General features: G+C 38.9%; 2 protein-coding genes across 2 annotated transcripts in view; one reads left to right on the forward strand and one right to left on the reverse strand.

Moving 5' to 3' along the window:
* The window catches only part of LOC139744731 (cyclic AMP-dependent transcription factor ATF-7-like), a 17,191-nt gene extending 12,139 nt beyond the window's left edge, over positions 1 to 5,052 (forward strand). The window contains exons 7-10 of the mRNA XM_071655154.1: positions 112 to 251; positions 1,061 to 1,223; positions 2,902 to 3,013; positions 4,568 to 5,052. Of these exons, the coding sequence (XP_071511255.1) occupies positions 112 to 251; positions 1,061 to 1,223; positions 2,902 to 3,013; positions 4,568 to 4,650 (498 nt within the window). The 3' untranslated portion in view covers positions 4,651 to 5,052. The remainder of the gene's footprint in view (positions 1 to 111; positions 252 to 1,060; positions 1,224 to 2,901; positions 3,014 to 4,567) is intronic.
* Positions 5,053 to 14,949: 9,897 nt separating this feature from the next.
* LOC139744733 (tight junction protein 1-like) lies at positions 14,950 to 101,046 on the reverse strand. The gene is made up of 25 exons (XM_071655156.1): positions 100,599 to 101,046; positions 76,583 to 76,836; positions 72,351 to 72,378; positions 69,322 to 69,798; positions 64,589 to 64,713; positions 63,910 to 64,012; positions 62,646 to 62,858; positions 61,787 to 62,009; positions 60,590 to 60,641; positions 59,783 to 59,951; positions 59,129 to 59,234; positions 58,629 to 58,677; positions 57,648 to 57,818; positions 56,748 to 56,920; positions 56,263 to 56,313; positions 55,461 to 55,556; positions 54,490 to 54,587; positions 53,303 to 53,516; positions 52,313 to 52,410; positions 51,588 to 51,806; positions 48,762 to 49,677; positions 47,647 to 48,469; positions 46,478 to 46,686; positions 15,956 to 16,099; positions 14,950 to 15,200 (listed from the first exon to the last, which is right to left on the reverse strand). Exons 2-25 carry the CDS (start codon positions 76,618 to 76,620, stop codon positions 15,100 to 15,102), a joined length of 4,896 nt encoding a protein of 1,631 aa, XP_071511257.1. The 5' UTR covers positions 76,621 to 76,836; positions 100,599 to 101,046; the 3' UTR covers positions 14,950 to 15,099.
* Positions 101,047 to 144,179: the final 43,133 nt, after the last annotated feature.

Raw genomic sequence — 144,179 nt, forward strand, 5'->3', positions numbered from 1 at the left:
AAGACAAGCTCAATAGCACAAACTACTCGTTTTTCTCTTTGTTTTTGGACTGTTTACCCAAACAGCCTCATTAAATTTTATATTTTGTTTGTTTGTTTGTTTTTTGTCTAGAAACTGAAGACAACTCTGTTATCCAACCAGTCCCAAGGCAACATGAATGTCATGGCTCAGGCTGTAGATGTGGTCACCAGACAACAGGAGGTGAAGGTGGTCAGTCCAGCATCACTGGACAGTCAAACCTCATCCGGGATGTAAGTTCACGGGTGCCTCCCTCAGGCTCATTCTATCATTTCGCCATCTGTAAACCTAATTTTCTAAGAGTAATCAAAGTGTATTAGCCTGAATTAGCTTGCTGTCCTTAAAAAATATGACTTGTGCTGAAGTGAGTATTGTACCTGACTCATTCAAGATCATATCTAGTTTTTATACGCTTTTAAGTACAACTGCTTTCTCGGTAAATGGCCCTTTACAGGGAAACATGTAGAGCTGTACATTTTCTTTTGAAAGTTGTAAATCCTGAGATGAAGTCAAGGAACAGAAAATGTCTCTGAATCAACGTTTTGAACCCTGAGCTCAAATTATTATGTATATTAATGCTGACAGCAAAAGTGATTATCAGATATACTGTGGGTTAAGTGGGGTACTTAGAGAATGCAAATTCTTCAACTTCTGATTAAAAAAATAGAATTGAACGAGTGATGATTTCAGTAAGCGTTAACAATTACCTGTCATCTGTGTGTGTGAGTGTTTTTGAGAACCTGACATAGAATATTGATATTCAACCGTAACTATTGTATGTGTTCTCAAAAGATTGTAGTCTGGTATGGTCACATCATTCAGTGTTGTGACTGTTAGTTGAACATTAAAGGCATCTTCCTCTCTCACATGTTTATCAAAAAATGCTGTTTGACCATCCCATGAAGTAAAATGCAATGTTGACATAAGGAGTGACAGGGTAGACCATTCCAGCAGAAAGACAGAGACAAAACAAATGTACCAACAAACAAACATGCAAAAAAGTGCAGAGAATGAATTTCAACATGCATCTTTGATTGGACAGAAAAAGGCAACGGTCCACGGAGGATGATCCCGAGACCAAGCGACAGAAGTTCCTGGAGAGGAATAGAGCGGCAGCCATGAGATGCCGGACCAAACGCAAGCAGTGGATCACCAACCTGGAGAAGAGGGCAGAGGAACTGACCACAACAAATGTCGGTCTGAATGTGAGTCTAGTCGTCTCTCTCAGACAGCTTGATTTGGAAGCAGATTTCTACTCATATTCCCTTCCACTCTAAATAAAGCTTGTAATGGACTGGTAGTTCTGAAGTTCTGAACCCCCCTCCCAACCCCCCAACCCCCGCCAAAAAAAAGAAGAGGATATTTTCGCGCGACTATTTTTTCGCGCTCTGTGGGGTAAAAAAAGTTTCATGTGTTTTAATTCTGCGAAATAGAGACATCAACTACTGTACGAGCTGAAATTTTTGTGTACAGATATACAGTCAAACCTGTCTATAGCGGCCACCCATGGGAAACGGAAAAAGTGGCCGTTATAGACAGGTGGCCGCTATAGACAGGTAATCCATCTTTGTGTACATTGCCTAAATGCACATGTATTATCGTTGTATACATCTATAAACACTTACATGTACATGTATGTGTGTACGTATGCACACGTGTGTATCATGCATAAAACAATGTCGGTGTTTATGAAATTGTTGACAGTAACCGTAGCATGTGCACAGTCATGAAGAAAACTTAACACTAGTGCATTATTGGGACTGAATAAGTGATGAATGCAACGGTGGCGATCACTGAACGTTGCCCAGGAATGACTGGCACGGCTAAAAAACAGAAAAACACACTGAATTATCGGCTCGGCTACGGCTCCATCAGGTTTTTGGCCGCTATAGACAGGTTAAAATCTACCACGGGAAACAAAATTTGTGGCCGCTGGCCGCGTTAGACAGGTGGCCGCTATACACAGGGTCTTTAACATGGCTTTTCTCTCGGGGGGATTTTTCAGTGGCCGCTGTAGACAGGTGGCCGCTATAGAGAGGTGGCCGCTAAGGCAGGTTTGACTGTATTCGCGAATTGCTACTTGGAGGACATTTTCGCGTGTTAATGTCGCGGTTGCGAGGGTCTAACTTTACTTGAACACTCACGAAAAAACTATAGTTGTCTTTAATAACTAAAAGTGCCTTACAAGTGTAAGTACAAGTGCTTTCTCAATTTGAAAGTAAAACAAATATCAAAAAGAAATACTACTACTTTACATGGACTTTCGAAATTCATGCCGGACATTGACAGGCGAACACCAAGAATGCAGCTGCAAGAGTAGACTGAACGCACTTTAAACAGCTACAGCTAGCTGTACTGTGTGACGTGCATGCGCAGTCGCCAAGTTGAAGGCTACCTAGGGGCATCACAGGATGGGGTACATACTGTACTTAATAATGCTGGCTACATCATGGCCATATGGCTCAGCTCATGATAGCTGTGTGCTAGACCTACGTACATAGCAAGCTACGAGTGCTAGTAGTGTATTGTACGGCACTATAATTTTTGCGCGATCCATGCAGCACATGGCATGGCTTGATTTTTCATTTCCCTGCATTGTTATTTTCGCGTGTTGTTATTTTTGTTATTTTCGCAGTTCAAAGGCAATTCACAAAATTCACGAAAATTTCAGCTCGTACATTACTGGAACATACAGCAAGCAAAAATATTCATGTGCTTTTATTTTGGGGCTAGTTTCGGGTTGCGTGAAATGCGCGAAAATTTCAACTTTTACTGTAAGTCATTGTAATACAGTGCATGCGAGATGATATCGTGAAGATGATAAGCGTTTCATAGTTGGTATGTGTAGACTTCAATTAATTCCCCTTTCGTCTTGCACCCTAGAATGAGGTGACAAAGTTGCGCAATGAAGTGGCACAGCTGAAGGAACTGCTCCTGGCGCACAAGGACTGCCCCGTCACATTACAGCAGAGGGCGGCAGGCATGTTCATGAGAGGTGAGTCCAAATTTGTCGCTGACAAGATCTGGCAGCAGGGGAACCTCTTTCATAAGCTTGTTATTTTATCACACTCAGCATCATAAAAAATTGTCGATCAAACTTTCCAGTAGAATCTAAAAGAAAATATATATATACATGTATCTATATTGATGTGCATCTGTCAGAGAAAATGAGATTTTAAATCAGTTTTCCTCTTAACCCATTGAGGACAGGCTGATTTTGCTACAACACGCATTTCCCGTATACACCTGCCCGAGTATACTAGAGACACATCTCAACAGGTTAAACCCCCCTTACTTCAGACCTCAGAGATATAGTGATTTCCCATACAGTTACTGCATAGCACATCATTTTCCTGTGGTTGAATGGAGGACTTGGGTTAAATTGGTTAATAAGTCTTGTGCGATAATTGGCCTGTCTCTGAGAGTGCTTTTATGCCAATTTGCGCAGATGCCTAAAAGCTAATTGTTGATGAATAGAGATGAATGTGTTCCCTATTTTGTCAGCCTTTGCACTAACCTTGTCTGTGCCTGGCCACTTAATCTTGCCAAGCTGTTTATTCAGCATTACTAATCTATCCAAATTTAACCTACAATGTAACTGGAAGTTAGGCAGCCAGCTCAGGTGTAACAATGTGACTCAGTCCAACAAGAAGACCATGGCAACACAATAGGGATTGGGGGGGGGGGGGGGGGTATGCGGTCTCCATTCATTGGCAATTAATTCCCAGACAACTGTGTCAATTAGGGAATAAGGCAATCCATCCAGGGTGTCAGTTGGCTATTGAAGCGTGGTAGGGTTTTAAGGTAAGTGTCCTGGACGGTGCATTAGGGTTGAATGGCTTTCTAGGTACCAACAGTACATTGCACAGTGCAGCATATAATGAAAAGCTTTCCGAGGTAATGCAGTCTTTGTATTGATTCAGCACAGAGACTAGGCCACACAGTTGAAGTCTGTCACATACAATCACCTGCTTCTTTTGTTAGTTACCCAGTGTGTGTGTCTGTCTGTGTGTGCCTAGACATATGGCAGTGTGTGATAGGATAAGCTGTGCTATGGTGATTTAAGTTTTGCAATGAAATCATATTTCATTGATGTGTGGTGTGGCATGCTGATGGAGATATTAACCACATTCAGAAATTTCCTTCAAATTAGTGGTTCCTTTGATACTGAAAATGTTTGATAAGTGTTCAGAGGGAGAGTTTATGAGGTGGAGGAATTATTATGTAATGGAGGTTGCTATGTGAGTAACCTCATGTTAGTAGCTGTTCAGACACCATACAGGCATAGGATTTACACACTGTAGGTTGCCCATCCTTAAGGAAGTGCCAATTTGGTACAAAGCCAGTGAATGGAACACATATGGTCCTGAAAAGCTTGTAATCATAAGAGTTATGTGTACTTTTTAGCAGCTTCTGCCATTTGCATTCTTCTTCATTGGAAAAAAAAAATACTCCCAGTGATAAAACACTACATTCGCAAATCAACTGATGAGACACTTTGGAGTAATTGTTTTTTTCTCTCTGCTTTTCTTCTTTGCTTCTTTGTCAGTTTCAGATATGCCCAAGATTCATAAAATCTCCACTGATGATACATCAACCGTCATCACGGTGTCGACAAGCAATCCATCGTGACAGACTGCTGCTCCTTGTACATAGAAATATATGACTTATCTTTATATTGTCTATATGTTGAGTAAGTTTTGTAGATCTACGTAAGTAGCAGAAGGATGTTAACACCACATAAAGGTTATGGGTGTGAGCATCCTTGTGTTCCTCAGCTCTGACTGATTTGCCAGTTTGAGAGTGAGGGTGTGTCATGTACAGTTTTTCATTGCTGCCAATCATGAGAATAAGTAGACATGTGATTTGTTTATCTGGAATGAGAAGTGAGGAGGAGATACAGGACGTTGTGGGGATTCCCCGGTGCGTTTGTAGCCAGACTGAGGAGGAACGCAGTGACACTGATTGGGAATTCAGTCCAGCCAACGCTAACGTCTATCATGTAAATTGCTGGAAGATCTTCGGGGACAGCAGAGGCCATCAGATGAAGTCAGATACACTTTCTTATCAACCACAGGAGGGTGCAAATGCGTTGCCACTTGCTGTTGCCAAATATCTTGCAGGGTCACTTTGACATTGTTATGAAATAATTTTCTAGTGCATAGCTATGAATTTTGTAAGGGACAAAGAAAAAGACTAACGTTCCAACAATCTGTTTTATACTTTGATCTGTCGTTGGTGTACATTTTTTGATGTAAAATTTTGACATTACTTATTTGATACTTTATATTTTGACAATACAGAATTTTATTTGATGCTGTTTTATTTTCCTGTGTTACATTGCCATTGATCAGTAGAATTGACAGCATGGAAGCCCAGACTGATTTTCCCCCTTGTGTGATGTGGCTGATACCCACATCAACAAGTTTGTATAGTCGTTGCGCTGTTCATACTAAAATTCCACATGATGTATGGATAAAACTGATGTTTCATTTCAGCACGTGCACAGGTCAAAAGTCGTCAATAAGTCCAGCTTGCCGGGTTTTATGACAACTTGAAATGAACAGACAAAAGCAATCAACTTGAAGTCAGAGCATGCAAAAAGTATGATTGTGTCGATTTGGAAATTCATTTGGCCTTGACAGTCTTAAGAGGGCAAGAGTCAGAGGCCAATATTTGCTGTTCAGATTTTGTGAGATTTCTTCAGAATCATGAATTGAGATGCAATCAAACATGGTCATGAGGTGAATCAAGATATGAAATCTCCTCCATGAAATGATTTCTGTACCAAAGGTCAGGGGGCTCAATGCTACAAATGAAGCAGTCTATAAAGCAGTCCATCATCAGCCATCAAGTTAGTGGAGGAGAAGATTATGGAAAGAAATGAAGACACAGAAGATGGATGGAAGTGAGTTGTTTGTTAGTTCATAGCATTTTAGGGCAGAGCCTCATATGACTATGGTGATGTCGAACCTGTCCAGTTTTCTTCTGTCTTTCTTTGGTGTTTGTTTGTCACTGTTGTTCTTTTGTTTTGTTTTGTCTTGTTTTCACTGAAACAAAAGTCACAAGACCTAACAGAAACTGATTTGAAAATGGAAATGCATCTCAATCCTTATTTAGTGGAACAGTTGACGATCACAATTAATCATCACAATTAATAAGACCACCGATAATCACATCTGACCTGTCCTATGCCTGTTTCTGCCTATTAAACCCCAACATTTGCTTCAAGGTCAAGGATGAAGAAATGTTTGATGTTTGCAGTAATAACAGAGAGTCATGTAAGTATGAGCACACAACTTAAAGTGTCTTTGCCACATGAGGAGAAGTGGTACAGGCAAGTACAATAGCTCAACATATTAATTATGAGTCAGCTAGGGTATGAAATAAAAACATGTTCTGTGATATGTGCCTAAACACTGAATCCAGCTGGCAGAAAGAACAAAAACTGATCTAGTGCCTAAATATACCCATAACTGTATGTCAAAATAAAAGGTCACAATTTAGCTTCGTTTCCTGAATTATTTTCACCCTTTGTTCTTTAAAGCATTGAAATGAAAAAAAAAAAGAAATTTATAAAATGCAACAATGGGCATGATGATGGCTTTTGGTCGTGAGTAGTCACTGATGTGTGTAATAGATTTCTCTGCATTCTTTCAACTCAAGTCCAGTGAACACCAGTGCAGGAGGCATTTCATTTGAAGTGAAACAAACTGATGGTTGTAATGGTCAGACCTTTTGTCTCTAATGCGTTGTTTCACAATGACAGAACAGACTTTTATACAAAGAATCCTATCAGAAATGTAAGTAGGAAGTCGCTGTAAGCTTAACATGCTCTTACTGACTTCATTGATCTTGATTCTCTTGCAAGTTTGAACATTTGATGGCTCAATGATAGTGTGCTGTATACACATGCTGGTGTGCATCACTGTAGATTCACATCATCAATGAACGCACACTGCCCATGAAAGCGACAATAGTTTCACACCATTCATATGAATGCATTGGACTCTAATTATCACAAACTCGTGGGACTTGTGAAATTACTTTGTTTAATTCAAAGTATTGTAAATAATAGTTTTAAAAAAGCAAGGAATTTAAACATTGAACTGTGAGGCAAGAAAATATATTTTAGAAACAAGAATGTGTTATATCAGCATAAAGAGATTCCCCTGCAATGTGTGACAGTGTTGATTAATGTTTCAGAGAGACTCGTCATACTGATTCGTTTTTGAAAAGCGCCCTCTATGACATGTCTCCTTCTAGCATCATTCTGATAAGTGCCATGGATGCGAGTGGAAAGAACAGCAAAATTGTATGTTCTGTGTTTTAAATGTAATGCATCTGATGCGTGAAGAATATAATTTTCATCCTGAGAATATAATTTTCATCCTCTATGTGTGATGAGCTTCTAACATTCATTTGTGGAGATACATTATATGTAACTATTAACCTGTTGAGGACGGGCTGCTTTTGCTACAACATGCATTTCCCATAGACACTAGCCCGAGTACCCTCGGGACTCATCCTCAACGGGTTAAGAGAGAGGGAGAGAGGGAAAAAAGAGGGAAAATACTTCCTAGAAGCTGGAAAGTCTTATATCTGTCTGAATTATTTGTCACTCTTTGTGCCCTGCTCTTTTCTCACTTTAATGTAAAATTTTGTTTCTCTTTTTGCAAGATTATGTAATATAGCCTGTACATAGGACACAAAATCTGTATTTTATCATCATTCTACTATCTCTGTACAAAGAATATTTTACTACACAGTTCAAGTGCTTTTTTGTGGGTCTGCTTCCTGTAACTCGACAAATATCCAGGTGTGTGGGAAGTCAGATTTTTTTCCCCCGAGTGTTCTTCATCATCAGGCCAGTCTGATTGGTCTCAGTTATAGTTGTATGTCAAACATTTAGACATAATATTTGTATTTCAATGAGGGATGAAACTATTCCAAGAGGATGAATAGATATATTATGTAACATGCACTGAACCTGACACATTTGAATTATCTAGATGGTGTTTAGTGGCTTTGAAAGAAGTTACCACCAAATGAAATTTGCCGGAAGAGGTACAATACTCATTTTCAATCGTATCATTTCCCCTCTTGGTGTTAGATGAATTATTAATCAAACAAGCATGCAAAGTGGTAATGCTAGGGAAGAAAGATTTGTTTGTAGAGAGCCTTGAGCTGATGAAGGTATCAGTGATCATGAAGCAGTGTAGCCTTTTTGCTCCATTTTTCTTTTGTTTTGGCACTAGTTGTTCAAATGGACAAATGAAATGTGGAGACACATCATAGTTAACGAGAGTGCTTACCCTTTTCGTAGTGAGTAATTCTCTCGTTCTTTAGCTGATGCCATGGTAGCAGCGCACTCCTGTGGAATTATGAACAGTTTTGTGTTTTGTAGGTTTTGACAAGCTTTGTCAAATTGAATTGTCCTTTCTGTCTTTAATTCACAGGGATTTATTATTTCTTCACAGATTTGGTAGCCAGCCAGTAGGGAGCATTGTCATTATTTGCACAAATTTGGCAAAATGTGCATAATTACATATCGTCTTTCATTTATCAGACAATCAGTCACCAACCTTTCCAAATGCTACTATAGTAATGCTCCATCAGTCACAACAGCAACAGCTTGCTAGTGCCAACATATTGTTGTATTTTCTTTGATTTGTATGATTAAGTTGATACATTTTGTGAGAGAAATAATTGTTGTTTTTTTAATTTTTGATATATATCACAGGGGAGGGAGGTTGTTTGTGTGTTAGAGTGTGAAAATATCAAGTTTGATACTCAGTTTATAAACTATCATAGATGGTTGTGAATATTGTTGCACTACAGAGGGACTTAATATCATGTGTGATCATTGGTTTTCAATTGACCATCTCTTCTATACCCCCATTGGAAATCTTGTGATGGCCCTTGACACACTGTGCTGCAATATTTTGACTTACAGCCATGTGCTCATGATTTTTGTGATCAATAGGAATTCTGTGGTCGAGGAAGGAAGTCCTATTACCATTGCCTGAATTTGTAAAGTTAGCAATGTTCGTTGTACATTTCATGTAAGTATGACATCATGGATTCAAATATTACAGACTGGAATATCATTTCATACACTCTTTTATTATGAATATTTGCCCTTGTATATACAATTGTATGTGAACATAGCTCTTTTGTCATGATTTTATCAATCAAAAAGCACAGCGAACAACTTGTGTGTACCTCCATGTGTAATCTTTTCTGTGCCACAAACAATTAGAAACGGAAAGTGTGTGAATGTACCGTACTGCAGGTGTGAGTGTATGCGTACAATGTGTGTGTGTGTGTCTGTCTTTGTGTCTCAGTAATATGCATGAGCAAGTGTAAAAGCTTTCAGACATAAACCAACCCAGGATTACACAGTGGATCTTATTGGACTCATACTAGCTGCGTACGCTACCAGTCGTAGAATAGGTGCAATAAATACCGTGGCTTACGTCAATATGCATCTGAAATGACTGTCGGGGTAAAGGTCGGTTCTGGAAATGAATACATACAGCAGTAGCTCAAGATGTAAATACTGCACTTGAGGTCAAGCTTTTTGTACCATTTGGTGTGAGGAACCCTTTTCAAAGACCTTATAATGCATGTGGAAAGCCTCTTTGATATTTAATATGTCTGATTGTGTGTGTGTGTGTGTGTAATGTGTATCAAAGGCTTATTTTATTTTGTTCATAGATATGGTCACTATATTATTAAGAGAAGCTGGTCATAAAGGTGTGCAGTCATTTTGTTTGAGACTAGTTGTACGAACTGAGGCCTTATCAAAGCATCCGTATAAAGTTACATGGTTTACATAGGGTCTACGCCATATGAAGTAGAGGCCAAATTCCTGCAGGTTCAAATAACATGTTTGCTCACAAAGTCAACACTAAATGTGCGCTGATCAAACAATGTGTGCTATTTAATGTGTCCCTCTGTGAGGCACATTTACAGGCAGTAGAACTACTCTTGAAAGGGCCATGTGGTGTGTGTATGGTATCACTAACAGACAGTGTGGGGCTCCTGCAAAAGAGCCCAATGCATTTCATGAAAAAGTTTCTACCAGACTCCGTGGGGATGAGGTAAACACCAAGCTGCACTGTGTGGTGCTGCCACTGTGGCCAATCTGAGAACCTGTTGCTCCAATCAATGGCTCTTGTTTTTTTTTTGTGGGGGGGGGGGGGGGTGTGGGGTACCCCAAGAAAAATGATGGATCACCATGACTATGGGTTATTGGACTTGTACAAAGTCCACATAATTGATGCAATACAGGTATACAAAAGTTTGCCTTTGACAGTTCAATTACCAAGCCATAGTACAAGTATGATGTTCATGATATCCAGCTTTACTATTCTGAATGAATATCTGTTTCACTTTCTGCAAAATCACCATGACATGCAAAAATGACATAGGGTACTGGTACTGCCTTTGTATTAGAACCTTACTTGGTTTTTTTTCGTAGTGTAACTACATGCATTGTATTGTTTTGGTCTGTTTTGTGGGAGTGTGAAAGAGACTGAAACTGATTCTATGGGGGGGGGGGGACTTGCAACTAAACCCTACTATTGCCGATTGCTGACTGTGATAAGTTGTCCTATTATGGAGGTTAAAGGATTTGAAGTTGTTGCTCCAAGGATCCACATAAGGTTTCTATGAATCAGTCACACATACGGGTACACATTTGTAGGCCTACTGGCCACTTGCCTTTTGTGCTTTGCTCTTATGAGAGGTGAAAAGATGTCATGTATGCATGGGTTTGGGGATGGGGGTGGGGGGGGGGGGGTGGGAGGTATAGGGAATGATACATGTAAGTGGCATAAAATTTAGTAGTGTAGGGCATGCTCACGTAGCATTTAAAGATAATGTAAAGTTTTGGTACCACAAAAGTTTCCCCGAGTTTCCTTGTCTTAGTTTGTGTTTCAGGTTAAAGTACCTTTCATATAACTAACACTGTGAGACTTACTTGCCCCAAAGTGCTCTCATGTCTTAGTAATCATGCAATAATGGTTTCATACCAGAGCAGAGCGGGCTCTGAAAAATTTGAACGAGCCGTTAGTTGGACTCGACGCGGTACCGTGATAATCAATATACACATATTGTACGAAACCATTATTGCATGATTACTAAGACATGAGAGCACTGTAAGTCTCACAGTGTTAGTTATATGAAAGGTACTTTAAACTGAAACACAAACTAAGACAAGGAAACCCAGGGAAACTTTTGAGGTACCAAATCTTTATATTATCTCTAATAGACTGCTCCATTTTCACTAAGTCTCTCCAACTCTCTGGTACAGTGTAAATGTGGTATTGAAAGGTCAATGGCAGTAAGAAATATTTGATTCATTCCATCTCATACAATCAACCTTGCTTGCATCAACCCCAAAAGTCAGAAAATTGGATGATTTGAAGGAAATTTTTTTTTCCCACATGGCCAAAAACGTGTATTAAAAATTGTGTACTGGTGAGTCAAATTTACACAAGTTAAAGGATATTCTGCGGTCCCTTTCGATTTGACTTTAATAGGCGATTTTACTGGTTAAAAAAAAAGAAAACAAAATGAATGTTTGTTTGTTTTTTTTTCACTGGAATCATAGAATTCAGTATGTCATAAGGTACTGTGTGATATTAAGTCTGCTCACACAAACTTACCACATGCATTTTCACATACATATCATGATTTTTACTGCTTTCACTCAGACCACATGATATTCACTGCTTTCACTCAAATCAAATGCTCTCAAGGTAATGAAATGTGCCGAGCTCGACACTAACTTTTTTTCTCTGGAGGCCCATTTGAGCCACATTAACAGATACCATTAAGTTTCAGATTTTGATGGCCCAAACAAAAATATCATTGGCCCAAAATAAAAGGAAACATAGTTGTTACAAACCATTTTGAATGTTACTTGCCCGAAAAGGCCACCAAAAGATGGCCTGTTTGGAAATTTGGTGGCCCGACATCAATTCTAGTGGCCATGGGCAACCACTAATGTTGAGCGCAGAATGTGTCTACCTATACATGAGGTATTTAAAGGGACTGTACAGTACTGGTTAAGTTGAGGATTCAGGTTTATAACATTTTTTTGGTATTAGAGAAACCTCTTCTGAACTGTGAAAGAGCATGTAATTTCAAGACGGATTCAATGTTTATTTGATGAAAATAATTGACCTTGAAATGCCCGAGATATCCAAAAAAGCGATCCTAATAAAATTGACAGGCCACGACTTTTATCAGGATCTCTTTGTTTTACCTTGTTTTTAGATATGTCTGTCAGTTCAAAACCAATTTTCATCAAAGAAACTTTTGATTCCCCTTAGATTTGTATGCTCTTTAACATTTCGTAGAGTGGTTTCTAAATAGATCTCACAAAATGTTACAAGCTGAATCCTCATCTCAACCAGTACTGTGCAGTCCCTTTAAATTGAATGCGCTTCAATGTATTAAAGACAGAGGGCACCAAGAAACAGGCAAGACTTCAATTGGTAGGAAATTTATTTCATGACAAGATGACAGAAAATCCCTTAAATTACATGATCAATAGCCCAACACCCGTAGACTGATAATGCTAGTACAAATTTTTATATGCATTATTGTCTATACTTCACTTTCTGATATAAAGCAGCAAAAACAGAATGAATGATTACACAGGAATAGTACAAATGCTCTATTTTCATCTTTTTGAATACAAATCTAATTAATACATGAATGCATGCATATCATTAAAATGTGACAAAATGAATACACAAACTTTGTCTCTCACGAATACAAGTGCAGTATAAAATAGAAAACTGCGAATTGAAGAAAATATTGATGATACGAAAGCTAAGACAAAACGTGACTCTCGTGATATGTCTGATAGTAAGCCTGACTCATTGCAACACTTTTGTGGCTGCATCGTCAGATAAGAATCCATCCAAGCTTTCTCATCAGACGTGATTCTGGATGTACTCAGCTTACATCTTCTGAACTGCAGAACAATACGATATGAAGAATTCATACAGCTGCATCTAGAATGACTACAAAACAAAACAAGAACATGTTATGATGAACTTAAAGCATTTTTCTGTAATTAAAACATATTTGACATGATTTATCTTCCACAGTGCTCTAAGAATCACATAGATTGAGTTTATGATAAGAAAGTTGCTGACATTTGTTGATTAAGTTCAAAGAAAAATATTAAAGACAAGTAGAAGAAAAAAGTGACACTTCAATTCTTAACTGTTAAAAAGAAATTGTGAAGATATACACAACAAACAGGCACGCTTGAAATTTGGCTTGTTATAAGACAACACATACATCTTGTGTTATGCTACGTTGCGAGGCAAATACGATGAAAAAAGACAATGATATCTGCTAATAAACAAGATAAAAGAATCAATAGAGAAACAGATTTGCAATTCTGTTTTCTTTTTTTTTATCTGCGCACTCTGACCACTTGAGGCATACGCTATACACGAGCTTGATTTTTCTGCTTTGTTGTGAAAGTTGGAGTCAAAGCTGGCTGACTATGCGATCACGTTCCATTTAGAAATACAGAGGTGCTCATAAATCATGTGATTGATTGGGCGACCATTCATTACGAGGTAGGATTCACATCTCCTTTGTGTTGTTCAATGTTTGTGAAAAAGGAATGAATAAAAAAAAAATCTCAATCAATACAAAGAGAGCGACATCATATTAATTTACCAAGCTACAAATGACAACGATACTAATAATACTTGATTTGGGCTAAAAGATTAGCAAAAGTGTACACAATTTCTTCCTGATTTGAAATCTTACATCAATATTTACAAAAATACCTTCCGTGCCTCAGATCTGCCTCACTCTCTCTCCCACTGGAACTCTCTCCCTACCCTTCCACGCAACTCCTCATGCGAATGTTACTGCTATGTCTCTTACACGCACTCCAGTTTAACTACAAATGGAGTTTAGTGATGTATTATATACAGTCTTCTAATTCCTTAATTCTTATATGATAATGTCATAATTTTCCCCGCAAAATAAAAATTATAAAAAGGCACTGCTAATCATTTTCTTGTGATCAAAATACAAAAATACGATGACATCTATCTTTTTGCGATGATAATCAAATCCCTAATGCAGGTATTTAACCATTAACAATTGCATAAGGCTATTACATCTGGGCACACATGAAGTATCAAATGTCATATATGGTGTGAAATATGACAGAAGGAATCCACACATAACTTGGAAGAATACACTTCTTCCTAATCTAATGAAGACAACACTTCTACTTTAACCAACGGTCTGGAAGAACGGAACTACAGCAGTACAATCAATATGGGTATGTACAAATTTGGCCAATTCACATGGTTAGAGTATTGTTCATCTTTTCAAGCTAAAAATAGTAGTAAGGCTAGTTTTACGTAAATGACAACAAGAATCATATTTTGAAACAAAGAATAGATCACACTTAGAGCCACTGTGGGCAATGCCAATCTGAAACTCAAGTTAAAGTACTTTACTCTTTAGCCGACTGGGCGATGACGTACGATGGAATGAATAGAGATATAGAATACCAATTCTGGGAATACAGTGTTAGTACTTTATCCTGCATATGACAGAGATGCGCTAAAACTCCTGCTCATTTCCAAGACTGAATGCAGTTTCGACCAGCACTACTACAAAAGATACACACACCACATTGTACTCTGTACACCTGTACCATCCTATCTTGCAACACTCTCAGTATGCATTCATACGAAAACTTTGGTAACGATTTGCTGGTAGTGTCCAGATGATGAATTCATTATCCATCCAGTCAAGTACTTCATTTTTTTTCCTTCTTTGAGAAAATTACTGGATGGAAGGTCTGTTTCTCAAAGTAAGATATACATATATATAATTATAGCGAGAGGGGAAAATATACACGGGCAACAGGGTCATTGGTTACTATGACACGCAGAGTTTCAAAGAGCATACTTAGTGGTCAGATCGGATTGGATTTTTATTTTGTTCTTCTTTGTCTTTAATATGCACAGAGTGTAGTGTGGTCTGGCTGACTAGGATCCGGCGGCGGCATACTTTGGTCTAAAAGTGGTCTACCATGACAGAGACGGTCTTAGTGATGGGCTTAGCCTTGGCGCCTTCCAGTCCGGGGATGTTGACGTTCTTCCATTTGGCTGGTTCCCCTGGTGAATGAATGAATGAGAATTTTTTGTTTGTATGTTTGTTTGTTTTTTAGTGTACAATGGAAAATTGTGAGGTGATGACAAGATCAGCTCACTTACAGTGTAGTTGCACATTCATATTAAACGTTTGAGAACTATTCTCAGTGGCGGATCCAGAAGGGGGCGCACTGGGCGCACACCCCCTCTTTATTTTTCATTAAAACAAAAGAAATAAAAAAGAAAAAAATGGGGGTGTGTGCCCCGCCTATAGTTTTGTAAAGGTGCCTCCCCTTTGCGGAATTCCTGGATCCGCCCCTGATTCTGCTAATATTAGCGAATCTTTGAAATGTCATAACTTCCTATTTCTAATCTGATTTTGACAAAATCAGACCTCCCAACCTTTCTGACTGAAAAAAAAACAGGGATGATTTTGGCTCAAAAATAGGAAAGAAAGAGCAGTTCCCAAAGGAGTGTGTAGTAAAACTGTCAAGAAAAATAGGGAACTCCTCTTGAAACGAGAGCTGGGAATGGTCAAAATTCAGATCATTTCCTCCAAATTCAGAATGGTTGGGAGGTCTGCAAACTTTTCATTGTTTTGCTAGTACTTTTTTTCTTTTTTTCTTTTTTTTCAAATGAAGTATTTTCAGGTCCAGAATTGTCTTTTCACTAGCAAATGGTTTCTTGTCAGTGCGAATATAACTGATATTCTTCCCTTCCATGTTATGGAATCAATATTAGGGGAAGGGTATGCCAATCTTCTCTATCGTTTGTCATACCTTGGGCAGCATCGCTGGATTTGAGGTTGAAGGACCAGCCGTCCTGAGTGTTGGATGCCGTGTGGGGAAGCTTCAACTCCACTGGCTTCAGGAACTTGAGGCCGTGGGGCCCGCACATGACCAGAGGGCTCAGCAGTGTCTCACCTGCACAGATTAGAGGTAATATGGTTTAAACACTCACTCGTGTATATGTAGTTGGTCACTATAAAGACAGTTATGAAACATACATTTCTAGATATTGGCACTTTTGAATCATTCAAAATGTTTAACCATCAAATGCTGCATGCATATGATTTGTTATGCTTATTTTCTAACCCCTGCTCAAGAATGAAATCAACAAGGCTGACCATCACATGTAAACAATGTCAACAAAATTGATGTTATGGTTTAGAACCAGTCAGAAGTGTATGAGATACTGTAACCATTGCACAAATCTTCAATCTGAAACACTTTCATGTTCATACTTTTTTTTCCTCATGAAAAAAGATGGTGATGTTTTTTGCTTTTACTGATGATAGTTCCTAAATTGACGTATAATGAATCATTTTAGAAAGGTTTATATCATTCTACTTTCAAAGTTGTATACAGTTCCGCCTGCGATCAACATCACAGGATGAGCGCGCTCATATGCGCTCGATTACGCTCAGTGCGTGGCGATCACTTGCGCGCGCGCTCATCCTTGTTTACAAATTTGAACACGGCGTTTCATCGCATAGCCACAAATCGTAAGAGCGCCAGCTGTTGGCGTACTCGCGAGTAGTAGTACATTGTTCCCTTGTTCCGTACGTGTACGAACACGTGTATTCGTCCGTCCACTGTCATTCTATAATCTTGCGTTTCAGTACACGAATGCTTTTATTTGTGTGTGTGTGTGTGTGTGTGTGTTGCGTTCAATTGGCCCCTTCTTTTCCATTTTTCTTTCGGATTTGTATTTTACTTTTGCTAACTGATGGTGGCCAATTTACACCTCATATTATTTCTGTCACCAAAAAGGAAGGTCAAATCCTCTTCCTTTTCTCGCATTAAAGTCGGCGCGAGAGTACTCACTTGTTGTTTTAAAGTTCGTGTGACTTTTACCGCTGTTATTCTCAGTGTCTGTTAATTGTACTTTCTTCGTTCTTGCACTCGCAGTACGATTGCGAGCAGATGCACACACACAATTACGCTCTTTGCAAAATCGACAAGATAATCATAATACTAGTAATATTGACAAGAAAGCGTGTCAGAAATGCAACAATAATAGATTCGGTAGCAACATTTCGAACCATCGCTCTTACCATAACCATGCAGCGCTCGACACTAACGGTGGCTAAAAACGCACATCGGGCCACCAAAATTTTGGAAATGAAGATTTTCCCCCAGAATAGTCGGATGTTTGCCTTTACTTTTGGAAGTGAACAGCTGTAGCAATCGGCTCCGTCAGAACCTAAAATAAATGTCAGATGTTTGCTTTTAATTTTGGAAATGAATAACGGTAATATTCGATTCCGGCCGTATGATAATAAAATAAAATTAATGTCGGATGTTTGCTTATACTTTTGAAATCGAATAATGATAAGATTCAACTCCGTACGGTGCTAAAATTAAAGTCAGATATTTGATTTTGCGTTCGGAAATGAATAAGGATAACATTCGGCTCCGGAAGATGCTGATATAAATGTCAATGTTTGCTTTGACGTTCGGAAATGATTAAAGATAATATTCAACTCCGTAAGATGATAAAATAAATGCCGGATGTTTGCTTTTACTTTCGAAAGTTAATAGCAATAACATTCGGCTTCGGAAGATGCCAAAATACATGTCAGATGATTGCTTTTACGTTCGGAAGTGAATAGCAGTAATATTCTGCTCCATACGATGTTAAAATAACTGTCAGATGTTTGCTTTAAAATTTCGAAATGAATAACGGTAACATTCAGCTGCTTTATGTTTGATATTTGCTTTGACGTTCGGAAATGAATAACAATAATATTCAAACTCCGTATGATGATAATGTCTGATGTTTGCTTTTATGGCCGAACGTAAATAGCAATAACATTCAGCCCCGTATGAATGTCGAATTTTTGTTTTGGGCATTCGGAAATAAATAACAAAAATATTCAACTCCGTACGATGATCAAATAAATGCCGGATGTTTGATGATAATGTTCGAAAGTAAATAGCAATAACATAGCTCCGGAAGATGCTGAAAATGTCAAATGATCCCTTTGACGTTCCGAAATGATAACAATAATATTCAACTCCGTACGATGATTGAATAAACGTTGCATGTTTGCTTTTTTATGATAACAATAATATTCAACTCCGTACGATGATTGAATAAACGTTGGATGTTTGCTTTTACTTTCGAAAGTATAGCAATAACATTCGGCTTTGGAAGATTCCAAAATACTTGTCAGATGATTGTTTTTGCATTCGGAAGTGAATAGTAGTAATATTCTGCTCCATACGATGCTGAGATAACTGTCAGATGTTTGCTTTAAAATTTCGAAATGAATAACAGTAACAATCAGCTGCTTTAGATGGTAAAATCAATGTTTGATGTTTGTTTTGACGTTCGGAAATAACAATAATATTCAAACTCCGTATGATGATAAAATAGATTTATATCTGATGTTTGTTTTTATGGTCGAACGTAAATAGCAGTAACATTCAGCTTCGTATATTACTAATGTCGAATTTTTGTTTTTGACATTCGGAAATAAATAACAAAAATATTCAACTCCGTACGATGATCAAATAAATGCCGATGTTTCCTTCTACTTTCGAAAGTAAAGAGCAATATCGTTCAGCTCTGGAAGATGCTAAAATAAATTTTGAACGATCCCTTTGACGTTCGGAAATGAATAGCAATACTATTCAACTCCGTACGATAACAAAATAAATGTCTGATGTTGGCTTTTGATGATATATTATGTTCGAAAGTAAATAGCAATAACATTAGCTCCCAAAGATGCTATAACGAAATGTCGAGTGGGTCCGTTTGACGTTCGGAAATGAATAACGATAATATTTAACTCCGTACGATGAAATGCCGGATGTTTGCTTTTATGTTCGAAAGTATAAATAGTAATAACATTAAGCTTCGGAGGATGCTAAAATAAAATGAAATAAAATAAAATATGTCGAATGCCCATTTGACGTTCGGAAATGAATAACTTCAACTCCGTATATACGATGATAAAGTGAATGCCGGATGTTTGCTTTTATGTATTAAAGTGAATAGCAATAACATTCGGCTCCGGAAGATGCTAAAATAAGATAAGATGTCGAATGATTCCTTTGACGTTCGGAAATGACTAACTATACTCCGTATGGAACGATGATAAAATAAATGCCGGATGTTTGCTTTTAGTAAATAGCGATATCACTCAGCTCAGTTATAGATGCTAAAATAAATAGAGGATGTTTGCTTTCACGTTCGGAAATGAATAACGGCAACATTCGGCTCCGTAAAGGTGCTAAAATAGTAGAAAATGTTGGATGATTGCTTTTACAATCAGAAATGAATAACGGTAACTTTCGGCTCTTTATACAATGCTAAAATAAAATTTAAATGCCGGATGTTTACCAATGTCTGCACAGTATGTTCCCATCAATTTCTCATTTCAAAGCAAGTTTTGATCGTAAGGCATCAACTTTTATAATAATCTATAAGCCTATTTGCTAAATCTTAGAACTCAGAATAAACGGTATACGATTGAACGGTTAGACGTGGGTACCTGTATCAATTCAGGATACTTATTTTCTACAGCGTATTATGTTAAGTAGGACTGATTTAGTTTTTCTTATGTTTTCGTGATTTTTTTTTCTTTTCGGGCCACCAGATTTTACTTTCGGGCCGCCAAAAACTTAATCAATGATTTTGGTAACCCGATCGGGCTATATCCCAACCGATGATAGTCGGGCCTACATTTTCACTCTGACACTTGTTTTCAGATTTTAATTCTAAAGTTCTTGTACATGTATTTTTCACTGTGCAAAGTACGATAGCGAGCAGAAGCACGCAAATGCGCTCTCTGATTTCTCGACAAAATTATTAGGTTTAGAAGAAAGTACTAAGGTAATTGAACAAGAATCCGTTGCAACATTTTTAACAACAATCTGGGCTCCGTTTCATAAAACTTGTCATCAGTGACAAGTTGTCATAGATGTGACAAGCTACTGAAATCCTTGCATCTGATTGGCTGAGAGCAATTTTGTCATAGAAATGTGGCAGATGTCACTGATAACAAGTTTTATGAAGCGGACCCCTGATCATTATTGAATATTATACACCTTATTTTATGACACGTAATTCTTTTTTTAGATTTGACTTCTATATAGCGTTAGTGAACGTTTCTTTCACTGCTCATGTTCTGACTACCAGTAGGCTGTTTTACTAACCCAAAGGCCTATGTGTGTGTGTGTGTGTGTGTTTTGTTTTGTTTTGCTTGTTTTGTTTTTGTTAATAGCACAGTACGGCAGCGAGAAGATGCGCGCAAGTGCGCTCTCTGCATTCAGTGGCCGACAAAATTATCAGGTTGAGAAGAGAGTATTGAAAATTAAAGAGAATCCGTAGCAACATTTTCAAAAATTGCTCTGACCATGATTGTACACCTTACACTATTTTTTGTGACACGTGTTTTCCGATTTACTTCAAGCGTTCATGTTTCTTTCACTGTTCATGTTATTTTGAATGTCTGTTTCACTTAGCCATGTTGTGTTCTTTTTTTTCGCGCATTATACGGTAGCGAGAAGATGCGCGCATTTGCGCTCTCTGCATTTTTGACTTCCAGTAGATAATCAGCTTGAAAAGCAGACACAAAAAGCTATCAGAATAAAGCATAAAAAATGACCCACATTCTGTAGAAACATTTTGAGCTATCGTATTTACTATTACAATAGTATATTATTCTGTATGACAATTGTTTTTCATATTGCGATTTTGATGTAGCTTTCATTGGTCATGATGTTCTGCATGATGTTGTTTACTAACCCATATCGGTTCTCAGACGCGAAGCAATAAATACGATAGCGAGCAGATGGCGCGCGTTTGCGCTCTAGAGTCTGTATTCTCGACTAGGACTATCAGCTAGAGAAGGAGACGTTAAGCCTGTAACGATATTGAACAAGATTTCGTAGAAAAAAGGTATTTTAAACCATCGCTCTGACCATGTAATAGTGGTTTTTTTAAAACTATTTGATTATGACACTCGAAGTCAGATTTTCATTTTAACGTTCGTGTTTATACTTTCATTGTCCATGGTGTTCTGAACATCCGATTCTGTTGTACTAACCGGATGTTGTTCCTTCATATTCCGAAGGATCGTTATTCCAAAAGTTAGTCAATCCGAAACACACAAAGTCCCTATGCCTAGAAATGAAAAAGGGTTCGTTAATCCGAATATTTGTGGCTTTATTCCATATGTTCGTTATTCCGAAGGTTCGTTAATCCGAAAATTAAATAGAGTCCATAACGAACCTTCGGAATAACGAGCCTTATTTTATTTTCGGATAAACAAAATTTCGAAATAACGAATCTTATTTCATTTTCAGATGAATGAACCTATACGGAATAGCAAACCTTATTTCATTATCGGATTAACGAACTTTCGGAAAAACGAACCTTCCGGAATAACGAACTGTAACCGTACTACACATTGTATACTATAGTGACCCATAACGGTTCTACGACAGCGAGCAGATGCACGCATTGGCGCTCTTTGCATTTCCGACAAAATAGTAAGATTGAGGAGAAGCTTTAAAGAAATCGAACAAGATTCCGTAGAAACAGTTTGAGCCATCACTCTTAATATATATAGCTTTATTATTTTGTATAACAGTCGTTTTCAGATTTTAATTTTATCGTTTGTGTAAATTTCACTGTTCATGGTATTCAGAATGTCATACTGCATCCGTTCTGACGTGCAGTGCAAACGCGATAGCGAGCTGATTCATCTGCATTCTCGACAAGATAATAATCAGGTATAGAAAAGAGAACATTAGGAAATTGAACAAGTATATTCCGTAGCAACTTTCTAAGCTATCGCTCTGACTATACCTGCATAATATGAAAGTTGTTTTGACATTTTGATTTTAACGTTCGTGTAACTTTCACTGTTCATTGTGTTCTGAATATCTGTTGTGCTATATGCTAACCGATATCGGTTGGACGCGAAAGTACGATAGCGAGCAGATGAACGCAATTTGCGCTCTCTGCATTCTCGACAAAATGATTTGGTTAAGAAAGTACAGAAGTAATTTAACAAGAATCCCTTGCAACATTTTCAACAACGCTCTGATCATATAATTATCATGCACCTTGTTTTGTATGACACTTGATTCTTTTTAGATTTCACTCTTAGCGTTCACGTTTCTTTCACTGTTCATGTTGTTCTGACTCTGTTTTGCTATCCCATAATAGGCCAGTGTGTTTTTTTCCGCGCAGTAACGGTAGCGAGCAGATGCGCGCGTTTGCGCTCTCGCATGCATTTTGACTATACAATACTGATAATCAGCTTGAGAATACAGTAAATAAGTTATCAGAAGAAAGCATTAAAGAAAATGAACAACATTCCGTAGAATTTTTTTCAGCCATCGCATTTACCATTGCAATAGTATATTACAATTGTATTTTATATGACAGTTGTTTTCATATTTTCATTTTAAAAATTCGTGTAAACTTTCACTGTTCATGATGTTCAGCGACGTTGTACTACTACCTAACCCATATCGGTTCTCAGACGCGAAGTACAGTACGATAGCGAGCAGATGGCGCGCGTTTGCGCTCTCTGTATATTCTCAACTATTATTGTAGATAATTAGCTAGAGAAGAAGGCATTAAGCCTAAAGATATTGAATAAGATTCCGCCGTAGAAACATATTATTTGAACCATCGCTCTGCCCATAATCTAGTAACAACCTGTCTTAGCGGCCACCTGTCGATAGTGGTCACCTACTTATAGCGGCCACTAAAAAAAAAAAAAAAATCCCCCGCACGAAATTGCTGCTATTATATATACTAGTATAGACCCACTTGGATTGGTATCCAACTCTATGAGTATAACGACCCCAAGGGCCTCTCTTATAAAGACTTGTGATAGAAATCAATCGCAAGTTTTTTGAGAGCTTCAATGCAAGTTGCGATTGATTTGGGGACTTGTGATTGATTTGAAGGCTTTGTAAGACGGGGCCCAGGGTAGACCCTATTGCGGTCACCTATACACAACGCGGCCAGCGGCCACTCATTTTGCATCCCGTGGTGAATATAGGACGCGTATAGTGTATAATAGATAAATAAATAAATAAATAAATGAATAAAATAACTGAACCCTTAAATCAGACAGTAATACGTTGGCTTTTACGTTCATTGCGTGAATTCTACCGAGTTCTTATAGCTCAGTCACAATCACACAGCCATGATTGACAAAATTAATGCAACACTATAACCGTCGCCGTGAAATGCCGTCTTTATACCACTAACTTGACTATAACAGATTTAGGCTTTGGTATTAATATGAATAGATGCTATACACACAGGCAAAGACAGCTCCCAATAACATCGTAGAATTTGACTATAATGCCGACTATTTAAATAGGACAATAATTGGGCACTTGTCTGGGTATTGCTTGTTGCTTACGTCGTCAGCTTCGCACAATACAATTATCAATAACCTCAAACTCATTCGTGAACCCCATTCATGTACACCGGTGGTACGAATCAGTGCAGTTCCTCCGGTCTGAAATGTTATAATTATCAAAAATACTGAAAAAGAACAGAAGTAGGCAAAAACTGTGACAACAACAACAAAACCCCCTCCGAAAAAAACATCAAAAGAAGTAATTTTGAAAAAAAAAATCCCCATAAAATAATATAATAGCTGCACAAGCAAACTTATTTCTTGTTTGTTTGTTTTTTATTTTAGAATAACGTGCGGTATCTTTCATACGATTCAAGTCCTGAAATTCAAAACGGCAGCCGACCTGTCGATATCGGTCACCTGCGTTGTATAGCGTATACTAACCCATGTGTTCTCAACTATTACGTTGAAAAAGGACATTAAGAAAATTTAACAAGATTCGTATAGCAACTTTCTGAACCATTGCTCTAGCCATACAATAGTACTTTTCTCCTTTTATCTTCTTTTTTTACTCTGCATATTCCTTTCACATTTTGATTTTACCGTTCTTGTAATTTTCACTGTTCATGGTGTTCTGTATATCTGTTGTATATTCATATTTGCATTGTATAACAATTCTTCTGTGATCCTATCATACGTTATTATTTTGAAAGAACTGGCCTCGAATATAGCCTGCACGCTATTGCCAGTTCTTTTTTGCTAAACTATATTTCAATTATCTATTGTTGTGACTTTGTTCACGGTGTTTGTTTGTTTGTTTGTTTGTTAGGTGAATAAATTTCATTTAATTTCATTTCGTATCGGTACTTATAGACGCGAATACGATAGCGAGCAGAAGCACGCAATTACGCTCTCTGCATTCGCGACAAGATGATTTTGTTGAGAAGAAAATATGACTAATTTAACAAGAATCCGTAGCAACATTGTACACCTTAGGTTGTATGACACTTTTTAGCGTTCCCGTTTCTAGCACTGTTTGTGTTATTCTGACTGTTTCTGGTCTGTTTCACTATGCGCGCGCAATCAGTATACGATAGACTTAATCGTTTCGGAGGTGACAAGATTTTGGCAACACATAGGCAACCAAAGTACATTGAGACAATACAGTTTGTGTTTCCCAGCTGAAGAAAGTATCATGCTTTTCTGTGAACTTGAGGGAAAAATTGCGTTTTCAAATGTTTTTGTTAAATAATTTTTCCATCAATTTCACAGAAGGTCCCGGACACAAATTGGTCTCAAATAACCTTATAAGGGACCGAAACTAGTAAGGGAATATAAGAAAGCAAATTATTTCCTTGAAATTATTATTTGAGTGTTTCCACAACTTCTGTGGTTACACATTGTGAAAAACACACCTCATCCAAAGTATACTGAGATAGAACTACAAATCTTGTTTAGTATACTGTTCCCTTACCTGTACTGGGGACTTCGTTCCTCTGTTTACTTTAGTTGTTATTGTTACATTACTACAATAATCTCAAATTATCCTACAATGTAACAAGGTTTCTTATTCCGAAGTGAATTAAGGTTCGTTATTCTGAAGGTTCGTAAACCCGAAAATGAAACAAAGCTCGTTATTCCCGGGAAGGTTCGTTGCGGACCCTACTGTATTTCATTTTCGGATCAACGAACCTTCGGAATAACGAACCCGACGTCCCTAAGGCTGCGTTCACATAGAAGTATTCGCTATTCGCTATTCGCTACAGTATTCGCTATTCGAGCACCGAGTACATCGCCATCACCCGCACCGTCAACTCACCATCCCATGCAGTGAGGATTTCTTCCTCCTACATCCCACATCCCAGCAAATCTTCTTAACAATTTCTAAACTGCATCAGAATGTCAGTCTGCATGCTTATTTTTGCTAAAGGGCAAATCCAGACCAAAATTGTCATTATTTCATAAACGAGAGACGGTATACGCTGCAAGAAAATTGAACAAGCTCGATTCCCACTTTGCTATACTATTCGCAGCTATTTGGTACTTTCGAATAGTGCCCTCTTAATATGTGAACCGGTGTGAGGAAATCCTATCGTTCGATTCAAGCTATTCGCGTGCCCTCGAAAACGAGCCCCGAATACCCGAATAATAGTAGTATACATTTGTACTTCTTATATGTGAACGCAGCCTAATAGGACCTTTAAAACTGGCGCTCTCCACTGCCTGCATCATTGCTTGCATGGTACGGTAACTCTACTACTACACATCGACCACCCTTTTTGAAACCGACCACTAGTTTTTGGCGCACAGCAGAACGCCTAGTGTGATTGAGGGTACCACCTATCGTCACCCTAAGGATCTGCAGCTTGTTTATTCCAAAAGTATAAAACAAATTCGCCTAATTTTTACCTCAAATATGCCATAAATACCGCAGTTTTGAATGTCGTGACCGTCACCTTGATTCTGAATCTCCGTAGTGAAATAACGCAATTTTAGTGCATGCGATGCATTTTCTTCGCGCGTCTAAGCTTGAAAGGGTACCTCACGATCGGCCCCCCTCTTTCCATAGGTAATACACGTGAATTTCACAGTCATATATGCGTCGTTACTGAGCGGATGTGTAATTGAAACGTGTTTAGTTTGGTTTGTAAGTTCGTTTTTATTGTTTTGTAGCTAGTGGCACTTAATGTAATGTCAATGCATTTTCTTAAAAGCTTCGTACAACACGGTGGTCAAAACAGCTAGCTAGCTCGGTTTGTGTGCATTGTCAATACAAAAATAGAGGTCGATCCAAAAAAGGGGAGCGATACCGCGGGGAGCTGATTGAAAAGAGGGTACAGTACTCGAGTTCGACGTCGGTATTTGTTTTTGCATTGAAACTACGAATTGGAAAGGGATCAACAGCATATGATAGTGCTGGATTTTGTCCATCACGTAGGTCAAGTTTTTACGTTAATTTCAGTGCTAAATATTCTTATCAGACAAATAACAATGAGACGGTAGATGAGTAGTAGGACCAACTCTACATTGCCACTTTTATGCGCATTAAACCCGAGACAACAACGAGGTGGGTGCACTGGTGGACAACGCAAAGGTTCCGTGTAGTACATTGTATCTAGTATAGTACGTACACCGTACCAGTGTACTAGTGTAGCGTCTTTATCGACAACAACAACGCACGTGTGTCAGACTGACTTCCTCGAGGAGCTCTGCCGCCTCACCCAAATCCCCTCGGTTTCTTTCACACACACAACAGGCATGCATGGTGGCACGTGTCCTTTCATTTCACACACACACACACACACACACACACACACACACACACACAGAGTCGAGCGGCGGGCGCTGGGCCGCCAAGACATCAGCAGGCGGCTAGGCTGTCTGTGCAAAGAACACGTGTGTGATACCAAATCGAAATCATTCTGTGTGAGTAGCAGCAAGGCGCGAGTAGTGTGTGTTGTGTGTGTGGCATGGAGCCGTGTATGTGAACTGCGAGCTAAGTAGTAGCTTCTTTTCTGGCCATATCCATGCGCCATACAACGGAGGAAGAAAAGAAGCGGGCCGGGTCGCGCAGACGCGCGGGCGGGCCGTCCGAACTTGAACTCGAACTGAACTCGTACAGTAGCTCGCCCAAGCAAGTTCATTCCTGGTACCATGTACCACTCTACTTGCTTACTTTGTACGTCAGGAAGTTTTACGCTTGTCAGTAATTGTGTCACAGCTCCAAACTGTACCAACTGCTTTATTACATTGTATTTGTCGAGATTTATGGTACAGTAGTTATGTAAGTAATTGTAACATAACAAAAACAATTAAAGTAAACAGAGGAACAAGTCCCCAGTACTGGTAAGGGAACATTTTACGAAACAAGATTTGTTGTTCTATCTCAGTATGATTTTGATGAGGTGCATTTTTCTTTTATTACAATGTGTAATCACAGAAATTGGTTAACAACACTCAAATTAATTTCAAGGAAATAATTTGCTTTCTTATATTCCCTTACTAGTTTCGGTCCCTTATAAGGTTATTTGAGACCAATTTGTGTCCGGGACCTTCTGTGAAATTGATGGAAAAATCATTTAACAAAAACACTTGAAAACGCAATTTTTCCCTCAAGTTCACAGAAAAGCATGATACTCTCTTCAGCTGGGAAACACAAACTGTATGGTCTCAATGGAACTGTAAAACGCGGTTATGATTAGTACAAAATAAAATGTAAAGAAAAGTATGAACCCTCCGTTATGAATAACTATAAATGACAGGTAAAAACTGAAAGAACAAATTCGCTTCGAAAGCGAAAAGGAAAAGAACGCATGCCTATACTATAGTAAGTAAACAAACATTCAATATATTGAACAAGTACTGTGCAAGAAATATGAACACTGAAAGTAAACTCATATTGCAAAAACATATCTGGCACTTTCACCTCATCCTATATTTCTATATACGTCTATAAATCTTGATCAATGACATTTCATCTTTGACATTTTTACCTCTGATATTCTTACTTCTGACATTTTTACACTTCGTACTTGATACTTCGTGATTCATTTTCCTAGTCGTTTATCTCGAGTGATGAGGGTGATCGTGTTTGTAAGTGTAGTGATGCCTGATGATGATGAACAATGCTTGGAAAAGGCGGCTTGCTGTGAATACTGTGTATATACGTGCCCTTCGTTTTATTTCAGTTTTCCCTCTTTTACTCTTCTTTCCCCTGCCAAGAATGATGAAAAAGAAAATACATACACATCAAAACAGAAAGAATCACGTGTTAGCAACCTTCGTAATGTTAAAGGACAAGTCCACCTTCATAATAAACATGTGGATTGAGTGAATGCAGCAACACATCAGTGAGAGTTTGAGGAAAATTGGACAACCAGTTGAAAAGTCATAAATTTTCGAAGTTTCTGCTCAGTCACTGCTAGATAAGAAAACTACTACAACTTGTGATGTCACATGTACAACGATGTAAAGAAAACAAAGAAAATTCAAAATTTTAAAAATTCATAACTTGTGAACGGATTGTGCGATTTTCCCAAATTTTTTTTATTGATGTGTTCTAATAATATTGCTACATTCACTCATTCCACAATGTATACATGAAGGATAACTTGTCCTCATTACCAGCAAAAACATTAAGGGGAAAACATGAATAACAGCAAAAAAAAAACAAAAATATACAAGTGAAGAGATATAATGGTGTACACTCTATGACATGAGGTCTCTTTGTATCCAAGAAACTTGACACCCGGGGACAGTTTCATGAAAGTTGTCCGCAGCGCTGACAACTTGTCAGTCTCTGACAATCACCATGGTAACAGTCAGTGACAAGAGCTTCTCAGCCAATCAAAATCGAGGATTTTGCTGAACTTGATGAAACACCCCCGAGCTGCGCTCTTTGCGTGACACCCCCGCCCATCTCCACTCGTGGAAATTTCCACAGTTCATGAGCAAAGATAGTAGAAATCCACGTCTTTGGTTCTTAGCGTGCCAGACCCCGTTGCGTGCCAGACGAAAGAATGCGCGCACTGGAATAAACAGCGTGTAAATATCCTGGAAATATCGATCGAATAACTAGCTCGTGGGAATCATTGCAAAGGTATCAGGATTCATATGACCTTTCTTTTGGCGCATAAGAAACATCAAACAGTAGATTTTACTGTACTTGATCTGATATTTTGTATGTTCCCTGAACAATGAAAAGGGATTACTCGATTAGAAATGCAATCACAGAAATACATGAAAGGTCTCGTATATTATGGCCAGTGCTGGTCAAATTCACTAGTTATAATGATGCACCAAAAACCCGATTAGACAGCAAAATCATGACATTAGTAATTTCACGCTCATTAAATTAAAAAAAAAAGACTTTTCAAACTTTTCGCTATCAACATTCGTGGATTTTTTTCTTGTTGTTGGTCCATGATTTTTTTTTTGTTTTTTTTTCCTCCTGAAAGAGCTAATGATTGTATCGAACGAAAACTGTTTACAATAACCAAGTCATTAAAGGGATCGTATAGATTTGGTTGGGGGCGAGATAATGAGAAACCTCTTATGAATATGAAAGAGCATGTAATTCCATGAGGAATTTAACGTTTATTTGATGAAAATTGGTTTTGAAATGGCTGAGATATCCAAAAGAGCAATTCTAATAACGTGTAGCACCCACACTTTATCGCGATCGCTTTGTTTTACTTTGTGTTTGGATGTTTCAGTCATTCCAAACCCGATTTTCATCAAATAAGCTTTGAATTCCTCTTACAATGGTATGTGCTCTGTATATTTCATGTTTTCTTGGTATCTCGTACAAAAAAAAAAGCCCAATTATCACCTCTTCGAATACTTTAACCATCCCTTTCTCCGCTCAGCTCTGCACTGGCGCATCCGACTCTAAAGGCGGGAGCACATGGCGCTTTCCTTCGTACTTCAGGTGACATCGGCACAGCCACACACAGTGTGGTTTAGCGATCGTCGTTACGGCAGCCTTTCCGATTCCAGTCAGGGAGAAGGAATTGGAATACTTGCTTGGAATATGATGTTTAAAATCCCATGAGATGAAAAAGCCTCAAAACAACGCATGACTATGTTTTATAGTATTGGAAAGAAAACACCCAATCCACTAAGATATTGTATTCGCTAAGACAAAAGCTCTCTTTAAAAGATGAGAAGATAAAAACATTCCCCCTCCCCTGCTAGGTAGTGGAAGTTTCCATAACCAGCCCAACAAGTTTTGGAGGTACATTCTGCATATTTATTGCGAGAATAAGTAATCAATCAACTATGCGATGAACACGGAGTATAGTTTTGATTCTTTATCGTGCTGGTGACTATGCAGCTCGGTACTTCGGCATGACGTCGTAATGTTATGTTTACAGCCAGTAGGCCTCATACATCGGCAAGTTTATTTCGAAATAATAAAAAAAGGAAGACTGAAAATACTAATTCTGATCGAAAAAATACGATTTTTTGGGTTGCTGAGTACTAATCTCTGCTTCCAAAGGTTGCCAGATATCTTTAATGCTTTCTCTAAACCTGATTATCTCGTCAGAAATACAGAGGACACAACTGCTTGCATCTGCTCGCTACTGCTCGTCTAAGATGGTATTGCGACAGAACAACGGTTCCTTATATCAGAATGATATTAAGAGTGAAAGAAACATGCACGAACGCTAAAAATATAAGCCAAAAACAAGTCTCATATACAAAATAACTGTTGGGTGCTGTTCGTTATTCCGAAGGTTCGCTATTCCGAAGGTTTTATATAGGGTCCGTAACGAACCTCCGGAACAAAGAGCTTTGTTTCATTTTCGGATTAACGAGCCTTCGTAATAACGAACCTAATTTCATTTTCGGATTAACGAACCTTCGGAATAACGAATCTTCGGAATAACGAACCTTCGGAATAACGAGCTGTAATTAATAACATATTAGTCTATATGGTCAGACCGATGTCTAATTTTTTTTTGCTCCGGAATCTTGTTCAATTTCTTATTTTGTGCCATGAAACTAAGTATCTCGTCGAAAATGCAGTGAACGCAATTGCGCGCAACTGCACGTTACACATATTCTGTGCGGAAAACAACACTTGGCTAAGTAAAATAGACATTCAGAATACCACGAACACTAAACGTAAAATCATGACACAATATTGTCATACAAAATAATGTACTATTTTTCTTTATAAGAGCGATGTATCAAAATGTTGCTACTGAATATTTTTCAATATCTTTAATGCTTATTATTCTTCTAATCCTGCCTCCTCGGGAATAGAGAGCGCAATTATTGCGTACATCTGCTCGCTATCTAATATATACTGCTCGTCTAAGAATACGTATATTAGAGAGAACAACGGTTCTTCAGAATAACATGAACAGTGAAAGAAACATCAATGTTAAAAGTAAAATACTACCAGAAGTGTCATACAAATTGTTTTTTTTTTTTGTTTAATTTCTTTTATGCTTTCTGAAACTGACTATCTCGTCGAGAATGTAGAGAGTGCAATTGCGCGCATCTGCTCGCTATCCTAATTTATACTGCTCGCCTATAAGAATACGTAAGGGACAGACCAACGGTTCTTCACAATAACATAAACAGTGAAAGAAACATCAACGCTGAAAGTAAAATACTAACAAAAGTGGCATACAAACTGTTTTATTTAATCTTTTTCATGCTTTCTGAAACTGATTATCTCGTCGCATGGCTAAGTAGAAAAGACATTCAGAATACCACGAACGCTTTATGTTAAGTCATTAAACAATAATTGTCATACAAAATAATGTGATAAATTTTGATAAGAGCAATGTTTCAAAATGTTTCTACGCAATCTTGTTCAGTCATATTAAATGCTTTCTTCTAAACCTGCTTATCTTGTCGGAAATGCAGAGAGCGCAATTGCGTGCATCTGCGCACTGTGTTACTAGCTGGTCTAAGAAAACGGTTCGTATTACACCAACGGTTTTTCAGAATAATGTGACATGAACAGTAATAGAAGCATCAACGCTAAAAGTAAAACACAAAAACAAGTGCAGTTACTGTACTATACTTAAGTTAGAGCAATGTTTCAAAATACTGCTAAGGAATCTTGTTCAATTTCTTTTACGCTTCATACCACGAACGCTAAATGTGAAATCATAAAACAATATTGTATTTTCTGACAAAATAATGTATTACTCGGAGTATATTTTGGATAGAGCAATGTTTAAAATTGTTGCTACGGAATGCTCTTCAGATTCTTTCTTGTAAACCTGATTATCTCGTCGGGAATGCAGAGAGCGCAATTGCGTGCATCTGCTCGCTATCCTGTACTGCTCGAATACGTATAGGAGGGAACAATCATTGTTCTTCACAATAAGCCAGTTCGGATTTCCAGTTTGAGCATGAGCAGAAAAAGGTCATTTGTACTGAGAGACAGTTTGGTTTTTAATTTCGCTGAGATAAGCATCTGTAACGCTATGATTATTTATGGAATCCTTATATAATGGTGCCTGCCAGTACATCCACCTGACAGCAAGCCTGGTATTTGGTAATGTTAAAAGAAAAAGTTTGTTAATGTATTCAAAACAGCACAATGAAATAGATGCTTCCCAAAGTGTTGATTGACGAACGACTTTGGTCACTTCATCTACACAGGCTCATTCTTTGTTAGAATAGTTCCATAAAGAGTTCCATAAATTGCTATGTTGGGCAAGCTGCTGCATTATGTCGCTTTGAATTGAGTAAGTGCCAAACCAACTGAGAAAAATTAAAGGTCATTTGTACCCATGTGCACATGAGCTATCCCCGAACTGGCTTATAAGATGAACAGTGAAAGACACATCAACGCTAAAAGTAAGATACTAACAAAAGTATCATATACAAATTGTTTTGTTTAATTTCTTTCATGCTTTCTGAAACTGATTATCTCGTCAAGAATGCAGAGAGCGCAATTGCGCGCATCTGCACGCCATCGTATACTGTGCGGAATAGAACACGGACACTAGAAAAGACATTCAGAATACCCCGAACGCTTTATGTTTCATCATAAAACAATATTGTCATTAAAAAAATGTGATAAATTTTGGTAAGAGCAATTTTTCGAAATGTTTCTACGCCATCTTGTTCGATTATATCCAAGATGCTTTCTTCTAAACCTGATTGTCTTGTCGGGAATGCAGAGAGCGCAATTGCGCGCATCTGCACGCCATCGTATACTGTGCGGAATAGAACACGGACACTAGAAAAGACATTCAGAATACCCCGAACGCTTTATGTTTAATCATTAAACAATATTGTCATAAAAAATAATGTGATAAATTTTGGTAAGAGAAATTTTTCGAAATGTTTCTACGCCATCTTGTTCCATCATATCCAAGATGCTTTCCTTCAGAAAGTCTAAACAGATTAAAAAATTCAGCACTAAAGGATCAACCAATTTATCTTTCTTCAGTCAATAATCCAGACAAGAAGCAAGCACTCATTTCACTCTGATCTTTCCCCACTCTGGCCTCAGTCCTCCCCCCCCCCCCCCCCCTTCAAAAAAAGGAGAAAAAAACCGAGGGAAAAAAATACACACACACACACACACACACACACATTGCAACACAACAAAACCCTCTCCCCTACACCATCCCGATTTCCGCGTCACTGTCAGGTGAAACGACATGTTCAAGTACAAGAATAAAACAACAGTAGATATTGATTGAAACTCGACACCCATTCATGCCAGCCAGGCTGCCATGCAACTTCAAAGCACATTCCGACAGCTGGCTGGAGAGAGGGCCTGTGAACAGCCCCTTGGTGATTAGTCTGTGAGTCTGTGAGTTATCAACAGCAGACCTTTTGAACAATTGCAAACGTCATGATACTATTTTGTCTTCCTTTTGGACTGAAAGAAAAACATCAAAAAGACGAGTTGAGTGTCACAAATTATCCACATAGATTTGCATCCTCTAAATTTGACCAATATTTCAAATGCATTAATTTAGACAATATTTCAGTAATTTATGTTAGACTGTTGATGCTGCAGTAAAAACATCAGAAATTTCATGTAAACTTGGAAGTATTAGGATGAAGAAAAAAAGAATCTCGGCAGAAAAAAAAATACAAGTCTTTTTTATTGTCACTGGTAGTCACATTTGTGGTTTACAGATTGATAAATCAATAGGTATATAGTATTGTATTACACAAAGTTACAATCTCATGAAAAATTTGACATTCTAACACCTAAATTAAGCTCATCAAATATTGCGGGAGAGTGATTTTAAGGAGCTTACATGAAAGAAATATGAAATCGTTGCATTTGTAATCCTGGGTCTTCGCCCTGCATGGGGCTTCGACTTGAGCTATGTGTACTCAGTAATTAAACATTCTTTCCCTGTTCATCTCCAACACCCCAGACAGTTCATGACCTCCAAGAATGCGCCAGTACGCGCGGTTTCTTCTGTTGATTGGTTTCTCTCTCTCCACCCCTCCCCATTCCCAGTCTGGCACCTTGGCATCGTGGGATTTTTCTCTTTTTTTTTCTGCGTGAACTTGGTGTGTGCGCTGTGCTGGTGCTCTACACACGTATAGTTACATGACGTGAAGCAGGCAGGCATAGCAAGTCACCACTCGACTCACCTGCTGGCAGCTTACCGCGAGCAGAAAACAGCAGAGTTTCTTCTGTTGCCGCTACTTTTACTGCCAAAATACTGGCTTTATCATCACACATTATTCGGCGAGACACACATTGTGTTTTGGAATATAAATGGACTTTCTTCGGTTATGGTTATGAATCGCTGATTGTTGGTGTTGGATTGAGTAAGTGTTCGACAGTAATTGAAATCGTGACATCGCTAGATCTAGACATCGCTAGACATACTCGTCATGCACGGCGAGATATGTGGGCTGCCCCCCCCCCCCCCCCCAAAAAAAAAAAAAAAAAAAACAAAGAAAAAGAGGAAAATCACGGAAAGTTTCTCGACTGTGTATTTTCCCCCCAGAATTTCAAAATCCGCGGAGAAATCTCATGCCTGATAGAACAACGTTCTTCAGATTACAGACTACAGTCATGAACAGTGAAAGAACCATCAACGAAAGAGTTAAAATAATTGAACAAGTGACAAACAAATAATATTGTTCTTTATTTACGTTAGGGCGATGTTTTAAGATATTGCTATACCAAATCTTGTTCAATTTCTTTTACACTTTCTTGAACTGATTATCTCGTCGAGAATACAGAGAGCGCAATTGCGCGCATCTGCTCGCTATCGTAAACTGTGCGGAATAGAACCCAATGTCATGGCTAAGTGGAGAAGACATTCATACTATCACGAACGCTAAATGTAAAATCGGAGTATATCTGGTTAGAGCGATCTTCCAAATTGTTGCTACGGAATGCTGTTCAAATCATTTTTTTGTAAACCTGATTATCTCGTCGTGAATGCAGCGAGCGCAATTGCGTTCATCTGCTCGCTATCCTATTGCTCGTCTAAGAATACGTATTGGAGGGAACAACGGTTCTTCACAATAACATGAACAGTGAAAGAAACATCAACGTTAAAAGTAAAATACTAACACAAGTGTTATACAAATTATTGTGTTCTTTAATTTCTTTCATGCTTTCTGAAACTGATTATCTCGTCGAAAATACAGAGAGCGCAATTGCGCGCATATTATGCACGCTATCGTATACCGGGCGGAAAAGAACACATGGCTAAGTCAAAAAGACATTTAGAATTCCACGAACGCTTCATGTAAAATCAAAAAACAATGTTGTAATACAAAAACATGATGTACTATATTTTGGTCAGAGCAATGTTCAAAGATCTTGCTACGGAATCGGGTTCTATTTCTGTTTTCTTCTTCTTATCCTGATTATCTCGTTGGAAATGCAGAGGCGAGCGCAATTGCGGGCATGTGCTCGCTAACATAATCTATACGCCATGCTCATTAGTATAGGATAGAACAACGTTCTTCAGATTACAGTCATGAACAGTGAAAGAACCATCAACGAAAGAGTTAAAATAATTAAACAAGTGACAAACAAATTGTACTTTATTTACGTTAGAGCGATGTTTTAAAATATTGCTATACCAAATCTTGTTCAATTTCTTTTATACTTTCTTGTACTGATTATCTCGTCGAGAATACAGAGAGCGCAATTGCGCGCATCTGCTCGCTATCGTAAACTGTGCGGAATAGAACACAATGTCATGGCTAAGTGGAAAAGACATTCATACTATCACGAACGCTAAATGTAAAATCGTAAAACAATATTGTATTTTCTGACAAAATAATATACTACTCGGAGTATATCTGGGTTAGAGCGATCTTCCAAATTGTTGCTACGGAATGCTGTTCAAATCATTTTTTTTTGTAAACCTGATTATCTCGTCGGGAATGCAGCGAGCGCAATTGCGTTCATCTGCTCGCTATCCTATTGCTCGTCTAAGAATACGTATTGGAGGGAACAACGGTTCTTCACAATAACATGAACAGTGAAAGAAACATCAACGTTAAAAGTAAAATACTAACACAAGTGTTATACAAATTATTGTGTTCTTTAATTTCTTTCATGCTTTCTGAAACTGATTATCTCGTCGAAAATACAGAGAGCGCAATTGCGCGCATATTATGCACGCTATCGTATACCGGGCGAAAAAGAACACATGGCTAAGTCAAAAAGACATTTAGAATTCCACGAACGCTTCATGTAAAATCAAAAAACAATGTTGTAATACACAAACATGATGTACTATATTTTGGTCAGAGCAATGTTCAAAGATCTTGCTACGGAATCGGGTCCTAATGTTTTCTTCTTCTTATCCTGATTATCTCGTTGGAAATGCAGAGGCGAGCGCAATTGCGGGCATGTGCTCGCTAACATAATACGCCATGCTCATTAGTATAGGATAGAACAACGTTCTTCAGATTACAGTCATGAGCAGTGAAAGAACCATCAACGAAAGAGTTAAAATAATTAAACAAGTGACAAACAAATTGTTCTTTATTTACGTTAGAGCGATGTTTTAAAATATTGCTATACCAAATCTTGTTCAATTTCTTTTATACTTTCTTGAACTGATTATCTCGTCGAGAATACAGAGAGCGCAATTGCGCGCATCTGCTCGCTATCGTAAACTGTGCGGAATAGAACACAATGTCATGGCTAAGTGGAAAAGACATTCATACTATCACGAACGCTAAATGTAAAATCGTAAAACAATATTGTATTTTCTGACAAAATAATATACTACTCGGAGTATATCTGGTTAGAGCGATCTTCCAAATTGTTGCTACGGAATGCTGTTCAAATCATTTTTTTGTAAACCTGATTATCTCGTCGGGAATGCAGCGAGCGCAATTGCGTTCATCTGCTCGCTATCCTATTGCTCGTCTAAGAATACGTATTGGAGGGAACAACGGTTCTTCACAATAACATGAACAGTGAAAGAAACATCAACGTTAAAAGTAAAATACTAACACAAGTGTTATACAAATTATTGTGTTCTTTAATTTCTTTCATGCTTTCTGAAACTGATTATCTCGTCGAAAATACAGAGAGCGCAATTGCGCGCATATTATGCACGCTATCGTATACCGGGCGAAAAAGAACACATGGCTAAGTCAAAAAGACATTTAGAATTCCACGAACGCTTCATGTAAAATCAAAAAACAATGTTGTAATACACAAACATGATGTACTATATTTTGGTCAGAGCAATGTTCAAAGATCTTGCTACGGAATCGGGTCCTAATGTTTTCTTCTTCTTATCCTGATTATCTCGTTGGAAATGCAGAGGCGAGCGCAATTGCGGGCATGTGCTCGCTAAAATAATACGCCATGCTCATTAGTATAGGATAGAACAACGTTCTTCAGATTACAGTCATGAGCAGTGAAAGAACCATCAACGAAAGAGTTAAAATAATTAAACAAGTGACAAACAAATTGTTCTTTATTTACGTTAGAGCGATGTTTTAAAATATTGCTATACCAAATCTTGTTCAATTTCTTTTATACTTTCTTGAACTGATTATCTCGTCGAGAATACAGAGAGCGCAATTGCGCGCATCTGCTCGCTATCGTAAACTGTGCGGAATAGAACACAATGTCATGGCTAAGTGGAAAAGACATTCATACTATCACGAACGCTAAATGTAAAATCGTAAAACAATATTGTATTTTCTGACAAAATAATATACTACTCGGAGTATATCTGGTTAGAGCGATCTTCCAAATTGTTGCTACGGAATGCTGTTCAAATCATTTTTTTTGTAAACCTGATTATATCGTCGGGAATGCAGCGAGCGCAATTGCGTTCATCTGCTCGCTATCCTATTGCTCGTCTAAGAATACGTATTGGAGGGAACAACGGTTCTTCACAATAACATGAACAGTGAAAGAAACATCAACGTTAAAAGTAAAATACTAACACAAGTGTTATACAAATTATTGTGTTCTTTAATTTCTTTCATGCTTTCTGAAACTGATTATCTCGTCGAAAATACAGAGAGCGCAATTGCGCGCATATTATGCACGCTATCGTATACCGGGCGAAAAAGAACACATGGCTAAGTCAAAAGGACATTTAGAATTCCACGAACGCTTCATGTAAAATCAAAAAACAATGTTGTAATACAAAAACATGATGTACTATATTTTGGTCAGAGCAATGTTCAAAGATCTTGCTACGGAATCGGGTTCTATTTCTGTTTTCTTCTTCTTATCCTGATTATCTCGTTGGAAATGCAGAGGCGAGCGCAATTGCGGGCATGTGCTCGCTAACATCTATACGCCATGCTCATTAGTATAGGATAGAACAACGTTCTTCAGATTACAGTCATGAGCAGTGAAAGAACCATCAACGAAAGAGTTAAAATAATTAAACAAGTGACAAACAAATTGTTCTTTATTTACGTTAGAGCGATGTTTTAAAATATTGCTATACCAAATCTTGTTCAATTTCTTTTATACTTTCTTGAACTGATTATCTCGTCGAGAATACAGAGAGCGCAATTGCGCGCATCTGCTCGCTATCGTAAACTGTGCGGAATAGAACACAATGTCATGGCTAAGTGGAAAAGACATTCATACTATCACGAACGCTAAATGTAAAATCGTAAAACAATATTGTATTTTCTGACAAAATAATATACTACTCGGAGTATATCTGGTTAGAGCGATCTTCCAAATTGTTGCTACGGAATGCTGTTCAAATCATTTTTTTGTAAACCTGATTATCTCGTCGGGAATGCAGCGAGCGCAATTGCGTTCATCTGCTCGCTATCCTATTGCTCGTCTAAGAATACGTATTGGAGGGAACAACGGTTCTTCACAATAACATGAACAGTGAAAGAAACATCAACGTTAAAAGTAAAATACTAACACAAGTGTTATACAAATTATTGGGTTCTTTAATTTCTTTCATGCTTTCTGAAACTGATTATCTCGTCGAAAATACAGAGAGCGCAATTGCGCGCATATTATGCACGCTATCGTATACCGGGCGAAAAAGAACACATGGCTAAGTCAAAAGGACATTTAGAATTCCACGAACGCTTCATGTAAAATCAAAAAACAATGTTGTAATACACAAACATGATGTACTATATTTTGTTCAGAGCAATGTTCAAAGATCTTGCTACGGAATCGGGTTCTAATGTTTTCTTCTTCTTATCCTGATTATCTCGTTGGAAATGCAGAGGCGAGCGCAATTGCGGGCATGTGCTCGCTAACATACGCCATGCTCATTAGTATAGGATAGAACAACGTTCTTCAGATTACAGTCATGAGCAGTGAAAGAACCATCAACGAAAGAGTTAAAATAATTAAACAAGTGACAAACAAATTGTTCTTTATTTACGTTAGAGCGATGTTTTAAAATATTGCTATACCAAATCTTGTTCAATTTCTTTTATACTTTCTTGAACTGATTATCTCGTCGAGAATACAGAGAGCGCAATTGCGCGCATCTGCTCGCTATCGTAAACTGTGCGGAATAGAACACAATGTCATGGCTAAGTGGAAAAGACATTCATACTATCACGAACGCTAAATGTAAAATCGTAAAACAATATTGTATTTTCTGACAAAATAATATACTACTCGGAGTATATCTGGTTAGAGCGATCTTCCAAATTGTTGCTACGGAATGCTGTTCAAATCATTTTTTTGTAAACCTGATTATCTCGTCGGGAATGCAGCGAGCGCAATTGCGTTCATCTGCTCGCTATCCTATTGCTCGTCTAAGAATACGTATTGGAGGGAACAACGGTTCTTCACAATAACATGAACAGTGAAAGAAACATCAACGTTAAAAGTAAAATACTAACACAAGTGTTATACAAATTATTGTGTTCTTTAATTTCTTTCATGCTTTCTGAAACTGATTATCTCGTCGAAAATACAGAGAGCGCAATTGCGCGCATATTATGCACGCTATCGTATACCGGGCGAAAAAGAACACATGGCTAAGTCAAAAAGACATTTAGAATTCCACGAACGCTTCATGTAAAATCAAAAAACAATGTTGTAATACACAAACATGATGTACTATATTTTGGTCAGAGCAATGTTCAAAGATCTTGCTACGGAATCGGGTTCTATTTCTGTTTTCTTCTTCTTATCCTGATTATCTCGTTGGAAATGCAGAGGCGAGCGCAATTGCGGGCATGTGCTCGCTAACATATACGCCATGCTCATTAGTATAGGATAGAACAACGTTCTTCAGATTACAGTCATGAGCAGTGAAAGAACCATCAACGAAAGAGTTAAAATAATTAAACAAGTGACAAACAAATTGTTCTTTATTTACGTTAGAGCGATGTTTTAAAATATTGCTATACCAAATCTTGTTCAATTTCTTTTATACTTTCTTGAACTGATTATCTCGTCGAGAATACAGAGAGCGCAATTGCGCGCATCTGCTCGCTATCGTAAACTGTGCGGAATAGAACACAATGTCATGGCTAAGTGGAAAAGACATTCATACTATCACGAACGCTAAATGTAAAATCGTAAAACAATATTGTATTTTCTGACAAAATAATATACTACTCGGAGTATATCTGGTTAGAGCGATCTTCCAAATTGTTGCTACGGAATGCTGTTCAAATCATTTTTTTTGTAAACCTGATTATCTCGTCGGGAATGCAGCGAGCGCAATTGCGTTCATCTGCTCGCTATCCTATTGCTCGTCTAAGAATACGTATTGGAGGGAACAACGGTTCTTCACAATAACATGAACAGTGAAAGAAACATCAACGTTAAAAGTAAAATACTAACACAAGTGTTATACAAATTATTGTGTTCTTTAATTTCTTTCATGCTTTCTGAAACTGATTATCTCGTCGAAAATACAGAGAGCGCAATTGCGCGCATATTATGCACGCTATCGTATACCGGGCGAAAAAGAACACATGGCTAAGTCAAAAAGACATTTAGAATTCCACGAACGCTTCATGTAAAATCAAAAAACAATGTTGTAATACACAAACATGATGTACTATATTTTGGTCAGAGCAATGTTCAAAGATCTTGCTACGGAATCGGGTTCTATTTCTGTTTTCTTCTTCTTATCCTGATTATCTCGTTGGAAATGCAGAGGCGAGCGCAATTGCGGGCATGTGCTCGCTAACATAATCTATACGCCATGCTCATTAGTATAGGATAGAACAACGTTCTTCAGATTACAGTCATGAGCAGTGAAAGAACCATCAACGAAAGAGTTAAAATAATTAAACAAGTGACAAACAAATTGTTCTTTATTTACGTTAGAGCGATGTTTTAAAATATTGCTATACCAAATCTTGTTCAATTTCTTTTATACTTTCTTGAACTGATTATCTCGTCGAGAATACAGAGAGCGCAATTGCGCGCATCTGCTCGCTATCGTAAACTGTGCGGAATAGAACACAATGTCATGGCTAAGTGGAAAAGACATTCATACTATCACGAACGCTAAATGTAAAATCGTAAAACAATATTGTATTTTCTGACAAAATAATATACTACTCGGAGTATATCTGGTTAGAGCGATCTTCCAAATTGTTGCTACGGAATGCTGTTCAAATCATTTTTTTGTAAACCTGATTATCTCGTCGGGAATGCAGCGAGCGCAATTGCGTTCATCTGCTCGCTATCCTATTGCTCGTCTAAGAATACGTATTGGAGGGAACAACGGTTCTTCACAATAACATGAACAGTGAAAGAAACATCAACGTTAAAAGTAAAATACTAACACAAGTGTTATACAAATTATTGTGTTCTTTAATTTCTTTCATGCTTTCTGAAACTGATTATCTCGTCGAAAATACAGAGAGCGCAATTGCGCGCATATTATGCACGCTATCGTATACCGGGCGAAAAAGAACACATGGCTAAGTCAAAAGGACATTTAGAATTCCACGAACGCTTCATGTAAAATCAAAAAACAATGTTGTAATACACAAACATGATGTACTATATTTTGGTCAGAGCAATGTTCAAAGATCTTGCTACGGAATCGGGTTCTAATGTTTTCTTCTTCTTATCCTGATTATCTCGTTGGAAATGCAGAGGCGAGCGCAATTGCGGGCATGTGCTCGCATAACTATACGCCATGCTCATTAGTATAGGATAGAACAACGTTCTTCAGATTACAGTCATGAGCAGTGAAAGAACCATCAACGAAAGAGTTAAAATAATTAAACAAGTGACAAACAAATTGTTCTTTATTTACGTTAGAGCGATGTTTTAAAATATTGCTATACCAAATCTTGTTCAATTTCTTTTATACTTTCTTGAACTGATTATCTCGTCGAGAATACAGAGAGCGCAATTGCGCGCATCTGCTCGCTATCGTAAACTGTGCGGAATAGAACACAATGTCATGGCTAAGTGGAAAAGACATTCATACTATCACGAACGCTAAATGTAAAATCGTAAAACAATATTGTATTTTCTGACAAAATAATATACTACTCGGAGTATATCTGGTTAGAGCGATCTTCCAAATTGTTGCTACGGAATGCTGTTCAAATCATTTTTTTGTAAACCTGATTATCTCGTCGGGAATGCAGCGAGCGCAATTGCGTTCATCTGCTCGCTATCCTATTGCTCGTCTAAGAATACGTATTGGAGGGAACAACGGTTCTTCACAATAACATGAACAGTGAAAGAAACATCAACGTTAAAAGTAAAATACTAACACAAGTGTTATACAAATTATTGTGTTCTTTAATTTCTTTCATGCTTTCTGAAACTGATTATCTCGTCGAAAATACAGAGAGCGCAATTGCGCGCATATTATGCACGCTATCGTATACCGGGCGAAAAAGAACACATGGCTAAGTCAAAAGGACATTTAGAATTCCACGAACGCTTCATGTAAAATCAAAAAACAATGTTGTAATACAAAAACATGATGTACTATGTTTTGGTCAGAGCAATGTTCAAAGATCTTGCTACGGAATCGGGTTCTAATGTTTTCTTCTTCTTATCCTGATTATCTCGTTGGAAATGCAGAGGCGAGCGCAATTGCGGGCATGTGCTCGCTAAACAATATACGCCATGCTCATTAGTATAGGATAGAACAACGTTCTTCAGATTACAGTCATGAGCAGTGAAAGAACCATCAACGAAAGAGTTAAAATAATTAAACAAGTGACAAACAAATTGTTCTTTATTTACGTTAGAGCGATGTTTTAAAATATTGCTATACCAAATCTTGTTCAATTTCTTTTATACTTTCTTGAACTGATTATCTCGTCGAGAATAGAGAGAGCGCAATTGCGCGCATCTGCTCGCTATCGTAAACTGTGCGGAATAGAACACAATGTCATGGCTAAGTGGAAAAGACATTCAGACTATCACGAACGCTAAATGTAAAATCGTAAAACAATATTGTATTTTCTGACAAAATGATATACTACTCGGAATATATCTGGTTAGAGCGATCTTCCAAATTGTTGCTACGGAATGCTGTTCAAATTATTATTATTATTTTTTTGTAACCCTGATTATCTCGTCGGGAATGCAGCGAGCGCAATTGCGTTCATCTGCTCGCTATCCTATTGCTCGTCTATAGGAATACGTATTGGAGGGAACAACGGTTCTTCGCAATAACATGAACAGTGAAAGAAACATCAACGTTAAAAGTAAAATACTAACACAAGTGTTAACACAAGTGTTATTATTGTGTTCTTTAATTTCTTTCATGCTTTCTGAAACTGATTATCTCGTCGAAAATACAGAGAGCGCAATTGCGCGCATATTACGCACGCTATCGTATACTGTGCGGAAAAGAACAGAGTATATGGCTAAGTAAAAAAGACATTTAGAATTCCACGAACGCTTCATGTAAAATCAAAAAACAATGTTGTAATACAAAAACATGATGTACTATGTTTTGGTCAGAGCAATGTTCAAAGATCTTGCTACGGAATCGGGATCTAATGTTTTCTTCTTCTTATCCTGATTATCTCGTTGGAAATGCAGAGGCGAGCGCAATTGCGGGCATGTGCTCGCTAACATATACGCCATGCTCATTAGTATAGGATAGAACAACGTTCTTCAGATTACAGTCATGAGCAGTGAAAGAACCATCAACGAAAGAGTTAAAATAATTAAACAAGTGACAAGCAAATTGTTCTTTATTTACGTTAGAGCGATGTTTTAAAATATTGCTATACCAAATCTTGTTCAATTTCTTTTATGCTATCTTGAACTGATTATCTCGTCGAGAATACAGAGAGCGCAATTGCGCGCATCTGCTCGCTATCGTAAACTGTGCGGAATAGAACACAATGTCATGGCTAAGTGGAAAAGACATTCAGACTATCACGAACGCTACATGTAATATCGTAAAACAATATTGTATTTTCTGACAAAATGATATACTAGGAGTATATCTGGTTAGAGCGATCTTCCAAATTGTTGCTACGGAATGCTGTTCAAATTATTTTTTGTAAACCTGATTATCTCGTCGGGAATGCAGAGAGCGCAATTGCGTGCATCTGCTCGCTATCCTGTTGCTCGTCTAAGAATACGTATTGGATAGATCAACGGTTCATCAGATTAGTATGAACAGTGACAGAAATATCAACGCTAAAAGTAAAATAAGAATTAAAGTGTCAAACAAATTGATCCATATCTTAGTTAGAGCGATGTTTCAGAATATTGCTACCGAACCTTGCTCAATTTTCTTTCATGCTTTCTGAAATTGATTACATCTCGTCGAGAATGTAGAGAGCGCAATTGCGCGCACCTGCACGCTGTCGTACATGTGCGGAACAGAACCCATGGCTTAGTAGAAAAGACATTCAGAATACCACGAACCCTGGATGTAAAATCCTAAAGCAATATTGTCAGACAAAATAATTTACGATATTAATTTTTGGTTAGAGCAATGTTCCAAAATGTTGCTACGGAATCGTGTTCTAATGCTTTCTTCTAAACCTGGTTATCTAGCTATTGTGTATTGTGCGGAAAAGAATACATTGCAGGGAGATGGTTTAAGATGTTGCTCCGGAAATTTGTTAAATATCTTCTTCTGATCACGATTATGTTTTCGAAATGCAGAGAGCGCAATGTTGCGCGCATCTGCCCTGAATTACTAGTACAAAGATCGCAATTGCGCACCTCTGCTCGCTTTCGTACTGCACAAAAAAGAATGCTGATAGAAAGTACAACAGATATTCCGAATACCATGAATACTGGAAGTAACAAGAACGCTGAAAGTAAAATCTTAAAATAAGCAATTTTGGCCATAGCGATGGTTAAAATGTTGCAGCGGAATCTTGCTTTATTTCTTTGATGTTTCCTTGCTATCATTTTGTCGAGATTGCATGGATCGCAATTACGCGCCTGCGCGGGCTATCGTACTGCGCGGGAAAAAAAAAACGCTAATGGAAACTATATACAAAAGACAGTCGAAATAACCAGAAAATATTCCTTCATGAAAGTTAAAACATGAACGCTGAAAGTAAAATTTTGTGTAGTGCAGTTATGGTCCCAGCGATGGTCAAATTCTTGCAGCGGAATCTTGTTCCATCCATTTCCTTCACGCCTTTTTTTTTTTCTGTTTTACAGAGGCGCGAACATACAGACAAACACGCACAGACATACATACTCACAAACACATTTATCATGAACTTTGATGTGAAAAGGGACGGCCCTTCCCTTCCGCGAGAACATGCTCAGCACACTCGGCACTGCAGTAATACATGCACCTACGACAGTACCATGCCCTTTTTTGGCCGCAGATGGCAGCAGATACATTTGCCGGCTTTCACCCGCCCGACGATGTGAGCGCAAATGAGCGAGCTCAACCGCGCTCAACTGCGTTAACTTGCGCGCGCTCATTCGCGCGCAAAATCACTGTGACGTTGATCGCAGGCGGAACTGTACTAGTGAGAATCATACGTAATTGATGATCATTGGTCTTCCATAGAAGAAACCATATTCCAGGGTGCCACATCCATACATGGGGCACGATAAGAAATTAAAATCTAGCATCATTACCCTTGTTCTTGTCCAGTGGGGGCAGCATGCTGTTGTCTCGGCAGACCTTGAAGTAGAGCTCCTGCTGAATGCCCTCCGGGATAGCTCCCTTCGGGATGTGGATGCTGACCCCTGTTGATGGAGAGTCGAGCACGCCGCCGTTGTGGTCAAATGTTCCCCTGACTGTGTCCACCACCTCCTGCCCCTCATCGGCATTCAGGGCGGCCTCGCTGAAAGATTCAAGGGAAAATCGGGAAATTGTCAAAGCTGTACAAAAATTTTCTTTTTTTCTTACCATCTATCAACAGCTCTACTCACCTTTTGTAGCAATGTTTCAAGGCAAATGTACGTGAGTAATCCTGTTACACATTTTATGTATAATCTTGAGGGTTTCGTTGATTGTGCAAGACTCAATTAATTGTTCAAATAACCGTGCAGCCTTCTTTCCAAGTATGACATTGTCTGATGAATATCTTAACTGGATTTGGATCTTGAAACACAACCGGCAAGGTTACAAAAGAACCCCCAAATTTTGACTCATATTGAAATCGCCAACATTCCGATCTGACAACAATATAATGTTGATAAAGAAAATCAAATGTGTTCACATATCTAACAACATGAGCGTGCTTTTTAATACAGACATAATATCTGCTCTGAATTTGAATATGTTCTGTGACTAAAGAGAACATGGAGTTTTTGGTTATTACCAAGAATGCAGTGCACTGTTTCCTAGACTTCATGGACAGTTTTCATGCACTTAATATGCGATGATCCTTTTCCTCAAAGATTATACATGTAAAGGTTGGCATGTATGAACAGAATCTCACACAAAAAATCCTGGAAACATAGCTGCCTGCTGATCCCAATCTGTCAAAACATTTTCAATCAGCCACAACCAAACACATTTTTCTACTCTTCACCTCTTTCTGGTGGAAAATCAGTTGCAGAATACCCATTCCTTTGGGACGTTACTACAGATTGGTCAATACTTGTACGTGTGATGCAAACGGTTGACAGATATATTTGGCATGTACATGGCATTTTGGAAGCTGCCAGATTGATAAGTCTAAGATATTCCTGGATGGGAAGAAACTCTCCTTCTTCAAAGGTAATACAAAATTGGCCAGTATACTCTGAAAGCCTAAACTGTGCATGAAAGGAAGGAGGGTATTAAATGGAATACTCACTCAATGGGGATTGCTTTGAATGGAGTAGGCTTCGGTGCAAAGCTATTCTGAGGTGGGTAGATGCCAGCCTTCTCCTGGTACAGCCTCCCAGGGGATTGCGAGCGCTTCTTGGCCCTGTCTCGATGGGCCTGGTAGGAGTTCCTGTCGTAGGGCGAGCTACTTGCCATCGGCGCCGCTGTCTCGCCCTTGAAGAAGTTCTCTCTCGCCTTCTTACTGTCCAAGTATGCATTTCCCGTCTGTCCCGTTGCCTTTGGTGCCTGGACATGTCTCAACTCAGGCTTGTTCCGGGTTGCTCCTGCCTGCCAGCCCCGCGGACTCTCGCTGCGGGCATAGTGCTTCGCCACGTTAGCCAGCTGCTTGCGGTAGGCATCCGTCGACAACTCGTCCTCGGACTTGTCGCCTCCCAGGTCAACCTTCTTGACCTCGGGGTTAACAAATGCCGACGTGACCTTTATTGTCTGCGTCTCGGGCTCTGCCTTCCGCTGCCATCGAGGGCTGCCCGTCTCTGGCGTCGACGTATCGTAGCGCCTCGCTGGTTTGGGGCTCTCAGTCTTGACTGGCTGGTCCCATGTCAGAGGACTCCCCCGGGGACTGGGCTTCTTCTGTACCTGCGTGTAAAGAGGCTCAACGGGCTTCGGTGGTGCGTAGTCAGGCTTGGGAGGAGGGAAGTCAGGCTTGGGAGGAGGGTAGTCTGGCTTTGATAGAGGAACATCCTCTTCAGGTTGGGGTGGCCGTGGTGGAGGTGCTTTCGTCACCGGCTTGAAGTCAGGTATCTCCCAACTTGGTTGTGCTGTGTCCAGTGATGTTTCCATAGGACGACGCCCTTAAAAGAGTGAATACAAAAGCCAAAATTTGCAAATTTGACACATCTTTTCAATACTTACAAGGGTTGATAGACTTATAGACATATACATGTACAAAACAATACCAGATTATTATTGATTGTTGCAAAGCTTCAAGGCAATGTTAACCTCTCCTTTAGAAAAGTAGTTTCGAGGATTAGCGCTTCTGAAACTCTTTATGACACTCTGACCAGCTTCTAGGGTCCATACTGCTATTTAAGCCACTGCAATCTTACTACAAAATTCAATGCAATGAATGAAAGCTGGACTTACCACTTTCTTGAACCGGATTATCATCATCCTCGGGTCCAAATGTCGTCTCCATGACAGACTTTTTGGGGGCTACCTTGGGGGCTACCTTGGGGGCTACCTTGGGGGCTACCTTGGGGACTACCTTTGGTGGAATCGACTCATAGGCAGGGTAAGATGGAGTCACATCATCCAGATTCGTCTCGATGGGAGCAGAGTGCTGCACTAAGGAGACGACTGGCTGGATGGGTTTGGTGTTGGCAGGCTCCTCTGGGGTGGCCGGAGGTGAGGGTCTGGGCGGTGGTGCAGATTGAACAGTGATTTCTGCCTGGGCCGTGATGGGCTCTGGCTCAGCGTGTCCGTTCATGTCCATTCCTAATTCAAAGTTGTTCAACTCGTCCGCGAGATTGCTCAGGTTCGTAAGATCCTCCGTGCCCTTTGACCTGCTCCTGGCATTGAGGGCCTCCTCCGCAATGGCTTTGGCATCATCCCGACGACGATCCCGATCCTTCCTTGAGGGACGCTCTTCCGGTTCGTACGACGCCTCCATCCGTTCCCTCTCCAGGGTATTCTGCCTGTTTCTCTCTTCCTCCTCTCTCCTTGCACGTTCCATCTCTCGTTCTCTCTCTTCCCTCTCCCTCTCCATCTCCCGCTCCCTCTCCCTCTCTCGCTCTTCCCTCTCCTCCCGTTCTTCTCTCTCCCGTCGCTCCTGGTCTCGCCTCTCGTCCTCCTGCTCCTCCTCCTCCAACTCCTTGGCCTCCTTCCTGCGATCCCGCGACCGCGACCTGGAGCGCGACATGCTGCGGCGGAGCGAGGACCAGATGCTCTCCTTGCTCTTTTTGCTGCGCGATCTGGACTTGCGCCTGCGGTCAAAACTGGAGGGCGGTTCTTCTTCATCGGAAGAGTATCGCTTCGGAGGAGGATCTGTCCTAGGAAGAGGCTGCACAGGAGAAAAGGAATTTACAGGTGATTAAGATTCATGAAGCATTATATGTGACCGTGCATCACAAAATGAACAAAAAGTTACACACACTGATTTTGTGTGAGGACTGAAAATAGGTGAAATGGGTCGACCAAGCCGATCTTGACAATTTCATATTTTCTGAAAGAGCACGTCTTCTTATACATTATGCAAAAATTTGGGATCATAAAACGGTGAAGGAAAGTGTGTTTTTAGCAGTTTATCTCGAACACTTTTTGGTAGAATAGTGTGATTACGTGTGTCTTTAGAGTCCCTTTTCATTTCTTATAAAAACCTTGTACACACTCTTCACTTTCAACTCTAATAACTTTTGACGGGAAGACGCTACTGCTTTGAAAGTTGGCACTGATAATGGACAGAATGTGATTAAAGGCATGCTCAATTTCAGTTTAATCTGATAATCCCTTCATTGTCGTTACTCAAGTGGTTTACATCCTGTTTTTTGTCCCATTCATCGCACAGCCAGCACGGCTTGGTACAGATTTCTAGCGCTTCAATAGACACTGTACTTCAGAGTCTCTTTTCTCAGTTCACACTTTTCCTGAGCGTGTGCTTGCTTTCCAATATTTAGATAGGTTAGGAGAGTCCATTTGATTTGAATTATACATCATTTTAAAGCTTAGTCCGCTCTTTCAGAATATGATCTTAACTAAAATTTCATGTCTGACGACTTTCTGTTCGTTTTGTGATGCAGGGTCACATATGCATTCTGAATAACCTGTCAATAATCCATGCACGTATAACCTTGAAATATCATTTTCTTGTTTGTTTATCTCTTTCCCTGACTGAACACAGTTGTTTGACCACTGATGCAAGTTTTGATTCTTATATCATCTATACATACACACTGATGTGAGAGTTTGAAGACATACACACCATTCCTCTATCTCATTTGAATAACATTCCTGGCCCATACCACTGCTTTGAATTAACATTGTGAAATTCCGTAACTCTCTTCAGTAATTGACCTGATTAACTTTCACTGTTTTGTTTGACTTATTCTTTTCTCTTAATCTCAGTCAACTGATAAATATTTTATTCAACTGAAAGTCCCAGTGGTATGTGGAAACATTGGGTAGTTTGATTGAATTCGCTGCCCACCAGGGCCATTTGAAAACCGAGAATAGCACCAGTCAACCATGTGTCAGTAAATATTGTCGGTAGCGCGCACAAAGGCCGCTATCGCGCAACACGGATTAAAAGTTAGTGTATACCAAATTTGCGAAAAGCGGCCATTGTGCAGGCAAGCAACGATATGGGCATTGTTTGCTTCATTTTTGTTTTGTTTGTTTCATTTCCATCTGAGAAGATGGCTGGATAACCCATACACAGCTGCAATAGCTGGTCATTCATGGGGTCCAGTTGAATGTTAGGTGGGACCACTTCACCTGGTTAAACACCCTGCTCTTTGTGATGAAGAAATGAAGTGGGATCTTTTACGTGTATGAGTTGTGACTCCCTCACACACGGACCCTCCCATTTTATGTCCTATCCAAGGGACAGAGCATATTGCCTCTAACCAGAGGGGTGGTATGATTACAATTGTACACAGAACATTGCTCAGTGGGATCAGAGAATCGAACCGGGGTCCTTTGGATCATGAGGCAGATGCACTAACCACTGAGCTAACTCACCGTATTGAAACCTAAGCTCATCAGTATTGGCTAACTCCAGTCAATATTCTTTGCCTGTGAGTGTACTTACACAGAGGTCAGTGATAAAGCTGTGCACAATTTGTTACAGGGATTCTCAAATATATCCAAAGCGGGCCAGCCTCGCCCACTCCATGGTATCCCCCATGCTACCGTGTCTTTAAATAAACCAAACATGGACAGGCGTCCCTGCGAGTACCGAGAGACCAAACTCACATCCTTGACCTCCTGCTCTGGCGGGAAGCTGAAGGAGGACTCTGGGGCGCTGGATGTGGTGGGTGTAGGTGACATCTGCTGGGTCTCCTGATCCGAGTCAATGGTGCTGTCGGCCCGCGACTCTGGCATGATGCTCTCGGCATCTGTGTCGTACCCCTCAGGGAGGATGATTGGTCCTACCACCGGTAGGCTGCTTTCATCCAGCTGCTCATCTTCAAACTAGGATTGGTTCAGATGAGATGGAAAGAGGATGAGAGACAGGTTCAAATAGAGACAGACAGACAGACACACACACACACAGAGAACAAGAGTGAGAAGGAAGTGAGAGAAGGGGGTAAATGGTGGTGAGAAATGAGAGGGAGAAAGGGGGGAAATATGTTGAATTTTCTTTAGAATGTCTTTTTATCGTTTTCCATAAGTGATGAATAAACAAATGTTGTAGTATTCTCATGCAGCGATAGTGACATCACTAGAAAATTCATAATTTTCTTCAACAGATTGTCAGATCTTCGTCAAGCTTTTACTCATGTGTTCAACTAATATCGCTGCATTCACTCTTTCCACATAGCACATTTTGGGCTTCATTCCCATTCAATGTGGTTAAATGTCAATGTGGTTAAATGATTTCGATGACACTCATTTCCTTTGCTGCAATGGTAACATTGCCAGACTTGAAGGGGACATGGAATTGGGGGAGCAAGACTAAGATTCACTTGACTCTATACCTTGGCCTCTGCCATCCAGATCTCTCTCCTCTGCTGCAGCCTGATGGCATCCTTCACATTTTGGAACCACTGGTCGTCCGTCGTCAGCGGGATCATGGCTGCACAGGGAAGATACAGTGAGAGAGAGAGAGAGAGACAGAGAATGCGTTATTTGGATTATGACGTGGCCATTTACTGCAACAAGTGTCACTGCTCCAGAGATGAGAGAAAGGGAGAGAGGGGAGGGAGAGGGAGAGGGGGAGGGAGATATATACTGAATGTGACCCACTACAACAAAAGGATCCGAAAATCGGGGGAGGACAATTTTCTGAAAATTGCATGGCATTATTCTCTTACTCTTCTACTTTAATTTCATATATAGCACAACTTATAAAAGTGCTCGGTTGCGGAGATATCGATGATCATATTAGCGCATGTCAAGTGGTTGATGAAATCAGAGTTTCGAGAAAAAACGCGTTCAAAGTTATCCTTCCGACACTATCACGATCAAGGGGAGGCGAGACAGTTTTTACCGCTTGACAACAGAAGGCATGCTCCTAGCAACCTTCGCAATGTTCATTCAAGCTTAGCGCCAGCAGTCCACGCACGACCAATCAGTAATCAGGATGCAACGCACTGACCAATAAGATCACTCCCTTATTGCTAGGGGCGGAGTCGCTAGCTGCGGCACTATATCTAAATCTTCGGACACATTTCTGTTACGTTGAAAGTCGAAAAATCATGGCCCAGAAAAACGCTGATTTCTTGCCTTTCCTTTGAACATTTAGCTTCAAAATTTCGGCAGATGATAGACAAAACATTAGAGTACAGAATTATGTCAAAAACAAAAATCTGATTGTTTTGACCAATTTTGATGATGTGACTTCAAACTCAATTTTCTCAGCTCCGCCGTCAGTGACTTTAGGATCCTTTTGTTGTAGCGGGTCACATATAGAGAGAGATAATAGCAAGCAGGGTCAGGATTTGGAGCACGTCGGAGAGACAACTGACCTGTGAAGATGTGAGCAAAGGCCTTCTTCAGCGTGACGCTGGTCTTGTAGAGCTTCTTTGAGCCCTTGTTCTGCTCCGGGCTCATGTACTGGCCGCGGATCTCCTTGATGAGGGAGCGCGAGTCGGCGTTCAAGAAGATGACGATGGGGTAGTACTGCATCAGGTTTAGCTGCTCCACAGCATGGGGGGTCACATCCAGCAAACAGTGCTTGTTCTGTGTCATAGGAAGAAGCAGCAAAATATGGGGGGGGGGCAAGATAGAGAAAAGGCATGTTTAACTTCTGTCATCATCAATTTATATTCTTCAACAGCAACAAAAAAAAAGAAGAAAATCTATCTTTTATACAATCGAGAAAGAAAGTGACAACAATCAATGCTATTCACAGAATTTAGTGAGTTCACAAACATTCACATGACTTGTGATGTAGGATATGATGAATTAACAATGTACAAAACAAACACAGTGCTTCTAGCGACACTTCATGGCTAATGCATAAAGATTATGCTGCATACAACATGCTACACACACATCAACACCAAAATGTCCTGGATTTGTACATAAAACAAATAGAGGTTTGTTATACACCTTGAAAACTTTGTTGTACAATGTGCCATGATGCCATACCATCCCTAGATTACTGGAAAGACAACAAAAACATCAATATCTTGGCTTTATCCCACTTTCTGACACTGGAAAAAGCAGCACTTGAATTCAAAATGGTACTTAAAGGGGATGGCTAGTAACCGATCAGTGGGAATCAGTGGGAATGCTGAGGGATGATTGTTCCAATCCTTGTGGGATTCATTTAAGAGTACATTATATATCTACTGTTGTGTGAAAATCATTTGCTTCGGAACGGTCTCATATTCCAGTAATGTGCAGATTAATGCCCCGTCACTGACCAGGCACGCTAACCTGGAAACATTAAACTGCACATAACTTGAATATGAGACCATTCTGAAGCAAATCATTTTCACACAACAATAGATATACAATGTACTCTTAAATGAGTCCCACAAGGATTGGAACAATCATCCTCCAGCATTCCCACTAATTCCCACTGATCAGTTACTAGCCATCCCCTTTAAAGCACATTATGGTATGATTATGAAATGTACAATATTAGTTTAGAAGCATCTCAAGCCCAGTCGTGCAAACTGTATGTAGGCAAGGTTCGCCACCTTACCTTGTCCATGATATCTTTGATGGACCCAAGCTTGACCGATCCCTGTGGGTTGATCTTTAGCTGTTCCCCTGGCGTTCTGTCAAATGTGTGCTCCGTCACTGTGAGAAATAGACCAGCAAAATAATTTCCCCCTTCTGCCGTATATCCCTTTCACACAGTCAGAAAATTTTACATGGAAGAATACTGTCTCTCAACATCATGCATAAAATCTTATGGAAATACACCTTTAGAATGTTTAAAAAAAAAAGAAATGAAAAAAAAAAAATGAACACCATGCCACTCAAAAATATACTCTCCTTTTGTAATGAGAATACTTGTTCAAATATTTGGGCATCTGAATAAATTTACTGGAAATCTACAGTAGTGTTTCCCCTTCCACCATAAAGATGGTGCCAGAAATATTACTCTGAGAAAAGGTCTGAATTACCTACTTCTAAAGCAAACCAGCTTACAAAAGGAATTCAATTTTCAGAATTGCAAATGGGACACACGAATTTAAACATAAATCTCTGCACAGAATATCCAACATACATTGTACATGTACCTCTCATTAAACACAGAGATCCACAACATATACACATATGACAACAATGAATTGCTCACTATAATATCCCCATACATCCTGCCAAGAATGGAATCAGAAACATTGCATATAACGATGCATGGCTCTACACCCTTTAGCCCATTGAGGACGGGCTGATATTGCTATAACAAACATTTCCTATAGACATCTGCCAGAGTATATTCAGGACAAGTCTTCAACAGGTTAAAATGGTCTCTGTGCTTTTCCTTTTCGAAACCCGACAAACTTCACTCTTTATTAGTTATCACTGGAACAAAGCCTGCTTCCCAAACCGAACCCTCATCGTATAATATGACCAGCAAACAGAATGACAAATGGGATACGGAATGTCTTTGATTGATGATGCACAAGAGCATTTTGGCTTCTGAAAGTTGAAATGAGAACTTACGCGGACTCTCGAATTTGTCGGGTAGTACCTCCAATAGCTTGTCCCTAGCAATGTCTGCCATCGGGCCAAAGATCACCACAGGTCGCACGAAGCCCACTGGTCATGTGACAAGAGAAAGAAAAGAAGTTTAGAAAAAACTTGACAACACGAGGAAGCAAGAATCACACTTCCATACATGGCGGATCACCTTAAGACCATAGAGTGAAAGAAAAATGAGAGCACCTTGTCATAAGTAATACTCTGTTTGGACACAAAATTAAATCATCGCATCTGGACTTACTGTTTAATTCCGAGAACGGTTTCATGCCCGATCTTGGAGGCTTCATCAGTTCATCTGATGAATCAGAACCTTTATCAAGTGATACTCTGATATATTCAGGCCTTTTATCACAGAAAAGCTGTCACCGATTTTAACTTAGTCATTCACATGGCTAACCATTGAACTAATGTTGGATATCACAATCACCTTGTTACGCTCGTCTATCGATCAGGGTGTAAGATCAAACGATGAAAAAATGAGATAATCAAATCAAACAAAGATATACTTTTCGGAGTCACAAAAGCATTTCATTACATGGAGATTTATCACTGCTCCTCAGTATAACAATTTGATTAACTTTATGATGCCATAAAGTATGTATTTATGTTCAATTTAAATCAATCTTATTACTTATCATGTATAATGGTTCAATATCTGTAGAGTGTTAAAGATTATGCATAGCTTTGATATCTATATAAAAATTTAGGGAAAAGCCATAGCTTAACAGATATATAAATCACTTTTGATAAACTTTGTTCTTACCTGTTCCAAGCGTCACTCTCTCATATGCAGGGAACTTGATGGTGGGCCCTCCTACAGAACGAGACAGAGAAAAAGAACTTAAATGGTAGAATGAGAAAATCTTGATTCCACATCCAGAATATTACCTTTCCTACTTTTTTGTGCTTGAGAGCTTCAAGAACAGCAACAAGAAGAACAACAACAACCAAAATTACGTATAATAATATGATACGGTCTTATTTACCCGGGGTAGCCTCTTCAGTATTGCCACTGCTCTACCAAGAGGGCCCTACAAACAGGAACAACCAACCATAACGACCACAAACATTAGTTCGCCTTTAAAGGGGATGGCTAGGGCCTAATCACCCTGCAGGGGCTCTTGTGAAAGTGAAGCTAAGTACAGAGAGAAGCATGACCTCACAATAACTTCACAATCACTATTACAGAAAGCAACGAAATTAGATATGAGAAAGAGAGATATAAGCGGTTCGGCCGAAGTGACTCACCGAAGACGATCTCGTCGTACTCGTCCTCAATCTCGATCCTGACGGCGGCATTCTTGCCCCGCCTGCCACTCGCCCTGATGCCCCTCCTCTTGAAGAATTCACCGCGGCTGCCGCTCTGGTTGTGGAGGCGCACCGTTTCAACCGACTGCTGAGCCATGTTGCTCTGTGTAGCTCTACCGACAGACAGCATTACCCAAAGATTAGTCAAACCATGCTGAGTACTTACTGGCATACCTTCAGAATTCCTTGAATTTACCTTGAATTTACCTTGAATTCACCTTGAAGTGCCACACCTCCATCTTCATGTAGATAGATTGCTAGTGTGGCAGGGTTTAGGGAGCTTTGTAGCCCATTAATAACCCTATTTGGACAATTTGACAGTGTATATATGATAGGAAACCATATCTTGAAGTACTTTGAAGCACTTTCAACATTTGCAGCGGCTGATAAATGCGCATATTTTTTAATGAACATTCTATGAATATCTTTGAATTACTCTTATTGTTTAGTGTACATCGACAGCTCAAAAATCAAATGGAATGGTTATAGACAATTTCATTAGTTATTTTCGAACTCACAAGCACATGCTACCAGCAAAGGTGTTCTAATCTCTGGACTGATTACTATTTTTGTGAATGAGGAGATCCCAGACATTTTTGCAAGATACCATTTTTACAATTTGACACCGAGGCTATCGGAAGTGCTCTAATGCTTGTCCGTTCACTACACCAGTGCATGAGGTGGTGATATTTTCGCGTGTTGTTAAATTTGTGGCCCAACAATGCTTCTCAAAAATCGCAAGAATTGAAAACACTTGTGAAAATAAGAGCTTTTACAGCACTTCAGACTTGGTAGGCTAAAACTTCTTGAAAAGACTCAATTTGGCTGTGTCCAACTCACCTGCTGTTGTTGGGGATGAGTCCCCTCTCAGTGGCTACATTGTTTCTGTCCAGCTTGATGGCATACCAGTAGCCCATGGCGCCCTCTGGGAATGTGTCCACTGTCCGGAATACCGTCCCACGGTTGAATCGCAGCTCCTCTCCTACTGCAGGGTTGTAGCTGAAATGGGCCCTGCGCAAAATCAAGAAAGAAATATAACAAAACGTTCAGAAATATGCTTTTTGATGGTTTGTTTTGTTCTGCCTTTCTGACACAAGTCAAATATCCAGACATCAAATACTGTAAAACGATGAATGTTCACGTGCATTTTAATTTCGCAAATTTCGTGAGCGCCAAGATTCACAAAATAAAAATGCATGCGAAATTTCTTGTCTATACACTATATGCATTGAACACCAGTGGCAATTCGAGAAAATTTCGTGCTGCAAATATATCATGTTTTACAGTCAGTAACTGCTCCTGATGAGAATTGTTAGAGCTTTCTTTTCTGGTCTGTTTTCATAACTATACTTTTTTGTAGTCACTCATCAAATTGGCTGATTACGCCAAGAGGAACAACCTACACTTCATATTGCAGACATAATGAAGTGTCACTGTTGTAGGAAGCAGCACTACTTGGGAAACTTATCAGGCCATTGTGGCTGTAATGTGACCAAACACTGAAAGAATGAATGAAAAAGTTATAACGGCTGCCAACTTGCTTTTAGCAACTGTCTACAGTAATTACTTTTGTGCTTTTCCTTGGAACGAAATATCCCATTTATTTGATTCCATCAATGATTGGTACACGGTGATATCATCTTATTGCACCTCTTTGACTCCACTTGCTACCGACTATTTATCAAAGCCAGAAAAACTTAATACAGAATATCTATTTACTTAACTGTTACCAGCTTTTTTTGTGTCATGTCATCAACAATCATACTAGGAATTATTTTCCTATTCACACACAAAGTAAAAGATGAAAATGAATAACATTACTTGATGTAGAACTTGTCTCCTCTACCAGTCTCCATCACAGTTCTGAAAGCTGCAGTATGGAACAATGAGAAGAGTACACCAATGAAGATACACCATTCAAACACATCACATGATACTAAACAAAGTGACTCAGTCACGACTACAACCTCCCCTGTAACATCAGCCTCTTTTAAGCATTGTCTGGTGGCTTCACTGATTTTTATGAAAATCTGAAAAAGGGAATTAATCTGTCCCTTTTGGTACACTGACATCATTGATTACAAACAATCAACTTCACAGGAATGCTCATTTCTATGACAGGAATATCTTCTTTAATACTAAGATCACATAAGCATGAGACCAACAAAAACATTCAGGCAGTGCTATAACATCATTGCCTTGTGCTGTCCCTCTGGACAAGACAAATGAGAAGTGAATGAGTATTTAGGGATGATGGTTCACAAAGAAGATGATCACATCTGGCTTGCCATACTCCACCAATACTCTCACAAACCACTGACCTGCTCGGCTGTGTCTGACCTCCAGCTTGATGTAGTCTGGGAGGGTGAGGAGGAGGAGAGCCACCTCTTCTTTGGTCAAGCCCTGCAGGGGGATCTCATCATTCACCTGGAGTATGGAAAGCAATGTGAAGAAAAAGAACAATACAAAGAGAAACCCATTATCATCACAATTTGGTAAGATAGCAAAACAAGACAAAATATACAAATAGAAGGAATGAATAAAACATGGGACTGAAAAGAGACTGACACACAATTTTTGTGTTTTCACAATTTGCTAACCTCTACCCCTGTATGGTACATCCAACATAAGGGCAAGTATATTATTAACCCATTGAGGACGGACTAATTTCACTACAACATGCATTTCCCACAGACACTTGCCCTAGTATACTCAGGACTCGTCCTCAACAGGTTCAACAAATGCTGAAAACATCAACTTGATATTGAACCTTTCGTGGTTATTCCCGGGTAACTGTTGATATTTATGGTTCATGATATCAATCACACACATTCAGCCATGCAAAAACAGCAACAATAAATAGACATAAAAACTGAAAGTGAATCTATAATCAGCACTTAAACACCCCCCCCCCCTCCTAAAGATAGCCGTGATTCGGAATACAGGGCATTGTGGTCATCACATTATCCACTCACACATGTAATCCTATCGGCGATGGCGACGCCAGATCGCTCTGCGGGGCTCCCTGGCTTGATACCAGCCACGTAGATCCCAACCTCATTCCCTCCGATCAGCTTGATCCCGACGCTGCCCCCCTTGTTGAAGGCGACAATGTGTGGGTCTCCTTCGGGGTCCACTGGGGCACTGCGAGACAAAATGAGTCACAATTTGTTTGTTTGTTTGTTTTATACAGATCATCACAATGTGCTACCAAAGTATTCTTTATAACCATGCACGGATTAACAGAAAACAAAGATTGTGCATCACTGCTTTTTTAGAATCCCAAAATCATCTCTTGATGTCAAATTTGCACCCAAATATCTGCTTCAAATAGAATGATTACCACAGATTTACTATCACCATGCAATTCTCCACACATTATAAAGCTCTTAAACTAGCTGCTTACAGGAATCTGGCGGGTTAAACAGGAGGCCTACTGGGATTTTAGAATCTCTCAGGAAATGTACCGACTCCTTGTTTTCTACACACAGAATGGTTATCTCAAATATTATTTCAATATGCTACATTGTCATGACTGCACTGCATCAACAAGTTAGCTGTGTGTTGTTTTTTGTTTTGTTTTGTTTTTGGCATGGCTCCATTCAGTGTGGTTTTTACATGCTTTTCTTGGTATCTACCCTAATGCAAATATTAGGTTAAAAAAAAAACCAACAACACGTAAGCAAACCAAAAACACAATTAATCAAGAAACACTACACATTGTTACGGGATATAAAACATTAGGACTTTGAAAGTCTCCCTAGCTTGCTTTCAGTCCTTACCCATCTCTAAAGTCATCCTGTCCAGGGCTGGGTGGACGGGGAGGGGCGGGGTCTGAAGGAGACAAACAAACACAGCCACACAGTTTAATACAGGTGGAACAAAACGTGCGAGAGAAAGAGTCTTATGACCCATCAATGAAGCATTTGAGGAGTAATGTTCATCAGCTCATAATCAAGAACATTGCTGAAGAGCATAACTCTTTTGAGGAACATTGCAAAAGAGCATAACTCTTCATTGAGGAACATTGCTGAAGAGCATAACTCTTTTGAGGAACATTGCAGAAGAGCGTAACACTTTTGAGAGTGTTCGATCAAGAATTTCTCATTTCCTGAAAATGTTGATGAATTCCTTTAGTGAGCTATTGTTCTGCCTGTCCTGTTATCTTCCTATCTACAGCCATTGATTGAAGGGTCAGAGACCAATAAACAGACACTGGCCATAAAATGGGGTCTAGGGCAATGACCCCCTCGGCAATTACCCGGACCCTTCCCCTTGGCCATAATCCTAATCCTAATCCTGAACCTATTCCTAACCCTAACCCAAACTCCTAACCCTAAACCTAACCCTAACCCTAATCTTTACTCTAACCTTACCATTAACCAGTATTTAGCCAGGGGGTAATTGCCCTCTGGGGATAATTGCCCAGATACGATAAAATGACCCACAAAAAAGGGAAAAAAAAATGCTACGACATGTTTTCAAAATAGGCTTCTGAGAAAGTGAGCACGACAAACTAGCAAAAACAAATACTAAGCAGGAAGATCCTTTTAGTTGTTGGTGAGGAAATAATTTCCAGATATATCATCCATATATATGGAAGACTTATCTTTGTCAATTACGTACACATATTCTCAACACAGGAATGAATGCTCTAGAAATGAATGGCAAAAATTGTATGAGATACAGAAGTACATTCAATCTTATGCCTGGTAATTGTTGCTTGTTGATAGCCAACCAGTTCGCTATTTGGTTAACAATTTACATGCCACTTCAGTCCTAAAACAGTATGTTTTGCAATCAATACATTTTACATATATATTTTTCGCAGATGCCCTACAATTCTCAACATACTCCTGTAGATAATGTGGAAACAGCTTTAGAGTGTGAAAACACAACGTAGCAAGAGAGGAGAAAGGTCCACAGTTTTCAATCCCTGCATCTGACTCCATCTACAAGAGGTAAGAGGTAAATCTTACAAAAATCGTCATCCTCGTCTGGTGGGGGCGGTCTGGGTGGTGCATCCTGGCCGAAGGAATTCCCATGTACAGGGGCGCTCATGTCTGGAGCGGCATTTGTTGGGGTAATTCTCTCCAAGGAGCCGGAAGAGCGTGAGATGTCCAGGTCCAGGGCGTCGTGTGAACGCCCGATCATCCGAGTAGCATCGTCCAGACTCAGCTTCTCCACTGGAATGCTGTTTATCTGTGGCAGAAAGCAGGAGGAGGAGGAAGAAGAAAGGGAGGGGGAGGAGGAGGAGGAGGAGGAGGAGATGGAGGAGGGAGAGGAGGAGGAGGAGGAAGAAGAGGAGGAGAAGGAGGGGGAAGAGGAGGAAGAGGAGGAGGACGAAGAAAGGGACGATGAAAGGGAGGAAGAGAAGGAAGAAGAAAAGAAGAGCAGCAGGAGAAGAAGAAGAACAAGAAGTAATACTTTTTAGTCTCCTCCCCGGCAAAACATTTGTCTAGCTCTTTTGGTTCAAACATTTTGGCATGGAAAGGTCACATCTTTTCTTCAAACACTGGACTTTTCCTTGAGAGCTTTACTGGTATTACCTTACTTCTTTCGTGTGTGTGTGTTGGAAGAAGGGGATGTTGTCTTTTAATTCAAATTACCATTACGTGGTTTGACTTCTCATTATGAGGAATACCACTTTTTAGTACCTAAATTATTATAGTCTTATCATGTAGTAATAAAAATTGTAGAAAGGATGCACAGTTTTCACTTCAGGTGTCTTACCTAACTTTTTCATCACCCTGTACACTACCATGGAAAATTAAACAATGTGATTGAACAGACTTCTGTTCACTATCACATCTTCACATCTTCTCCCCTATCACTTACAGCGAGAATCTTGTCCCCCTTGCGTAGTCCCCGGGCCGCTGCAGCACCGTACTCATTGAGGCTCTCCACATAGAGACTAAAGCCCAGCTTCATCCCGTAGCTCTCGTTGGGGTTCTTGTTGAGGCGGAGAAACTGCTTGCTGGACCGCGGGGGCCCCATATCCACCTGGGTGTCTCCCATTCGGGGCGGGACCACTGTCTTCCTTTTGTACGTCTGTAGTTTGGAAATAGGAAATAGATCGGTCATTTGGTTTGGTAAACGGAGTAAAAAAAATACTATTTAACCCGTTGAGGATGAGACCAAAGTACACTAGGGTAGCTGTCTATGGGAAATGCGTGTTGTAGCAAAATCAGTCCGTCCTCAACGGATTAATGCATCACCCTGAACCCCTCTGAAATCATCATATCTGACATAATTTCCTTGACACTACTCTGCCACTATAGAGAAAGATCTCTGAACTCTATGGATTGCACTGCACGGGATATTGGGCATGAAATAGCCAACATGCAAACACTAATGACAGAGACAGATATTTGGCACGGCACTCTGCACTCTATCTCAGATGCGTCCATCAGGTAGTAGCTGCCTCGAAAAGACATGAATACTTTGATAGTAGCTCACTCTTCTTACAGACAAAACATGACTTACTCAGTTTTCAACTCTCTTCCATTATACTACATTTTTGGTTGATTGAATCCCTGTAAAATCATCATTTATGCATCACACTACAGGTATTAAATCGAAAAATAAAACTGAGTTTCAGCAGGCAACAAACTCCAATGCTTCAGTGTTTGACTGACTTCTATCCGCAAGCTGACTCACATGTAATCACTAAAATACCCCCCCCCCAAAAAAAAAAAAAAAAAAAAAAAAATGGGCCCTGATTATTTCAATGCTTTCATAGTGGAATGCTGAAGGAAGAAGCAATCTTCTGAATAATTGAAATTGCAGAGCTTTCTATGTGACAGTGATGCACAGAAATCAAGTAAAATGAGTCTGAATATTTACATTTAACAACTTCAACGTGTGTGTTTTGACATTGGTCCATGTAGTATTGAATGTACTCTCCACAAAGGGGTAATTGCTCTGAGTTTGGCGGAAAATCACCAGCACGGACTTGCCAAATTCAAAGTGTCCTCGAAACCACAACCGTTTACAATGGATGAATTTTAATCAAAATCCTCGGGTCAAATGGAAAACAAAAAGAGGAAATGGTTAAGGCTCTTAATTAAGCAAAACTGATATCCCTTGCACCAATACTCACGATTTTGCAGACGTCAGAGCTCGTCCTTAGGGCATGTACTGCATCGGAGTGGTAGACATTCTCCATATTGACTCCGTTCACTGACAAGATGCGATCGTCAGTTCTGCATGGTGGACAGGGGGGAGCACACACCACATGATGTAACTTTTGTATTAAGGACTCCACAATCTTTAACAACTCTTCACAGATGACACAATATTTTCATTTTTAATGAAAACTACACATTCACTCAATTTCATACTGACATTCATCGAGGGTAATAACATCCCCCCTTGCTTCTAAAGGAGCTAGGTACTAAACTAAAGTGCTCTTTCTTTACAATAGATAACTGAAAATATGTGGAGTTCTTTATTGATTTATGATCTGATCTTGTTCCACTGCTGTAACATCATAAATCGTTGTCACCTTCTGATCAAGCAACGATGGCACATGGATTCAACCCAAAATTTCATAAAATTGTTAACCTCCGAACAGACTGTTTGATTTTGCCCATACTTCACTAATCTCTTCTACTGATGATATTTCTGCATTCATGGAATCCATATATGATGTGTGGGGAATATTTCCCTTTAAATCTGTCTCGCCAATTGAGTACATACCTCATACTACAGTTTGACCTCTAGATACTTGACCTACACACAGTGTTGAGAGAGGAATAAAACCTGTACACAAGACTTACTTCAGCAGTCCATCTGCTGGCCCATTGGGTGCCACGTCCGACACCACGATGAATGTTTCTCCGCTGGTGTAGTGTGCGTTGTCACGACCGCCACTCACAGCAATACCAAAGCCAAGTCTGGGAGCCTGTTGAATAACATGAAAAATTAAATAAAGAGGCGAAATTTAGTATTCATCCCCGATATCTGGTGTTTGTTATTTGCTTTCTCCATACAATCAAGCATCACTGACATTGAGATAAAGGTAAATCTACTTGAATTCAATACATTAACCAATTGAGGACAGACTGATTTTGCTACAACACACATTTCCCATAGACACTTGCCCGAGTATACTCGGGACTCATCCTCAATGGGTTAAAGAGGGTGGCTCAGTGGATGCTCTGTTTGGATCCAGACTCGACAGATTCTAGGTTCAGTTCTCAGAAGGATCTCTTGACATTGTGCATTGGTTGAAGGCATACCATCCCTCTGCAGAGGGGAAAATAACTTTCGTCTCTTGGACAGAACGTAGACTTGAAGTCTTTTGCCCCAGACAGGTACAATACATATTGATGCATTCAAAAGATCCTCCATTACCTCTTGAATATATCGATATTGGGGTGCAGGCCCACTGAAGCCAGCACACGATGCATCACAATTCCCGATAGATACATCAATGCTAGTCTTCTTCCTTGCCTCAATAAAAATACCGGTATACAAAGCTAAATACTACAACATTCAGAAGAAGCACTGATACCTTAACCCATTGAGGACGAGTCTCGAGCATACTCGGGCAAGCGCGTCTATGGGAAATGGGTGTTGCAGCAAAATCAAGCTGTCCTCAATGGGTCAATTCATGTTTAAGTCAAAACAAAGCACACTTGAATCAAATATTAACTTGCATACCATGGACATACACAATGCTGTTGAGCCCTGTTGCCACAGTGATTAGAAATGTATTATATCAATGATTTTACTATTGGCAACAAAAGACCCCAAAAATTGCATTCGATACAAATTAATAGTGCATAGATACTTTAAAAAAAAATTTGTATCAACAGTAAGAATAACAAATAATTTTTACTGGAAAATCATCATCCAAATCTTGTAACACAAAAATTAATGTGCGATTTCATACTTCTTATGGCACTTATCATTTATCTTGTGAAAACATATAATCAGAAAATATGGCTCTTTACTACATGTTTGGTGCCTTACTTTGACCACATAGACCATATAAATCCTAATCTACAATGTATAAATCAAAAAGTGACCCAAACTAATATTTTGTTGGTCTAAAAGTGACTGCATTCGGTCATGCTTGGATTCAGACATTTCTGTCACTGCACTGATTGTCACTAGTTAATCAATCAAAAAAAAAAAAATAATTCTGGTCCTTCCAGTTGTTCCTGCTCTTCACTTTCTTAATCCTGGGCTCTGTTTTCAACTTGGCATTCAGTATGGTTAGTCTTACATCAAGGCTGTCTTGCTATAATGCCCCCCCCCCCAAACCAGTACCCTATCAAAATCAATGCATGCACTCATCTACATCTAGGGAAAGAATGTTCACATTGTTGTATCTCCACGTCCTCTTGATACACAGTGGTCTTGACTAAAGACTTTCTAGGTCAAGAACAGTCAGGAAAGAATGGTGGCGAAAAGATTATGATTCCCAAACAGACAACACCTGACTAGTGACAACTGAAAACATAAGCATCTTGAGCCTGGATGCTAGGCCATCCTTCCCTCCTTCCAAGGTCCATGCAAGGACTGTAGGTCTCCATCATGGGCATACAATGTACATGTATGTGTAGGAGGAGGAGAATAGGGGCAGGGTTAGAATGCCTGATGCCACTTTGGGATGACGGTACATCGATCAGGTGCTGTCATGGTGAGCACTTTCAAGTTTATAGTGGAGCCACTGGCTGACCTCCGGCAGGGCAAGGGCCGAAGGTCAATGTGACATGACCCTAACAGCAGGGGTGAGGGCTAGTGGGGAGGATGTTGTTAGGGAAAGACTTAGTCTCAGTTTCACAGCCTGGCACCGTCCACATCACTGTGTCTCTTCCGTCGTGCTATTTATGGAGGGCAGCATTACGATCCCTACGCCAGGGAAATTATGCCTCTTAAAATGGTGGGATGAAGCAGTCAGTTGAAAGCACTCTAAGCACATAATGTGGCAACCCAGGGAGAGAAACTCTGCCTCTTCTGCCTTGGGTGGAGTGTGAGAATTCACCGCACTGACAGGGGTGTCTGGTAGTCTCAGCTTCCATCCGCTCTCGCATCCTTCACAAGATTGAGAGCTCCGCGCAAGAACCTTTGAACTAAGATGCTGTTATCTACGCGACTTCCCATAACGCTCTGCACAGTAAGGTGCAATGCAGAATCAACAGCAGGCAGGGCCTGTAACCAGGAAGCATCCAAGAGTACCAAGGAGTCTGTTAAGTGTAAGACTAAGGGTTACTCTGTACAAGGCTGCCACAACTTGGGGGACAGCTCCTCAGCGTACATCTGCTCTCGTCTTCTCAACTGACATTGACATCTCTTCCTATAATTCTGTTGCCCTTTCTCAGTGAGCTTCAAACAGCAGTATGTCTGTATTCAATCTACCATCACCTGGCCGGTTAGTGGAGGACCTAAATGATTCTGGAAAATATTTCTGGCAGTGTTCCTGCCAGCCACATACCTTTGAATGAACTTTGCCTATTTGAATGCAACAGAGAGAACTATGATGACTCATACTGCTGATCAGCTGATGAACATATCCACATATGATTGTCACGCTAGTTTCATACTCCTACACTATTTGGAAAAGCTTTTTTTTTCACACTAAATTCTAGAGAATAAAATGATACTAGGCATACTCAAAGCCATCTGTGGGGGGGGGGGGGGGGGGCTATCGTGTACAGAAGCACCCAGAATTCAAACAAAGTGCAAGCATGAAATGTGAAGCAAGGTTAGAATGTGGAGACACATGTAGGCACAGTATATTACCAATGTCATATGGTGAAGTCAAGTGAGTTGAGCTAAAGTCATTACTGTTTAGGCACATTCTGACTGCAGAAGGAGTCAGATCTGGATAGCAGTCCAAATCCCAATCCAAATCTCACTTTTCAGATCACCATTCAAACGAGGCAAAAAATCTACTTAACAATAGCAATTGAAACATTTTTTTTTTCCGCGGGGGGGGGGGGGGGGGGGGGGGCTGCCATTCACACAACAATGAAAAAATATCTCATTTACCCATTCGAGTGGAATGCCTGAGTTTGAATCACAATCCAAATTGCAATTTGTCAGATTGCATGCGTTCACACAACAAATTAGTGAGATTTGGATTAAGATCCAAACATCAATGTTTGGATCATGATTCACACCTCACTCCCAAACTGCCAAGTGAACCCTCTGCAGAATATTTCATGGCTGAATTACACATCTATTCTTTGATGATGAAGTGTGGTACGAAATGCAAAGGAAGAATTGATGTCATGAAGACTTTATTTTGTAAGAAGCCTCCCTTGGCAAAAATCTTAATTCTACAAAATTCCATCTAAAGATGGCTTTTGCCATATAGGTTTTGAATCAATAAGCTTTAGACATATGTATACGTTATCTTTAGTCTCAGACCTTTTTTCCTATTGACTTTGTTTCACTTTTTTATGACGAAGAGAGAAGGAAATATTAAAAAAAGAAAGAAAGGAAACCCATTCTTCCGTGAAAACTGATGTGAACAGTTCCTGGATCTATTCCAAACATACACAAACCTCCCAGCCTGAGGTTGATCAATACATGGTTGGCTGGCACCATGCTCGACAAGAACATCCAGCAATCGTAATCAGGAATTCTCTGCAGATTACAGTGGAATTTGACCCCTTGTCAGGCTCACATATGGAGGGAGCTGATAATTAAATGGGGTACGTGTGCGTCTGCATCATTTCCCAACTTGGCACTCCCGTCCCACTGATTTCAAAGGTCTTCCAATGTCAACAATGCTATGTACGCTGTCCTCATCTCTTTAGGAGTGAAATCTTTCCACACGTCGGTAGCACATCCTCTACCACAGGGCACCAAAAATACTCACTCTATGTTTCAAATACAGCAAATTGCCAGACAACACACCATCTAATACAGCTCGCTTCGCAGGTAGCATTGGTTGTTTACCCTAAAGTCTTCCGATACTACAAATTATACATTATTTTTTTCAGGATACGTCAAAATGCAATACATCAAGATATTTCCAGATCTAAAATTCTGTGAGATGTCTTGGATCACTTCAAAGACCCATGGGGACACAAGGTAGGCTCAACTGAATTGATCTCCATTCGCTGCTCATCAGGCTACTTTCCATAACTATGACCAGCGCAGGCTCGCAAGAATAGAATTGCCCATCAGCAAATACGTGCACGAAAGCGTGTATGTTCATAAGAAATGTTCAACTCTAGTCGAGATTCTACAGTTGTGTGTGCTACATATAAAGTTGCAATTCTTTACCGGAATTCCTTTATATGCGGGTTGGATCAGTTTCCCATTGCATGGGTACCCCAATGCTATGTACCAGGTCTTTAAAAATTCTACAAAATGATACATCAAAACATACACAATATGTTGCCCTGCTTGTTTCCACATTGGATTGATGTTGCACATCATGATGAAGAAAAAGTGTTGATGGACGCATTTGAAGACGGATAGAACTGTGGGCAGAGACTTGGGGTACAGTGGTGTCAGGTGTGGCACCAGAGATTGTGTCTGGACTTACCCTCTTTAGAGTGACTGTGTCTTTCTCCCATCTGACCTCTGGTCCTCTGTTGACCCCTCCTCCTCCTCCTCCTCCTCCTACACCTGCTCCTACACCTGCTCCTCTGGCATCCAACCTCCTGGGTTCAGGCTTTGGTGGCTCCTGCCGCGGAGGGTCTGCCATGACCTCACTCCTGGGTGCTGCCATGACAACCTCGGAGGGCGTGGCCCTGATTTCGGCTCTTGGATCCATGTGGGCGTTGCCCAGGCCCCCGGTCCTGGAGTTTCCCATGTCGTAGGAGTCCCCCATACCCCGGGAGCCTATGGAGTCATCCATTCCTAAGCCTCTGGAGTCACTGAAGGCGCGAGACGAGTTGTAGCCTCTCGAATCGTCAAAGGACATGCCCCTGGAATCGTCAAGGGACAGGCCCCTGGAATCGTTTAGTGTGTCTCCAGGAGAATCTGCGAATTCTGGATCTCCAAGCCCACCTCCACGGGACTATAATGGAAGAAAGAATTATACACACAGAAAAAAAAAAGAGAAATAGCATGAGATGTGATATCTACTGATCAATTATGTGGATAACCAAATAATCTGTGGAACAACAGGGAAATTTGTTACATTTTTAAGTCTTTAGAGTATAAAACAAGAATTCGTCTTCCAGGCACATACGTTGTCTAGTCCAAATAATCATTTCAACGACAAAAAAAGAAAAGAAAAAATCTCACTAAAAAAAAAAACACTTTCAAAGAAAGTCTTTGAAAGTTTCTAACTAGCAGAATACAAGTCTAATAAGACATGTACATTGTACATGCTGCAAATCACATTTCCTTCCTAACATTGACTGAGCAAAATCTTGACACTGTATATCTTGCCTTTGATCATCTCTTCACATTCAAGGAGACCCCCCCCCCCAAAAAAAAAAAAGACAATAATAATAATAATAGATAAAACATCACAAACATAAACTGAGTCCAAACTGAACCTTATTGTGAAGATGGGATAGATTGGTTTCATCAGTCGTTGTACAGCTTCAATTTGTTGGAACATCATAAGTGAAGTAACTTTGTACATGTAGACCTATATCATTTCTACTAAAAGATTCCACAAAATTTTCCACAAACATTCATTTCCACAAAAGAAAACAAAATAATGATATAGTACAATACACTGTATCACCCACACCATGGTAGCTCCATGCCCACACATAGCAATGATGAATAAACACAGTGAGTGGGCCTAGAGTAATTTGGTCACTATTACACTTTGGTACTGTATTCTTTCTAGCATTATCCTACACATTCTTGCATAATATATTCTCGCTATCAAATCTTTCTGGTGTTAGTCACAGTGACCAGTGTTGCGCAATGTCAGTAAATGATAACAAATATGCCCTTTCTTTCAATGTGGTAGTGTTACAAGTGGACGCAGTGTGGGTTGGAATGTCAAAGACAAGAGCTAAGGTAGAGTGATTCACGAGTCCACGCCCACACAACCTATCACCCACTGAAACATCAACAACGTTTTGTCAGACACTCACAAAAGTCACTCAAGCATGGCACGTCATTCTATTTTTTTTTTCTGTGTATCTTGTTCACTTTTTTTTTTCTCTCTCTCCTCAAGGCAGACCTTTTCCATACGCAGCAATGGGTAAACAAAAAGCCTTGTATGTTATGTATTGCCGTATCAATGTCATTCCATGTATGTGTGCTTATATTCAGGTGTGCTCCATCTAATGACAAGTGCTTATCGGTCTTCACATAATTACAGAGATAACAATGTGCAGTCCTTCACCCAAATACATGTACGAAGCATGAACCCCCCCCCTTCACCCCCAGAAAAAAAAAAGAGGGAAATTATTACTGCCACAATTATTTCACTGTGAGACTCTCACTGGAGGGTAGCAGGTGCTATCATTTCTGTCATCTCTTTATCTGAGGTGGCTTGTGTCCATGATGGCATGTGTTATAGTTTCCTTATTTCTCTCTCTCTTCTTTTCCTTTCTAATCTGATCTCATGTCAGTTGACATTGGTTCCTTTTTGTTTTATATCTGTTTGTAGTTTCATTTATTCATTATCTGTTCTCTTTAACATGTATTTTCTGAGGGTCCCATATCATACAAGCTTTGCTCTTTAGTGGGACCCTCCATTTCCATTCCAATCCTTATCTAATTTGTACTATGCATCTAAAAAATATACATGTTTTCATCATTTTGTTTAAGACTCATTATCACATGTTGTTGATTTGTTGATTTACATTTTTGCAAAGATTACAAATATGTTCTACTTATACACTGTAGGCCCTATATAATTTTTTTCTGTTTATTTGATGGAAATGAAAATAAATTTGAACTTTGAACCTTGAAAAAGAATTTATCCAGTTTCTGAGCAAATCATCACTGGGCTCAATAGGAAATGAAACATTCACCAGAGATGCTAATCATTTTGACACACATAACATGACCGATATATGTCAGGTGACCATTTATATCCAATTCAAATTCATGCAACAACATGGGTTGCTACATGGAGTATCATTTCATTTCTCTGACTGACATAACCCTACAGCTGCAAATCAGATATGAATTATAGCATTGTCATTGGTAAAAGATTCACTCTAAATTAATGATAAACTGGTTGTCATCAGAATATTTGTATTTATATTTTTTTTTAAAGTCACAGATATATCTGGTTACTATGAAGAACAGTATTGTATTTGACCATAAACTTCAATGTAAACTGATCAACCACTGTTAGTTCAAAATCTAGGGGACCTTTGGCTTCAATGCTTGTTTGAAATATGAATCATGTGCACATATACGACATCACCTTAACCCACTCCCAGTCAGACTCCAAAATTCCCCAAAGACTTTGCACTGCCCCACCTAGTTATCATGAGCTAAGGGTTGAGAGAAAACATGGTCGGCAATCTTAAAGGATAACCCTGATAGGCAAAAAAAAACAACAAGAAACCTAGAACCTATCAGCTACAGCTGAAATACAAAGCATATAATCCCAGTATCGGCAAATGACAAAGAGAAAACACTCACCTTCTTTTTGCTGGCGCTGTCATAATACCTGCAATAGGGAATAAGAACAAAAATAAAACATTATTTGATAAGTTGTCTTGATGATGACAGATGAGAGGTGGAAAAATTACAGATGCTTGCAAGATATGGAGACAAATGTGTTGACGAAAAATATGTGAATAATCCCAATCACTACTCCAGTCCCTAATTGTGCTTTTTGCTTTGGGGAATTTTTTTTAAATCTTATTCACTGCTTCACTCTTTTTCATTCACTTAACCTTATTAATTAAACATCACTACAGTCTGCAGTCCCAAATTATTGTGTCTAGATACTGCTTCTGGGAAAACTTTGTCACTTTGCAAGAAAATTACATTTACAACAGCGTAGTTCTGTTTGCTATTAGCATTTTTGAGAGCAGTATACAAAATCATGTCGATACACTGGATTGATATAATTTGATTTGGAATATATGTACAGTTGTAGATGCCATCCTTCTAATGATTAGTAAAGAATACAGCATAGGGCCCTATATAATCTGGTAACAACATGGGGATGCTTTTTTATTGAGTAATATCAAATACTGTACCAGCAGTGGATTTTGCAACTGCAAACTCATATTTTTACTACACTATGTCACAAGAAACTATTTCTGACAGTATTTGAGCAGATAATTCTTGCTAAGGAAATGAAAAATATCTCTGAATGTATTCCATAACATAATTCCATCACCATGATGCAAATTGGCAAAATGCCAGCATGGCATCATTCAAACCTTGTAGATATTCCCATTTGGAATATCAAATTGTCGATGACACTTTGCAGAGATGCTGTATTGGGAGCTTGGGGCGCAGATTTCCAAATTTTGACTTTTCAGAGAGAAATATGTGAGGATGCGAAACTGCCAAGTCCGAGTTGAGTGGGAAGGTCAGCTACGAGCTGCTCTTGCATTCCTCAATGTTTGAGTTATTACTGGGACTGCATAAACCAGATAACTCTCCCTCCTTCTCTCTTACTCACTTTTCTGACCCAATTCACACTCGCAAAATAAGGGCATTTTCTTTGAGACTAATATCTCACACCAATGATTAATTTAGAAGCACTGCTTTGTTTCCCGACACAATGTCCTTGTCCCTTGACTTTTTATGCCCTGATGTCACTGACATGCTTCCATGATTCCTCTTCTTTTATATGAAAGGAACTTCATTTCCCCCACGACACTTCACTTTCAAACTTTATGTACAAAACAGCAGCAAGAGCTGCATACTGTAAGCTGTTATATTCACATACAGAATTTCCGTGAATGAGGAGATCACAGACAGATGCTGTTTTCACGAATTTGCACCGACGCAAATCGTAAATGCACTATTACCACAGAGAATGGCGACATTTTTTGCATGTTGTTAGATTCGCAAGCCAACATAGAACATTGTCCGGAGGACATCCAGACAGGGTCTGTTACTACTGCAGGGCATCTCACTAGCCTGCCCTTTTCATGGGCACTAGTTAACTTTAAAACTGATCTCATTTTGTGAATGTTAATGAGGTCTCCTCTGCCCGTCCCCCCCCCCCCCCCCCATTAACAACAGATAAACACACTTTTTTTTTTCTCATGTTACCATTTTGACAGGGACACTCCAATTTTGATCACACGAGGACTGGAGGTGGCAGACTTTAGTTAGGTTCACACGCTGTTACTAAACTTTAAATTTAGGTCGAAAACTTAAGTCTCGATGATTAGCTTGTAGTAATAAGCACCATGTGGACACACTTGAAAGTTAGCAATCTCAAAGTTTAGTCAATGATTAGAACCAAGAGACATCTTACGGTTAACACTCTCTCCATGAGCCATGGGGGGGGGGGGTCCCTACTCGTAGTTTTGCTCCCTGTGGACACAATTATCAACGAGCTTGTGAGTTAGCAAGACCCACGCTTCTCGTTCACATCCGGGTCAACCTCCAGCTGTGCTAATCTGTATAGGCATACTGAGGTCATCGAGCAAAGACTATCTGCACTTCCAGTGTTATCATCGAGTGGGATTCGCTCGTAGGTTGTAACTTAAAGTTTATGTGCCACATGACCCCGTGCTGTGAATTCATGAGTGGAGCTGATTAAATCATCAACAGTTAAGTTTTTGACCCAAACTTCAAGTTTGGCAACTGTGTGTGAACATAGCTTTCGTCGGAGAGGCTATGAGAGGGAAGTTCCCTAAAGATGTCAAGAAAATGCCAGGAATGACTGCCATTCCAGCATCCTGGACTAAACCGGGATGAAGAATCTGGAATTCTCTCAGATTGGTATCTCAACACTCACACGGCATTCCCATTAAACAATGCAATTACTTCACGGATCTGTCATATGGATATATGATACTCCCTCTGACTACAGTGTAGGAGTCAAAATGCTTTCATTTTCACTGGGTGACAGACTGGCTTTCTTTTTGACTTGCACTTCCACATGACAGCTTCTATAAAAGTCACCTTTTTCTTTGAGAGCCTACTTTACAGTTAGACATGTAAAACTCTGAAGGTCTTTTGTACAAAAGTAACATTTGTGGCAGTTTGTTATTCCTCTTATCAGAGAGTTCTTGCTTTTTGTGACTTTTCTTAAATCACACTGGAGAATGGCGCTGGCAGAATCATACTGCATCGATATATTTTTACCTTCCACATTGTATGTTGTACATCGTATGATGAACGCAAAAATTGAATGAACCAATTGGATTAGATGGGTCACTTCGCTGCTAAAAACTGAATTTCAACTGCAGTTTAGATTGTTAAATTTCAAAGAGCAACTTTCACAGCACCCGTACATGCACAAGTTGTGGTAGCTGCTTTCCAAAAAGCACTTAGGCTGTCTTACACTCATCATAGTGGCTAAAAAGTATTTGTGTCATATCAAAACAAACCTTGCATTATTCATGTTATCAACATCATCCATTACCCAACAACTGCATTTACAAATAGGGTTGTTTTTTTCTCCAGACTAGGAAATATATGGAGTATTCATTTCAAAGAAAATAAACACAAAAGCCAGGGAACTGAATCATTGCTATGTATCTAAACAAACAATGCACAAACACCATTACATAGCTTAAAATTGCTTGGTGCATGCAAAGGTCTAGGGGGCAAACTATATCATCATAACAAAAAAATAATGTAATACACTCATGATTTTCTTTTCATTGCTGACACAGTTCTACCAGTGGGACTACACTCCCTGTCTAGCCACAAAACACCAATGAATGGGAACTCAACAGTGTTATTGAAATTTTACCCAATATCTCCTATCACAGAAAATATGAAGCTTTGTCATGGGGGGGGGGGGGGTGCGATGTATCACCCCAGGCATTTTACTTTGTCTGTGATGAATGTGGAGTAATATCACGTTAATGCACGTTGTGCAAAGCCTGCTGTCATACGTACATGTATGGCAGCCACTCCTTTACGTATTACCGGTAATCGCTTTCATACCGATTAAGGGCACATGTCAACACAAACAAAAAAACATACAAAGCAATAACCTCACTTTGATAGTCACTGGCAGTGAGCATTTATGTTAATTCGATTACCTGAAGTGAGTCCTTTACAGGGGATTACACAAAGACCAGTATAAATTTCAAGATGTTTTAGCAGGTGAGTATAAAGAATCAGGAACAATCAATTACGCACAACCACAAAGATATGGAAGAATATCATAACACATAAGGTATACTATTAATAAAATGTACTTCATAATAAAAAATTTGTCTCATATAAGAGAACTCTTTCTTGTTCATTTTTCCACCACTTACTGCAACAACATAATTATTTCAAAAATGCCCTTGAGCAAAACTTTCATCTGATGATTTCAGATAGTCCATGCCCTTTAAAAAGGAGGGAGTGTCTCCATAGATGGCAGCATGCTGGATAAATCTATTCTAAACACAGGAGTTAAAGTACATTGTATCTCCCATTCGTTTGAATCCCAGGGTAATGCACATTACATTCACATTGATCTACAATGGGAATCAATCACTAACATGATTTGAAAGCTACCGATCATTAAGCATTGAGGCAGTTGTGGCAAGGATTGCACATTTACCATATCAAATAATGCACAAACCCTGTAAGCTAGGGAGCTTGTTAAAGACCTGGGGACTCACAGTTGGTCCAATTGACTAAAGTAATCTTTATTTGCTACCTGATGGAATACATTTGAAAACCATGAGTAGCCCCGGATATGCTCAAGCTACAAGAGGATTGTACAAACTTACCCATTTGTGGGCGGAGTGACAGAGTAGCCGGTGTCCATACTTGCTCCTCACCTCTTTTGCTCCCCTCCTTCACACACACTCTTCCCTCTTTGTTTTCTTTCCTCTCTTTTAATATTTTCTTCCCCCTCCTTTCTCTCCTTCAAAACAATGTCCGATCAATAACGCTGTTTCTGTGAAGCACGCCCTCTCAGGTCTGGAAACCCATTGATGCGGAGTCGCACCAACTCCTGATGAGAATGATCAGCGTTCTCCTTCTGAAATGAAGCACAGAAAGACAAACAAACATGACACACTCATTGATTCAGAAATAATTCAAGCAGATATTGGTACACCCCACGTCTTATCACCAATTCAACTCAATCCCCCACATCAATAAACGTTTTAAGCAGGTACGTTTTGTACACTGTAAAGTTACTGCCGATATGCCGAACACACTTCCATTGCCATGAACATGCGTAATATTTGACATATCATACATTAGCAAATATCACTCAACTCATAAACTGTGCCAAAATAACACCATACCAATGTGTGGCATCCATACCATAGATTGTGACTAACTTTCTATTGTATGCACGTGATGGTTGCTGACAAAGATCCAACACATGAAGCTGGCAGCATACTATCACGTCGTTATTACTGCTATTACCACATTCGCATTGAATAAAAAACGAAAACAAACAATCCACCATTTTCTTTGTCCACACCCTCGACATCTTTCCCCCCCCCCCCATCTTCAAATTCAGACTCCATATCTCCATGTGTCCGCTATGACTGACAGCTCACAATCCTAGTCTTAATTGGTGGTAATTCAATCACACGGCCAAGTATACGATGTTACAGGCCTTAGGCTGGTCGTCTGGCAGACGTTCCGTTCCCACTCCTAAATCACCTAGTCCCTGGCATGTGTGTGTGTGTGTCTACCCACGACAAGTCGGGGAGATCTGATATAGGCTTGAGAGTGATGACAAAACAACCTCCAGCGACTGAACAGCTGAGCGCTATAAATAACTCAGAATAACATCATAGTCATGTCCCCAGATGACCCTAGTGGTTGACCCAGCCGTCCAGGGAATCCATTTTATGATATCTTCTTTTTTTTACCTTTGTTATTCCCGCTTTGTTTTACACTGCCTCTCCATAATGCATGTATGATGGCCAATTAACATTTATTGACCCTCTGTCGGTATCCCCCGAAGCAAAGGGGAACACAATTTGCGCTTTCTTTGAACGATATTGCACAAAATACGTGGGGCGGGGAATCACATTTGAAAGATGAGTGTATGTGTGTGGGGGCAGGAGAGAAAGAAGCCAGAAGTATAAAGACTATGCGAACATTAATCATATACAGTGTGACTGTCACGCACATTAATATGACTATAAGCAACGCATCTGTTCACAGTTCATACACCGAAAGAGGAAAGATTTTGGATGCCATCTTTCACACAAGCACACGATCAGTATCATGTGAGAGAGATGCTTCATCCAGAAATAGTGGGAAAAATGAGCGTCTCATCGGACAACACAGTGATCTACATTATTACATCAGAGCACACAGGGAGTGGGATTACATGCTCACTACTGCTGCAAATACCTGTTGCCATTATTGAGACGTACCTACGTATCATAAATGGTATGCAAATGCGAGCATTAATGGGGAAGGGACACAAGAGAAAGTTCATCTATTGCTGGTATCCTATGAGTAACTACTTTCACCAGTGAGTACGGATCCCCTTCAAAAAAAAAAAAAAAAAATCAAATATTACAGATGGTTTTATAGCGTATTGTCTGTGATTTTGACAGGTGCTATAATCAATGTCTTTTAATACCCAACTTCCTACACATTGTAGCACAGTCTACATGTTCTGTAGGCCCTATGTAGGATACCTAGATAGCATTTGATAGCACTAATATTGTATGGATGATTATTTTCTCCACTGAAGAGCAAATCAAAGGGCTAGATTTATTTAAAAACTACCTTTGAGAAACGTATTCTTTCGAGCTGATTTTTTTTTTGGATCTATTTCATGAATTCCAGCATTTCATACGTCAGTATAACCCTATTTCACTCTGAGTATGACAATGGGCATAGCATTGACTCTCTTGCCATTCATTTCAATCAAATGTTGCCAGAATTTAGCCTTATTTCCATGCTGTATTTTCATTCCACCAGCCATAAATATCTGGGCAAATATAGACAAATTCTGTTCAGAGTCTAGAGACAGTAAATCAAAGCTCTGCTTTTCCCATTGAAAACTCTTAGTGAAAAAAAAATGCATTTCCTTGGTTATACATCACAATAGGTAATTGATATTTGCTCAAAATAAGACACACATTATGTACATGCACAAAGAAGTTGTAAAAATATGAACAGTATGAAATACTGTAAAAGTAGGCATTTTGGCATGAGTGATTTTTTTGTGCTCAGCCGGGTAAGATAAGTTTCGTGTGTTTTTAATTCCCCGGAATCAGGACAACTACTACTGGAACATACAAGCAAAAATATTCATGTGCTTTTTATTTTCATAGTAGTTTCTTGTTGCCCGAAATGCATGAAAATTTCAACAGTGCAAATTCTCCACTTTTGATAGTAGATCTATATAAAGACAGTCATGCCACTTGCGGCCTGGCAACCAGGCTAAACCCACACTGGGCATCCCCTACCCAACCACCACCATGATATACAGCCACGCTCCGTGGTAACAGCGTGGTAGCAGCGAGCTAGAGTGGTGGATGTTTGACAGGCAACAGGTGCCAGCTGCATCCCATGGGAGGGGGACGCTGACGGCTGACCTGGACTGATGCTGCCAGATTGTAGGGGAGCAGCAAAAACAGCAGCAGCAGCAAGCAAGCAAGCAAGCAAGCAGCAAAACATGAAATATGTTTTCTCAAATGCAAAACATACAGACCCAGTTTTTATAGAATGTGAAAGGCTGAGACAAACAACTTTAAAGGCCCATTCACACACAGGCATTATGTGCGTACATGTGTGGAACAGACTGGTATAAAAATACCTGGTGTGAATAAGGAGAGATTTAAACAAACAAAAAAAGAAAAAGACAATAATGTCCAAAACAGGTTGCAAACACCAGTGTCACTGGTAACATCCAGAGTAAACTGTTCTCATGCTTGTTCTACAGGATCTGATAGAGGAAGACAAAATTATGCAAGAAGAATGCACAAAGTACACTTGTAGCAGCTCGAACAACAAATCAAACATTTCATGATTGAATCCTAACTGATCAAAATGAATGACAAGTTAATGAAGAGCAGGCAACATGATATATTCGTGAATGCTACGATTTTTTTTAGTTCCTCTAGAAAGAGACACCGAATGATGCCTCCCATCGAATGCTGTCAAGAAAGGGAAGTGTGTCCTTGAAATTTCTCCAAATATGATTTACAAGTTTTGTTTAATTTGGAATGGTGTCACTATTGAAGCAAGCACAAAATTAATACAGCAATATGATCTGTACTTCTAAAATTGCGACTGGTGTCTTCGAGCAAAGACGCCCATGATCTACTTCATACACCCCAAGATGTAGAGTACATGGGGGGGGGGGGGGGGGAGTAAAGCCTTCAAACTATTGAGATGCTGAGCAAATACTTTATTTTTTCATCTTTCTTTCCGTGGGTGAGCAGGGCCCCGTTGCTAAAACTTTGCGTTTAAATGCAACTTGCAACTGATTGTCACTGGCCAATCAAAATCATTGTTGCATGCATGTCTTCTTAATAGGGCAGACCCTGAGCCAATCAGAATGGTTGTTTCAAAATTAGCAATTATTTGCAATTGATTGCAACTTTCTTGCAACGGGGCCCTGTTCTAAAAAAAGAAGTAAATGTCAGATAGCTTTCTTTCACTAGAAGTTCAGAGTCCATAAAGTGATGAGGAAGACAGTATTTCTTCCTTTTCTCTTCTATCTATAGGCCTATAAAGGGAGCTGCTGACTGTTTTGTGAACGACGTGATTAGCCTATCGAGCTCCTGGGGCCCTGATGGGAGTACACAAAACAGCAAACATCCAGGGATGCGGCACAACTAATCCGCGGCGCGCAATGGGGAAACGCGTGCCGACGATATCACGTGTCTTTATCGCCGAGGAGCAGATGTTGCCAGTACCACTGGTGAGCAAACCCGCTCCTTGTAAAAACCTCCTGCTTTAGCACATCAACAACAAATGTGACAACTCTGTCATCTGCACCTCTCATCATATACTAAAATGTTCTAAATATTTGTAATTATGCGTGCAATCCCCTTGGATGCTGTTATTGAATACAGATTTCGGAGTCACTTCCTTACAATCTCTTGAACTGCTCAGTATCTGAACAATGTTTACAAGCTCCTACTTGTACAGGTCCACATGTTGGGTATTATCACTAAAGACATAATGTTCTCCTGCTGTGTATTAAAATGAATTCACCCCTCCCTCCCCCTTCCCCTCTCCCTCCCCCTCCCATTTTCAAGTTGTCAACAAGAAAGGGGGCCATCATAACTCTGAGGATAATTATATCATGTAGTTGATGTGTGGCGCTATTCTCCAGGTAGCTAGCCTGTATATTTGTTAATATATGATAGCATTTAATCTGTCCCCAGATGGTAACAAGTCTTGTGGAAAACAATTTGAACACTCACATTTTTTCCCCAAAGGAGCGATTACTTTGGATTATGTTACAACTGTATATCAAGAAATTATGTTCCTACCCCAGATGTAGACTTTGTAGGTGATCACTGTTTGAAAAAACAGAGAGGAAATAAATGTCTGAGAGGGAGAGACAGACAGACAGACAGACAGATCACAGACCAACAGACAAGTGAGGGAGAGAGGAAAGCAATGTTTACACTACTGTTACAAATCTTCTGGTAGAAAAGTGATAACAAAACAAAGAGGGAATGTAAACAAATGAGATACAATGAAGAAAGGAAGGAATAGCACTATATAATCACACTGGTAATTGAAAAAAAAAATGTGTGTGTTTGTTTGTATAAACATGCATGCCTGTGTAACCATTGGGGGCAGATGGGGGTTTGAGATCTATGTTCCGCTTTTGTACAGCTTTGCTACTGATCTTCAGCATCAAATAAAATTCTCACATGCATGCTGACTATATGTACATGTATGTTTCCACTTGAGAATCGGAGCAGCATTACCCTACATGCCACTGGACCTTGTGACATTCTGTGAAAATGAAACCATTAAAAGAATGCTGCTGAAATCTAAAGTGAAATATGTAACTGATCTGATTTACAATTCTCAATTTTGTCTAGGCCATAGACAGCAGTGTTGGAATAAACAGTGAAGTTTACAATGAGCATGGTGATCTGGTCAAGGATGTGGGGACAGTGATAGCATGTGTGTCAAAACTTCTGTATGCTTGACTGTTTGTTCCATCCACATTAACATCATTTTAGAGCTCAATAGGTAATGTTCTAAAATGTTTGACATTCAGTTATTATTATTTTGATCAGTGTCTCTGGAACACTAGGGTAACACTTGTCTCATGGCAGGCATCCTGTAGCATCCACAATGTTTCTCCTGTGGCCCAGCGTCAACTCTTTAACTGCAGGCCTTTAAATAACAATTACCAAACCCCAAATCCTAAACCCAGCTAGATCTGGCCAGGTAAATCTACCCGTTTATTAACGATCCATGCAGGGCTTGAAACCACAATTCCCATGAATGGAGCTGACACAGTGGTGAAGTACATGGAGCAGATAATCTCAGGAGACACTTAATCTCCCCTTATGTTTTCACATTCCAAAGTCACATGGGTGACTTATCTCCCAATGTGTACTGGACTAATGAGCAAGAGCTAGTGGAGGTTTGTAGCGCAAGCTATTCCCCACTCTGTGCAGAAGGGGATCGACCCTGGTACAGGTATCCTTTAATACATCACACACTTGTAATCCCCTAATCAATGGAAAGGACAGATTCCAGGTCAGGCCGAGGTTATTAAGCACTCTTTAATGGTCAGTTCAGAGCAGACAAGCTACTTGACATTGTGAGGTAAATCAATAAAACTGGCCTTGTCTACCACTGTGTGGCAGACTTTGGTACAAGGCCTATGGAGATGTCATTTTCAGGAACTCATACCAAGGAGCTGAAGCTCCTTGCTCATACTAAGGACCATTCTGTGCCATACTCAGCCTGATATAAATCAAAACTTTGGAAGCCACACATGAGTCATGGCCAACCATTTCCCCGCTTTTACAAAAATCTTCCTTGGACCAGAAATTCTCAACATCTATCATATGCCACTCATCCGCACAAGTTACATGATGTCTTTGTAGTTGGGATGATATTGATAGTCAATTCAGCACTGTACATGCCAAGGGGGAGATGGCTAACTTTTTTCTTGAAGAATCATGATACACATTTTGTACTTTAATATGTCTTATTCCTTCAAAGTGGTCTACCATTGAAAATTCAACAATTCATGAAATTTACTTAAAGTCACACTTTTGTAAAATTTCATGATAAAAAAAAATATAAAATACATGCAATAAATTATACCATGGATAACAACCACTGATTTATAAATGTAATACAACAACAAAACTTTATCACATGGTATTGGTACATTGTGTAATTATCAAATTCACAATGTGTCTAATTATTATTATTAATCATAATGTGATTTCACTATGCAGACGCAGATTCAACTATTGATCATTATTATCAGCAATCAGCAATCCACATGTACCTCCTTACAGTGTCAGCAATATTTTCCAATCATGCTCCCTGTGAAGATTTTTTGTTTTGCTTTGGTTCCACGCAATACCATTGATCATGTGACCGAGGCAATATGACAACACACAGATGGGGCCGTGTTAATGACTAGACACTGATAAGATACCCGTCTGACTGAGTCATTTGCGGCTTATTCTCACAACCTCACCTCCACATCTACGGTGTATACTCTAGCGACTATCGCTTGTAACAAGGCAACACATTTTCAAACCTTGGTTGGGTTAATGATTGACTTCCATAGCTGGCTGGAGGACCGGTACGTGACACAAAATGGTACACGCAACTCTCAAAACAAAATTTCTTTGGGATTACAATACGGGGTAACACTGCCTTTGAGGACTGATACTATCGCATTAATTGTACACATTGTAAACAAGACCAGGAAGCAACACATGATATGTAGGGGCCTACTAGCCAGAGAGTCTCAACACACCCATAAAGCAACGTGTCCTAAAGCAAAAGGACTGAAGAGATTTTTGCACATGATCCTTCACTGGAATGTGACCAAAACAGGTCAGCTAGCTGTATTCAAAACTTTTCTGATTCTGCAAGACAGACCGACTAGTGGAGATTGCAGATCTGTTTCACTTGACTTCTTTCTTATTCTTTTCTCTTTTTTTTTTTTTGGTAGTCAAGATACTTTCGTCTCACTACTTGGGTAGTGTGAGTTCAGTGACTTCCATCATGACTTAGGTCTACTGGCATGTGGCCAGATTTTAGCTATCACCTCTGAAAAAAAGAAAAAAGAAACAAGTACAGTACTCAACTCGAAAGTGTAGTGAGTGCATATGTCAGCCCCCCCCCCCCAAAAAAAAAAAAAAACAACAACAACAACTTCATAGCCTACCTTAAATAATGATATGTATAGCAAGGATGATAACAATAAAGATGACAATGATAATAAAAGAACACACTATTTGTACAAAGACGAACTGGAAATGGAGTTAATGTTTTACTTCCATCTTCAGCTTTGCACTCAGAGAAAACTTTAGTGTCTTTACAAGCTCCATCAACCATGTGGAAGATCCGAGTTTTTAGAAAGGGCTAAAGTCCACTAACGGTAAGACTCAACCCCCCCCCCCCCCCAATCTGTTGTCACAAATTCTCAAACACACTATTAAAAGAAAGCTGCCCATTTCAAAAAGTGTTACAAATGTCTTGTGTGGTTTTCTCTTTTTTAGACACATTTACAGCAACAAGCAGGAGAATCAAAAAGATGACTTACGTTCAGATGGTGATCCTTATTAAACTTCAGAGTTACATGTACATGTAGCTAACTTCAGAGGATTTAAGTTCTTGGGATGGTACAGTTTCAGTTGAGAGATGGGGATTCGGATTTGAACTTACAAGATAGTTCGAAACAATTAATTTAAAAAATTTGACAGAATACAATTCAACAATTCTAAGAGGAATCAAACTTTTATTTGATGAAAATCAGTTTTGAAATGATGGAGAAATTATAAAAAAGTAAAACAAAGTCATCCTAATAAAGATGGGACCAACCCTTTATTAATACCTTTTAGATTGTTTGTCTTTTTCCACAGCCAACAAATTAATAAACATTGAATACTTTTTACAGTTATAAGCTCTTTCATATTTCATTGTATGCAGGAGGTACAACGCTTGCTGGAAGTTTTGTAAACTAGATAAATAAAGGTTATGAAAAAAAAAAATCTTCTGTTGACATCAGCTTGTAGCATTGCTTTCTCACATGACTGGCTGCACAAATCTCATACTCACTGGGATAATGTTCACATTCAATGTGCAATCAAGCATTACCCAAGAAATCTGAGAAGTCATTACTACCACCGCATAGAGCTTTACTGTTTCTTTTCGCAGCAGTGCACTTCACAACCCAAACAGTCTGACTTTACCCAGGAGTGGCCGATGAAAAGGTAGGTGGTGTAAAAACAGCAATCAAATCTGGAATTTACAAAGTCAATTTCTTTACATCTGCACCTATTTCACATCAATACCAGTACCTGTAAAAAGCTGCCTGCACAATACCCTGGAGCCTCTGGATCTCCCCCCCCCCCCCCACCATCATAAGCCAGAGCTTTTCAAAGAAAGGACAGGTTCGTCTTCACACCTCCCCAAGAAACAATATTGAACTAGATTGTGAAATTGGGTGTTCTTGAGAGCCTAATACTCTTTCCAGACTGACTTTACTCGTCGGCTACCCATTCAAATCCCACTGATTCCACAGAGAGATGAATACGTGACCAACCAATGTCAGTTCACTCTAAGCATTATGTCCCTTGACAGCACAGGTTGATTGTGGCAGTATGCACAAATTTTGTCGGTGTTTTAAATGATTTGACAGTGAGCATTCTGACCGAAGTCTGCTGATAAATCTGTGCTTAACAATCGCGAGTTCCCCCTGGCGACGAGGTGGGTAATTGCTGCTCAAATTTTCACGAGCGTTTCTTGGGTACTTCAAGTGGAGTCAAACCAAAGAACTTTATGGACTAAAGAATGTCAGCCGGCGTACCTGCTGAAATCTGCCCAGTATGAAAGAGGGGTACAACTCGGACCTGTTCCCTTGCAAAAGACTCAATTTAAGTGTGTAATAGTATGTTCTAAAACTGCACCTACCATTGCAACAGCCATATAGCTTTCATGGCTTCTTGTTGTTTCCCTGGTACACTGTAGCTACAAATGCATCAAAAAGCGGAAGTAGGTTCTCTATGGTGTTAGAGCATTCCAAGCCCTTTACACAATGGGGTAATTAAAGAATGAATTGTGTTGGATAAACATGTAATGAGGATAAGTATGAAGAAGATAAATTTTTAGATCTAGATGATAATACAAGAAGGCATCACTCGGAGGCACACGTCATAGAATTTGAAATTCACAATGACTATACATATGTATAATAACCTATTTCTCAAATGCAGTCCATACTGCCCATTGACACCTTTGCCTGATATGAATGGGGGGGGGGGGGGAGCAAAGTATTACTTCTATCAAGTTGAATTAACTCTTAACGTGCCATGGTCGCCGAACGGCGACCTTAGTCCTGACGTGCCATGGTCGCCGATCGGCGACTAAGAACAGCGAGAAAAGCATTGATCATTTAAGTTCTTGTGGTACCGTAATGTGTTACACCAAGCAACTGCCAATGATATGTACTGGTAGCTGATTAGCAAAGCCATCGCTTCCACTAAAAATATGAGCATGCTTACATAGGAAAATTTTGAGTAAATACATGATTTTTCAGCTAGATGTATTTTTTTCACATCGGGAAAATCCGCAGCGGGCGCACCCTCTGCGAGATGTGTATGGATCAAAAGTCTCATAGGTAAACCACACGTGTGTATGCTATTGACTCTGCGTGTATTGTCTATGCGGTTCCACTCGCATTGTTCCGCTTGGACGCTGTCCTGCGGGAAGCTGCTTTGATTTTGTCCCTCAAAGAGGGTCAGCTTTCGTTCGTCGGTCAAGTATTTCATCCTTTTGTTTTGGTGAACGTCACTAATCGTCCCCACGCTAGCATAGGAATTGCGCGTGGACAAAGGCCTGCCGATTTCAATAGAGTACGCCCGCCCGCGGTCCGCGTAGACAAAAGGAGGATTAGCAGGTTCTTCCTTCTCAGGTGGACAAAAGACACTATTCCAGGGCCCGGGACAATTACTTTAGTTTCAAATACAGGATCTGGGACTAAAGGACTCAGATTTGGGAATGAATTACTGAGGCAGAAAGTGAAATTGCTAAGACAAAATAAACTGCTAGTATCTTTGGAATCATACAATTCTAGAAGGCAATTTTGTTATCATTTGAAAGAGGAAATGTTGCTCTAAAACTTTCTCACAGAGTCAAGGGAGCATTCCATTGAAGAAAAAACAAGACTGACTCTTTTTTTCCATACTACACAAAAATTTCTAATAATTTTTTTGATGTATCAAATATTTCTGCAATATTTCAGATTCAGATAGATATTGTGGCAAACTGACTGCATGACACCAAAGAGCAAACATTTCTTGATATATGTTGTGTAGAACTCAATTCAAAACAGTCAATAGTTTCAGAGATATGGCAGTTTTAAATTTCATTGTCAGTCCAGTTTCGAAACGTTCTGGCGTTAGGTAAAAACCTCTGGCACGTTAGGGGTTTTGGGCCTGGCACATTAAGAGTTAAAGTCTTAAAGGACAAGTTCACCTTCATAAATATAAGGATTGAGAAAATGCAACAATGTTAGTAGAACACATCAGTGAAAGTTTGAGGAAAATTGGACAATCGATGCAAAAGTTATGAATTTTTTAAATTTTTGTCTTGGAACCGCTGGATGAGGAGACTACTACAGCTTGTGAGTCATATGCGTACAACAGTATAAAGAAAATGTAAAAGAAAATTCAACATATTTTCACTTTTTTCGCATAATAAAAGAGCACTTGACTTGCCTCTTTCTAAAGGCAGGGGGAATAATATTACCCATAACATTTGTCGGTAACGAGTCAGGGGAATGTATACTTTTTTCAACAGATGGAATTTTGTGAAATTCTCTTTATATTTTCCTTATATTGTTGTACGCATGTGACATCTAAATTATTCATACACTGCAGTAGTCTTCTCATCCAGCGGGTACTGCACAAAAACTTCAAAAATTCGTAACTTTTGAACGGATTGTCTGATTTTCCTCAAACTTTCAATGATGTGTTCTACTAATATTGCTACATTCTCTCAATCCTTATGTTTATGAAGGTGAACTTGTCCTTTAAATGATGTGTCACATACAAAGCACTTCATGAAATCAAATTTCAGTGGTAACAACAAATGGGAAATCGAACTGCATTGATATATTGATGCTGTAACATGATGACCTCCAATGTCTAGGGTATTTTTACTATATATACTAATAAATACTAATGATAACGACAAAACTAATAATAATAAAAGCACTGTTAAGGATAATAATAACAAGAATGACAAGAATAATAATAAAAATATGAACATCAATAATCTTAATACTACTAAAAATAAAAAATGATAATCATAATATTCATAATAACATATCTCTCTCTATGGAATGCTGACATTTGTTACTACTTCCTCATCTTAGCCCATCCTTGCATACAACTGAATCTCCATTTTAAAAACGAGCTAGTGCAACTGAATATGGACAACAATATCTAGCCATCTTGTCAGATGGAAAATAAACAAACAATAATGTTGTTTTTTGCTCATCATCCACTTACATGAATGATTGCAATGTTTGCTATATATTGACAATTCTTTTTGCTATTACTGTATACTCTGTTCATCTTACAATATATCATCTACATTATGCACTTGTTAAAAAAAAAAGAGTAAACAGTATACATTATGCTTTGTTGACGAATGAAAAGGAAATTTGAATTGAATTTTTAAAAAAGAGAACATGAACTGAATGTCAGGTAAAACAAACTCGACTTGAATACAGTATTGTAGTCTAGGAGCATGACAGTCAGATCTTATACCATACCATATCCCTTGTCACATTTTGTTCTTTGTGTCAGAGCAAACATCGTTTGCGTGCAAGTTAGGGATCATTCCTCACTTTAACTACACATAAATGTCCCTTTATTATTTTCTTTCATGCTGCAAACATACAGTTGTAGACGTTGTGATGTGATGATATCAGCTGTCGTAGGGTAATATCCCATGATTGTAACATATCCATGTCTTCTTGCCTCTGGGCATGATTAAAATGATAATAGCTAGTCTATACCTTTTGTGCATGTGTGCGTGCTGCCCATGATTTCATTTTTTTTTAAGAACAGTATCTGTAGCATCATGCTACTTGAAATTCCCTGCGTTGCTGCTGATGGTAAGTGACTTGTATGCTGACATGCCCATTCAAACTTTTCTATGAGTAATATGTTTTCCACATTTCCAAAAAGCGGAACCAAAGTAATGAGGGCGACAATTAGAAGTTGAAGGAAATCTTCTAGACTTCAAACCTTAATTAAGAATGGATCTTTGTGCATCGCTGTGTCAAATCATAAGGTTACACAGTGCTACTGTAGCAGTCCTTCACATTGCATTTGGTGTCTGTTTGTCAGAAACGCCATGGCTTAGTCATCAATAAAATCATCAGTTTGCATGGTCCACCATAATTAATATCTATTCATATAAAATGAAAGTCTGCATGGCCGGACAAGTAAGCAGAAGGGCCCTATATTCATTTTTCCCACCATGTTTTACCACCAGTGTCTTTCTGAAAGTGCTAAGAGATATAAGACCCCGTTTACAGTGCGGGGCTGGGCCGAGCCGCGGCCGAACCCAGCCTCAATTGCGGGGCGGAACCCCACAATTTTGTCCGTTTACACTGTCAGGCTCGGCCGCGCTTTTACTTCAAACCTTTCAATATTTTGTCTTAGTGGCGCTCTGCTTGTAAACAAACGCAATTTGGTATAGTCTGGTTTTCAGACCCTTTGCCAACTGGATTCCGTGGCGATGAAGTCGCCATTTGGGCAAAGGCCTTTGCCGAAGGAAAAATCCTTTGCAGGACAAAACCACCTTAAACTATACTAGTTTTCGACGTTGAGGGGGTTAATATCCTGAATAACGAAATAGTACGGGCAGAGGGTTTGGAAGCCAGACTAAAATTGGCCGCGCATTTGGCCCAGTTTACATTTACACTGAGAAAAGGCTGGGCTCGGCCGCGGCTCGGCCGTGGCTCAGCCGCGGCTGAGACCACCTCCAGAGCGTGGCCAAATGCGCGGCCAATTTTTGCCCCGCATTTGGCCTTTTGCGCGTTTACACTGAAATTAAGGTGGGCTCGGCCGCGGCCGAGCCTCGCACTGAAAACGGGGTCTAAGACAGCACATTTACACTGCATACATTACAAGCACAACCACTAAACTCATCATTCTGCAGTGAAAGCTCCTTTAAAACGGTATTGGTTCAATGGTCCCAGTATTGCAGAAACAATATTAAGCACTTCACATACACCATTAATCATTTCTTGGTTCTTCCTCTTCACAGAAATCATAGGCGTGCTACAAATATTTCATTCAGCACATTTTTTTTTAAAGCAAAAACTGATATTAAGCAAAGTCTTCCCTTCCCTGGAGGTGTACTTTAAAAAATACTATTGCTGTGGTTAAACTGTGAATGTAAGCCCTACATACTCTGTATGACATAAAAGCAGGCTATTATCATATATGGGTCTCTTTTTTTCCCTTCCACCAACAATGTTGCATCTATGGAATACACATCAAAAGAGGAAATTCTTCAAAGATTAACCCAATTTCTCATAAATGATAAGGGTGCAGTTTGAAGTACGGGTATTCCATTCGAGCTCCACTATTACAGCAAGGATCCCTTATTTGTACAGTGTGTAGTTTATCCTCACATCAGTCTGGCTTTTGTCCAAGTGCATGATGCGGTTGGCATCAGAACGATGAGTGTCACTTCTCAAAATTTGAACAGAACCATGTAGGACCTATGTCGCATTTGTCTTTTAAATAATCTTCGATATGTACAGATAGAAAAGGAGCATCATTTTATTGTAAATTTCACTGAGCAGGCTTGCAGTGACCGATAAAAGAGGAGTACAAAAAAAAAACTCACCTCCATATACTATCATTTCTGCTTGTTATTTCATGAACTTGCTGGAGAGGCTTAAAATACTGCAGTTGACATATTTTTTCCTGTTATTCCTTCACAAACCCCATAGTGCATTTTAAGGTATCTAAACCTTGGACAATAAGTTTTGACTTTCAGGCAATCCATTTTACCTTTAAAGTTTGATATCACCATTTCACCCAGATTCCATGTAACCCCCTGAAGTGTGAACAGTGAAGCAATGGACTCATCGGGGTAGATAATGCAGGAAGCAAGCAGGGGGGTCCTTCACACACAATATGTACAACGTGACATCACGTAGAGTAGAGCGCTAACAAGTGATTTAATTGTCTGCTTGCACTATTCAAATGCTCTTAAATTAGATGATTCCAAATGGGGCAAATCTCAGCTGAATGCAACACAAGTACCAAGTACCACTTCAGTCCAATCAAAAAAGGGGTCCACATCCTACCTTCCTCCTGAATCCCTACCCTCACCGCAAGCGGAAGTCTGCCCAATTGACGTTGGCCGTATGAAACTGGGAGCTCTGAATTTAGTGCAGGGTCGGTAGGCCATCAAAATACCACAACAAGAATAACAGGTGAGGTCAAGGGAATAATTTCATTCTTTGATATGAATGGCTATAGAATTCAATGCTCTACTGAAGTTCTACACTTCTTCTTTTTTTTTCAATTTCAGATTCCATCTCGGACATCAAAAACAGCATGGCTCAATGTCTCTAACCTGAATTTGACACCAAAAAGTTCTGCATTTCCTAAATTCCTCAGTTTATTTTGCTTCTCCTATAATATAGCGACTGAATCTGAAGAAAAAAAAATGAACAGTACAATTTTCAACTTCATTGCATACATACATGTACAGAGTGTATATCCTTCACCTCTATAGAGACTACTGTATAAACAAGTGGAAAGGATATGAGGGAAAAAAAAAACCCACACAAACAGGTCCTAAAGATGTCCTGTCTAAAGTAAAAAGAGAAACAAGCAAAAAGAAAACGAATGGACAGACAGACAGACAGAAAGCAGTTTAGTCTATAGTGCAAATAGAGAGAAAGACAAAAAGATGGACAGACAGACAGCAGCTATAGTCAAGATAACGACAGTTGAACAAAGAGTGTTTATGAATATATCAACAACAGGCAAGAAAGGTTCGGGCTCATAAGCAGAGCACAAGCTATGTTGCATTATGCTGCTAATCATACTGTATTTGTCATGGGATATTTAGCAAGTCTATTTTTTTATTTTCTTTTGTGTGTGTGTGTGAATTGGGACTTGCAGACAATAAAGGTTGAATTTGTTCAATGCAAATTAAGAAATGAAGAAATGCATGTGTGCACGTCAAATTCATGTCAGGATCAGAGCTAACATTTCTGAATGTTTTTAAATTCGTGAATAGCAACTGACTCACCAAATTTGTGAAAACAAAAAAACTCACAAAATATGCAGAGACAGAGTACACACAGTAAATGCTTGTAATATGTGTAGCAAATTGCTGCTCACTCTCTGACTGTTCTGTACAAGTTTCACAGTGCAGAATTAGTTCTTGCTGAATTTTCAGCCCATTCTTGTTGAGAATGAATTTTACCACAGGCATGCAAACACGTAATTATGCTCTTTGGGGTGTGACACAAACAGTTTGCTTCTCAACACAAACAAAACTTCCTATCTCTAATATGTACCCAGTTTTCTTTGAACGCTCCAGGGCAGTATAGCATCAAGCCCTCTTGGGGTATGACATGATTAATAAAAGAAATCACTTCAATGTGACCAAAAATGGAATGTTTTCATGCAGTTACTGCCTTCAAACTTGGAGTATGACACATGGCATTAAAAAAAAGGTGCTACAATGTGACAAATAATGGAATGTTATCATGTAATTATTACATTCACAAATACCTGATAGACCTTCTCCGAAAGGAGATCCCCCCCCCCCTCAACCACCACCACAACTACTTCCTTTGTGGATCTACGAGAGCCAAGAACTTAAAGAGGCATCCTCAATTTATAATGGACTGCGTCAAAGTAGGCCAAAGTTTGGCTGATCTGCAGCATTTGTATCAACTGTTTTCGTGAAACACAAATTGTATATGTCCAAAACATGACAAAATACGAAATTTGTATCGATACATATTTATTCAAGTCAGAGTGCAGAACACTGGTACCGCTCTTCATTCAAGCTGATATGCAGTTTAGGCCCTTTAAACTGATCGCTCACTTATTCATACTTCTTGGACAGTGCCTCGCTTGGAAAAGCTTTAGTATCTCTTTCATTAGCTCTCCTTCACTGTGTGAGGTATTTATTGACAAAGGCCGTCCAAGGAACAACAGGAGAGCATGAAACATGGGTTGACTGAAATCAGGACATGCCTTGCAGAAATCATAAGAAATAAAATTCTTCTCATCTGCCTTGGCACATGATCAAGAGCAATTGCAGAAGTTCTGCAGCATTATGGCACTCAGTTCTGCTTGCCTTTTTGTTCCTGCAGTAAATTCATTGAGTGCACAAGTCTTAGAATTTTTGATAGCTCAATCCAAAATATAATTGTGCTTGGTTCGTTTTCATATAGCAACTTCAACAACTTCTACAATTTCTACAAAAAAGAAAAAAAAATCTACAGAATGTTCAGACCTGTTTAGTTTGGGTGCTTTTTTTTTAAATGTTGATGTCTATTTTAGCCGTAATGGGGGGGGGGGGGGGGTTCAGTATGCATAACAATGCACTGACATAGCAATACTCCTGACTCATTGCATAACCCACTGAATCATCTTTTCATCTGATTTTGGAAGCCCCCAATTATGTCAACATCAGTTACAGTGTTTTAAAATCAAATAGGTCTATTGTCTTTAAAACAAAAACAAAACAAAAAATCACAGGGTTCCCTGTTTCAATGTAGGCATTTGCTTAAAATCTGGCATAGTGATATGAATTAATACTTCAAGGCATCAAGACATGATGTCACCAAAACACGAAATCCATTTCCATTCCCATCATTCCCATATTAGTGTCAGCTCTATATGATAGTTGATTTAAACTATGTAACTCAGGTTGAAATAACTGTTTACATAAAAAAAATAAGGAATACAAAGACGTTCTTTGACATTCATGAGAGTGGGTGGGTAAAACCATTCCATTACACTGTCCCCTGGATAATCATGCCATTCAGTAGCCCAACGGAAAATACTGAAATATACTTTGATAGTACAAAAAGATTTGAATTAGGGCAAATGTACAAACTTATATAATCATTTCTTATATCATGTACAAGTGTGCTAAGCAAATCAAGCATGATCCTGGCAGCGCAAAAAGGCAAACAAATTTTTACAGAACACCAAAGAGTTGCATCACTCATGTTCTACTTATTCTGCTTGCAAGGTGTTCATCAAATCTCGCCTGTGCTTTGGAACAACCCACCCTGTTATCTGTCCCTTGAATCACATTCTCATCTCCACCACTCCCTTGTGTACCGAGATAGCTGGACCCATGTTTGTCCTACAGACTCATCCTAATTAATTAGCAAACTCTGCTGGGATGCTTGTTACAGCCAGCCCACGCCAAGCATCAGAGAAGGGCGGTTAAAAATGTGACACATATGTGTAATTGATACACAATGACTGGCTGGTAAACAACGCACTGAGAAAAGACCGCTGTCAAACTCTGGAGGTGTTCGTGTTGAATACTGATGAGTAGGAGAGTGAATCATGTGATGGCTGCTCCTTATGATCCAAGCTGATATTTTGTTCTACTTAAGAACAAACATTCCAAGGCAATGATAACAGCCGTAACTATCATTATCATAATACTGTTAGGACTATGTACTTCTCTTGTCATAATGCTCTTATAATTTTCATTTAAAATCATCATCATTATTATTATCATCACAATCATTAGCAACACAACAGAAGTAGCAGTTTAGGCACTTTGATGATATACAATGTAGATGACAATGAGGATGAAAAACAGAATGAAGGAACGGAGAGAAGGAGAGGAAGATAAAAAAAAGAACTCACTGGTTAAAGACAAAGCTTTAAAAGCACACAGGAACAAAGATAGCACATTCCAGCCAAACATTTGCATTCACAGAATAACTGAAATTTTGAACTTACTGCAAAGTTCAGGGAGACCCAGGAAAGGAAATGCTCTGCATAGTCCAATTCACACCTGTGTAATGACTCCCAAATTTAAACAAATATGTTGTGGTTTGTACCTCTCATTCATTAGGGTGTACATGAGTGTTTGTCTGTGTCTCTGTTTGTGTTTGTGTGTATGGGGGGATAACAGATTCTCAGGTCATGAACTTGATAACTCCAATTAATTGCTGACAACTTTACGTGAACCCTTTGATCATATGGTGAACAAAGATGCCCAGGAATTGCTTGAACGAGTTTCGCTTGCACTCTGGCTGCATAGTTTTCTCTCAGATTTGCATATATTTCATATGAAACGTGTGAGATGACTCTCGTACCATCTTGCCTATCAAAGAGCTGTTTGCGTGCCTCGCTGGATGTCATGAACTTTTAAAGCAGGAAGGCGTGACAACAAAGCTTGAACCCTTTGATGGTACAACACATTTTGAGATCGGTGATTAATCAAGAACGACTGGACCGGGGCTGTGATGAATGAAGCAATGGTGGTGTTGTGTCGAGTTTGTTGCACTCTGCTTTCACACGATCACTTGTAGTACATGGAGGGAATCAGAATACTTGAGTATACACTAGAAACTGTGAGAAAAAAGATGTATTGTCTAACTTGAATTTCACTTTACAACTATGAAAACAGACCGAGTATGACCTGCCTTCATGAAAGTTATGATAAATAATCATCATTTTGACAATGATTATTATCGACAACAGTATACAATGCAGAAAGTCTACACTGGGAGGGGGATTAAAACACTCCCTAGTGCTCTACACACCACAAATCTCTCCCAGTATACAATTTTGCTCATTTGAGGTATGCCATTTTTGTTTCATATGTAGATGTGTCCAGTACTTGTATCATAGATACAGCACATCCCAATTATTGATGCCAATATACACATACACGTAAAGATTCTAGCCTCACAAATTTGGATTTTCTGGAAGGCACCCTTCCAGCAATGAGGTCTATATAGCAAGAGTGGTGTGTGTGTGTGTGTGTTTGTTTGTTTGTTTGTTTTGGGTTTTGTTTTTTTTTTTTGTTTTTTTTTGTTTTTTTTTTGGGGGGGGGGACAGGGAGAGAGGGGTTGTTTCGGGGGGGGGGGGGGGGGGACCTTTTTATCGAAGAATTGTCATTTAGCAGGTTTACCTTTCCAGAATACATATGACATTAGGTATACTTGCAACACACCTCAGACAATCTGCAAAGTGATCTTCTGTTCATAAAGCCTGTCTCAGGATTTTTTTCTTACAATGCTGCAATGCTATGCTCAACCATGATTCTGACAACACACATGAAAATGTTAAAAAAACACAAAACAAATGGAAATCATTTCTTTTTGTCTTTAATCCTGATGATAAAGATATAAATCTTTATGAAAACAGAGAGACCTGACAGAGCTGTAAAACCCCAGTTTTCAAGTAGGGCTATAATGTTCTGTAGCCCTACTTGGCTTATCAAGCTAATGTTTGTGATTGTCAGAATTCTCTCCTTTTCTCTTGCACTCTGGCACCATTGTGGATAGTGTTTCTCTGACACTGCCCCATGGGCAACGACAAAAAAAATTACGACAAGAAAAAAAAAAGGAATACCATGGCACCATGGTATTCCATACAACAAACAATGGCACAAAAATGTCGAATACTTCTCCCCGATAACAGATACCATCCATCACGCATGTTTACTCTGTTTACCGTAATGACATCCGCGAACAGTAGCTCACCCGTGACATGTCTGGGCTGATATTTGTGAAAGAATAGCCATAATCCTGTCAATACTATGCTTTTTCTTGCTCTACGATTGGGGGGGGGGGGGGGGGGAGGAGGGGGTGTCTGTCCTGTTACACAGGGGGGTTTAGCTGACATTGTGCCCCACTTAACTTGAACTTAAACTGAACTCTGCATGGCTATTTCTGTCAGGAAAAAAGAAAGAAAGATATGAGACTCATATTAAAGAAAGCCCGAAAAGTTAGTTAGGCCATTTCCTAATGACTGCAGCTGCCTCGGTGAGATATATCTTTCACTTACCATGCCCTTAACACAGTGTTCCTAAAGAGTAAAGGTATTGACACTTTTATTTATAATTGCATGCACCTATAGTTTAAATACAAAACTCTTTTGAGGCATGTATTCATGATAGAACATCTTCGCCTAGTGACTGATCTAAAAAAAAAAACAGTACCTGTATACATGTTTGGTAATGTATTTTACTGACATTGGTAGGTTTCCTTTCATAAAAAAATAAATATTGTTTCATTAATTTTTGAATATGCATTTCCACTTGGTCAAAATGTCCAATTCGGAATGGTACCTTTTCCCTCTTTTCTGTCGATGGGCAAGCTAAAAATCCACCTCAAGCCCTGACCTCTGCTCACGCTTGACCACAGCTTCATTCAGCTACTTATTGTAGCCATGTTTACACTACGCCCACAGCATATTCCGTTGTCATGGGAACCGTTTCCATTCGACTCCATCTCAGACCTCTCTCTCCCTCAATTTGGCAAACTGGGAATCTGAAGGAAAGCCATGCAGGTCTGTAATGACACAGACTTGCAGAAAGCAGGAGCCCTACAATTGCACCATACAACCACTGTCATTTCCACAGTAGCTAAAAGCGTATGTCAACAACCCTTCATCTTTGAGTATTCCATCTGTTGCCACTAGTGTTTGTGCATTTATTGTTGCGTATGAAGAGAATGATGCACAGCTCTTCAAAAACTCTGAACCTGCATGGATAGGCAAGACTTGATGTAAAATGTACTTCAAATACTCCTCGGAGACAGAGATAAATAAATGCACATCATAAGCCCATGGAGGAAGGTCTTCATTTGCTCTAAATATTGTCCTTGAGAGTTAAAGGCATAATTTACCATTTGCAGATGAAACAAAAACCCAGCATTAGTGCTTTAAAATAGTTCTGAAATGTGAGTTAGGGGTTGAAACAACCACTGTAAAAATTTGAATCAGTAAAATCAATGTTAAGTGTCAATGTATTGTTAAATATATACAAAATGTGAATAATGATAAAAATGTTCCCAGACTAAACCATCTACAGTTACGGTTTATTGAGAAAAATACAGATGATCTCCTTATATTTTAGGCTTTATCACGAAAATTTATATGATAGGATGTTTTGTGGTACAACAGACCTACACATATGCATTAAATGTCATACCTTAAGTTGAAGAAATTTTAAATCACTGTTCCCAAAGGTAAACAGGACCTTTGAAATTATAACTTGCAATTTCTGTAATATTCTTATCAAAGAGAAGGAGAGGTCAACAGTTGTACAAATGTATGTGTACATCAAGACATGTGCTGAATAATGCCACACTATACTATTCAAGTTAAGAAATAAATTTCATCACACTAAATATCTTTGCTCACATCATGAATATGTTACTTTTATGTGTAGTTTGGACAACTAGATAATTAATCAGGCCTTATTTTTGTAAAGTAATCTACAAGTTGAAATCCTTCAAGTATTGTAAATGATTAAAAAAAAAATTTCCCAACATGGAACTAAAACTCAAGATTGTTATGGAAAACCAGCCCTTGCAAAGACTACATGTACATTTTTTATTGTATGGACTTCAATTTGCACTCTGAGGAAAACGAATATGTTGAAGTCCTTGCAAATCAATGAATTACAAATCAAATATCTAAAATTCATCGCAAACAAAATAATGATCTAACAGCTTTCTTTGACCCCATAATCTCCAATGTGTTGCAAAGCTTTTTATGTTAAATGATATCAAATTCAAGATTTTGGCTGGTTGAATATGTAAGATTTCAATTGAGAAATTTGTGCATAATATCTCAATGTTCACTCTCAAAATAACCTGTAAGCAAAGACAGATTTTAATAAGTGAAAAGTCAACATCAAACCGGTGTGAGGAATGTCCTTTTTTTTTTCATTCACAAATTACAAACATACGAGATAGCAAAATATTGAAAGCAACTCATAAAATACTTCTATGCTACTGCATTGCTAATAAAACTAGATATGGGGTTGTAAAAACAATTGTCCACTCTTTTTCAGCCCATCAAAATTCAACCAAAACTCTGTCTGAATGTCACAAGGAGCATGGAGCTAGTGTACAACAATGTAGCTCCATCATGCAGAAAGTATGCTCTGTTTGGGTGAATCTTGTGATTCCATTGGTTGTGCAAAACTCAAACATACGTATGCAACAAAATATTTTTCTTTATCTTTTTCCAGTGCATACACAAAGCATCTTGGAGCAAGGAAGGATTAGAGGCTGATACACATCTTTCAACAATATGTGAACTAGATTATGTTGAAACAACTTTCCTGCCGCAGAAAACAAAGAGAATACAAATGAACAAAAATATAGTACAAACGAACATACACAGCTACTGTATATTTGAGATATCTTTACCTCTTCTAAAAGGAGAAGCATTCAAAACAAATAGGCAGGTATGCATAATGTTTTGAATTGGGTGATCCATACTGTAAGAATGTTGTTGACTGTACTTAATCTGTCTTTGTAAACAAGTTATGTTAAACATCTGTGCACAGTGTGTGTGAGAGTGTGTTCCCTCAACACAGTAACTCATGATGAGTAATGTTTCAAATGTCATTTGATGACAAGAAACACCCAAAAAGCCAATAAGTTTGTTTAATTGCAGTCCTATCCCTGCCATTCAATTGTCAATATTATTCTTCCCACTATCACTGAGTATTGAAGACTCACTATATAGGCATCACAGTGTATATCACACGGTAGATGGTCACCTTTTTGTGTATAACACTGATCTCTGGCAAATATGCACATATGTACAGTAATATACTATGAACAACTGAGTGCTCAATATATATCTGCACTTGTCTCATCTTGATACTTGTGCATTTAGTAGAAATGGACCTTGGCACAAAACTGCACTCAAACTATATCATATTGGAAGATATTCTGCTTATCATGTCATATTCAATGCCTCACATATCCATCAACTGTTCACAACATTACGTAGACAGTTCAAACAATAATGACAATGAACAATTTCTATGCCAGCTCTGGTGAGTAAACAGCACTATATATGCATTATGTGAATGGGCCCTCTAATCATTATATTTTTGTACTCAATGGCATAGTCCTTCATTTTACTTTCATACTAAAATATAAACAGAATGCCACATCTTGTATCTTAAGTGTTGCTCCAACTAATAATGGCAGTAAGATAATCATTCAAGATGATAAAATGTTACTACAAATGAACACAGTGCTTCAAACGTGCAATGGTCACTCATGTTGTTTATTTGACAGTTGGCGTCGTGTTCATGCGTGTGGTGAGTGATCAGGCATTCAGTGGCTGCTTGCTACGAATGGCAGCTCACAGAGTTCATCCATTCAAACAAGCTGCTGAATGCAGGGATCTCACCATTACTGGCTGTGATCTAGAGAAAGCCGAGCCCCTGTCAGCTCAAAAGGAGAAGCCCATTGTCAGGAAAAATGCATGAACAGGGCTTAGCCAAAAGAGCATTGTGCCCATGGGGGCCAGGGAAGGAAACAGATCCATGCTACAAGTTATTGGGTCAACTTACCCGATACACCACCGCGCACTTGGGCTTTTATAAACACCGAAGCTCTGATCACAGCTGAGGTAAAGCACCAATCTCACCAGCAGCTTAAATTCCACTGAATATGCACGAGAGAGTAGCAACGAATGGCTATTTTTGAACGCCACAGAACTGATATACAGTTCACGGTGAGCAGTGAGTCAGGGCTCCTGCATACACCATGCATATGATTAATTGTTGAGTAATGTCCACTTGTGCACTGCGTAGGGCAGCCCGTGGGAGTGCAAAATGCTAACTGTTGGTCCCTCTCGTCTAGAGTCGCAGACGCCACATTCCACTATTGTTGCATTACAGCATTTTGAAGCCCCCTTGATTGAAAAAGGGCATCATGGCGGACGGAGGGGCAACAGTTAGCCTGCTAAACAAACTCCACTGAATTGGGAGCAACCATTGCGAGCGTGGGGAGCAGGCTCCGAGCTCGTCGTTATTTGCTTACTCAGGTATGTCAGGTATATATTGGGAGGGCGAGCTGTTGTTTGCGCCGAATGCACACTCCAGTACACATGAAAGGGCGAGCCTTCAATTCAAATGATGCCGCAGTTTCAGGCATCAATGTGCATAACAAAAGGACCTTACCAAAGGAAGAAATCGGCTGCCTGTATTTCACTGCATAGACCGCGATCACACAAGCTGGTACCTGGGTCTAGGTAGCTGGAGCTGTGATAGGATGAATCCCTTATAATCCATCCCTTCCCCTCCCCACCCCCCACCAAAAATGATACTAGAGCCTTCTGTTACTAATAACTGACACATATTTTGACAACACGAGGTCATGACATAGTGTAACATCAAATCAGCTACATACTTTTTGCCAGATTACATGATGCTTTACTTGATATCAATCCCCCTACACTTCACTAACTGTTAGAAATGTCGGTGGTCATGTACGACACAAGAAAATACCAGCAGCAATCAATATAAAATTGATTTTTTACAGTTGACATTTGTTGAGTGACAAGTTCCTTTAAGATTAACTTGAGATTGCGGTTAGAGCTACCTTGAATCTCGCATATTTACCCTTAGGGGAATACAGACAATTAGACACACATCTATCAGCTCTTGTATTGTTTTTGTTGAGAGAAAAAAAAAATAATTCCAACACCATCTAACATGCCTCTGGATGGGTAATTACGCTCTTGATGGCAATTAAGATACAAAGGGAATGGGATGGAACATCTCAATACAAGAATTTGTTCAATTACTGCACTTGTCAATCATAAAATGTCAAAGCTACACACGTACTTATTATGTGAGATATTACTACGAATTCAAACATTTCTTATTCAATTTCAGAGTGTACCTGTACTTTGATTGCTGAGTATAAACTGAGAATAGGAGGAAAATTTCCAGTGCATTTTCTTTGCATTTCTCTTAAAGTGTAAAAGCTTTTAAAAATACCTTTTCTTGTAATATAATTCCCAATATGGTGATATGAAGTAACTGTTAATACATATATGAGGATATGATTGCATTCATAATTCATTTCCTTCCAGACTAGCACAACAGTTAACAATTCATTACAACTTTTTTTTCCCTTTCCAATCAATGCATGGATGAGGAGTCCAACAAAAACAAGTGCACTTTAACAGTGTTTTTCCTATGTCTACCTCAATTCCAATGTTCAATCTTTATGTTCAATGCAGCATTTGACATTTACAGAACAAACAGTCTTGCTCATCATACAGCATAACTGTTGACCTGGAAACTATTCCTGTGACATGTTTTCAATAGTGAATTTGATGCTTTTAATACTTCTCCCATTGGGGATGGGAAAGGTATGTTGTTATTCACTACCTGAATTTCACCTGTGACTCAACAGCAATTGCAAGGACATCTGTCATCAAGAAAAGATGTGTAGAAAGAAGGAAATTTAGTGGACAGGTGAGATGTTGTCTGCAATATGAGACTAGTTAGAAAATATATGGTACCATTTTTCTCTTTTCTTCACACACACACACACACACACACACACACACACATATATGTAAAAAAAAAAAAGAGCACAAAAAGGTATCGAATAACTCCTATTGACGTGGTTTTTAATGTCCAAGCCATCTGTCTTTATTTTTCTCTACAGGTAAATTTCATGTTTTGCTTGCCCATCACAAAAAAAAAGCAGCTATATTACATTGTATAAAGCTGGTAGACATGATGCTACAACCTAACTAGTATCTTAGAAATGTAATTTCATACAATGGTTTTAATAAAGAGGACTAAAATCACACAAACAAAAAGGTGAAGTTGTATTTAAATGTAAATATTGCCTTCTGAAAGAGACGAGTTAGGTGCGCTTTCATTATAAAGGCAAGAAAAGTGAAGATACACTGAATTTTCTTTATTTTTCTATAAATTGTTCTCAACATCAATGACTTCACAAGCTGTATCTTCTCATTCCCAGCACTAGTGGCACTGAAATTTCAAGAATTCATAACTTTTGAACGGATTGACTGATTTCCCTCAAGCTTTCCCCGATTTGTTCTATTATTGATCACAACTACTTGAAAGTGAACTTGTCCTTTAAGTACATTTGTACATTGCAGCACAAGTATACTACGTAAAATGAACCTATTTCAAATTGCCTCAAACAGGTTTGGGTATTAAAACAGTGTGCATGGTAACCCAAGCAATGGATGTCTAAGCATATCAAGCACATACATTTTACTGATAACAAGAGTTTTTCAAAGGATTGCAGTATCAACAGATAAAATAAATCTTCTATCTACAATGAGACAGATGGGAATAGTAATCTGCATCATTTATATCATTATTTCTCCCTTTCTTTCTTTCTTTCTTTTAGGTCAATATAATGAACCTACCCATATGTCACAAGTCTCCAAAGCAGAAAAGATTCAGAGGCCATTATCAACAGGATGAAGGGCGTTTTTTTGTCATTGCCAATCCCTTCTGGGCTCTATGATTTACAGATCATGTAGAAGGCTGCAACTTTGGATTGATAAACGACCTACAGCAGTTCTGACTGCAGGGTTCAAAGTATTAAACTTGCCATCATAGAAGAAATCTCCATCATCTTTGCATCATAATAATGACAGAATAAGTGCACAAAATGGCAATTTTGTTTTTGTTTTTGTTTTTGAATGAGTATCTAAAAGCAACTGACAATCAAATTTCAGGTTTCAAGTCAAAGTCAATTCTTGGTGGCAGTCAATAAAAAGATATACCTGTTTTTGCCCTTCTCTTGGTTATGTATCACTCAACAACATTACAGTATCTTCACAAACACTGATAACAAATCCTTTCCTTCAGGGGCCATGTAACTTTATAAAATATATGAATAAGTTTTTCCATTCTATTCAATTCATTTGATTGATAATCATAAAAAAAAGAATATATCTACTGTACAAAATGTGATGGTCGTTCACAAAAGAAAGCATTGTGATCATATTTTGGGTATTAAGGGAGGGGGGGGGGACGGACAGAAAAACATCAAAAATATTAATTTCAATGGATGCATTGTCTGGAAAATAAATGACAAAGATTTTTGGTATAACAGTGATGTCACATTCAGTTGAGATGTTCAGCCTTTGCTTGCTAAAATGTAGAGAAGAAAGCCCTAAAGGAAGGTACATGTAATATGAATTATTAAAAGATTTCTCCTACATTTTTGTACATTTATTGCTGGATGCCCATGGATAAGTTGGGCTAAGATTGGATATTATTGAAGGCCCACAGCTCTAGAAAAGTTAGAAATTTGTGACACTAAATGGCAAATACAGTTTGTACTAAATAGAGATTATTCACTGGAAATCTTGGTAGGGTTAATGATTTTGGAAACTACAAACCAGCAAGGGGAGATTGAATCCCTATACATTACAATTAATGACTTATTTATCAGAAATAGTCCTTTGAACTACCATGAATGAATTGCACTTAAATTTTCTTAAAGAGTTTTCCATTGACATACGACCAAAACACTGATTGTAAGCTCATTTTAATTTGTATAAAATGCACCCCCCCCCCCAAAAAAAAGGAAGAAAACAACTGTAACATCCCCAAGGAGAAACTTAAGTGAACTACCACAACCTAGTTTACTGTATATACGCAAAAAAAAAAAGTTCCTTTTAGAAGTCATAACTTTATACACTGCACTGTTGAGACATCACTGATACATTCTTTAAAAGGAACGTAATCAAAGTTCACATATCAAATACAGAGATTATTGCCTCCCACAACAAAGTGTTTTTTCTCCCACTCAAGCTAATGCTCACAGCCTACGTGTCATAGCCTGGATCTTAAGTAGAAAAGCATTATCAACACAGTCATGAATAGCTCAAAGTCCCCATCGCGTGGGCCCTGGCCGTTATTGGACTATGGCCCATAAATACAGATCTGACTGGATACAACAATGATCTAACCATTTTCTAATGAACTTGAGTCATAAGGAAGAGGTTTTGACCCCTTAAGAAGGAAAAACACTATAATTTGTCCCGCTGCTTCATCAAGATTAATGATTAACCATGAAAAGTCAACATCACATACTTGGCCCTGCACACAACGCTAGCTTGTTTGTTCTGCATCAGGCACTGTACATACTAATACCGACATTCTACTACAGTTTGCAGATTCTCCTGATAAACCAGTTAAATGTATAGTTCAAAGAGACAACAGGGCCACTTCGTCTTTAAAAATAAAAAAGGAAAGAAAGGAAAGAAAGAAAGAAATCTGGGGGCCGATTAGGTTACATTGTGAGTTCATGACATCTCTGAATTTTAGTATTGCTTGTCAGCCTCTCTAAAGCACTGTCTGAATGTAGTGAAAATTTAGAAGATCACAATCAAGAAATTCTTTTCAATAAAATCTCAATGAAATCTCAATCAAAATTGTGAAAGAATGATTCAACTTTTATTTTTAAACAAATTCTTGTATCCTGTATATCTTTTGTACTTGGTGCCTGTGCCTCCCCCCCCCCCCCCAAAAAAAAAAGGTTAATGAAAAAATGATGATAACAATGGAAAAGTGGCATCCAGGACCTCGTTTACAGTTTTACATTGAGTGAAAAGGCCAGGCTGAGCCCGGCCTTCCTTTCACTGTAAACGCTCAAAAGCCAAATGCGGTACCAAAAACGGCCGCGCATTTGGCCAAGCTCTGAAGGTAGTCTCTCTCGGCCTGGGCTCAGCCCAGGCTTGGCCTGGCCTTTTCTCATTGTAAACGCGAACTGGGCCAAATGCGGTACCAAATCGCGACCGGTGCGCTCCCAAATAATCATTTGTTTAGAAGCAGAGCGCCACTACAACAAAATACTGAAAGGTTTGAATTAAAAGCGTGGGCCGAGCCTTCCACTGTAAACGCACAGAACTGCGGGGCCGTGTACCGCAATTAAGGCCATGCTCGGCCTAGACTCGGCCCAGCCATGCACTATAAACGCGGTCTAGATGTCTTGCTTCTGCTGTGCAGGCAAGACAAAAACTAGTGCTAATGAAGAGTAAAGTACTGCTATATCATAATATCTGAATGGGGTCAACATGGATGGTACAGATTAGTCTTCACGAGCTAAAATTCAAGTGTTTACAGTGTGGCAATCTGAAGTTCCTAATGTATGCACAAATGCTACCCTTGAAATCCCATTCTTCCTGCATTTAATATGAGTAGCTGTTCTTCTGGAACTTTAAACCTCACAGCTATTTATGGTGCGCATATAAACTACGTTTAGAGCTGAGAGAGGGATGGTATTTTACACCTCTCACGTCACGTGGCCATGATTTCAATACAATTTTGCATACAAATATTTACACCATGGGTGATATGATACATATTCAAGGGGGTAAGGGAATGAAAAGAAGGATTAACCATCAAATTGAATGTGGCTTTGCTGTATGATTTGGATCATACATATGTAAATGTGAGCATGAACTGTCTGGAAGCAAGACTATACTTTCTAGAAAGAGCAACAATGCAAGTTAAAAGTTTCCTTCACATTCTCTTGCAGAGCAACAGTTTTGTAGTAGGCGTTCATCCGTGCAGTCAGATTGGAAACAATTCATGTGGTACCACTTGCTGAGTTATTCTTGCTGCAAACACAGCTCCCTGTACAAGAAATTAGTTTTCAGTGGATACACTTTACTTTTGCTATATGAAAACACCAGAAAAGAAAAATTCTGCTATGAAAAGCCTGGTAAGGTACGCAATTCTTGAGTAAAATAAGAAGGGCTGTTTATTCTTTCCTCCCGGCAGACGCGGGTACCAACAGGTTCAAACACTGGTAAACTGAAGCAGTTGTTTGAGTGCTGGAATATAAAGATTTCATAAGTCATTTCACATTGATGTTATGCTTCATTTATCAGAATCATTGCATGCTATGGAATGTCGCAACTACACAGAATGACCAATAAAAGAGAAGGGGGAAATAGAGAAACCAACGAAAGAGAAGTGAGAAAATATATCTGATTGGTGATTTGGGATACTGTATTTTTTTTTTTCGTTCCACAAAGGAAACGTAGTTGTGAAAATTTAGTGTGACAATCATTGAGCCATAGCTTGAATAGACTGAGGCAAAGAAAATGCAGTCCAAATTTAAGGAAACATACAAACAAACGAACAAACAAACAAAAATGCTGGTACCTACAGTATAAATCAGATATTTCCTTGTCATCTAAAAAATGTAAAAATGTAATTTTACGGCAGGTGCGGATCATTTCTCATGGAATATAAGCTACAAAAGGAAATCTGAATTCATCGCAGAATTGCCAATTTGCTGAACACTGTTTTCACACCAATTTCACAGAATGCTACCAATTTGTGCATATAACAATCAATTTCAATACACCAGTCATCACAACACCTATCCATTCTAGAGCCTTGCGACAGTGTACAGACAAAAACACATAGCACTGCAGTGAAGACAAGTGTTGTAAAAACATACCATCTCTGAGCGTCCCTCATTGTGTTGTGACAATAGCCCTCTGTAAAGATGTATTTACAATTGACAGTGTAGCCACTCAATGCATTTCTTGCATATCAACTGTATGATGTGAACAAGGTCATATCCCATGTGTGACATCAAAACAAACCTTGCATATTTTTTTTTAATCAAAAATTCATCATAACAACGAAACAACTTGGCTCTGAGCTTACAATGTACATTCTTTTCTAGATCTACCTGTGAACTGTACATACTCTATGGGAATTCTTCTAGATTATAAAAAGCCATTAAATCCTAGCCCAGATATTATGAAATACATGTATAATTTCATAATATCGTAACAGTGTAACAATTATTTCTCTAATGCTGGCCACACATGTAAAGAATATGATCACCCATTATTCACATTCCACTCCCAAGAGCAGCACAACAGTTAAAAAAATGTTAGAATTTAAGAACATTGCAGTGGTATACATTAATTAAATACGATCACGTCCCATGTTCTAATAGCAAAATTATATGATATGGGCGTGTGCTGAAATAAGGCTTCTGTGAAACCAAAATTGACAAGCACAAGGCCTGAAACCAACTACCTGTATATATTTATATGCGATTTACTCCCATGCAGAAGATTGATGGACACTGCTACGACCTCATTTGTTGATCATTGATAATCAATTACAGTACATCATGAAGCAACCATGATCGTGTATGTTCTGACTGCAATATTTTTGGCCTACATTTTTGGATAATATCACATTTTCATTGTTACCCAACTGAAATTCTGTTTATAGCATTATTTCACACATTTCTTATGTATGTACACATATTAAAGAAATGTGAATGTGTACGTACACATGTCTATTTTAGATGAAAAATTGACAGTTTCTGCAGGCATATGGAAACTAAGTTCAAATGAAAAATGCTGACACTGAAAGGGCACTTGATATGAAGTACAGAATGCCTGCCATGATAAAACCACCATGCGGCTTGCAGCATATTGTATGCAATTCTGATACGTGTGCTGTGTGTATTTTAAAAACATCAGTTATTACAGAAAGCTACTGTACATGCAGAAGGTGTTTTTTTTTTTCGTTAAATAGTAACTCAAAGCAGTCTCATTATTCAGCACCTGTTTACAGAAACTCTGGACTTATTCAGACAAAGCAAAGGTAATGATGCATACCCTGGCACAGAAACTAGCATGAGAATTTGAAGACCATTGTCCTTACAATGTACAATGTTAAAGTTGCATGAGAATCGCCACGATTCTTGAATACAATTATTTGATTATGTGACAATTATTTCTCCACCATGTCTGAAGACAATTAATTCATCATGTCTGGAAACATCTTCAGCAAATGTTCTCTGCAAAGTCATTGGGGATTTCATACTTTCCTTGAGAACAGGTTTCAGATTTGATTTCATCCTCAATTCAAATGAAGAAGAAATGGCATGTTATTGTACTGTGACTTTTTGTTATGTTTTGTTTCATTTGTGTTTTGTTTTCTTGGTTTTTTTGCTGAAGGTTAAAAGGCAAGAGGTTGGGTGATCTAGTACATACAACGTTTACTCTAAAAATTTACATTTCTGTCAAAGAGTGACATGTACCGCTGGATAGCAAACACGAAAGAACTGTTGTCTTCGATTTATGTGTAATGAGAAATCATGCCGTCACTTACCAGATAAAAAGGGTTGGGTTGAATAGGTCTGATATCAATCACATCCAATGTACGAATCTGGCGCTTGCTGAGAACAGACTCTGGCCAGAAAATCCTGTGAACAACAGACAAAAAAAAAATCACCAAATTTGAGATTCAGCACACTTCCCCATCACAGCAAGACAACTTCACAGCCATAAATGACAATTTGGATCTAAACTCCTTATGGACGGTGTATCCACTTCCTTGTGGTACGAGAGAAGTTTTAGGGCCTGCCCACTTTGCGGGCCAGCGGTGAGCTAATAATGGAAGAATGCCAAAACTTACAGACCCCTCGTCCAAAGAATGCTAACTATTCACCTTTAAGTCCCGCTTGGATGTCAATTGGGTGCAATACGCATTCAGAGCCTATTGATCAGGCCATAACTCAACCGCAGAGTGGTTGGCTAGCTACATGTATAAGCCCCCATGTACAGGATGGATGCATACAACACAGACATGCACACACACAAAAAAAAAACACACACACACACACACCAGACAATGACTGCTACTACTATTTGTTTTGGTACCTCACTGCTAAAAAAATAATGTTCACATGAAATGTAATTTGTAATAACAGAGTTTGTAGGCAAGCAGCATCATGATCATGTACTGGTCTGTACTTATGTAGATAGTATACTCACAAGATCATAAAAAATGCATGGAAAACACGACTGGTTCATCATTCACTTTGTTGACTTGTCCACTACTGTAAAACATGATTCGCGGGATGAATTTTTCGCGAATCGGAGCCGACGGCCTTTTTTGCGGCATGAAATTTTTGCGAACAGCCACTGGCATTCAGTGTATATAGTGTAGACAAGAACTTTCGCGTGCATCTTAATTTCGCGAATCTTGGCGCTCGCAAAATTCTCGAAATTAAAATGCACACAAACATTCCTCGTTTTACAGTAGTATATCACATATCATCACGCTTCACTGAGCTGCTCTTGCATGTCAAAGTATTTTTCCCCTCTCTATTTCTGTTTTGCTTTTACATTTTTTATAGCTAAACACTGCTCTTCTTGATTAACAACTTGTTACACAATGACCAGATATCCAAGGCTGTTCTGAGTCAAACCCCTTTCATAAAGCACACGTGTGTATCTAGATTCTTCTAGATACTTGATATGACTCACTGTAAGCCCTTCTTCTGTTTGAAAATTCCTCATCATACTTGCCAATGACTCACTCAATGGCCATGGAAAATCTTCATAGGAAGACTTTGTACTGCCAGTCCCACAAGAACTTGATAGTTATTTGCCATGAAATGTGATTGAGAAGCATTTAGAAGCAAATTTACAGAGAAGAATGAACGCTTTGTATGGACCATGAAAAAAAAAAAAAACACCCTGGCAAAAAAGAAAGAAAACAAGAAAAACAAGTCAATACAAATAAACAAACAGTGAAAAAACTTTAGAAAAGAGAACATGAGTTATCCTATCTTGTGAAAAGCATAATCACAAAAAAAAAAAATCCAGGGCTTACAAGTACACCCTTGAAAATCTATAAATGCATGATCCATAAATTCCATGATTACATTTCTTTGTGATATGTTATGCTTCAGGGATTTTTTACCCTTGCATTACATTTTTGTTTTTCTATACATTCTCATGAATTCCTGAATACAGAGCTGTAGTCCATCAAGCATAGAAAAAATAGCTCTCTTGGACGTATGTCTTTCAAAATAGCACTGTGCCATGCACTTTTCAAGTCGAAACCATCTTCTCTGAGAGATGTTTAAGACTCGCGCAGAACTTGTTTGTTATTGTGTTTCAGAACATGCTTTGTTCTGTGAGTAGGCCTATACAGACAAAACTGAATTGATCCGGGTCTCCCCAACACCAACTAACAACACCATCACACAACATATGTGTCAGGCACCCCTTTGCTTGGCAATCAAGAATTAGGATATTTTTGCATGATATTTTCATAAATTGATAAACAATGCACGCACTATGGTGGAAGTAAATTTAGGCTGGTGTTTGTCTCCTCAATATGGTTTAAAAGTCAATAAAACATGATTGCAAGTGCAAACAGAACAGACTAGAGCAACATTTGGCTGAATGTGACTTGAAAACAAGTTTTGGAGAAACATCATGATTCACTGTTACTCTCACACTTGAAACAATAACTGATATCTGAGTGGCCACGCATGGAAGCCATCAATAGCAGCAGTATATTAAAGCTCTTTCAAATCAGATTTAGAGAAGTCGTGACACCCAAACACTACATTATACATGTATATCCTCATAATGCTCTTGCCCTTAGCATGTGTAATAGTAACCAGTACAAAAGATTAATATTTTCAGCAAGACTCGAGAGGACGACACAGGAGCAAATAAGTTCGTATACTTTATGCCCAACATCACGTTAAAAATCAAATGTAGGCCTATATTGTATGAATAAAGGTTGTAGGTGTATGTGATTGTGTGAACAATGGTTTGAGCATTGTTTCGTCCAATATCTTGACATATTCATGAGCTTCCCATAATACACGTACATGATGAAGGGCAAAGTCTGATTGCTACCATTAAGCTAAAGGACATTGTGTTTGCGAGGTCTCATATCAATACATCCTACAGTACAGCTTGTATGTGTGTGGTATGATGAACAATAACATGGGCCCGAATTCACGAAGGTGGTACAATCTTTGTCCATGGCTTAACCCATGGACAAAGATTGTAACCACCTTCGTGAATTTGGGCCCATGTGTCTGAAAGTGCCCAAAGATTTCTGTGAGCATGGAAATAACTAAACAAGATCACAGAGGAACACTGGTACCACGGCCAGTGAAGTCAGGTGTGGTCAGTATGATAGATGTGCTGCACTTGACCAGTAAGACTGGACTGGTCAGAGCTTGAAAGAGAGAAAAAACAAAAACAAAAGAAGACCTTGAAGTAGCCAAGGAATGGGAGTTCAAGGAAACACCTGAACGCTATATCAAGGTCCCACTTCTCCCTGGCTGCAGGACCCTGACCCAAGCAAGGGTTGTCCAGCAAACAAGGGTCCCCAGAAAACTTCCTGTAGGGAAGAAGAAACTGAGCTGCCCACAATGAGTTGAGTGTGATTACACGAAGCTTGTGGTTGTTTCCGCATGCTAATCATACCACTCGGTAAATATCGCCTGCCTCCAATCTGATTATCTCAAGGCCCATTCTAAACATGTCTCATCTTCTATACAAGGAGTCTTATCTAGAGAGGAAACCCCCAAAACTTGCATGATTCTTTCATTTTCCACGCCCATGCTTCTCAATCTTTTTGAAACCCGAGGCCCACTTTCCGCTCCTACATTTTTTTTATTCTTTTTTTTTTAGATCCAGTTAGATTGAATACATTTTTTTTTTCTTTTTGAAGACATAGCATCCCACCAGCGGGCGTGGCCCACTGGTTGAGACGCATGGTTCTACTACACTGCTAAATCTTTTAATAGGTCTAGACCTATTTTTTTGCCAAGACCTTCGAAGATGAATGACTTTTTGGAACCCCATTAACCCAATCTAAAGATCTAGTTAATCAATTTTTCTTACATTATAATCTTTTGATGACTATCATTACTTAGTTTATAAATTCATGACTGAATGATTCCAAAGCTTGCACAGCCCCACTTCCATTCCAAACATAAAATCTTGGTTTATGAAGGTGCTCTTCCACATCGTGTTCAGATTGGCTTCATTATAAACAAGGGTATTTATCAGATGAACAAAACCGTCAAGGTTTCATCGAAATTGGACCTGAAATTAGAAAGTTGCGGATTTCTTCCAGATTTTCTGCGTTTTTCACAAATCAGTCACATTATTTGCAACTACAGTACATTGTACACACTCACTGTCCACTTGAACATGTTGTGGATATACTAAGACTCCTGAATCCCAATCGGAGGACCCGAGTTCGATTCACGCCCAGTGCTCACATCTTTGGACGAGACGTTTTTACCCATTATGTCCCTCTCGACCCAGGTGTATCAATGGGTACAGGTACCTAACTTGCAGTGTGCACAAGAGTAGTAATAAATGGCAGGGCCCTATGGTGCAGCAGTGACAACATTAAAGAGGCTACCCTGGATAAAGAAGACATTCTTGTTATTATTATAATTTCAGACGAAGAAGACATACACTGTGAAAATTTGGGCAAATTTGACATGATAGACGGATACAGTATTTTATGGGCAAAGGAAGAAATCGTACTAAACAATAAGGACAGGGGGAAAAAAGAAAAAGGAACGACCAGAAGGGAAAAAGAAATCTCTTTTCTACCAAGAAGGACCACATAATAATAACTTGTCCTCGCCCATTGTGAGGGCATGGGATTGTTGATCTAAAAGGAGGCCGTCCAACAAGTTCCAAATGACCCAATTTCTTTGACCCACTGAACATTATTCCGTGCTGCCAGAATTTTGCAGTACCAATAATGGACTATTTTCTCTCTGCTGCAAGTTACCTCTTCGAAAACTTCATACATGTAAAGCGCAATGGCCTTGAGTGGGAATCATCTGACAAAGCTCAAACAGATGACTCATGGTTAATCCTAAAATAAGATTTACATCCTATTCAGAATACTTGATGTTGATTATCATATGATACATCAGATGGCAACATTGGACAACCTACAAGCAGGTCTTTTTTGTAAGTTGGCTTGAAGGGAAAAAGTGATTTTCAATTTGTTAACGTATTGTTGGGGCATATCTTGAACAGGTAACTTTACTAGTCCCCTAGTATTGCTTGCCAATTAAAAAGCTTTCAAGGAGTACTTGTACCATTTTTATGCATGTGGAACTACAAGATGCATGTCTATTTTGCTTTTCTAATATACAGAAATAATTGAATATATTATTGGTTTTTACCTTTCTATGAGCATGATAAACAAAAAAATCTTAAGTACTATTTTTTTTTTAATTTGTGACTTTTGACAACTGAAGCATACTACTGACCCTGGCACCATCTTAGTTGTTCAAACAATTATTCCCCTTGCATGGAAATGGGATATTTTTCCTACATTAAAACTCTGCCTCAGAACACAAATCGATGATTTCAAACCATTGAAAAGTGGTATTTCCTGAATATTGAATCACTTCCTTACAAAGGAAATCTTCCAAAGTCTGCTATTGACCCAGATTCCATATGCACTTTCCTTTGCAGAACAAAACGAAATAAATTTCTTCATTTTTATGTTCATCCAGAGACTCCAACCCACGGAGCCTCAAGGTGTTTGAAGTTCCCTTAAAGCTCCAACCCTAAGCATCTTTTTGAAGATTCTTCCACCTGGACCCTCAGGCATACACTCACACACGAAAGTGCAAGTCAAATGAAAAGAAGCCACTTGTAGTAATGTAGGACTTCAAAAAATGTAGGAAATCACAATTATGTTTCAAAGGTTATCATTAACAACCACACATGATTCTGCTACAATAATCTACCAGTAGGGCCTATATATATTTTCAAACTCGAATGTCACATTAAAGCAAAAACATTGATTACATGTACATGTATATATCTGGGCACAATAACAGCTTATATACCTCTGGGATCAAACAATGCACTCGGCTTCTCTAATATCAATAAAATGCACAGATCTCTCTTCAACAGGCGGAACTTTTCATCATCCACAGAATAAAACCTGACATGACAACTTGGATTATGACGTGACTCTATTCCACCAAAGACTCCTTGTGACATTTCACCATCAAATCACACGGTTTCACAACCGTTGCTTTCTTTCTTAATTTCATCTCTCTCTTTTTCTTTTTTCTTTTTTTCTTTTTTTGGTAAATGAGCAATGGGAATTGTAATTGTAGCTATTTTCAATAACATGCATACAAACATACATGTATGCATGCACATTCACAAATAAACATGCACACACACACACACACACACACACACACACACACACACACGTACATGTATACAGACACACCAACAAAATGTCACTCACGTCGATTTGCATACAATTCAAACTTTATCCCTGGAGATAGAAGGGTACACGCTCTACCGCTCCACCACTCTCTTGGTATTTGACTTCATTGACGCTCATTTTCTTTCTCTCTTTTTATTTCTCCTTTTTTCCCTCTTGGATCGGACTCTCTTTCAAAGACACTCCACCATCAAGTCAATTGACAATTGCATCATGCAACCATCATTCTGCCCCACATCCTAGAGTTTTCATGCAATTATCTAACATTTTTTGTTGCTGTTACTTCTCTTCCTTACCTTCCTTACCTTTTCCCCTCTTCTTTCCCTTCTTCCTCTTTCCCTCTATCTATCCCTTTCCTTCTCTCCCTCCCTCTCTCTCTCTCTTCATTATATCCCTAATCTTTCTTTTCATCATCTTCCATCCTGATTCCTCCATTCCCCATTAGTTTTCTCACTTTTCTCCCTGGTACATGTACATTGTATGTCTCTTTTTTTCAAATTTCTAGCAGCTTTCCTCCAGAGCTCTCATTCTCTCACTCACCATCCTTCTGTCTGTCCTCTCATCTCAATTCTGTTCTTCAGTTTTTCTTTTCTCCTTCATTACACTACACGTTTTTAAGATTATAAAGAGTGCACATGTGCATGCGTGTGTGCGTATGTGCGTGCATTTGTGGTGTGTGTCTTGGTATGGGAGGTGGTGAAGGAAAAAACAGTTCTGAAAATAGGAACACAAGACCCCATGTAGTCTGAAACGACAGCACTCCTGGGGCCAGCAGAGAGATAAATGAAGAATATGGACGGCCTTGGCAAACAAGGTCCCTCATTGTGCCTGGTCATGGCTTTCTGAAAAGTCACCATAACCCCCATTTCTGTTCAAATATGATTATCATATCAAGTTTGCGCTCATAGCAAGTTAAATGCACTTTGCCACTGATTCCACATTAGACTTGAATTAGAGATATACATCGTAGACCTCATTTGCACAGACTCTCCGGGGATGGAAATCTTCAACAGATGCAAGTACTTTCAATCATCTAAAGTTCCAGATTTTACGACTCACAGACTCAATACCACCAATATATTCATGGTTTGTAATGTGACAGCTATGTGGTAAGCCAAAACTTTTCACATAACAATCCACATATAGCTCTCAATCAAAGAACAGATGTTTTTCCCTGACATAGTTGGGTAGTTGCTTGATTTGAAAGCAGAAGCCATAACATTTTATCAAACTTACAGGAGCTAGAGAAAAAAAAAGAAGTAGTGAAAGCTTTGAAAGAAAGTTATATCACACATGTTAAGAATAAAACATATCAACATACTCCCACCTTTCCACTCTGGGACAGATTTTGCAAGCTCTGTGTTGAAACTTGACTGCAATGTGATAGGGTTACATCATGATTTGATCACGTAGGAAAAGCATTCGTACACTTCTCCCATTGCAATCACTTCTGATTTACCTCTCAAGAACTCAACAGTGAGTTGACACACTTGTTTCTCCCTTCTTCTTATTTTTTTTTTATAACCCAACAGTTTAAATAACAGAAACCAAGAAGCAAACACAAAGAAATTGAACAAACAAACTCTTCTCCCTTTCTGATTCTCATTCCTTTTAAAGGTCCTGTTGACCTTGGGAGCAGTGATTTAAAAAATGTTCAAGATATCACTTTTGATGCATATAGGTCATGTGTATCACAAAATATCAGAATTTTGCAATAGAACCTAAAATACAACGAGATAAAAATCACTATTTTTCTCAATAAACCATAACTGGGCTGTAGACAGTTTAGTCTGGAAACATTTTTATCATAACCATTGTTTACATTTTGTGTATTTAACGATACTTAACATTGATTATACTAATTCTAATTTTTACATTGGTTGTTTCTATCCCTCTCACATTTTAGACCTATTTTGAAGCATTAATGCTGGGTTTTTATTTCATCTGCAAATGCTAAATAATGCCTTTAAGAATCTTCCCGTAAATATCAACATTTATGTCATGTTTATCATCCATTTTTGGCTGTTTCCTTTTCTTTGTGCCCTTTTTCCAGGCTGCCTGGTGAGTGATATTTTACCTGGGTGAGACCAGATATATCTTCTACAGGGTGTTCAGATGCAAAAATTTTATACTAAAATGGTAAGTATATATACTGTATACGCTATATATTTCACGGGGGTTTTATTTTCGCGAATTTCGTGAGTCGGGAGCTATTCGCGAAATTAACAACACGCGAAAATATTACCTTCCAAAATGAATCCCTTGCCTTGATGATACGAACATTTCAGTACTAGAATACCATGTCACGGCTTACCGAACAGACCATACTGGCTAAGCTTGTTTAGGCACGTCCATGTCTACTTACGAATACTGTAGAGAGCCAATCCATTATCGCAAGGGGACCACTCGTCAGAAATCTAGCGCGATGGACTTATTAACCACTTCAAAAATGTTGATTCTAACTTACTAGTTCGCAGAGTTTGGCAAGTCTTTTTCATGCAGTGTATAACTAGTATCATTCTTATATGCTAGTAAGTTGAAAATTCACACTTTCTTTGCCACTTCATATTTTCTCTGGTCCCCCAATCGCGAATTTAACCACTCACGAAAATGTATGACATCGGCAATTCGCGAAAATTTATGTACGCGAAAATTATAGCGTATACAGTAGCTATACGACGAATTCATACGTCTGAACGCTGACTAACGAAATGACGTATAACAAAACGACGAATAGCAAAACAACGGTCAGAGTATCGTTTCGAACTACGATTCGATAATGAATCAGCATTCCATCATGTCCATTATGCGACTGAACGTGTGGCGAACATAGAACGATATAACTGGGCAGGGCTTAATGGAAGCGCACATGAAAGGTGACCCCATATCTGTCACTCATGACCATAACAGCATGCGCAGTGGGAAGCTGCACATCTACACGACGTTTTCCAGGATGGTCGAGATTAGCGTCTGAACGGTCTATCGGCTATACGATGATTCTCTATACGCCGTTTTTTTATCAAGTTTTGGTATAAACTGGCTTGCATCTGAAGTGGAACAGGGGGCTAGTGTCTGCTACAGTTGTCTCTGTCCCCTAAAGTCCAGTAGTGACTGCCCAGTGGTCTTGACCTAGACACTGAGAGGTCTCTAGCCTTCACTACTAAAACAAGTGATTAGTCATGTACATACATATGTATGCACCAGATTGCACAATTTCATATCCAATGTTAAATTGTTAAAGATGAAATCCACCCCCAAAATAAATAAACTTCAAAGAAAGAGAAAAATTATGTTCACTACAAATGATACAAAAATGACAAAAATCAGATAAGAAATAAGGTAGATATGACATTAAGAAATTTCACATTTTGGGGGAAAACATTTCTTGACCAGTCCTTATGAATATTCAAATACCCAAGTTGATGATGTCATACACTTTACTCTCTCAATTTTTCATGTATGTTGTATATGAAATTCAGAAAAACAAAAAAAATTTAGCCATTTTAAAGGCATGATCCCATACCAAGATACAAGTGTACATGTATATCAGAGTTAACATCTGTTCTTTTTATATCGATTTGGTGGTTTCAAGGCAATAATAGATTTTTGTAATTTCTGTAAATGAAATGAATAAAACATTGGAAGAGCATGACATCGTCAACTTGCTGATTTGAATATTCATAACAACTGGTCAAGAAGTGTTTTCCGAAAGAAATGTGAAATTTCAAAATGTTGTACCGGTATCTTCCTTTCTTATCCAATTTTTGCCAATTTTGTATCGCTCTTTAGGAATATTTTTCTCCTTCTTTTGAAGTTTATTCATTTTGGGGTGGATTTCCTCTTTAAAGCTCCCCACAAAGAAAATTAGGATAGCTCCTTCTGCACCATCCCCCCCCCCCCCCCCCCCCCCACATCACTTCGCTCCTTCCCCTCAGTGTCTCACTGCAAACTTTCTCAGTTGGAAGTCCGGTCTGCCATTGATCCTGAGCATAATTTGTGTGGTCTTCCTTACAACCTACAGATAATACTAAACAATGTGCACTTCTTTTGCCAACTAGTCTAAATTTCTGTTTCCTACACTTATTTGTAATCTCTTCTATTTTCATCTCATGCTTCCCTAATCCAGAAAGCCAACTGCAAACTCTTTACGATTCACTGACCGAAACTAATAAACCAGGGAGCAACATCAAAATAAAAGTGAAGCAGCGCTGCATTTCTTCTTCTATGAAAGGCATGGATTTATAACTCAGTCTATCGTAATTTGTGGATTGATATTCAGAGGAATGCTGAAGATTCAGTGGTCTACTTTGGGCCTGCTCGAGCTCTCTTGATGCTCAGACTACATATCACACAAGGTTTTTCTAACCCTGTTCCATTTCATAGGCCTATATGTTGTAGGCAAGTGCATTGAACAGGTGCATTAAACATCACTATGGGTATAAATGTACACTGAAGTCTGAAACTGCACATACTGAGTACGTAGTTGCCATTCTAAAGTTTCTGGTCATGCTTTGTGAATACACTGTAGAGTGCAATAGAGCAATATATGGTTCATTACATCTGTACAGACTGAAGAAGTTTTGTTGTGCACATAAAAGAAGTCAATAAACACACATGGCTGACCATGAAAAACTGAGCATCACAACAGCAAAACGTTAACTTGAGCTACCTTCCTCTCAACTTGACGCACAAAGATTAGCAGACTGTAAATCATGTGATACAATACATTTCAAACTATTAGCTCCCAAGTCTGATGTACTGTATAAAGGCTAGAGTTCTACTTCCTCCTATTAAAGGCATTATTTACAATTTGCAGCTGAAACAAACCCCCAGCTTTAGTGCTTCAAAATAGTTCTAAAATGTTGAATAGTTAAAGGGAAGCAGTCCTGAGATTTTCACTGTACTGATAATTAAGAAGAGTAAAAAATATAAACTTTCACCAATTTATACGCTTGGACATCAAAAATTGTCTCCGTACGCGATTTTTGAAAAATAATTCCTGCAAGCGATCGTGAAAGAGCCGGCAAAAAGATGCTACGTAGTGCATGCCCTACTCACCAAGTTGACAGCCGTGCCTCTAAAAACCAATTTAAGTGTTCAAATGATTAGTTGCAATTTTATCATATAATGTGAAAGTTTATGGTTTTATAATTTTAAACAAAATATTTCAAGCTTAGATATATATAATTTACGAAAAATTAATATTGTAAACATAAATTTATATGTATTTTTAAACCAAATATACCATGAACTTGACATCAAATAGGCACGGTCGTTTTCTAGCTTCCGTCCGTGTTGCATACTTCTTAGCGTAGAAACCACTCTCGCGCGCAAATCCTTACCATAATGTATACATACACAGTACACTCGACTCCGTCCAGTCAATTTTGGCATTCAAACCGAAGATAACCTGTGCATGAGAGAGTCGAATTCTTCAAAGAAAATATTGTTTGTATCTCAATATTTCTGTAAGTAGTCAGATAATCGCCTTTCCTCGAAAAAAAAAATATGACGTGAGCCGGGAAGGGTAAACACAGGGGGTCGTAGGGATATAATTTCGCTCCACTTTGCCGTGCATGTCCAGTCGGCACTGGCAGCAGCTAGCTCAGTGGCACTGTACTGCAGTCCAACCCCGGCTGCAGGCCCACGGTAAATTAAACATAGCTAGCCACTTTCCTCACCTCTCTACGCTTTTTTCCCTCGGTTCTCTTCGAAGTCGATGCTCGAGGTGTTTCTGTTTCTGAGCAAATGGTCAGGATTGCATCTGGTTTCTGGAGTTTTCTCGGTTTATAACCGAGGGCCACAGCCTGCCGGTCCACGTAAAAACATCGCTTCACAAATTGTCCACGCACAGGTAGGTCACAACACGATTTCGAGATTTTGTAGGCCCTAAGTTTCTTATGTTCGGCATCGTTGTACCGATATTTCCCAGCCATACAGCTCACCTTTCACGATACTTTTGTTGGTCTGGGACGGAAAAAAGGATTTTCCTGGGAAATTTTCTGCACGATTCGAGCAAAACTACTGATGTAAGATAGCCTGACCAGACGACGCTGAATGCGGTCGCCCCTGTAGTGTACTAGCAGGCCTGTGTAGAATCGTTTCTACCTACAAATATGTACACTGTGTACGTACTATAGAACATGCATGCGAGCGGCGACAGGTAGGGCTGCAGCTGCGCTTGAGACTGGAAAAGTGCGAAGGGCAAACCGCGTACGGGGTGCGTACGCGTATCTACCGTAGATCTATCATCTAGTTGTACCGTCCACACGTGCGAATATAATACACAATACATACACACACACACAAACACACACACACACACACAACGTAGAAACAATGTCAAATACGAGTCGGAGTAGCCACCGACGTCTTCATGCATCCGGGTAAACTAGGGAGCGTACGGATAACGAGCAGAACACGGCTGGGAAGAGTTGTGCATCGACGACGTATGACTCTCGGCCAAGACTTGCTCATTAGCATATTCACCATGCAGAGTCACACTTTTTCAACCAAAATGTACGAGCTTATTTGGTGATTTTAAAGTTTGTTTTTGGTGAAAGTAGTTCATTGGAGGTACCAACAACAACATATTTTTTTTTAATTTCGTGAGGACTGTGTCCCTTTAAGGATAGAAACAACCAATGTAAAAATTTTAATCAGTATGATCAATGTTAAGTATTTAAATATAGAAAATGTGAACAATAGGTAAAATGAAATTGTTTCTAGAATAAACGGTCTACAGAGGTGGTTTATTGAGAAAAATAGTGATATCTCCTTTTATTCTAGGCTTTATTTAAAAATTTTCATATGGTAGGATGTTTTGTGATACAACTGACCTACACATATGCATCAAATGTGATCACTCAAACATTTTTTAAATCACTGCTCCCAATGGTAAACAGCACCTTTAAACAAATGATTTCAAACACAATGTAGCATGCTATCTGCCACACAGAACCTACACTTTGTAGATCACGAATTCAAGACTCTTGTTTTCCTTTCTTTCTTTTTTTTTCTCTCTCTCTCTTTCAGGTGTACATAAACCGCTGTATTTTCTTTGGTTTACATGCAGTTGTTCCAGTAGATTGCAAGACCCTTTACAAAACTGCACCAGTGTTGAATATAAATATGTGCTTTGAATACTGTAGGCCTACTTTGTTTGTGCCCATTAGAGTTTGAGCACAGACAAACCAGGGAGGTGCCTGGACAAACCAGGCAAGCTACATATGTACATGTACAATCTGCTCCCGACTGCCTGTGAATGCCAGCAGACTGTGAGGCATGATATAATCTTCCTCCTCACAGCAGTGATCAAGGATCTTCCTACAAAGATGTATACAGTTATGTGTGATTGGGAAGCATTCATTCTCATACCAAGGGGGAACAAAATGCAGAAAAAAATGACTCCATGCCGTGCCCCAATGAGACCATATCGCCAGGGTCACAACAGACAATGCTAGAGGGAACACTGCCACACCTGCCGACACTCATCACATGCCACAGAGGGCTCACTTGCATTCACTGTTCGAACTTGACAACTGCGAGCATTTTTTCTTTTTAAGAGACTGCATGCAGTGTCCATATATTTTTCTCCCCTTTTTGTGTAAATAAAACAAACACAAAGAATTTAACGATGTTATTTTGCTGGATGTCAGTCACGGTTGTAGAGCTGTTAGGTGTACTTGTCATTCCTTCTCATCACTTTGTATTTATACCGAGATATCACTTTAAAGGGCTAATTCATACCCCTTTGAACTAAGTTACAGTGTCAAAAAGATGAAAGATGCCTTATTAACCATTCCATTCCTCTACAAGGATGAATGTCTAATGCAGTTAAAAGATAATCAGACTGCTGGCTGAAGTTTAACCTGTTGAGGACAGGCTGATTTTGCTACAACATGCATTTCCCACAGACACCTGCCCGAGTATACTCAAAACTAGTCTTCAATGGGTTAAAAATTACTGCTTGACATGAGACCTTCAACTTTATAATCTAGGTGCTTTTTAAGAGCAGAAAAGTTTTGATGTTCCTTCACATCCAAATTCATATATATGATTATTTTGGAAGCATTTACTATTCAATATCGTTGATACAACTGTGTAGTTCCTTTAACTTGGGGCTCAATCTAACAAACAAATCACACTGAGCATTCTGTTTTTCAGACGCAACAAACACTTTTATGTTGTATATTGATAGTGACGGCCTGCCAGAAACCATCAGGCGCAGACTCTTTTTTAAGAGCCAGAAATCAATTGTTTGAACACTTAACTCTGTTTATCTAACAGGTGGATTTCAGAAATAGCACCATCTGCGAGGAGAGAAATGGGTTCTTCCTAGTCTTTGGAGTAGACACTAGACGGCTGATATACTTGAAAGACAGCTAGACAGAAGGAAAGAAAGATTGATAGTTGGATAGATTGAAAGAGAGATCCAGATCTTTATTTCGTGTATCTACTGTGGATAGATAGGCAGATCAGATCTCCACAGAAAGACAGGTCTGAGGAGATAGATAGATAGAGACCAACAGAAACATGAATAGCTGAGTATGCAAATCATAAAAGTACAAAGATTAAGAGAGACATGTTTATTTAGAGTGATAGGCAGAATATCATTGGAAAGAGATGGATTTTGCTGCTTGGAAAACACTTTTCTTTTTTGCTATTTAAGATAAGTGTGTCAAAAGAATGATCTTTTATTTGAGATCACTTACACAGCTCTACTTGTTTTCATGTCATAGAAAGGTAAATGATTTTTTTTTCTGTCAAAATAGAATATCCTTGGATGTTATTATTTCCCTACAGGTACAATCATCAACATCACATTCAAAGTTGATTCAAGAGGCTCTGCCCACCAAAAGGACTGCAAAATGCCTTTATCGTAGCATTCTCATTGCACTCAAAATAACACATTTTTTTCAGGTCGCGATCAGGATCACATCCAGAATTTCAAAATGCTTACAATGAGAACGGGAATACCACGTACAAAGTAATGTGTTTTATGCAAGGTTTGGGTTACGATCTAAATTGCCCATATTTGTAATTATTTTGCAAAAAGATACAAAGTTGTGCAGTGATATTGATAACCACAAAAAAAAAAATTGTGAGATTTTACATCCCACAATGCACCACGTGTGTCGCTCCTTACTATTTTTATCATGCTGTGGTATGCCCTGGTATATTGAACTGGCCTTAAGACGTACATTGTAGACTACAATGTAGTATCAAAGCATACCATTCATAACATGCACAGGGCAAATCTTCCGAAATAATGAGCACGTCTCAAAAAGTTTCGATTTCTTTTTACAGTGAGGACGCTGTTCATTTAAAAAGACGCAACCCTGATCCTGACCCAAATTTCAAAATTTTTGCAATAAGAACAGCACTAAAAACACATTATTCATCTATTGAATACATTTTCTTGGATATGATTATGATCCTCAGTGCCATAACAAATGCTTATGACAGGCATTCTTTTTATGTGCATCTATTTTGCTCCATCACCCCTTTCTCTCTGTCAGTAGTTTGGCACAATATTGACTTTGCCTGAATGTAAGGGTATGATACTAAATATTTGGCACCTTAATTATATCACATACAGTTGTGTATCAAATCAATGTTATTGCAGGGAAAAAATAATGCTTCAAATTCATCACAAATTCATAAATCATTCATATCATCTAATATTAGACTGGTATGTAGATAACTATGTTTTGTATTGATTTTTTTGTTTTGAGAGAGACAAGTAGTAACATGTTTGGATTGACACCATATTCCAGATTCTATAATACTGAACAGAATTCATAGTACACAAGCTATCACAGTACAGCACATTTACATGTAAATATCCTTTGATTTATAACTTGAGTATCCTAAAGCACAAAGCTGTATAAATCTCTCTTTTTTTTTGACCGTCTTTCCTTTCTGCATCTCATTTTGCTGTTCTTTACTACTTTGAGTCATGTTCTTCCGAAATACAAGTATGCCACATTTTAAGTGTTAGATCAGTCAAGTTTTTTAACCCGTTCCGTACTGAATTTTGAAATGCCCACAGACTTAATACGCAGGCAACTACTGTACGTTCCCGTACGGAACGGTTAATCAATCAAGATTGCATGCATTATGTACCAGTACAGATTACTCAAGCCTGCTCTTGTGAGTAATATTTCCTGTTTCCCCCTTCTCCCCCCCCCCATCCACAATACATATATATGTATAATTTACTGTATATGCCGATTATTTCGCGAGGTTTTTATTTTCGCGAATTTCGCGAGTCAGGTGCTATTCGCGAAATTAAAGACACGCAAAAATATTGCCTCTGATCCCGATGTAGATGTGGCATAGGCCTACACGCAATTTCTCTGCTCAGTATGACTCCACGATTGCGAATTTAACCACTCGCGAAATCGTCGGGAATTCCCGATTTGCGAAAATTTAAACTCGTGAAATATATGGCGTATAGAGTATGTCATGATTGGATATAACATGGCTGCAGAAGTCATCTGGATCTAGATTCTGAATTTCTGTCAAAATGTATGATATGGCAAGTTCTTTGATAGCAGAGAAATCTGTCTGTCCGGAGGAATTCGTTATACAATAAACTTTTTACTTATAACGTCTGTTGAGAATGAGAAGGGCTTTAAGTCTTCTCGAACACTATGGGTTTTGTGGTCACCTAACGCCCTTATCAGAGCTACATTGTACCAAGTCTCACGCATTCTGCGTGAGACTCAAGCATTTAGGGGCCATCTCACGATCTCAAGCATGACACCCATCTTTCTCACGCATCGGGCGAAGTCTGCAACTTGGGCCTATAATAATGAGCATAGCTCAAAAGATTAAAGTGATACTGTAGTTGCAAATGAAGGTATTCCCTTTTGTCTTTCAAAATAAGTAAAAAATAGTCCCTTAACTCTTTATGTGCCATGGTGGAAACCCCCTGTGTGCCAAGTTGTTCTGAGACACGAAGGTAGTCATGCTTTGAGAAAGAATTCTGTTTTTCCAATTTGTATATTAATTTTCTACAAATTTCTGTTAAGATGGGCATAATAGTTGGCAAAGTTAAAGAGGAATGCCAAGATGCGAATGCGATATAAATTGCATGACGACTCTATTTTCAATTTTTCTTTTGAATGACCAGTTGCTACATAACTGTAAAGGCATGACTTTTGCACATTAAACCGTGACAGAAACTTAGAATGTATAAACAAAAGTTAGTTGGGAACATCACTTGTTAGTCGATCACCACAAAGAATGCAAGCCGTATATGAGAGGAACAAAAGCACCAGGAACGCTTTCATTGTGCCGCGGGATTAACAGTAATTAGCGGTTTATCGATCGGTCTTGGCGGCTTTGTTTGTTGAGTAGAATATGCGAAGTTGGCACGCCGTCGACTGAGTCGGAGGTGCGAACGTGGCACATAAAGAGTTAAGTATGCACCCCCAGGGGGGCGTTTCATCAACGAGTTCGTCGGAGGTTTTCACCGACAAATTTGCTATCAGCCAATCAGACGCAAGGAGCTACTGAAATCCTTGCATCTGATTGGCTGATAGCAAATTTGTCGGTGAAAACCTCCGACGAACTCGTTGATGAAACGCCCCCCTGATCGCGATCGCACCAAAAAAAAATTGAAAAAGCTCCCTACCGTGGGAGGCTACAGGGGGGAAAAAAACCCTCCCACACCCTCGCTCGCGCGCACATTAGCATGCCGAGATGCCGAGTCATGAAAATCTCACTCATAATTTTTTTTTTTAACTTGGCATCCCTGCCTTATCATTCTCAACCGACGATATGCTCTCCTCCATAAACAGGGCCGGGAGGGGATTCCATGAAGCAAGATGTAGTCTCTGCAGAACATATCCCTGACAACAAGATACAGACTGATCTTTCAGAAAACAAAAGATGAAATTACACCCAGCAAGTCATTTATACTGTACAAACATACACTTTACCTTTGCCCTTTGGCTTTGTGTGTATTTTGAGTGTGAGCTTGGGCTTTTAGCTCAATAGCCTTGGCTTTGGTCTCACTCAGCAATTCATAATAGCAAATTAAATCATTCAAAATATCCCACATAAATTACAGAGCGAGTATTCAAAGCCTGTTTTTCTGTAGATTACAACTTGTACCGTACCTACAAATCTGTACATACATGTACTATAACAAGCATCATCCCGATCAGCGCTCAACAAGTGCTCAAAGACCGAGCTTCCATCATCCAGACAGGGGCGGAGCTGTCCTATCGTGTCGGTAAGAACATCACAATCAAAACCTTGATACGGCCTCGGCGTACCCAGCGAAGGAGCGTTGGATCGTGACAAACAACTCGATACGAACGTTTGGTGTTGTAGCATTTGACTCTCAATTTCTGAACTTCTACAAGCACATTTTGATATTTCTTACCTTATGTCACCTCAACTGTCTTCCAAAGCTTTTCCTCTCAGAACAGCGGGCTCCGAAGATAGAATGTGGCGTTCAGTAGCACAAACGATTTCACCCAACAGATCGTTCTTTCGCAAAGCTTTCCTGCTTCGCCAGTCAGCTAGAACGTACATGTAGCTGCCGTACTATCAGTCGGGTTTACAAATCTAGCGCTCGCGTACCAATTCGGGCGGGGCTCGGACTGGCCACGGTATCAGCTCCACGGGGCACCAGATTGGCCCGCGGCATTGAGAGAGCGTGGATGAGATGCGATCATACCACACGCCATGGATGCGGTGAAAAGTATCAAATAAAAGAGGCCGCCACGGTGGTTTCGTCCAAAAAGCCGTTCAAAGCTGGCGCTATATCCGTCCACGGCTACTAGTATGATTGCGGAAGAAATCGTGTTTTGGGACCTTCTTCAGATGAAACCACCTAATTTCACGTTTCAAGATTTTTGCAGATGTGTCATGTGTACATTTCACTTCAAATCATGTGTACTACATGTTGCAAGTAAACTCACACACAGGTCTAATCACATTTTGTACAACTTGTACTTATTTACTTAACTCATTCCAACTACTAGTATACCGGTGTTGCGATCCATGTTCTTCCAGAAAGAAAATGGGATGAACTTTGATACCGGTACTCTAGTATTACTAAAAGGGAAAAGATTCTATGTAATAAAAATAATGCCCTTGCGATGATAATGTCTGCATTTTTATTCTTTGTGCTGCCTTAAGCTCAAATTTATTACCTATCAAATCTTATATCAGGTGAAAGTATGAAAAAAAAAAGAGACATGAACTTCGTGAAAAAGTCAGGGGGCGGGGGGGGGGGGAGTACGTAAAATGTGTAATTACGACGTAGAAAGAGTTATTTAATTTCCGGTCCCACGATTATCTTGTAATACACATGTCGAATAACTTACAATGACACTCCAAATGTGGAAAGTTCTATAACTTTCTATGATAATCGAAACTGCCACCTATTAGTACATTCCGGAAGACCCCATGATGTATTAGTTGCCATAGTTAATTATTGTTGAACACATGCATCGCTACGCATCTCCAAAACTCTTGGAAATTATGATGATAATAATAATAGTGATGATAATATTAATAGTTATAATGATGATGATAGTAATGATGATGATGATGATAATAATGATACTAATAATAATAATAATAATAACAACAATAATAGGAAGAAAAAGAAGAAGACGAACTTATCCAGGGTATAGCCCTTTCAGTGCCAGCACTGCTCTCCTAACAATGCTTATTAATGACCCTGCCATTGTTTGTGCGAAACACAGGAACACACACACACACGCACGCCGACACACACACAAACTCATGTACACACACATACACACATTTATCAATGTTAGTGTAGATCTTTTGCCTGTTGGCATAAAGAAATAGAGAAAGTCATTTTGGTAAGGATTATGGTGTGAATATTATCATTATTGCATCCTTTGGGTCGTAGATTATGAAAATATTTATATATATTATGTATGTATATATATGAATATCTTTACTTATACAAAATGTCACGAATATGTCTATTATGTGCAAACTTCGCCCAAAAAGCACACCCCCATTCTGTAAAGACACAAGCTAGTTGTTGCTCTTTGTTGCTGCTACTGTTGTTGTCGTTATACTGCTGCTGCCGCTGCTGTTGTTGTTGTTGTCCTTACCTCTTCAAGGCTGCGTGTTGTTGTTGTTTTGTTTTGTTTTTGTGAATATCGCCTATAGACAAAGTCCTTACCAAGTCCACTTCTTCTGTCCTATCTGCTGTCTTCCACTCTTCACCTTTCATCCCTTATTCTCTGGGGATACTGCCCTCAATTCTCTATCCTTCCATCACTTTCATCTCTTCTTCAGTTCCAAGCACTTATTCCTCATATTTCAGTCTCCATCACTGCAGTAATTCTCAAAATTTGCATCTTGAATTCCTTACTCTCTATACCACAGCATCTCTTCAGCGTCAGCTCTTCATCACTTTCTGTTTATACTGTCCTCCACCCTTCATCATTCAAGTTACTTTCCACTATTGCCACTTTCATACTTTCACTCTCCATAAACTTTCCTTCTTTCCACTCCCACAATTCCATCTCTTCATACATTCCACTCATCCTGTCCTCACAGTCAGACAGTTAAATCATGCTCTGTCGATCATTGCCTTCCTTATTTTATCCGTGATTTTTCTACCACATTGTACCTCTAAACCTAACCCCTCTTCGCCTTTCCGGTCTTTCTATTCTACCACCTCTTAATCATCCCATATTCTCTACCAGTTCTGTTCCCATCATGTCTCCATCTCCTCCTTACCCCTTTCTTACCCATTTCCTATTACCCCTCCTCCTCCTCCCCTCCCCCCCCCACCCTCTCCAGGCTCTCTTCTCAGTCACTTAGCCCTCTCCCCTTGCCTAATCACAGTGGTGACTGCCACAAGCACATCTCTACCCTTGAACATAATCATTTTAACTCCTTCCCACTCCTCATCGGTCATCCTTTATTTTCTACCAGTGATCCTCTACCAGCTTCACACTCCATCATCAACTTCCCCCAGCTTTCATCTTATGCGCGCTCCATTCCCCGTGTATCCAATCCCCATTATTCAACATCACTACTTTTATCCTCATACCGAAAAACCACTATACTTCTCTCCCGTTATCTACCCTCGATCACCTGAACCGCTCTTTTACATCCCTCGTCATTCTGCATCAATATCAATCTCTGTCGCTGCTACTTTCATCTATATACTAACTCGGCTTTCTCCATCAATCGCTATCTTCCCCCTTGCCTTATCTCTCCTAAGAACACTCATCAAGTTTTCCCTGCTCACGCCACAGCCCCGCCCATGCGATGTAGACTTCTCATGACCAATGACATTTTGGTGCAGTGTCGAGAGGACGTCTCCAGTAGATGTTTGTTTTGTTTATATACGCGTAATTATTTGGAACACTCACTTTATTACTGTATCGCACCGCTCTACTTCTTTCCACTGATGATTTGAGTTTGGTAATTATTTGACCCAGAAGGTACGATTGTCACGAAATCTCCAGCCAAGAAAGCAGTCCAGAGTCTCTATAAAGAGTGAAGAACTCCTCTTTTCACTGTGGCCATTCAAGTACGTAGCGTCCAGGGTTGCTTAAACCCTCTTGTAAAGAAGGGTAAGTCGCTGGGCCTTCGAGGATAGTCCCGTGTCCATGACACATGCATGGAGAGGCTATTGACTTGAGAGAAACAAACACATTTAAATTTGCGTCCTGCCTTTGCTCATCATTATACTTCATTCATTCAGGGATACCACGGTCTTCAACTCGTTAAAGTGCCTGGTCTTCTTTTTACAATTCAATTCAAATAATGTTTAAGGAACTATACATTTAAATGCAAAGGCATGTTGGCTTGTGTCGATTCATGTTGCCCTCAACTATTGTGTGGCCCGAAAAGAACATTAAATACGTGCCATATATTTTATTCTATAATAATTTTCCAACATCTTTATTCAGATTACTTGGATGCACCCCTCCCCCCCCCCCTTTAAAAAAGGGAACTTCCAAACCAAGATTCTGCTATGCAGTGACATCATTTGTCAATCATTTCAATTTCAATTTATTTTCATATTTCTCGATGAAAAATTACATCAAATATAACAAAATTAAATGAAATACATGACATACATAGAATATTGCAAATATGTAAAACATAATAGTGGTCGATCTGTTCAGTTTGGAATCTGTGAATGAATGCTAAAGAAATATGAAGGAACCTACTTAAAAAGCGAGCTTGTTGAGCGTAGGTCCCGGTTAAAAACGAGTTTAAGATTGAGAAGGGGAGCACGGGTACAACAATGACCGGAACATAAGAGAAAAACAAAAAAAAAATAAAAAAGTACAAATATACAGTTATATAACAAAATTCTTCTCTAGTGCAGGTTAGGGATCGGAAAAGCCACATGCTGTATATAGGCGGATGAACCATTGTCGTTCTGGCAATACAATATGACTTAATATATAGTTATAATAACAATGATACCGTTCAGACAGTATTAGAAATGTGTACATTGCGTGTATTAAGAAGGGAACACATGCACCTGCAAATCCATTAAAAAAGACATCGAACAACCAGTTGCAGTGCAGTGAGAATGTGAAATACCAGCTGTTTTCTCGTCCCAGCTATCTTTAAAGAAGGAAAAATATACATAAACACAGTGATAGAATTTAAGGGCGCAAACAGCTGGGCTCTTAAAGTCTGGTTTTACATGACAACAACCCTGGAGTACAGTATAACGGGATAGTCCTGGACAGCACAAAACAAAATTTCAATGAGCTGATGTAGCGTAATTATTCAATAAATACTGTCTTAATTTGCATTTGAAGGATGATAGTGATAAACAACCTTTGAGTTCAGGGGGGAGGTCATTCCAGTATTTCGGTCCCGCATACATTATTGTTTTCATCGCGAAAATTGTGCGAGTACGTGGAAGGTGATAAGCGTCCCGTTGGCGGGTGGGATAATTGTGAACTGAGTAGTTTCTTTTGAACATGTGAAGAAAAACATCAGGAAGATCATTCGTTGAGTACTTATACATGAAAATACCTAGATTGTAATCAAACAAATCAATCAATTTCAGAATTTTATTCTTGTGAAAAAATTCATTTGTATGAGATAAATATCCGGCGTTATTGATAATTCTGATGGCGCGTTTTTGAAGAAGGAATAGCGAATCAAGTAAAAATTTGGACGAATTACCCCATGCTAGAATTCCATAGTTGAGGTAAGGGGAAATCATTGTTGAATATATAATTTGTAATATACGTATGGGGAAGTTATATTTCAGCTTGTTTAAAATTCCAATGTTTCTGGACAAAATTTTACTTAAATAGTTAATATGGGTTTTCCAGGATAGATCACTATCAATGTAAAGTCCCAGAAACTTGATACTATCTACCTGGTTTAAATAGATACCATTGATCTTAACATAATCAGAAACAGAGTTCAGAGAATTGCTGAAAAGCATATAATGCGTCTTATCAATATTTAGTGACAACTTATTTGCGTGGATCCAGGACTGAACAAGTTTCAGTTCATTGTTTAACATGTATAAGCGTGTTTGAGTTACGATGTGAAAGAAATAAATTTGTGTCGTCAGCAAAGCATATGAAAGAAAGAATCTGGGACGAATTTTGGAGGTCGTTTATGTACAGGATAAATAATAACGGGCCAAGTAGGGAACCCTGAGGGACACCACAAGAAGTTGTTTTCAATAGAGACTCATATCCATTTACATAAACATATTGCTTTCTATTAGTAAGGTAGTCTTTAAACCAATCTTGAGCTGTCCCACGAATGCCGTAATGGCTTAACTTATAAAGCAAAATATCATGGTCTATCGTATCAAACGCTTTCGAGAAGTCGAGAAAAACACCTATAGTATGGGAAGCGTCGTCTAAAGCATGTGCTACTTTATCAATGAAAGCTAACAAAGCGTGGGTTGTGCTATGCTGTTTTCTGAAACCAAACTGAAAATTCGAAAGAATATTGCAGTTGATAAGGAATCTAAGAGTTCGTTTGTGAACAAGCTTTTCTAAGATTTTTGAAATTGAAGTTAAAAGAGATATTGGGTGATAATTGCTAACCGATTCTTCAGCACCCTTTTTGAATATGGGAACGACGCTAGCAATTTTCATCTTTTCAGGGACCTTTCCAGTCGACAAAGATTGATTAAAAATATAAGTAAGGGGAGTAATTATTTCAGTTATTATGTTTTTTAACAGAAAAACTGAAATTCCGTCATCACCTGTACTTTTCTTGTTATTTAGTTTGCGAACAATTTCTTTAATTTCTTCCTCAACAATGGGAACAAAAAACAAAGTGTGTGCATTCCTATCCCTTAGAAACGAATGAAAAGGTGTCCCGGAGCGAGGTATTTTCTTGGCAAGATCTGGCCCAAGGTTAACGAAGAAGTCATTGAATGCATCTGCCATCTCCTCTGGATTGTCTATCAGGCGACCCTCTTTCAGAATACGATTTGGAGAATTCGCCTTAGTGCTGGATTTTAAAGCTGTGTTAATCACCTTCCACGTACTCTGTATATCAGATTTGCATCTATCGAACTGTCGGTAAAAATACTGTTGCTTAGCTAAGCGTAACGTAGAGGTCAGGGTATTTCGATAACAAACATAACGAGATTTAGTTGAAACATTTGGGGATTTACGGTATCTACAAAATAATCTGTTTTTCTTATTAATAGACCTAAGAAGAGATTTCGTGATCCAAGGCTGTCTTGGTATTCTTTTATAATTAGATTTAGATCGTTTTAACAAAGGTATATGATTATCACAAGTTTCTATCAACATTTTCATAAAAACCTCAAAGGATGAGTTTACATTTCCTGCGTTGTAGACAGGAGACCAGTCAACGGACCCAAATCCCTCCCTGAGCCTATATCTAGATTGCGTTCAGACATGTCACGAATACCATGGTTAGATGTTGGAGTTTTTCTTGCTGTAAACTGAGGTACAAGGGTATAAATCGGGAAGTGATCAGAAATGTCAGAGACTACAATGCCAGATGTGACATCAAGAGATAAATTATTAACAAATATATTATCGATAAGAGTTGAAGTGACATCGGAAATTCGAGTAGGTTTTCTTATAAAAGGAATGAAGGATTTGGACAACATAAGGTTGAGGAAATCTTGACAGACTGTAGTATCATTATAACTAAGGAGATTTATATTAAAGTCTCCCATGATAATGCATGTCTTGTTATCAAAATATTTATCAGAGAGGAGATCATGAAGCAACCCAATAAACTCAGTAGGGTTAGAATGCGGGGGTCTATAAATTTCCCCCAGTATGATGTTACCTTTGTTCGGAGTTATAACCTCCACAAAAATACACTCTATACATTCTGAGGTAATGCTGTATTCATGTAATCATTTGCTAAAATACAAAATAAAATGATTAACAAAATACATCGGAATGCGCCTTTTCCTAGACTGAGCAGAACTTGCATGTGTCCATGTCTTATATATACTAATAATTTATGGCTTTTAAAAACACGGATCAAAGAGATCACACATTATGATTGGACATTTTCATTGATACATGCTTTTTATTGTAACCTTCCATTCTTGGCAGCAAATCAGAAATCACTCTTACCTTCAGCTATCAACCAGCTTGTTTACGAATGTTCGCCCTTGAGGTCTGCACGATATACATTAAAACACACACAATCATGCTTTGTGAGCAACACGAAAAATAGGAATAGGCAATCAAAATAACATAATTATACCCTTGGCACATATTTCGTTCCCAGAGGGGTACGGAGTACACCTTTAGCAATATGATAATCCGAAAGACGGAAACATTGTTAGAGTCATTTAATAACATACACAGGCATTAATTGTGAAGTCTCCTACAATGTATACTTTCAATACTTGAAATGACATTACAACCTACTGTCGTGACAAACCTGCCCCAAAATAATAATGATGTTCTATGGAGCTGAAATTTATTATTACGTATTGTTATAAGTTTTGGCAGTGTTTTCTGACATGGATTGTGCATAGTTACTCATTATGAAGACCGAAGATTATGTATGCTGCACACAGAAAATGGGGTTTTAAAGTTAGTAGATGCCTTACTTACTTAATTCTAATTGATTCTTACTAAGTGGACTCAATTATTATGAAGGTCTGAAGGATTTTTTTTTGTGTGCGAAGGTATACTTTCTACAGAGAGAGAGAGGGAGAGAGAGAAAGAGATCTACACTGTTGAAACTACGCGTATAGCTAATTCGGATAGAGCGCCATCTTGCGTTGCAAAATGTTGTGTAGTCCTATAGATTCTAACCAGCGGTTTCAAACGATTGGTACTAGAAGTGGGATTTGGAAATAATTATTAGGGCCAAGAAGTGTATTGATGTCCAATGGAAATTCGTGAAATAGTCTGCCTCTCGTCTTGTGATGTCAATTTCAAATATCCATTCTAAGATGAACAAACAAATCAAGACAATAAACCCAAATATATTTCACTTTGAGTGATGTGAGCGTATTCAACACTTAAAAGAAAAATACCATTTTTATATATCAGGGATATTTTTCAACGACGCTATGGAAAAAATCTGGAAAGAGATATGATATACAGTTGTACATACAAAAACACCCTGTTGCCATTACAGTTGCTATACAGGATCATCCTAATAAAAAAAAGAGAGAAAATAATACTGATTGCAATAAACATGCGCTTTAAGTATACTAGTATGCTATACTGCACCGCAAAATATCTAGGCCTACATAATATCATTATACCACAAAGAGACAGCGCTTCTTATGAGATTGAACAATTTTTGTGAATATTAATTTTGTCTTCCACACTCGGCAATAGATGTGCTGTAATAAAAAGCTAAATGTTTGTTCTGTGCAAACTTACACAGTGCATGTTCTTCTGAAAATATTAGGATACTTTTATATCGTTCGCCTTGAGTCATTCAGCAATCCCAAGATGCCTTGGAATAAAGAACTGAAATTCACTCCTTGAGTAGAGCAGTAAGAACATTATTCTATTCCTTGGTCCAATCTTATTTTCTACGAGGACTTGGGCTTAGGGTTATAGGGTTATGTTTGTGGGTATTATAGAATTTATGTTTGGCTGAGCGTACAGATATTTCGTGGGAGCAATTATCGCAGGAGCAAATGTCATGGAACCATGTTGAACTGCAGAATTTTTGTATTAAGATTATCTTTACCTTGTGACTTTTAATGAAGAGCACAGCGCATGAAATTCTCAACCCGCGTGGTGTCGGACTTTGTTGCAACTATCCGCGCTTCCGTGTAAAAGCGTCCATTTCGACACTCACCTTTCGCTTACTCGGACTAATAAACACAAGCATTGTCTAGCATGTGACTATACTACACTGATAGTACATCAAGTTTTATATCAGAACAGGAATTTAACAAGTTGGTCGTTCCAAATGATCTTAAAAAAACAACAACAACAACAACTCCAAGACCGATTGTAAAGAGTGAGAAATATTTCTAGTTTGATTTTGATGAGTTTGTTTATATTGTTTCTGAATTAAAATTTTGTTATCCATTGGGAAGACACTCTTATTCTATAAAGCCCCGACTATTTTTCCAACTGAACATGAAATTGCTCAACCTAATCGATTGCAATTCGCTGTTGATTTAACGGAAACTTTAAGCAGCGTTCGAAATTATAAGTGTAAACTATAAGATGTAGAGATCGGTGCCAGCACCTCTTCTGATGAGACAAAGATAATATAATTATACATACATATATACATATACATATATATATATATATATATATATATATATATATATATATATATATAATGAATTACTCCGTCAATATTGAAAATGGCGAAATCATTAAGGCCTTTTAAAGGCAGTATATATCCTACAGATTTTGAGAAAGACTATGAAGGGGTTTTGAAAAGAAAAGAGACTATATACTTTATCTTTGTGCCCACCCTTGGATAATTCCACTAGAAAAGTCAATCTCCATGAAATCACTCCTCTAATGGATGTTCCTATTCTAAGATTCCTCAAAGTTTCCAAAGAAACAAATTTAATGACAGGCAATCCTATTTCCTCCTGGTAAACTCTATTGTCTCTGAGAAGCGCATGTATGTTCCACCTCAAAATGAGAGACATTAGTGGTGATGGCATTCACATACTACCTGTGCGACCGCATTCGACACAAACTTACATTATGTTTTAGATTTTTTTTTCCGAGCGTTGATTCAAGATCGGATTTTTACATTGTAATATGTAATAATGCACTCGCATTACGGCCTCGCTTCAAGTCGCACTAATTTCCGATTGAAAACATTTCGCTTGTGAAACGCCCTCGGGGATCAGGTGCACACACGTAGTGAATTTGAAGAACGTGTCTATAATAAACTATATTGAACGCCCTGTTTGTGTGGTGTAACAGCCTTTCGAAACAAAAATATATGCATTTTCCGTGACTTATTTGCCAGATCAAGGGGGTACAATCTTCTTTAATCTCAGTCAAGAGACATTGTTCGTTTTCTAATTCTGAGATGAGGTGCTCAACATTCATTAACCTCATTGCCACGGCGTTGAGACTCTCCCACCGAGATTAAATCTTTGTCCTCGTTTGTCACAATCAGTGTCTGTTTTTGTGTGTGTGTGTGTGTGTGTGTGTGTTACATTTGCTTTTTGTGGTCTGTCTTGTTTTCTTTGCATGTATGCGGAGCAAATTCTGTTCTCTAATTGTTCAATGTAAGTTGGAAGAGAAGAATATGGTATTGTATGACAGTGTTTCTCTACCTCGAAGGGGGAAAATAGATAAGAAGGATGTATAATTGGAGGTGTCGGGGTACTGAAAAGAGAGGAAACTATCCTACATAAGCCCGGTCCCACTGGCCGATGGACACAAAACGTATGCAGAAAGGACGAGCAAAATTTCGGGGCTGGCTCCATCCGATTTCATCCGCTCCAGAAATTGACAAAATTTGCGAAAATTTGCGAAAACAGAACGGAAAAAGAACGGACGTAGGTAGTATGTAGCGGGGATGTTAAACGGATGTTCATCGGAAGCCTAGCGGATGAAAGTGGATGGAAGTGGATGACAGCTCCGAAGGGGTTTTACCGAAGATAATTGCGAAACGGACGCATAGCGGAAAGAGTGGATGCATTACGTACGCCTAGCGGAAGCAAACGCCTTGTCCGTTTTCAATACTTTACATACGAGATGGATACGCTCACATCCTTTCTATTTCCGTGCTATTAACGATGTATAGACGTTCCATGTACCATATCTTTCCTCCCTCTTTCCGTTTTCAGCTGCAGCGGATGTGAGTTGCGAGGATGCCCAGAGGACACATGCATAGAGGATACAGCGGACGTTTAACGTATGATAACGGACGTACAACGTGTGTTGCTCGTATGTCGCGGATTTACATCGTACACGGCGGAAAGTTCATCCGTTCTAAAAGTTTTAAGCAGCTTAAAACTTTTTGCGCGGATGAAATCACAGTGGACGGATGCTCGATGGATACGAGCGTATGAAACACGTTTGCGATGAGTACACAGCGGATGCGTAGCGTTTTCCAACAGATGGCAAGATTTTTTTTTTACTTTTTACATCCTCTTTGCATCCGTAAGTGCAGTGGGACCGGGCCTGAGCAAGAATCAGTTTGCTGAGCAATTGCTGAGGGAAAAGAGTTTTACAACCGCACACACACACACACACACACACACACGATCTAGTTTTTGTTAGTGCACGTAATATCGGTTGATGAGGAGGTATGAAATCAATACAATATCGATAATCAATGAAACATAACGACTCGGATTTTTTCTTCATTTTTTCATCTGAGAAGATGGCTGTATATGAATGTGTATGATATTTACAACCTCTCCATTGTTCGATATTTCGCCATACCCTTTGAACCCTTAACCAAGTGGCACCATTATTCCTGTACAACAACTTTTCGACTGATTTCTGGTTTTTAATCGAGTACCATTGAAGTTCTCATATAATAGTCCATGGGCCAGGCCAGATATTGGTAGCACCTGAGGTGGCAAAACCTTTTTGGTGTCATTTTGTTTGTCGGGCATAGATATACTTATTAAGCTATGATAGCATTTCTAAATGAGTAGCTTAGTCACAATAAATTAATTTTTAACCAAATTGGTCTCGTTGTTATATCCCTATACTTCTGAATCGAGACTAACCACTATACATAAGAAGAGCACTGCTTCAGTATGTTCACAGGTGTTCTTTTGTAAACGCGGTGCGCTTAGTTTTTATTCAAGGCTGCGAAGGGAATATCCAAAGGTTATGATGTCCACAGCGCTTAGTCTTTATTCAAGACGGCGAAGGGAATATCCAAAGCTTATAATACTGTGTATATCCCTTTATCTGAAAACAACAACAACAACAACAACAACAAGAGCAATTCCTCGTGAATTTTACCGTATTTTTTTCAATTATTTATAATTTCCCAGTGAAAACGCTACGGTAATACCACGCCAATGTCGCTTTATTTCCATCCAACAATGAAAGATAATACAAAAACAATGTACCGGTACACTACAATACATTATAATAAATAATGTTGTGAATGAACAGAGTGAATTTTGTTTAAAACTGATGTATTTGTTGACAGGGTAGAATAAAAACAGTATAGGTAATCCCTTTTGTTAAGAACTTTAGATACGATAACGGTACATTGTTCTAGATAAAGACTAAGCGCACCGCGTGGCAGCTGTGGACATCATAACCCTTTGGATATTCCCCTCGCTGCCTTGAATAAAGACTAAGCGCACTGCGTTTTCAACAGAACACCTGTGGACATATAGAAGACAGTGCTCTTCTTTGTATAGCGGTTAGTTTCGATTAAGAAGTATAGGGATATAAAAACGAGACCAAATTGGTTAAAAATTCATTTATTATGACTAAGCTACTCATTTGGAAATGCTATCATAGCTTGATAAGCATATCTATGTCCAACAAACAAAATGACACCAAAATGGTTTTGCCACCTCAGGTGGTACCAATAACCCATTTTTCGGGTCTTGGCCCATGGACTATAACTGTTAAGATCATGTTTTGACCGTGATTTCTGACCTTTCACACAAATACGTCAATTCATGTTATTTTCTGAGCTGTTGGGGGAGAAGCGAATCTATACTGTGACCTTGAATTCCAGCTTTCATCAGACCTACTTTCCGATGAACACATGAGAATTGTACTGTCACAGCATATTTTGGCACTAATTCTGATTGAATTTTACCCAACTCTCTCTGCAACAATAGTTCGTGGAAGAATATTGAAACGTGTCCATGATCCTAATGTCCTTTACGTCGCTTTCATTGCCGAAACCTAGGCTAGACGGCTAGACGGGGTTGATATTGTCCTATGCTGATACAAAACGCTTCGGACATTTTTATGTTTCAAAGACGACCTATAATGTGGACACGCATTGTGTGTACGTAAATAAATGTTACTTATTATGAAATTGCGTGTGAGAGCATGCGTTTGTTAACTATATACATTATGATAAGGAGTAACGAATTAACTGTCACGATGATATCGTTTTTGCATGTTGTTTCAAAATTATATGAAATTTACGATAGTCTTGCGTTGCCATCTCCCTTTGCGACAATAAAAAGTGTTTCCGAATTCGATTGCAACTGTTTACGAACTTGATTGCAGCATTCATATTATTTACGAACCCTGACGAAACTCAAAATTTGCTAGAACTGGCTACGTTTGCAAACATTCGTCGCTCAGTGAGATGCTCGTTAAATTCACCCTCCGAAAATTAGATAGGGTTCCTTTATTGTACACGAACATTTTGTGGCGTTATTCCTCGATAAGGTTCGTTATTCCAAAAATGAAAAGAAGGTGTCATACTGATGAATGCTTGGAATAATGAACCTTACCTCGTTTTGGGATTAACGAACCTTTGGGAAAAACGAACTTTTTTTTTTCATTTTCGGCTCGACGAACCTCCGGAATAACGAGCCTCCGGAATGCATGGAATAACGACCCTTCGGTATAATGAACTGTAGGCCTAACAACTGAAAAAAAAATCCAACCACGCCTTGCTTTGGTTGAAATATCGTCTGTCACTTTGTTCATTGTAAGATTTGATTCTAAAGATAAGAAATATGAGCAAAGTATGGCACAGAGAAAGAATGCTGAATACCAATTAGTGAGACATAGTGGTAAAGGTTACAACGTAAACCATATAGAGGCATTTTGTTGTTGTTGTTGTTGTTGTTTTTGCTTTTACGACAGGAACTGGTTTTTAACAGGAGTTTTAAAATGCTTGTGGAACAGTGATACATGTTACTACTTAATTTTCTCTAAATCATACAACTGCAACGGTATGCACGATGCTGGTTCACATGCTACACACATTGCTCAGCTGGACTCGGAAATCACGTGACCATGAAAAACAACGTTGTAATTTGACACAATACTGCATGAATCATAATATGGAGACTTGGAGGAATGAAATCATCACAAAATAAAAGATATCAGCAAAATCTTAAGATAGCGTGATATTTTTTCCTTGAAAATTTGGCTGTGATTTGCACCAAGTGTTTCAGTATGCATACAATGAAAACTTTTCCACCACGGAAGAGAATAACATAGCAGCCTTAAACATCACTTCTTACAGTCTAAGATGAGAATTTAATGTACATGATCGCAATCGTAACATGATCATTAGGAAGGCAGTCAGAACACGTGATATTTATCTCACGTGTCCATGCCAAACATTTGAAAAAAACAGAGTGATTTCAAACAATGTTTCAAACTGCAGACTACAATAGGTTGGGGTCAACAGTCACATTTAGCACGCTGGGTATCGAAGATCTCATAATACTATATACCGAAAGTCAATTTCTTTCTTCGTAAGGATTACAAGGCAAGGGTGAGTACTCTTTCTTTTCTCTCTTTTCTACTTCATGCCATCAACGCAGTCTTAAACTTCTGTTTTCCTTCACTCTGAGGATAAACAACAACCCAAGAACATAAAACCTTCGGACAGATATAACGATAAATCGAGATTAGAATTGATGGACCTGACAAGGTTTAGTAAGTCGTAGATGTTTATCATCATAATGGCAAAAACATACACAACCAGAATAAGCAAAAGCAAACAAACAAAAACCCTCGGAGAGATGTTCAGATGTCTGAAAAAGAATGATTTAAGAGCATATGGGCTTTCGTTATTCCTTATATTAAATCATCTGCTAAAAAATCATGACGAAAACAAGAAATATCAAAAGGGTCTAAGATTTTCATAACATCGTGATATAAATCGATACAGCTATCAAAAAATGATGATAATGGATTATGCTGAATGGTTTGTTTCGTATCCTGCGTTCTTTCTTTTTTTTTCCGACTCATTGGATTTTGTGGAATGTAATTCAATTCAATTCAATTCAATTCAATTCATTTTATTTTGATTCCTTCTTAACGCAATGAATACATTGTCATGGGATAGTCTTATTCAGAAAGCAATAACCTTATTTGAAGTCATGAAATGCCTGTATGGGGTTTATGACCATTTTTTTTTTGCTACGCTCAAGTCTTATTTGTTATATTTCCTTTGGAGTTTCTTTTTCACTTGAAGGCCTTATCAATACATTAAAATGACATCGAAGAGAGAAATAGAGAATATGAATGAAGAATAGCAGGTAAGCACCAAATGGTAGCCGACATACCTACTGGTGTTCGAAAAAGAAAAATCCCGCGTGCACAATGGAGACCCAAAGAAGGTTCTACTTGTAATAGACCCTCTTTGGGGAGCCCATACACACTCAGCGTCAGAACGGCGCTGTGTCTCACGTGTCAGAACTTCTGAGGTATCATAACGCAGCGAGGATTCTGGGTTCTTATAGCAATCTTGAGGAGGGTGGTGAGGATTGAAATATTTCTAATTACTGAACGGGACTTTAATTCATTTTGAGTTTATAGAAAAAACTGAAAGAGAAGACACAACAGCGACGCCAACCAGAACAGTTGCGTCACACAGTGACATACGTATTCTTGGCAAAGGATGCATTGTCCATCTCCAATTAAGGGCTTCTTTCTTCACTTTAATAAAAAAGTGTTCAAAAATCCGATGAATCTACAAAGAGATAGCTGTTGTTGTTGCTGTTTTATTCGCCACTCTGGTGTTCGTTAGAAAGGAGCTGAGAGCTTCATGCATTTACAAGTTTAGACAATAAAGTGGGAAACACCCTATACGTCCCTCACTTTCGGTGTATTAAACAAACCATTCATTTATTTCGTTTAGTGCATGTTCAGTATTACTATTGGATCCACGGTGTTGAGTTAGGTTGTATAATTAATGATGAAGAGGTGACCACAATGGTGACATGATTACTGTATTATGAAGGTGGTCAGAACACGTGATATCTATCTCACGTGTCCATGCCAAACACTTGAAAACCCAGAATGATTTCAAACAATGTTTCAGACTACAATAGGCTGGGGTCAACAGTCACGTTTAGCACCCTGGGTGTCGAAGATCTCATAATACTATATACCTATATAGTCAATTTCTTTCTTCGTAGGGATTACATGGCAAGGATGTATACTCTTTCTTCTTTTTTTTTCTCTTTTCTATTTCATGCCATCAACGCAGTCTTAACCTTCTGTGTTCCATCACCCGAAGATAAACAATAACCCAAGAACATAAAACCCTCGGACAGATATAACGATAAATCGAGATTAGAATTGATGGACATGACAAGGATTAGTAAGTCGTAGATGTTTATCATGTCAAAAACATATACAACCAAAAACAAGCAAGCAAATAAACCACATATTAAAAACAATCCAGCTAGACAAGCAAGCAAGCAATCGAACAAAAACCTAAGGAGAGATGTTTCAAATGTCTCAAAAAGAATGATCCAGTAGCATAATTATGCGCTTTCGTTATTCCTGATATAAAATCATTTGCTAAAAAAATAACGACGAAAGCAAGTTATATCAAAAGGATCTACGATTTTCATGACATCGTGATATTAATCATTAAAACTATGTAAAAACGATATGTAAGATATTCTAAGCTTACAAGATAACAATTGCGCAATAAAGT

This window comes from Diadema antillarum, unplaced genomic scaffold (genome assembly GCF_040938485.1).
Source record: "Diadema antillarum isolate AM-2024a unplaced genomic scaffold, OU_Dant_1.0 seq00001206_RagTag, whole genome shotgun sequence".
NCBI classification, from domain to species: Eukaryota; Metazoa; Echinodermata; class Echinoidea; order Diadematoida; family Diadematidae; genus Diadema; species Diadema antillarum.

Bases quoted from the DNA above. Each gene is read 5' to 3' on its own strand.
- LOC139744733 (XM_071655156.1), bottom strand. From the start codon at position 76,620: ATGGACACCGGCTACTCTGTCACTCCGCCCACAAATGG. The intron at 62,859-63,909 runs GTGAGTATTGGT...TCCAAACTACAG, and splicing joins GCTCTGACGTCTGCAAAATC to ACGTACAAAAGGAAGACAGT. The intron at 58,678-59,128 runs GTCAGTGGTTTG...TCCATACTGCAG, and splicing joins GGTCAGACACAGCCGAGCAG to CTTTCAGAACTGTGATGGAG.